This window comes from Medicago sativa, chromosome 6 (assembly GCF_051527215.1).
Source record: "Medicago sativa cultivar Bolivia chromosome 6, Bolivia_mono, whole genome shotgun sequence".
NCBI lineage: Eukaryota > Viridiplantae > Streptophyta > Magnoliopsida > Fabales > Fabaceae > Medicago > Medicago sativa.
Genome location: NC_140754.1, coordinates 81,716,555 through 81,832,786, shown reverse-complemented (window position 1 = coordinate 81,832,786; position 116,232 = coordinate 81,716,555). Strand labels below are relative to the sequence as shown.

The following is a 116,232-nucleotide window of genomic DNA, read 5'->3' as shown; positions in this document are numbered from 1 at the left end:
AACGGCGTCGGAAACCAGTCGGATCCTCAATCTTGAGTGCCAAATCCCTCAAACTAGCCAAATCCACTTCCTTGAACTTGTAGGATTTAGTCATCTTCATCCCTACAATGTTTACAATTTCAACTTGTCTAAGCCCTTCGATAACAATGCATGGAAAAAGTTTATGCATGTATGCATGTATGCATGAATGCATGATTATGTTCAAGTTCGGAGAAAACATGGTGGGTTTGAAGTTCAAAGGCGAGGAGTCATGGGCGGACACGGTGTCCGGTGAAACTAGGGTTTTAGGATAATAGTAACCGGGTTCTAAAAAGGTTCCCAAGTTGCAACCTCTCCGACGTATCTCATGGTGTCACGAGACAACCCTCGCTCCATGATTATACGTGGAAGGTCTAACTTGAGTGTAGTATCGCGTGACGACTAAAACTCGAGACAACACCCGGTTTAGCCTCCGCACTACATCCTAGAAAATGGCCATGGATGGGTTTGGTTATCTGCGGTTCATAGCGTCATAGAACAATTAGAAGCAAAGTGCCTAAACGCGACAACTCGCGCCGACAACATCACCCCCAAAATGCCTCAGCTATGTGGGATTGATCGCATAATCCAAAACACGAGGCAACCCCCGGAATGAATTGTCGATTATATCCCCCCTAAATCCTAAGTTCACTCAGCCCGGGTGCAGGATTTTTGATATTCTCACCCCACACGTTTGCAAGAAATTAAACATTTATTCACATAAGGAAGCAAGTAAAAGAAGCAAGTAAAAATACAAGCGCAAACGTGGAAATAAAAACTAGGTGTAACTCTCGAATCTCCCCAGTGAAGTCGCCAGCTGTTTTATCTTGGTTTTTCGGGTGTCAAACATTGATTACGTTTGAACCTTTTTAACCGGTGATATCTTATTTTTTTCTTGGGAAGGGAAAAAGTAAGCAAAACCCTTGAGAATCGAGGTCCGGGAGTTGTTTTCGCTACGGGAAGGTGTTAGGCACCCATAACGACTATAGTAACCTATAGGAACCGTCTTTAATTTCTACGCGCGCGCTTTATTTTTAAATGCTATTTTGAAATGTTATTTACACCTAAAATTTGCTAAATGAAGAATTGGAGGGAGAAGAATGTGTTTGAATTTTTATTTTAGTTGAATTGAAGGAATTTTGTTCCTTGCCTACGTACCCGCTTAAGGGATCAAATCCACCGTAGTTCTCTCTCAAAAAAAATGTTTTTGTTTTTGTTGATTGATTTTAAGTTTGAAAAATGGGGTTTGAAGAATAGAAAGAGGCCTCAAGGGCATGAGATTAGGAAATAGTGAGGTTGGATTAGTGAATTGCAAAAGAGGTCAAAGTTTGATTATTTTCATTGAAATTTGATTAAGAAAATGGAAAAGAAAATACAATGGGATATTGGATCCCAAGGTTTATTTGGAAAAGATTTGTGTGAAGTTGTTCACATTTGTTTGGAAAATTGGTTTTTTCTAAGCATAAGTCCTAGGCATTCATCTAAACATACAATCCTAAACATACATCTAAACATGCATATTCTAGCTATATAGCGATGTGTGTGCATGTGTCGGTGCTTGTGTCGGTGTACATCATTAGAGTCCATTGTCCTTTACATCATACCCTAAATACATTCTATGGCCTCTTTGCCAAGAAATTAAAAGCATGAAAGTAAAATATTACAAAAAGCTCCTAAATGTTTACATTCTAATTTTGGTACAAATTAAATTGCAAGAAAGAAATGGAGATGAATATGGGATGAAATGGAAATGCTTATGAAATGATGAAACATAAAATGAAAGGAGTTAGTAGCACATGACAATATCAAAGGAAATAAAGCAAGAGGAACACTAGAACATAAAGGATAGAAAATGAGTGCAAACATGGCTAAAATTTGTTCATAGAATGCAAGAACCATATGACCTATAATTCTCACATTCCAATACATTTTTAAAGGTTTAGAATCAGGTCTTGGAATGGGAATTAAGGCAACACGATTTACTTGGCATTTTAAAACAAACTTTAAGCATATTTGCATTATTAACTACCCAACTAACTTGTAAGCTAAGCAACCATCTAAATTTCACACACAAGCATCAAAATCAGTCTCAAACAGTGGCTAAACTCTATGGAATCAAAAGAATAGGCCACAATCATTCACCAAGCAATTTGGAATTAAAATCAAACAAAACTTCATTCATTTTTAGCACAAAACACCACAAAATATTAGGAAAATCAACCACATTATGTTTACCAATTTTTCATGTAAAATCAACACTAAAAGGTCACAAAATTGTCAAGAAATGTATATGCAAAAATTTTTTAGGAAGCTTATTAAAGCTTTCAAATGAGCCAGGGGTGTAAAAATTAAAGCAGAGTAGTAAAAAGCGAAAAAACCTTAAGGAACTAAAGGAAACCACCAGACCTAAAGTCCAGGCCCAAGCACCAAACGGATCTGGGTCTCAGGGAGCCACGTGAGCCACACGATGGATCCTTGGATCAAACGGTGCATACGCTCCCATTGAAGTGAGGATCAGCAGTAGCCGTTAGATCAAAGATCTAACGGCGCACAAGGAGGGCACACGATGAGCTTCAGAGACGCGCATGCACTAGATTGGGGAGGGGTATATAAACAAACCAACGCACAGAAGCTCATTTCTAACCCTAATCTCTTAACCTCTCCGCCGTTCTCCTCCCTCGTTCTCCTTACCACGCTCATGGATTCAAACCACATACCACAAATAAACCACACATCAACACAGTTTGGGCAAAACGTTTTGGATCTTGGTACTTTTTCGAAAAGAGTCCGTTCGAAATGTTTCGATATTGTGGCTTTTTGAAGGAAACCATTTGAGATGGTTCGATCTAAGCACTTCTCCATGGAATCAGTCGAAACGTTTCGATTTGACTACTTTTTGACAAAAGTTGTTTGAAATGATTCGATCTGGATACTTTTTGTTTGAAACGCTTCGATTTGGATGTTTTTCTGAAGAAAATTATTCGAAGTGTTTTAAACTTGATGTTTTCTGAAGAACACCGTTTAAAACGTTTCAATCCAGATCTTTCGAAGAAAAGTTGTTTGAATCCTTTTAAACTTGATAATTTTTTGGGGAAAATCGAATCGAAATGTTTCGAACTACACCAAATCGAACGGATTCTTGCCTGATCCTTCACAAGTTCAAAACGTTTTGGATTTTGAGGCTTTCTTGGAATTGAAACCCTAATCTGATTCGTTTCTTATGCTAATGATGAATTTACGCTCTGAATTAAAAAGTAAACGGTGTATCTTCATGATTTTTGTGTCCTAGGGTTTCAGTTTTTTCAATTCGTTCGAATCTTTCAAGTTTTTCAATCGGATTCACCATTTATTTTTAATACGAAGCTTCAATGATGACTATGAGGAGATTTTTCGTATTTTTACCTGAATGTGCTTGGAGATTCGAACAAATGGATCCTTGCGAGCTTTGGACTTTTCTGGTAAGCTTCAAAACCGAAAATAAATCGGTCTTCAATCTTCTTCTTCTTCGAACTGGTTTGAACTGGCTTCAATTTCTCTTCTTCTCTCTCTCAAATCTTCTTGTGATCGTCTTTAGACTTGAATTGCAAGAATACGAAGGAAAATAGTTCGATGATGATGATTTTCGTGGAAAATCTCTGAGAACAATCCCAATTCAAAAGGATTTTATTGAATTGAATACTTCAGTTTTTGATTCTCTCGAAATTCATGTTGGTTTTGAATGTTTGATGATGAATTTTGCGAAAATTGGTACGAATTTGTGTTTGTGTGGTGGTTTCTGAGTTTGTTGCGGTGGTTTCTGAGTTTGTTGCGGTGGTGACCGAGTTTGTTACGGTGGTGACTTGGGAGAGAGAAAAAATTCTGTTAGACTTTTTGGTGATGTGTCACTGAGTGATTGATTCTTCTTCTGAAAATTTCTGAGTTGGCAATGCTTTATAGGCCAGCTTGTGACTTCTGATCCAATGAGCATTTGACACCTGTGCTGGACTGAAAAATGGCTCGGCCTTGGGCCAGTTTGGGCCTGAGGGCCTTCTTGCAAATTTTAAGACCTTGGGGGACCTTCCTGCAATATAAGAGAACTGGACCAATATGCAATTTAGGGAACTTAGAGGACTGGACTGTAATTTGACTTAAGAGGGACTCAAAACGAAAATTGACTTAAAGGACTTAAAGAAAGAAAAAAAAAAAAAAAAAAAAAAGATAAAAACCTAAAAAGAAAATAAGATGGCATAAAAGGACCAAAGTGCAATTTCTAAAAGTTTAGGGACTAAAATGAAAATAACAATAAAAATTGGAATAAAATTGGTAAATTGGAAAAAACGTAAAGTGAGACGATTAAAATTTGACAAAACGGACTAAAACGAACCAATGGCCTAAATGAGGTACTTTAAAGTACCTCTCTGCCGAAATTTCGTGTGAAATGACTAAAATGCCCCTGGGGCTGAAAACGACTAAAACGACTCAGATGCAATTAAAAAATGGATTTTTGACAGAAATTGAATCAAAGACTCTCACAGGCAAAATTAAAAAGACTCAGGGGCATTTTTTAGGATTTAAACAGTGACTTGACACTTGAAACGACCAAAATCCCCCTAGGGGCAAAACTGACTCAAAATGACCTCAAATGCAACTTTTGGAATGGATTTTGACATAGAATGAAACAGAGGCTTATTCACACTATTTGAAAAGATTTAAACAAAATTTTGAAAGACTGGGAGAAATTTGACATAGGAAATGACTAAAATACCCTTGCATGTAACTTTTGCAAATAACATTGAAACAAAATGCAGAGAAAGACACAATTGATCAGAGATAGTTCAAATGACTTATAATGCAAGAAAAGAGGAATTGAGTTAGTATTTTTAGGTCCAAAATTAGGGTATAACATGATAGACCCGCTCATGTGTTTACTATTGAAAATATGCCAGATCAAGCTGATAGAGATGTGAATGATAAAAAGCCTTGGTATTACAACATCAAACAATTCTTGCAGAATCGTGAATATCCACCTGGTGCTTCCAACAGGGATAAAAAGACTCTGAGACGATGGGCTAGTAGATTCTTTCTGGACGAAGAAATCCTATACAAGAGGAACTATGACATGGTCTTGCTGAGATGTGTTGACAAACAAGAAGCTGAGAAGTTGATGCATGATGTACATGATGGTACTTTCGGGACCCATGCTTCGGGCCATGCCATGACAAGGAAACTGTTAAGAGCCGGCTATTACTGGATAACTATGGAGCGTGATTGCCACAAACATGCTAAAAGATGCCACAAATGTCAAATTTATGCTGACAAGATTCATGTGCCTCCACATGCCCTCAATGTTATATCTTCCCCATGGCCTTTCTCTATGTGGGGCATTGACATGATCGGAAGAATTGAGCCAAAAGCTTCCAATGGACATCGTTTCATTCTAGTGGCAATTGACTATTTTACCAAGTGGGTTGAAGCTGCTTCCTATGCAAATGTGACCAAGCAAGTGGTTGTCAAGTTTATCAAGAATAACATCATCTGTCGATATGGTGTTCCCAACAAAATCATCACTGACAATGGTTCCAATCTGAACAATAGTATGATGCAAGCTCTATGTGACGAATTCAAAATTGAACATCACAACTCTTCTCCTTACAGGCCTCAGATGAATGGTGCAGTTGAGGCCGCTAACAAGAACATCAAGAAGATTGTTCAGAAGATGGTCACTAATTACAAAGATTGGCATGAAATGCTACCTTTTGCCTTGCATGGTTACCGCACTACAGTGCGCAGTTCAGCCGGGGCAACTCCTTTCTCTCTGGTATATGGTATGGAAGCAGTTCTCCCTCTGGAAGTGGAGATTCCATCTCTTCGGGTGATCATGGAGGCAAAGTTAACTGAGGCTGAATGGTGTCAAAGTAGGTATGATCAATTGAATCTGATTGAAGAGAAACGTATGGACGCTATGGCTCATGGACAGTTGTATCAAGTGCGAATGAAGAATGCTTTTGACAAGAAAGTCCGACCTCGAAAATTCAAGGAAGGCGAACTTGTATTGAAAAGAAGGATAAGTCAGCAACCCGACCCAAGGGGCAAGTGGACACCTAACTATGAAGGTCCTTATGTTGTCAAGAAGGCTTTCTCTGGTGGTGCTTTGATTCTTACACACATGGATGGTGTTGAGCTTCCAAATCCTGTTAATGCTGATATAGTCAAGAAATACTTTGTCTAGAAAGAAAAGAACAGCGTGGTAGGTCGAAAACCCGAAAGGGCGGCCTAGGCAAAAAAGCGCTTCTCGGTGGATCGAAAACCCGAAAGGGCGATCCAGGAAAAAGTTAGGGACAAAAAAAAATGAATATGAAAAAGCTCGCTGAGATTGTACGCAACTCAGGCAAGAATGAGCGCCTCGATGAGCCGAAAACCCGAAAGGGCGGTTCATGCAAAAATGAGGTCAATAAAAGACAAGTAACTATATCTGGCAAATCACCATCACCCCTTGGGACATCTGCAACTGTCAAAGATCGTCTTCATCAGAGGCTTCTGTACTTGTGAATTCAAAATTTCTATGAAATGTAGCGGTCATCGTGTTCAATGTATCACCAACCAATAAAATTACCATTTTCCAAGCTTTGTAAATCCGTGAAGTCATGCCTTTGGCCATACAAGGGCCCCTCCTTTACAAGTTTTATTGCCCTCAGCCATGGTTTCGATACGTCTCTCAACGACGATCTCTCCAAAGAGGTTTTCCCCTGTGAATATGTCGCAGCACGAGCCACTACGTGCCCAATCTTCCAATGTCTTGTCTGCCTTTGTGAAATTTCTCTGCCAAATTGCCAACCAATCATGCATTTCAAGCATTCATACATGCATAATCATGCATTTTATGTGCTCATACATCCAATAATCTTGCTATACCATACATACATGTTGCATATCCAACTGTCAACTGTCAAATTCATTGTCAATGTCAAATGTCAATGTCAATGTCAAATGTCAATGTCAATGTCAATGTCAATGTCAAATGTCAATATCAAATGTCAATGTCAAATGTCAAATGTCAATATCCAATGTCAATGTCAATGTCAAATGCCAATGTCAATGTCAATGTTAATGTCAATGTCAAAATGTCAAATGTCAATGTTAATGTCAATGTCAATGTCAAATGTCAATGTCAAATGCCAATGTCAATGTCAATGTTAATGTCAATGTCAAAATGTCAAATGTCAATGTTAATGTCAATGTCAATGTCAATGTCAAATGTCAATATCCAATGTCAATGTCAATGTCGATGTCAATGCCAATGCCAATGTCAATGTCAATTTCAATTTCCAAGCCAATGTCAATGTCAATGTCAATTTCAACTTTCAATTCAATCCAAATCAATGTCAATTTACTTTTGGGCCAACAAAAATGGTCATGTCTATTTTCAAATCAAGTCAATGACAATTTACCCTCAATTGGTATCTTGTTAAACCAGACTTTCAATTTGTATCTTGTTACTGGTCAAGTGGCAAGTTCGATCCAAAGAACAGCTTGTACCTGCGTATATGTCTATGTTTTCGGTCAAACGGCAAGTTCGATCCAAAGAACAGTTTGTACCCTTTGCTTATGTTTTGTTTCCGGTCAAACGGCAAGTTCGATCCAAAGAACAGTTTGCACCGACCTACATGTTGTGGTACTGATCAAGTGGCAAGTTCGATCCAAAGAACAGCTTGTATCTACCTTTTGTCTATATTTCCGGTCAAGTGGCAAGTTCGATCCAAAGAACAGCTTGTACCCGTTTTCTTGTTTGTATTTCCTCGGTCAAGTGGCAAGTTCGATCCAAAGAACAGCTTGTACCTATCTTTTGTTTGTATTCTCTCGGTCAAGTGGCAAGTTCGATCCAAAGAACAGCTTGTACCCGTCTCTTGTTTGTATCTCTCGGTCAAGTGGCAAGTTCGATCCAAAGAACAGCTTGTACCTGTCTATTTGTTGCCCGTTCTTTCTACCTTGATGTCTATAAATCCCTTGGTGGTGTGACACAGCCCGTAGATTCCGGTTCGATTGTCTTGCATTCATAAATGAAATATTGCATGGCATTCATGTTTTTGAAAATCTGAAAACGTATTTTTATGTCCAAAAGCAGTGCAAATGTTAATATTTAAGTATCTTCGTCCCGTCAACTCTAAGACTTCGTCTCTTGACCCTCCGGACAAAGAAACTTAAATAGGGGCAGCTGTTACACCCTAATTTTGGACCTAAAAATACTTATTCAATTCTTCTTTTCTTGCATTATAAGTCATTTGATATGTCTCTGATCAATTGCATCTTTCTCTGCATTTTATTTCAATGTTATTTGCAAAATTCATGAAAAAGAGCATTTTAGTCATTTCCAATGTCAAAAGTTCTTTCAGTCTTTTAAAATTTTGTTTGAGTCTTTTCATTTGGTTAGAATAAGTCTCTGTTTCATTCTATGTCAAAATCTATCTCAAAAATTGCATTTGAAGTCATTTTGAGTCAGTTTTGCCCCTAGGGGCATTTTAGTCTTTTCAAGTGTCAAAACCCTGTTAAATCTCTTAAAATTGTCTTTGAGTCTTGTATAAGTTCTTGCTTTAATTTCCTGTTAAAAATCCATTTTAAAATTTCATCTGAGTCATTTTTAGTCGTTTTAAGCCCCTAGGGGCATTTTGGTCATTTCACATAATATTTCTGATTCGTTTTAATCTGCTTTGTTGTTTTTAATCGTCTCATTTTACGTTAATTTTCAATTTACTTTTTCAATTCAATTTTAGTTTTAATTTTCATTTTAGTCCGCGCACTTTTGTTATTTACGTTTTAATCCCTTTTAAGTTTGTTAGAGTCCAAGTGCCATGTGTCCAAATGTTATTGGTTCTTAAGAGTTTGTTAGAGTCCAAGTCCATGTGGCATTTCCTCGTTGGTCCAAGCATCCCCTTCATCACCTATATAAGTCAAAGTCTTGGTCAATTTTTGATAACTAATCATTTTTCACAAAATTCCACAAAAATCACAAAGTTTTCTTCCTTCTCATTTTTTCTTTCCCACTTTCTCTCTCCTCAACAAATTCTAACCACCACGTAACTGTTTTCCACCACCATAACCAATCTTCAACCACCTCCATCACCACCCTAACAAACCACCTTCCACCTCCCTAACAACCATTCAAACCACCCTAACCAACCTAAACCACCACTAAAAACTACCTCCAATCACCACCACCTGCTCCAAACCGCCATCATCATCATCAATATTCACTACCAAAGTTCACCACTATTTTCCACCAATTCCACCATTGTCACCACCCAAACGAAAATCTGTCTCTCTTCTCTGAGGAAGTTTCGCAAATCTGCCTCTTCATCCTTTCGAAGTACCATGGAAATGAACGACCAAGGTGTTCAAGTTCGAATGCTCGCTGAGAAATCTCAATTCTTCGTACGTATTTGCAAATTCCAGAACGCTATTCCAGCCTAAAGCAATTCGAGTTCGAGCATCTCATCATCAAATAGATGCTACGGCGTTCTCGTCGAAGCAGAAGAAACGGAATCAGCAACAACAATCTTTTTCTGGTCCATAACTCAAGAAAACGTGAATTTCAGCTGAGGGAAAAAGGAAAGGAACACGCACGAAATCAAGGCAGAAGGTACGTTTCCATTCTTTTTAGTTCATCTTCGTTTCCAAAAATGTTTGAATATTCATTGTTAGATCTAGTTGTATATGTTTGGTTTTCGAAAATTCTAAGAGTGGATTCGAGTAGAGGAGAGGAAATCTGTTATAAGCATGCGAAATTTTTTGAATTCGGAGAATTTTTGGAACTCCGACACGGCGGCGCCACCACCGGCCACCGTGCCGGAAAATGCGACCTCGCCGGAGAAGATGAAGATCATTCTTCATTCTCCAGCGCCCTTGCAGAGGAAGTGTTAGAGAGAGATAGGCTTAAGAGAGAGAAACAATGAGTGAAAGTGAGAAAGAAACCAAGCCCAAACCCTTTTATATTGCATCTGTGACCCATGGGTTTGATCCATACCCATAACCCATGGGTCCAACCCGCTCCAACTCTCTAACCCTACCCATTTTCGTTGGACTGGGCCTGGGCTTGGGGTTTTGCTTGCAGTTTTTGTTCTTTTTTACTTGTTCTTGCTGTTTCACACACTGCTGCTTGATAATTATACCCCCTGTGATGCCAAAAGCTTTTAGAAAAATTCTTAAAAATTGTTCAATGATTTTCTTGATATCTTTGATGAATCTTGATGTGTTCACATGTTAAACATTGATCAAAGCTATGAGGAAACAATTTGCTCTTTGTTAATTCATTTCTTTTTTCATTTTTGTTAAAAATCTTGTTAAAAACTTTCAAAAATTGTGAACTCTCTTGCAATTATTTTTGACGCTTGAAATTGGTTTCTCATGATATTTTGGTATGTTGAAAATTGATAAAAATACATAGGGAGATTTCTTGTGGCTTTGTGTTACTTTTTGATAATTTCTTGTGAAAATTTTGCATAATCTTGGCCCTTGATCTTGAGTATTTGATATGGAACCTTTGTTATATGAATTTTATGAAAATTGTGACTTTGAATCCATGAAATTGGTGCTGTTTGTGAATATTTCATTAGTGCTTTGTATTCCAAGTTTTGTTTGTGAATAAATAATGTGAAATTTGCCTAATTTTTGTCTTAAATGCTTGGTAGTGCATATTCCTTTAATCCTCTTTGTGAAAATTGAATTGAAATTCTTTGGAAACCCTTTGAAGTATGAGGATTATAGGTCATATTCAAGCCTTGCATTGGTGATGATTTTTTTTAGGCCTATTTCACATTTATTTTTGCTTGTTTTTCTTATGTTAATTTTCTTACTTTTGTTATGATAGCTTTGACTTGCTTTATATCTTGTGCTACTCACTTTTTTGTTTTATGTTTCATACATCATAAGCATTCCATATCTCATCTCTTTCTCCACTTTCATTTCTTGCATTTTAAGTTTCAATTCCATACAAAAATTAGAATGTAAAGATTTAGGAATTCTTGTAAAATTTTACTTTCATGCTTTTAATTTCTTGGCAAAGAGGCCATAGAATGTATCTAGGGTATGATGTAAAGGACAATGGACTCTAATGATGTACACCGACACAAGCACCGACACATGCACACACATCACTTTAGATATAGCTAGAATATGCATGTTTAGATGTATGTCTAGGATTGTATGTCTAGATGAATGTTTAGGCTTTATACTTAGAAAAATCAATTTTCCAAAAAAATAGAAACAATATCACTCAAACTATTTTCTCAATAAACCTTGGGGTCCAAAACCCCATTGAATTTTCCCTTTATTTTCTTAATCAAAATTTCAATGAACTTTTAATCATACTTAGACCATATTTTGCAAATAACTAATTCCACCTCACCATTTCTAAATCTCATGCCCTTGAGGCCTCTCTCTTATTCTTCAAAACTCCATTTTCAAACTTAAAATCAACCAACAAAAACAAAAACATTTTTGGAAGAGAACTACGGTGGATTTGATCCCTTAAACGGGTACGTAGGCAAGGAACAAAATTCCTTCAATTCAAATAAAATAAAAATTCAAAAACATTCTTCTCCCTCCAATTCTTCACTTAGAATATTCTTAGGTTTAATAAACACTTTCAAAATAGCATTTAAAAATAAAGCGCGCGCGTAGAAATTAAAGACGGTTCCTATAGGTTACTATAGTCGTTATGGGTGCCTAACACCTTCCCGTAGCGAAAACAACTCCCGGACCTCGATTCTCAAGGGTTTTGCTTACTTTTTCCCTTCCCAAGAAAAAAATAAGATATCACCGGTTAAAAAGGTTCAAACGTAATCAATGTTTGACACCCGAAAACCAAGATAAAACAGCGTGGTGATGATTACTCTGCTTCCACATCCGAACCAATCAAGTCCTCCAGCCAAAGCCTCTAGCTGCTCCAGTCTGTCAACATCATCCAGAATCAAAAGAATCTTCTTTCTAGATAGTCTTTCCTTAATGATTGGAATTCCCTCACTAACATGATCTAACTTAATTTCTGATCCAGTTGTTTTTAAAAGGAGCTTCTCTTGGAGATGTTTCAAGTTATTTTTAGCTGAATTCTCTCTCACATCATGAAGAAAACATAAACCTTCAAATTGATCAGCAATGAAATTATAAATTGCTTTTGCAAGTGTTGATTTTCCCAAGCCTCCAGTAACATAAAGTCCTATCATGTTAGCCTTTTCATTAGATTCCTTATCGAGAAGCAGTTTCACCTGTTGTACTCGGGACTGTAATCTAACAGGTCGTTTGGCTACATGTAAAATTACACGATTGATCTTGTCGGAGATGTCTTTGACTATTTTCCCAATAAATTCGTATTCATATCTATTTGTGTCCAATAAGATAAGTTAGTACGTACACTACAATCACAATCACATCATGTCATAAAATATAATTAATACTTGTTTACGAACATTATTAAAACATGTGTTACCCATTTAAGCTATAAGATGAGATTATTGGGAAATTGAAATTAAATAAAGAATATATAAAAAGGAAAAACAGGATTTAAGTAAAGTGGGGTACCCAGGATGAAAATGATAGCCGGACAAGTTAGAAGCTTGGCTTAGAGCCACTTTCCATCGCTGCAACCTCTCCATGTTATTCTTGTCATTTTGAAACCTTTTTTCATGCTCATCCAATGCTTCTCCATAACTACCTGTATGATGTCGCACATCAGTAGGATCCACACCATAAAAAAACGGGAAAAATGAGACGACCCTTTGTCTAATAGCAATGAATGATGTGGACAAGTTCGTCCAAACAAAATGAAGAAGATGCATAGTTGGCAGAAATTATGGGAATGAAAATCCTGGATTCTTCAATGGCCTTTGAAGGTGAGAAAAACACAAGAAGGGGGGTTGAATTGTGTTTTGGAAAATTCTTCGTTTCTCCTAAAAACTGAACACACTGGTCAGAAGCTAAGTGAAACTGCTTCTGAAGTGGCTATCAGAATCTAAATGCAGCGGAATAAAACAGAGAGAGAGAAGAAGAACGACACAAAGCAATTATACTGGTTCCTTCCACAATCCGCAAGTAGTCCAGTCCCCCTTGCACTTCCAAGGAGATTTCACTAAGAGTAATATCTGATTACAATTGCTCAAGCACACAAGCAAGAGACTTCCTTTGCTCAAGCACACAAGCAAGAGACTTCCTTTGCTCAAGAACACAATCAAGAGACTTCCCTGCTCAAGCACAACTGCAAGAGACTTCTAACTAAACAAAATTACACAGAAAGTTGTTTAAGGTTGAACACTTGATATACAATCAGAGGTGCTCACAATACAAATCAGGTACAAACTCAATGACTTAAGAATTTCTAAGATATGACTTTGAGACACAAAAATTCTAAGTGAATGCAGAACAATTTCAGCAGAGGTTTGGCACTTGTAAAAATGTTGTGAGTCTTTTGTTCAGCATTACAAAAACTCTAAGTCTTCATTCCTTTATATAGAGGTGTGAAAGAGACGTTGTGAAATTGCCAGCACATCAAAGAGTCGTTGTTGAAGCTTGATCTTTCACCAATGATCTTTTGCCTGATTTGGTTGTTGTCCTATGAAGAACCAATTTGAAATCCATTCCTTATCCAAAGGAACATCTATGCAGGCGAAGCCGTATTCTGGAGCTGTTTTCTTGTCTTGTAGCGTGGACACAAAACAGAGTAGTGGAGAACGTGGTTGTACAATTCGTACAGAAGTACAATGTCAACGCTTTCGTCCAAAATTGCAAGCACATGCCTTCAAACACCTTTGAAATGACCGTTGCAATGTTCCACTAATTTTCTGCTATGTTTTCGAATCCAATAGACAGCTTTTGCAGTGTTGATTCTTCAATCTTTGAATCTTTTGAAAATCCAGTTGATCTTCAGCTTCTGGTGAAATGACTTCTGATGAGGCAGCTTCTGATGATGCAGCTTCTGATAACGCAGCTTCTGATAATGCAGCATCTGATGATGTGGCTTCTGGACCTCTTGTCTTCAGAAGCGGTAATCTTCAGGAGCACCATTTCTTCAGGAGCGCATTACTCTCTTCAGGAGCAGCTTGACTTCAGGAGCGCTTTCCGTCTTCAGGAGCGTATTGCCTTCAGAAGCGTCTAAGCTTCATTTTCTTTTGCTCTTTATTTGCTCATTCAGAACCAATTAATAATGTAACTTTTTAACTGAGGTCCTGTACACTTGAACAAATATTAGCTAGTCCAATTTACAATTTTTAATACCTTGTTATCATCAAAACTTTCTAAGGTTCATTGTTAAACACATTTTGTTCCAACAACCTTGATGAGTGATGGTGTGATTTCATAAAAAAAGCTCATTATTCCCTCCCCAATTTTATATCGCATGTTTTCATTCTACTCTTGGTACAACCCTGTGCTTTTTTTGGTTCTATACTTTTGCCAAATGGGAAATTTCCTTCCCATTTCATATTTCTGTAAACTATACATCACTTTTCCTAAATTCTCCTTTCCAAGTAATTTCTTTAAAGTAATGTGAATGTCTTAAAGAAGAGAAAGAAAAAAAAGGTAAAAGTTTAAGGGAAGCTTCAGTATGAATGGAGAGACATATAAGGTGATTGGACCTCCAAAATCATATAGCTTTCCATGGGTTAAAAAATAGCACACAATGATAGATTATACATATGATACTATGAAAGTAGTATGGAAAGCCTAGAATCAAAGATGTCGAAGGATAAGGAAGAGGAACACACTGCTCCAAACTTACTTGTTGCGCAAGATATCAAAACTCTAAGTTGAAGAAACTATTATAACAGATTAGTTAGTTAGTTACAAGTGTAGTAGCTATATTCTCACAATATGTACAAACTCTTGTATTCTTAAAATCAAATTAATTGCAATATGAACACTCTGTTAATTTGCACTAGGACTTAGGTTGTTTCTGCTACACGAGTTCTGTCTCAGAAAACTGATTTGGCAGAGAAGTGTTTTTACACAAGAATAACTTATTAATCCCAAGAGCCATCCAATGTTGTTGCTGCTACACAAGTTGTCTTAGACACTTTCAAGTTCTGACTTTCATGTGATTTACTCTTTCCATTAGGATCGGTGAATATCACATCTTCCTTCGTGCTTCCTTTTGTCTTGAACACGTTGATTCCAATTTTTGTACTGAGATTGAAATTCTCAAAACTCTACAACTGAGCTGCAAAGCATACCATTACTAACTGCCCTTTCGAACAGCCAACGGATTTTGTGGTGCGCGCGACCTCTAGGTATCTCGCATGACAATGCAAATAGCCAGATGACCACAGATGGATTCCTGACAATGTACAGTAAAAGAACAGGTGATGCTTAGTTCTGGTTAGAGAAAAGATGTGTAAAGTACTGATAACAGGCTGCAATCATCGGGAATGGATTCTCCATGTTCAACTTTATGAGAGAAAATGTTATTTAAAAAAGGGGATAGGGAGATTGAAGGAAGATGTTAAAAACATCACTTCCTCATTTTATAATATAAGATAAAGTTTGTATCGCCCTACCTGTGGGACAAAAGCTACTCATTTACATTAACGGTCTTTTTCAAATGATCTTTCATAAAGATTATGATTAAAATCCTTTATGCTTTTGAAGTATAAGGATCTTACTTGTAACACCATTCATCTTGGATCCGGCGCAATTTATTAGATGTTGTGTGAAAGTAGCCAACCTCCACTACACCTTTTAGAAGTTATCGACAGAACGGATACATCTCGAGGCCTTGAGAGATGGATTCCCAAACTTTCATTAGACCTGATTGCTTCTGATGTCTCTGAAGCACCCTTTTGTAATATTTGAACAAAAATTCAAGTTGATAGCCATGGCTTCTCCTTTCTGCAGGACAGAAGCATTCAAAATATATGTGATAAGTAACATAATATACGTTATGTTGCAACAGAGACGATCGATATATATATAAACTAAGCATTTATATCAATATAAGTTAAGCATTTAGATCACTTTAAACCTTTTGCGTGCTTATAAGTTAGTGGAATATCAATTATATATCATGTTTCAATGGCAATCACGTTAAATTTCATTCATAAAAAGTTAAAAATCCAAGTACTTTGTTTAGGCTATTAATTATTTCACTCAAAAGGTCAATTCAAAATCCCACATTAAGATACAATAACTCATGAAGAATTCAAGATCAAATTTCAACTTTATACGCTTAAAGTGGCTAGAATTTAAAATAAGATAGTCTACTTGTTGAACTTTGTGAAGTTGCAAACTCTTTCAGAACCCTCAATTCGACATTTCGAACCATTAGGAAAGGTAGGCAAATTAAACAAAATATATAATTGGTAAGCTTTATGTGTAAAATGTTTTCATTTATAATTTCTAAAACTTCTATAAATCAAGGAAAAATTATCCCCCTTATTATTAAGCAGTGACAGAGACATGGACACTAGACTTGATAGTGACCGATACACGACTTTGATAGTTAATTGAGAAAATAACATATTTGAATGTAATCACATGTGTTGGTATTGTGTTGGCATTGGACACGGACACATGTTGGATACCAACATGCCTTCAATGAGAAGTGTTTGTGGTACAAAGCATCCTCGACTGTGAATTGAAACAATATTTTAAGATTGCACAAACATCATCCAAAAAATCTAACATCATGTCTCATCATTTGAAAAACTTCTCCAACTAGAAACAACGAATTTGCAATTGACTATATACAGAAATTAATCAACATTTGTAATAATGATAATGATATAAAGTGTAAACAGCAAACCACAAACCTCCAATGTTGTGATAATGAAGGATTTGTGAATATCATTTCCCCCACATCCTCCTCCAATTTGATGCACCTAGACTAAGGAATGTACCCGAAGTCTTTCAACTATTAGGATTGTTCAATATCACATCCTCCTTCATTTTGCTTTTCTCCTTGTGCATTCCAATTAGAAACTGTGTACTAAAATAATCAGCATCCTCCTCTGTCTCTGAAACTCCAACTTCCATCAATCTTTGCTTTTTTAGAGGAGGCACAAATTGTGATAATGAAGTATTACTATAATTGAAAAGATATTCATCTAGTTTTCTCTTTCTACTAGAAGGATTGGTGAATACCACATCCCCCTCCGTGTTGCTTTTCTCCTTCCACGACACGTGGATTCCTATTTTAATCTCTTTCTCATCACTGCTTAATATGTTAATCTCTTCCTCATCCTCCTCCGTGTCACTCCAATCATTACGACCATATATCTTGCACTTAAGCTCCACATGGTTCCATTCATTATTTTTAAATGCTTCGTACAGTTCATCAGGCTCATTTGCAAAACTCTCGTTAATACCCTGATCCAATTTCAGATCAAACAAAAATGCATGTCCCCAGATTACAACATCATCATCATCATCATCAACATAATAGAACAAACGATTGCCATTGAGAAACAAGAATTGTTCATGTACCACATATTCCGGAACAATAATAATACAAGTTATAGAAGGGATCTTTTTACGAAACCAGAAGGAAATTGTGTTTTCCCTGCTTTGGTGCTCGAACCAATCTGGAATCCCTTTTGTTCCGCTTGGCAAAATAATATTGGTACATCCAGCGTCATGTAGTTGCTGTTACATTAGGAATAAAATATAGTATTACACAATAACATTCTTCTACTTGAATAATAAATGAAATACTACATATCAAATACTACTGCAAGATAAAACAATAACAAACCTGACTCAATAACATTCTTCTGCTTGAGGAACTCAATGATTTGCAATCTATTGCAGACAGGTAATTTAGATTCGGTGGAATCCCTCTAATTTCCTCAAGAAAATTGCAGTCATCCAATACAAGCTCCCTAAGATGGTGACATTCACTAAGGCACTCGGGAAGATTTTTTAAATTGACAAATGATATGCTTAAGTGACGAAGTTCACTGAGATTTTTAAATGAAGATGGAAATTCTTCTATGGAAGTATAATATATCTTGATATCTTTTATATTTGTCATCTTGCATAATAATTCTGGAAAATTCTTGAGACTCGAACACTCAGATAATTCCAATTCCTTAAGAGAGGGCAATTGTAAGGGTGGAAAACTCTCAAGCTTGTTGCAACCCCATGCATCTAAGATTTCAAGTTTAATCAGGTACCCAATTGAATTGTGAATTGTAATTAAACTATGACAACAATGAAATGAGAGCTTTTCTAAATTTGGAAGTCCAGAGACATCGGGTATATGAGTTAAATAGTCACTATTGTCCAATGTCAAGATTTTCATGTTGTTGAACTTCTTCTGCATAAACACAAATAAGAAACAAACAAATAAAAATAAGACACTATATATAATCTTATAGTAAATTTGGAAAATTATGTTATTTCACTTGCCTTGTTCGAAAAACATGATAGAGACTCCGAAGTAAATCCACTCCAATCCAATACTCTCAAACTACTCGGAAGATACTTGGGACCTTTAGAATAATTGTCATCTTCAATGATAAGTGTTTTGAGATTTGTCATCTTCTTGAAGGCCTTTTCATTCATGTCTATTACAGGTTCCGTTGAGGGACGATATTCCAGATTTATGATTTCAATTTTACTACTTCCCTTTAAACAAAAAAAAAATAAAAAAATTAAAATTTAATCAACCACAATACAAATAACTTATAGAGCTGGAAAGTCATGGTAAGCTAAAAAACAAATTGTTCATAGAAATCAATCTTACTGTGTTTTCTTGTAAAACATGAACAATATCATCACAACACCACAACCTACTGCGCCTTCCAGGCTCTTTAATTGATTCTTGTCGGACGATTTCTTTACCCATGTCCTCTATCAAGTCATGTAAAGTCACTTCATCCAGATAACTAATCTTTATGAGAGATTTATCAACCAACACTCCAATGTGGCTTTTTATGCAATAACCATAATGACCATGAAGTAACTCTTGGGTATACTCTTTTTCATGCCCTTTAAAGAAACAAGCAATATCCAAAAAGACACTCTGTTGTTCTTCATCCAAAGCGTCATAGCTTATTCTAAGTATCTTTTGAATATCTTCATGTGGAATTCTTTCATACTTATCTAATGTAGACTCGCATTCTTCTATACTCTTTCCAAACAAGTTGGAACCCACTACTTCTAAAGCTAATGGAAGGCCAGAAGCATATTTAACTGCACGATTTAAAATGTAATCATAGCTTGCATCAGTTTTGTTACATTTAAAAGCCTTCGTTCTTACCAATTCAAGAGCTTGTTCCTTGTTTAAACCATATGCTTCGTATATTTTTTTAATTCCATGAGATGATAACAAACATTTGTCTCGAGTGGTAATGATGACTCTGCTGCCATGACCAAGCCAACCAGGCTCTCCGACCAAATTCTCCAACTGATTTAGTTTGTCAACATCATCGAGAATCAACAAAACTTTCTTCTGAGATAGCCTTCGTTTTATGACTGGAATTCCTTCATTAACATGTCCAAACTTAGTTTCAAATCCAATTGATTTGGAGAGGAGCTGCTGTTGGAGATACTCTAAGCCATGTTTAACTGAAGTTTCTCTCACATTGTGAAGGAAACACTTACATTCAAATTGATTAGCAATCAAATTATAAACCGCTTGAGCAAGTGTTGTTTTACCCATTCCTCCAGTTCCAAGGATTCCTATTATGCAGACTCCATCATTATGTCCCAAATCTAGAAGTGAATTTACTTTTGATATTCGACATTTGAGACCAACAAGGTAATCAGCAACATGTAAAGGAACATGGTTAATCTTGTTGGAGACGTCTGTAACTATTTTTTCTATAAAATCACGTTCATATTCATTTCTGTCCAATCATAAATATTTAAATATATGTATCAGAATAACAATCACATATATGTATAGATATATAATATTGCAATTAAAATTGTTTTTACCAACAATGGCCTCATTTTTTACTATATGATAGAAAAATAGAAAACATATAGGGGAGGGAGGTGGGGTAAAACAAGATATAAATTAAGAAGCGTACCCAAGATTGAAATGGTGGCCAGATAAGTTAGCAGCTTGGTTAAGAGCTATCTTCCATTTCAGCAACTGCGCCATGTTTTCCTTGTTATTTTGAAACTGCTCTTCATGCTTAGCAAGCGCTTCACCATAACTGTCATTTAGTTTTCGCACATGAGAAGGTTCTGTGCCATAGAAAACAGGAATAACCTTGCTACCCTTTTCATTGGAGCAATGAATAATGTGGGAAAGTTCGTCTAAACAAAATGAAGAAGAAGCATAGTCCTTAGAGAAAACGATAATGGAAATCCTCGAGTCTTCAATGCTCTTGAGGAGCGAAGGTGTGATTTCATCCCCTTTTTTAAGCTCCTTGTCATCAATGAAGGTGTTGATTCCTTTGTCAGAAAGAGCTTTATAGAGGTTACCGGTGAAACCGAATCGAGTGTCGGTGCCCCTGAAACTAATGAAGACGTCGTAGGTGAAATCATTAGAGACGAAAGACGAGGCGGAGGAAGAAGAAGAAGAAGGTAAATATTGCATAGCCATGAGAATAAATGGTAGAGAGAGTATTTCGGTTTGGAGTGTTGTGTTAGTATCAGAATCTGTAAAAAACCAAGAGCATAAAATGTTCCAGTAAGTGTCCATTTTTAACATTAGTAGCGAAACTTCCTTCTCATTTTACTATATCCGTGTGGACCAGTCACACAATTATTGTTCAACTTTTTCTTTGTAAAACTCATTACAGAACCATTATGTTTGTTATGGTGGAAAAAGAGAGGTTGACTAAGTCAACGTCAGAATGAGATCGTGGTTTCCTTACAATTTTCTATATCTGTGTGGACCCCACTCACTCAATAATATCACTGAACACCCCTTCCATGTGACTTCATGGTAATATGTTGACAGATATTACTACTAATTTTTTTTTTTTGTTTTTGACAAACACAGGTGAAAAAAATAAATGATATAATCTTTCAAGTATTACAACCATTACTAAGATTTAATAAGAAAAGAGACATTAAGGTTTCAATATAATTGTAAAACGGAATATAGAATGAGATAATTATTTTGGACTAAAATGACATATATTGTGTGGCTCTCTGATTTTATTTGGTTAGAGACTATCACCAAGTGGGTAACTTCCTTCCTCCTATTTCATATCTTCAGTGAAGTAAGTAACCATCACTTTTCCTACATCATTCTTCCATGTCATTTCTTAATCCCATTGTAAACTATTTTGTCAACAAGAATAGCAAACTCCTATATGCATGGTTGTAAACATTTATTTTTTACTGGAGCATGGTCGTAAACTTAAGCAACTAAAAACAGAGAATTCCAACAATATTTAAGAATGCAGTTCATTATATCTGACCAATAGCAGTTCATTAAGTCCGATTCTAGAGAACAAAGGTCACGACTCTTGCAGAAGGATTTCATAAAGGTCAATATTAACATAAAAAATGAATTGCTAAGTGAAAACGATCACTGAAATATTAAAGTATAGCCCAACGGACTTCATTTTATCATCCAAAGCATCAATATAACCATCTCTGTCTCCAAGTGAACCACTTTGATTCCAGCCGTAGAAACCTTTAACATGTCGGTCAGATATATTCAAGGGATTACACGGTTTGTGTCGGGCAAAGTTTGTTCACATAAGCTGAAATAAGTGTTACAAACAAACCATAAGTAGTTAATTTACATAAAAATTCCATTAAATGCATCATTATCCGTAATCATTCAAAACCATCACCAACAGAAACAGAGAGAGGTAATTTAAAGGGAAGCATTAAATTTCATCAAATATACCAAATGCGAGATTAAAAGGGATGAGCATGAGAATCAAAGTAGTAATCCTTGAAAGTTTTACCCTCAGAATCATTCTGTCTCCATCAGATTCCGACACCACAAAGAGTGTGTCCCGTGATTTGATGCTCGAACAAATCTGGAATCCCCTCTGTTTCTGTTAGTTTCGCATCAGAAATATTAAACTATGAATTAGGGGATAAGTTGTATAGGGATTTTAAATATCAGATATGCACATGGCACTGTAAGCAGCACAACGGCATGTCCCAAATTTTGGAAATTTTCCCTAGCCTCTCAATTCTCTATTCTTCCATGCACCCTTGCAATAGCCAAATCTTAATTTACACGGTAGGAGAGGGCAGCCAATAAAGCTTGTATTGATATTAAAAGCTATAGATTTATTAAAGATTTTTGCAACATCATTTATTGAATCAGAAGACCAACAATCATTGAACGACAAAAGTTAACAACATTGAACGACAAATTTACAAGCACGTAAAACGTTCAAATACATTATCCAAAGCTGGCCTCCAGAATTTACATGTACTTCTACAATAGTATTGATTCTACTAGCTAATCCATGCTCGTAAACAGCATCAAATTCAAACAATATCTGCAGCCCAAACATCCTCCACAAAACCTTATCAGGTCTCACCATATCAAGACCAGAGCACTGCAGTTGGATTCTGCAGAACAAAAGTCACAACTCTTGCAAAAGGATCTGATACCGCATCACTTCCTGCAGATCAGAAAGCTCATTTCCAGTAAGGACAATATAGTTTGAGAAATACGTCCAACCATAGTCATTTCAACCTGGTATGCACATATATATAAATACATCAACAAATAATACTTACAATATAGTGACAAAAAAGTAGACAGATTTCATTATAATTTTTTTTTTTTGTGTATAACAATAACTCATCCCATTTAGCAAAAAAACATATTTGTTCCTCCCTTATTGGTTAGAAATCATGGAGAGATATCACTATAGTCCTTTCTAGTTCTACCAAATATCTATGTTGTTTTGCCCATGTTTTAGGGGAGATGGAACAGTTTTTAGCACTAGAGAAGTAATCTAAAACACAAGTACTCACCAGGGGCAGGCATGGGTTACATGAATCAAGATACGTTGCGCTGCAGAAGCATCATGCACAATGTTCAATTCGCAACAAAACAGTACAACTGAGCTGTAAAGCATATCATTACCCAATGACCTTTCGGACAAGCCACAGATTCTTTGGTGTGGAATTTCTACACATCTCGTATGACAACGCAAAAAGCCAGACGACTACAGATGGTTTCCTGAGATAGTACAGTCAAAGGAGAATGAATACTGACAAGACATTCTGAAAAGAAAACGTATTACAGAAAACAGGGAACGTGCAGTCAAAATCAGAAAATAAAGGAAATAATAAAGATAAATGGTGAACCAATTTCTCAGAATTTCAAAAGAAATGAAAGAAAAAGGATAAAGAGTAGAATATAAAAGTAAATCAATATTTCAGATAAAGGATTTTCTTTCTATTATGTTATAGCAAAACTAAAACTGTGAGTTATAAAACAAAATTATCTATTTCACCAGTAACATTGCCATCAAAGGTGCACCACTTCCATTTGTTAGATCAAAAACAAAATTTAATGTGAAGAAAGTTTTATTATACCATAAAGCTCCATCACAGATGCCAGGTTCTAACCTCATCAATTAGACAAAATCTACACATTCATACTCCCTAAGATGGTATGATCATGTATATCAAGCAAAACATAGACTATATAGCCTGACTTGTATCCTAAGAAAATGGATTTTCTAGCTTTGGCTTGTTATTTGGTTCTGTGAGCTTGTAAGGTGGATGCATAGCATAAGCTACCAAAAACTTTGAAGACATTTTGGTCAGGTATAGTGCCAAAAAGAATTTGAAAAAGGTGATTGGTGTTTGAGAAGTGGAGTAGTGACTCTGTTAACGAGAAAAACTGCATGAAGAACAACATAGGACTTAGATTTTGGAAATTTTGACTGAAAAAGCAAGGCTCTTCCTCTTCCTACATTAAGAATATGTTGGTGTTTTCTTTCCACTCTCCCATTTTGTTGGCGAATTTCAACACAGGATTTTTTGTGAATGATTTCCTTTGGATGCATAAAAGGCATGAAGCATGAATTCAGGGCCATTGTCAGTTCATATAGTTTTAGGAGTGGTATGGTATTGATTTTCAATCATAACAATGAAGTTTCGAACACGAGAAGAAACCTCAGCTTTGGATTTAAGCAAAACAACCCAGACATATCTACTATGATCATCAACAATAGTAAGAAAATATCTATGACTATAAATAGAAGCAGTAGAAATTGGACTCCAAATATCAAGATGTAAAAGTTCAAAGTTGGCAGAAGAATGAGATGAACTAAGAGAAAAAGGTAACTTCTTATGTTTTGCAAAATGGCAAATATCATACACATCTTTTTTTATCAATAGTAATATCCGGATACAATTTGTTCATATGATACAATCTATGATGAAACAAGTGACCTAGCTTAAAATGCCATAAGGCCATAAAGCTGATATAGGAATAGTATATGGTTTCAAAGTATATAGGACCTTTCACCACACATTTTAAAAGTTGTAGGCTGAAGCGATATAGCTGGAGGCCCAGAGAGATAGATTCCCAAATTATCATCAAACCTGATTGCTATGGCTTCTCCTTTCTGCGGGACACAAGCAGTCAAATAGATGTGATAAGTAACATAAAATATAGTTACACTGCAACAGAGAAGATTTTACATAACATGCCAACAATATGCATTTAGCTCATTGTAAATCTCGTGTGTGCATATAAGCTAGTGGATTTTTTTATCAAGGGTCTTGCTAACAAGTGCCCTAAGGGCATTGTTTAAGGAACCAAAAAAAAAAGAAACTATGTCTTGAAAATACAAGTCAAACACTTTTTAAAGTCATAACCGTACAATTCCAATGCAAAAATTGCTACTTTTAGATGCTTAAACAATGCCCTTAGGGAACTTGTTAGCATTTTCCTTTTATCAATTATGTATTATTAAAGTTAAAAATGCATGTACTAAGTTATATCCATACGTTTATAGGTCAGACTGAAAGCATATGCCTTAATAGATTGAAAGAATAATGAATATGTAATGGAGTCATATGGGGTCATGATAAGTAGTGCTCTTAGGTCATTAGTTAAGGAAACAAAAAATGAAAAAATTGCGTTGAAAACAACATATTTTAGTTTTTAGTTTTTATGCTTTTAAAACTTTGACTACACATTCTTACTAATTTTATTTCCTTAATTAGTGCATCATTTCTTGGAAGTGCCAATCTTGTTGAGATGTCTGAGTCTCACCTTGATGTCTTTCCTTTCTCTTGGCTTGTTAAAAAAAAAATTACTCTATACATAAATTAATCAATGTTTATATAAAGGACAACTCAGCAAACCTGCAATCTTGAGATTAAGAGAACAACAAGAATGTATTTTTAAATTTACTTATGTACCTCTCGTCTTTCTTTACTCTTGTTTCCATATCTTTTGTGATAATGAAGGATTGGTGAATATCACATCCTCCTGTGTTGTTTTACTCCTTCAACATGTGGATTCTCATTTGTGTACTAAATTCTATTTCACGATAACTCCACAAACTAAACTCCTCATCATCAGTAGAATAATCATCCCCCGAATTAGTCAGCTCGTTGATTTCCATTCGTGAACCAAATTCAATTTCCCGATAACTCCCCAAACCAAGCTCCTCATTGTTAGTAGAATAATCATCCTCCGAATTATACACCTCGTGTACTCCCATTCGTGCACCAAATTCGATTTCCAGATAACTCCACGAACTAATCTCCTCATCTACATGAGATTTCTCCATTTCAGGCATAAGATTCGTTTGAATATGTGATAATGAAGTATTGTTATATTCTCCATAAGGATTGTTGAATATCACATTCTCATCCATGTTGCTTTTCTCCTTCCACACGTGGATTCCCATTTGTGCGCTGCTCAAAAATTCCTCATCCTCACCATCACTAAGAATCTCACAATCCATCATAAACTTAAGCTCCACATGGATCCAATCATTTTTTGAAAGTGCTTTCTCCATTTCAGGCACGAAATTTGACCATTTAATCTGTTCTTCCAATTTCAGATCAAACAAACATGTATGTTCCGAGTTTGCAGTGCTAAAGGGTTTATTTAGCCCAATTTCATTAGAAAGACTACAATCATAGCCATTAACAAAATAATTGACTTTACCCCAACTGTCATTCGGAAAAAGAATAATAAAAGTAATAGCAGGTGTCTTTTTACGAAACCAGAAAGAAATTGTGTGTCCTCTGATTTTGTGCTCAAACCAATCTGGAATCCCCTCTGTTCTGGTTCGGAAACAAATCTCCGGGCGTCTAACCTCGTGTAGTTGCTGTTAGTTTAAACCAGAAATTATAATATTACACTATGTCTTAAATATGAAAAAATAATAAATCAAATAATAAATCAAGAAAGAACAACAAACCTGACCCAATAACATTCTTCTACTTGAGGAATTCAATGATTTGCATTCTATTGCAGAAAGCCTTTCAAGATTTGGTGGAATCCCTCTTATTTCCTCAAGAGAGTTGCAGTATTCCAAATTAAGGGTCCTAAGATGGTGACATTCACTATTGCACTCGGGAAGAACTTTGAAATAATTGTTCCAGGACAAGTCTAGATATTTCACATTAACAAACCACTTGAGAAGTATTGGAAGACATTCATCTGAGAGGGTGTTATTATTGAGATTAAGATGTTTCACACTTGATAACACTATACAATTCATTTTATCATCATCTTCACGGAACCTGAACATTTTTTTTTTGAATTTTTTGAAGAAGTTGGGAACCTGAGCATTCTACTATTAGTTATTTCTAAGTCACAAAGTTCACTGAGATTTTGAAATGAAAATGGCAATTCTTCTATGGAAGTTCTGTACAGCAAAATCCTTTTCATATTTGTCATCTTGCATAATAATTCTGGAAAACTCTTGAGACCGCAACACTTAGAGAGTTTCAATTCCTTAAGAGAGGGCAGCCGTAAGGGTGGAAAACTTTTGAGCTTGTTGCATTTCCTTACATTTATGACTTCAAGTTTACTTAGGCCCCCAATTGAATTGTGAATTGTAATTAAATTATTACACTTTTTAATCGAGAACTTTTCTAAATTTGAAAGACCTGAGACATCAGGTATATGGGTTAAATATTGAAAATGGTTCAATATCAAGACTTTCATATAGTTGAATTTCTGCATACCAAAAAAAAATTAAAAAATTATAACCTAACAGTGAATTTATAAATATACACAATTGGAAAGTGAACTTATTTCACTTACCTGGCTAAATATACTAGATGATAGAGACTGCAAAAGATATCTTTCCCATATCAATACTTTCAAAGTACTTGGAAGATACTCCAGACTTTCGGAGAATTTACCATTTCTTATGATAAGTGTTTTGATACTTGTCATCTTCTTAAAGGCCTTTCCATTGTTTCTTGTGAGTTCCATGGAGGGACAATCCAGAAATATCATTTCAATTTTACTAGTTCCCTTTAAAAAAAAAAACACGAATCAACCACAATACATATAAAATATAGAGAAAATGTGCACGTAATTAAGTGTAAAGAAAACTAGTGTGAGTTAGTCATATGTAAGTCCAAAAATAAAAAAGTCATGGATGAAGCTAAAATAACAAATGGTTCATAGATATAAATCTTACTTTGTTGTTCTATAAAACATCAAATACATCATCGTGATACCACAACCTACTGCGTTCTCCAATCTTTTTAATTGATTCATGTCGGACCAATTCTTTACCCATGTCCTCTATCAAGTCATGTAATGTCACAACATCATATTACCCGAGACAAACATTTGTTATCATCTCATGAGAGATTTATCAACCAGTACTCCAAGGTGGATTTTTACGCAATAACCATAATGACCTTGAAGTATCTCTTTGACATATGGCAATTCACACCCTTTAAAGAAACAAGCAATATCCAAAAAGACACTCTGTTGTTCTTCGTCCAAAGTGTCAAAGCTTACTTTTAGTATTTTTTGGATATCTTCATGTGGAATTCTTTTATACTTATCTAATGTAGACTCACAATCTTTTATACTCTTTCCAAACAAGTTGGAACCCAATACTTCTAAAGCTAATGGAAGACCAGAAGCATATTTAACTGCAAGGTTTAAAATGTAATCATAGCTTGAATCAATTTTTTTACTTTTAAAAGCCTTTGTTTTTAACAATTCAAGAGCTTGTTCCTTATTTAAACCATATGCTTCATATATTTTTGTAATCCCATGAGATGATAACAAATGTTTGTCTCGGGTGGTAATGATGACTCTGCTGCCACGACCAAGCCAACCAGGCTCTCCGACCAAAACCTGCAATTGCTTTAGTTTGTCAATGTCATCAAGAATCAATAGAACTTTCTTTTGACATAGTCTTTGCTTTATGATTGGAATTCCTTCATTAACATGTCCAAATTTAGTTTCAAATCTGATTGATTTAGAGAGAAGCTGCTCTTGAAGATACTCTAAGCCATGTTGAACTGAATTTTCTCTCACATTGTGAAGAAAACACTTACATTCAAATTGATCAGAAATCAAATTATAAACTGCTTGAGCAAGAGTTGTCTTACCCAGTCCACCAGTTCCAAGGATTCCAATTATGCACACTCCATCATTAGATCCCAAGTCTAGAAGTGAATTCACTTCTGATATTCTAGATTCGAGTCCAACAAGGTAATCAGCAACATATAAAGGAACATGGTTAATCTTGTTGGAGACGTCTGTAACTATTTTTTCAATAAAATCACGTTCATATTCGTTTCTGTCCAATCATAAATATTTAAATACATGCGTCAGAATAACAATCATATATATGTCTTGTTATATAATAGGGTTCCACTTCCCTATTATATATGTCGCGTCAGAATAACAATCATATATATGTCTTGTTATATAATAGGGTTCCACTTCCCTATTATATATGTCATATGCAATATGCATGGTGCCATGAAATTAGTGGGGGCACAAGCCCACATGGAGCTATATGTGGCTCCGCCACTGGTTCCCTATTATATATGTCATGATATTATCTATAATTTTTTTGGTGGCGGCCGGGGTTCGAACCCTTGCATATTTTATGCATTGTCCTTAACAACTGAGCTAAGCTCACGGGGACATGATATTATCTATAATAATAGTATATAACAATGGTAAGAATATACTATAATATCGAATGTTCATATAAAATCACGTTCATATTCATTTATGTCCAATCATAAATATTTGTATGCATGCATCAGAATAACAATCACCTATGTCTTGATATAAATATGTTCCCAACAAAATCACGAGTTATCAAATTTAATCCGTTAAAATTTTATTGGTAATTTTAGTCCTCTATAATATTGTACTTAATACAAATAGTCTCTATTTTAAAACATTTTGCAAAAATGGTGCCTTTTAATTTGAGAGATGAAAAGCATTCAAAAATAGCCTTTAGATTAAAATGAAACGTATAGATCTAATTAACAAGAATATTCCTTCAATATTTCACTCACGCGCTTCTGACGACGCCTTTGATGCTTTTCTTTCTGGTCTCGCCAATCTACTTTATGGAAAGTGGAAACTACTAACAAGAGTTCTCTTAGACTTTGTTTGCGAATTTGAAGAGGAATAAAATGAAGGGTTTTGGAAAAAAGAAATAAACAAGTGTAAGAAATAAGTGAGAAAGGAGGACTTTGGGGGTTCATTATATTTTTCTTCATAATACAAAATTGTTGTGAATTTGATAACTACAAATCTCACATCAATGAATCTAGATTCATTGGGCAAGTATCAATGGCAACCAATAAACAGAATTAGCAACAACAATCTAGCTAGAAACCAAGTGTATAACAAAACCACGATTGAACCAAAAAAGAAACAAGGTAAAGAGAGTAGAGAAAAGAGAATAACTCACCAATAAATGTTTACCCAGTTCGGTCCAACAATAACCAATTTTGGGGGAGAGCTTGATTTTTCCAATCCATTATAAATGAGTTATTTACATACAGATATAAAAGGGTACAAGAAATTATTTTCAACAAGCTCTCCATGAACAAACATAATTTCTACCATTTTCCCAATCTTCTCCCATGAACAAGAGACTCGATGATTTCACTCACCCAAAGTGTTTCCCAATTGTTTCCTAACTCTAGAGTCTAACCCCGAAAAGAGAACCAACCCTTAGCCTTTAATTTCCTACGAATCTTCTCTTTTGATTTCCCAAGACTCACCCAAGTTTCTCATAAAGACTCTCCTTTAATGTATTTTTCAACCTCATTAATCTCTCCCCAAAAGTCACCAACCCTCTCCTCAGAGCCCCCTCTTTTGGTTCTTTAAGATTCATATATTGAAGCTTTGAACCTCACCCAAATACCCTAAACTTTTAGTATCTAAATACCCTAAAAGTTTCCTCGTTTGGTTTCCATGAGCACCAAGCTTACTCAACAAATGAACCAAAGGATGCTTATATAGTGATCAAATCCACGCAAATCATGTCATGATTTGCCTAAATAGCACGTATATTAAGCTTGTACAATGCACCCTTATCCCAAAATTGTGTCACGATTTCCAAATCGTTCAATTAACTTCCTCTAGGTTCTGCCGAAAAATCATGTCACGATTTCACACAAACACAACTCCAAATTTTGAGTCATTACCAACAAAAAACTTTCTCATTTGGAGATCTAAAAAATTGTATTGAAGTAGAGTTTGAAGGATTTATGAATTCTTCAAATTTAATCTATGTCGTTAGAGTATTCTTGAAATTAAAAATATTAACCATAAACATTAATTCATCATTATTAAAAAAAAAAAAAACTTTTTTAAAAAAAAAACTAATTTTTTCTATATTTCCATCCACCAAAATTCTCAATTCCCCTTGCCTTCAAATCCCAAACAAAAGGCTAACAAGTTTATCCTTCACCATAAAATGTGTTGAGGTTATTCACAATTATGACGGCAGCTTTAGTTCTTTAATTCAACTTTCTCTAGAATTCATCGGATACTCATACAACTCCTATACACTTTTGGTTCACAAGTTTATCAAATATTCAAGAGTTCCAGTTTTGTTTTGTTTTTTTTTTTTTTTTTTTTGTGAGGAAAAACAGCCCAAGAGAACCATAACCACCATGTTTTTGGATTTTGTTAACGTTGGTCCCTTGTTTACTATTGATAAGAATAAAACAATACAGATTAAAATTGTAAGGTCAGTTCGAAAAATCACAAACTATTAACAAGATTTTTTAACAGAAGCTACCAAACAAATTTTTAATGGATGATTATTGAATAAACTCAAATTCAATAAAGATATGATCTATAATTTTTATTTTAATCTAAGAACTATTATTGAATGCTTTCATCTTTCACATTTAAATCTCTCTCACTTGAATGTTAAAATACACCTTCATAAAATATAGTGGATGTATCGCAGAATTTCACATGTATATTGTGTGCGTGGTAAAACAAGATTTAAATCAAGATGGTTACCCTTGATTGAAATGGTGGCCAGATAAGTTTGCAGCTTGGTTAAGAGCTATCCTCCATTTCTGCAACCGCTCCATGTTAACCTTGTTATTTTGGAACCTTTCTTCAAACTCAGCAAATGCCTCACCATACCTGTTAGTGTGATGTCGTACGTGAGAAGGTTCCACATCATAGAAAACTGGCAAAACAAGGCCACCTTTTGCCTTGAAGCAGTGATTGATGTGGACAAGTTCGTCTAAGCAAAATGAAGAAGAAGCATAGTCTTTAGAGAAGACAACAATGGCAATTCTTGAGTTTTCAATGCTCTTGAGTAGCGAAGGTATGATTTCATCACCTCTCTGAAGCTCCTTGTCATCAATGAAGGTGTGGATTCCCTTTTCAATAAGAGCTTTATAGAGATTACCAGTGAAACCGAATCGAGTGTCGGTACCCCTAAAACTAATGAACACGTCGTAGATGAAATCATTAGAAAGGGAGGAGGACGAGGAGGAAGAAGGTAATTGCAAAGCCATGGGAATAAGTGGTAGGAAGAGTAGTTTGGTTTGCAGTGTTGTGTTACTATCTGATCTATAAAAAATCAAGAACATAAATGAATTTTACGATTATAAGTGTCCATTTAACAATTGTCACGAAACTTCCTAGTTGCTAGTAGGACAGGACCATGTGACTTCTTGGTAATATCATTGAGATTGCTCCTATTCATTTTTGGACAAAAACAAGAGTCCATTTAACACTTTGGGTGGTGATAGAAACGGTGGACCACCTCTTTCTTATCAATCCTCCTTCCTTTGAAGCTTCCATTTAATTTATAATATATTTATTGATTTTGTATTATTTGGTTTAAATATTATTATGGAGATAGATTGATGCTTTAAAGCATATATTTAAAAGTAAATATTACATGTCTTTTAAATTGGAAAGAATAATATAAGTAGCCCATCTAGTTGAATAGAAGTAAAACCTAAGCATTAGCTAGTTAATTAAAGTTATAATTGATTGATACTTTTGGTGTGAATATGCAAGTCACATCAAGGAATTCAAAGTATCGGGGTTAGTTAGTATATCTTTTTGCATTTGGTTGATATAACTGATGGGGGGTGAATCTAACCTAAAATTTAGAGTGTCACACACACACTTTGAAATTTATGCACATTCTTCATCATGTTCATTTTCATTATCTTCTTAGTCAAGTTATTATAGTAAATTCCCAATACAAGTTCTATCATGATTGGTCTCTTGTTTAAAATTTGGAAGCCCCTCTAGATGTGAAGAAATTTATTTGGTGTGTGTTAAGGGTTATTTTACGAACTAGAATAAAGCTTGTCACAAAAATAGTCTTAACCCTCATAATTGTGTTCAGCGTGGGGATTATGGTGAAAATGCTTGACATATATTTGTTACTTGTCTAATTGCTATATAGATTTGGAGTGGTTTGGGTGTATGGGATTTGATGATTGAGCCATATATTATAATTGTTGATGGTATTGTTGATTTATATTTTAGTGATGCAATCAAATTGCATATGGTAAAGCGTAGTATGTGGTGTCAACAATTTGATTATTTTTCAAAAAATAAAATAATGAGTCATCATATTCTTGTGTTTGACTCTCGAAAAGCGAGAGGCCAAAATCATACAATTGTAAAGTTTAGGGTCAAAAGTACTATTAATTCTAAATATGAAAGTAATTGCATTGAAAATTGTGTAATTAATCTATAAAAAGTTAAAAATGTTTCTTTTTTTAAATAATAACTTCATTTTTTTGGTATCCTTAACAAGTACCCAAAAACACCAAGTAGCATGACCCAAAAATTGTAACCCTTTAAGAAATAAAGAAAGATACTTAAAGCAAGCAAAAAAAATAAAATAAAATAAAAAATAAAGTGAGTAAGCAATTGAAACTGGGCCTACCAGCTTCCCACTATGAAAAGAATATCTTCAATCTCTTTGTTAGGATGATAAATGATACTTCATCCGTTTCATTTTAATTGTCGTTTATGAGTTGTGCACGATTCATAAGAAAATAAATAGTTGATTGATTTAATGATCAAATTAATATCATTTATTAAAGGGTGTTGTTAATGAGTGTCTCCGAGATAAGGATCCCAAATTTAAAAAATATTTTTAAAAAAAAAATCAAATGTTACAAATTCCAATGCATTGATTACACAATTTTTCATAAAAATTTAGTATTAAAAATATTTAAAGAGTACTTTGGAGACGTTCGTTAACATTTTCCTTTATTAAAACATTTTTTTAAGAAATTTATTATAGCACTATTATTAATAAAAGGAGAAATCTTATCTTATCTTATGTATGATAACTAGTGTGCTACCCGTGCGCGAACGCACGGGTAATTTTACCGTTTGTTTACACATCAGCACCTACATATCGGATTAAGTGTGTCCCAAAATCGAATGTGTGTCAATCAATGTCCGAGATTGACACGATACGATGAATACACAAAACAAAACTATATTATTTTCAAATTGTTAATAAGGTGTCACCGCATCGTTGTTCATGTCGCGTCTGATGTCCATATCGAGTTCGTGTGATTAAGACTATACCGATTACGCTCACCTCGTATCGATATATATTTATTCAACCCTTTCAATCTCAACTCACTTTTATTTTGCATTACATTTATTGTATTAATTTTTGAAGACATCTCCAACAAAAGAAAAAAAAGGGACCATTTACTCATATGTTTTATTCAACAGTAGTCATGATGTCCAAGCATGGCCATTCTTGAATTAAGTCAGAGAGATAAACTTGGAACGTAGACATAAAGTACAACATGAAGATAATTCAGAATTACAACACACATCATTAAGGCTATGGAGCGAATCTCCTAGTGTAATCTTCGATACACAACGATAACAATTGTTGCGACGATCACGTTAGAAAATAGATATTCAATCGAGTATGAAGAGAAAACTCAAGTAGTAACCACCATATTACATAACAACTATCCATAAATACTTACACAAATTGTAAAAAAAAATAAAAAATACATCTCTAATTGACAGCTATGCTCATATGCACTTAAAAATATATATTGCGACATCCTATTTTCTTTGACAAAAAAAAAAAGATGATTATAACACCATATGATGACAACGTGTGTGTGTGTGTGTGTGTATATATATATAAGAAAAAGCAAGAATGGACTAACATAAGGATTAATTTTGAATGAACAACAACGCCAAATTGTTTGTTAGATATCTTGTTTACTCATTCGAAGAGTTTCAATGCAAAGCCAAAATAAATTACGATCAAACCTTAAAGGCGAAACTACCATCCTCGTAAATCAACTACGTCATACAAAATGATGCCATCTTAATCAGAAATATTTGCATTACGCATTGTTCACCACATATGCAATCATAACTTCACTTCTTGTTTTTATTTTATTTTTTTAAATTTGTAAAAGCAATTTTTTATGAGGATCATCCTCCCTTCCTTCCTTAAACCCTAGCTACCACACCATTGTGGCCTCCCCATTGTCATGCTTCAACCGCAACTTGGTGCAAACTCAACACCATCTTGCTTTTCTCTTTGCGATATATATCTATTTAATTCGCTTTTTCAAATAAATAAGTTATCACATAACTTCCACTCCCAAAATCTTCATTCCCAACCACCTATAAACTAATTTGTATAAAAAGTTATTCAACATAAATTTAAAAAATGTGAATGAACAAAATTGTGTTCAATGGATTACAAACTAATTAAATATTAATATAAATAAGAATTAATGTGAAGATAAATTTAAGATTTAATATAAGCTATTTTTAGTTTTTGAAATGATCAATTATTTTTGCTATTATAAAAAAAAGGGAAATGCATTTTTTTTTTTGCAAAAGAGGAAGACATTGTTATTTTTTTGGTAGGTAGATGAAATGACAAAGCCTTAATAAATTCACACATACAACTTGAGGTCCTGAGTTCGTACTCCAGTCATGGCATTTCGCCTAACAATTTTGACATTTTTACATTTTGAGTTAGGACTTGTATACATTGTTTTAATATTACGTATCAAATTATTGAAAAAAAAACTATTCAATTTTTTTTTACTACGAATTCATGTAGAACAAACTTTTTGAGTAAAGACGACATATAATTTATTTTGTTTATAATTTTTAAGTCATTTTTATGTAGGTAATAAGTCAAATTTGCTTATTCAGAAAAATGATTTATAAAAGCAATAGTATATAAGTGATTCGTGGTATGTAATTATGAAACTGTATGATTGAATTCCGATCGAGCGTCGAATCGAATGAAGTTTAAGTTGAATTTCAAAACAAATTAAAGTTCAACAATAACAATTAACATTCAAATTATTTTGAAAGTTCACTTTAAAGATATATTTTAGGGTGTGTAGGTTTTTTAAGAATTAAATGACATAAGTTGCAAGTTTGAAATTATTTTATTAAAATCAATAAAAATGCAATTTTGGACATATTGCTATTCCCACCACTGTTTGAGGTCTACACTCCCCTGAACTAAGCAGAATTGGCAAAAGCCCAATTTCCCATTAAACCCGGCCTGTCTCCTCCCATCCTCATTCTCATTCTCTTGAAACCCTAACAACAATTTTTCTCCTCAGCCGCCGCTGCCAATCTCTCTCATACCACCATCGCTGAGATCGACATCGATCGGACAAAAGAACCAACCTTTTTTTCATCTCTTCAACCTTCAATTTCATTCTATCCAAACATAATCAATAAAAAATCAGATTGAAAAGTGGTTATCTCTTTTGATGGAGTTTTCATGCAATTCAACCTCGTTTCATCAATTGAGCAAAAAAGGTAATCCAAACTTTTTTTCACATTTCTTTATCTAGATCATTTTGCACGCCTTTCTTTGATTTGTGGTTGCCTTTTATATGAGTGGTTTCCTCTTACTGTGTTATATATATATATATATATATATTTGTTTTTCTTTTCTTCAAATATGTTTTGAATCATTTTGGCTCTCTTTGTTGATTTTCTCAGTTGTCAACTTGAGAACATAATCTGAATGTTTTGAATCATTTTGGCTCTCTTTGTTGATTTTCTCAGTTGTCAACTTGAGAACATAATCTGAATATTGCTAAGGGTTTTAATAATCATGGGATTTGTTCGATTTTGCAGAAGATGGTGTCCAACACCTATCATTTGAACACCATCGCTAAAGAAGCTTACAGCTCATATAAATTGGCATATACTGTACATTAACATTCAATGTTAACCGCTGGTAACTTTTTATTCACATTTTATATTTTGGTTGTTTTCAAATTCCTAAACTGAATGAATATCCATGTCTTGCAAATAGACAAATACAAATCTAAATTGAATATAAAATTTAAACTGAAATAAATCAATTGCCGTTTGGATGCAAATAAAATGGATGAATAGTTGAATAAATAAATTTTGAGGTTAGGGAAGTTAATTAGGATGAATACCTAAATTTAGTAGTTTGAAAAAGTGAAGCAAGTGAGTAATAGATTCTAATTTTATTCTATAGTCCTTTTTCAGATCTGCAGAAGATCTTCCCATATTGTTTTGTTTTTATGATACGCACTTATTCACCATTTTCTGGGTTGCTGAAACTATGATGAAGGAGCTCCAACTCTGCTTCCACACAACTAAAGAGAATCCTTCAAGAATATACAAAAGGAAGATGTCACCTTGGCAATTATCACTACCTCTGCAGTAAGTTCCATCAAAAGCTAAAATTAATAGTTATAATAACATATAGATGTGCAAATATATAAATGCATATTTAGCTTAATTTAGAGTAATTTTTTTTTGCAAAGCATAAAATTATTTAAAGTTATCATTTCATTTTATGATTGACATTTATGAATTTCATATGAATGTTGTATTTTCAATAATGGTTTTCTTCTGTCTTTTTAGGACAGATTGCATAATAAAAGAATGCAGAGATAAAAGGATCAAGAAGAGATGAAAAAAGGATCAAGAAGAGACGGAAAAATTTATACATGTAAATTTTGGAATGGAATAGAGAAAACCATAACACAAATGTGGCTGCACATCAATGCCGACAGCAAGCTTATTAAAGTCAGAGTTTCCAAGAAAACTCCAGCCTAGTTTCAACAATGGAGAAACATATCATTCATGCTCTCCTTCTCCTCTACAATTTTATGTGTAAGTATCCTTTGTTCTACAAATGCTACTGAAAGTCCTAATTTTTATGAAGCCCTAATATTTTTTATTTTGATATTCAAATTTCATCGTATAATTTACCCATGTGTTAGATTTATTTATTGCTTGATTTGATTTTTGGACTGATTTATGTTTCAATCACAAATCCCTTTTTAGAAAAACATGTTTTTTTAGTTTTAGTTTTCTCTTTTTGCAATTTAAATTTGGATTTGAAAAAATTCACATTAGGTAGTTTTCATTAATGACATATATGTAATAGTATAGAACTCTATTATTTTCTTAAACTAACTTGAATGCAAAGAGCAGAACATTTTAACAATTTTGAAGTAAAGTGTACCAAACATGTTATTTTTATTTTCTACTCCAACTCAGTTTCCAAAATCAAACTACTGCAAATTTTCTTCTTATTTTCTTTTCAAAAACATATTTTCTTAAAATAATGATTGTAAGGTTAGAGGTCTTCTTGACTTTGGAATAAGTCATTACAAATCTTGCTTGGGATGTCTGCATTTATCATAAATGATAATACTCCTATGAACCACCAATTTTTTTCATGTGTTCTTGTCTAGGATTCATATGTCACATCAAATGCTCAGTCAACAAAAGTTAATCATCTTTGCTTTTGTCATTGTATTTTGCAAAAATCAGTTAAGATATGTCTCTGATTTGTAGAATGACAAAAATCAATCATGATTGATGCAACAAAAATAGAGTTAGGATGGAAGAATATTTGTAGAACAGAGAAGAATATGACATTAGAGTGTTCTACACCAACTATGGAAGAAGAAATGTATCCAGTAAGTGCTTCACGTGCCTTCAAAATTACCGATTGTAAGTATTTTACTTGAGCATCAGTTCTAAATTGTAAATGTTTATGACCTGAAGAAATCATGTTCCAAATTGGTTAACATGTCCTTATGCATCAGTTACAATCTAGATAGGAATAGTATTGAATATTGATCATCATTTGTAAATGCCAATGTTGGCATTTCCGTTTCTATATTTTATCATTAACAAAAAAAAAAAAAAAACTCAAACTCTATATTTTATCATTAACATAATTTCAAATTGGAAAATACCAGTAAATGGCTATTGAGATCATACATAGTGAGTGACAATCTCTCATATTCCTTCACATTTGTTGTTTCTCTTTAATCACTTCTTTCTCATGTTCATATTTCTCACCATTTTACAAATTGAACTAAACATTTTGATTCTAGAGTTTATAATTTCCCAAATATTGCTTATAGTCGAACTTCCAACCATGCAAACTGGTTTGAATATGCAGATACTATTATAGTTAATTTGAACAGACCTTGACATGAATATGAATTACAACATGAACATGAATTACAATATAATTAAATTGAGTTTTGAATTAGTACGATCTTTTCTTTCAATAAACATGCATTTCCATACCATTCTCTACCTAGCTTTGAAATGTCTGCTTTTTCACGTTCTATACTTGGAGAAATAATCATAATAATCATAGTTGTTGGTTCTTCTCGACCGGATATGAATATTCCTGCAACTTCTACACACGATAAGCTATTTAGCAGAAATAAAGGTTTGTTCACTTACATTCAATTCTACCTTGGTTCCTTTCAGAAAGGTATATTGATGTGGGGGTCATCATCATCATCTTCATTGTGTTCTTTACATGTAAAGATAATCAAAGTTGCCTATTCTTCTTGTAGACTGGATCTGAATGAGATTGTTAAAGAAATTTAACTTGTAAAAGAAGTGATTTTTTGTTTCAGTTTCTTCTCAATAATACTACTGATTACTTCTGGTTTCAACTTGTGTTTTGCAGAATTTGTTGAAATTTGCAGAAATGGAAGGTGAAGGAGTGAAGAGTAAAACTAATAATTTGGGAAGATGTGTTGCAACATATGATCGTGTGTGAAATGGTGGGTATTTATAGACAAATGATTTGTGCAATGAAATAAGAAATTTTGGAAAAATAGGTAGGGTGATGTGGTTCTAGGTTTTAGTACTTCCTTTCAAAAAAAAAAAAGGTTTTGGTACTTGCTGGTGTGAGTATAAATATTGTGACGTCAATCTTGCAGGTGTAGTCTTCTTTCTTAGGTTCATATAGGATTTTTGTGTGGGACATCCCCTATGAAAATTTTGAGAACATAATTCTTCAATTTTTTTTATTGTATTGGATGCTCCTTTTTAGGACATTTATTGTATTATAATACTATTTGTATGAAAATAAATTATAAATTATAGTGCTATATTGATCCCTTTCGATTTAAAGTACCTTGAAAATGTAACTATGCAATGTTGAGTTGACAAATGATAAGATGATAGGCAAAAAGCTACTAAACCTTTCAACATTATAAAACAATAAATTTTAATAGAAAACATCTAATTAATGCAGCAGGACAAAAGGAAATAAGACAATGCAAAAGACAGAATAATCCGTACGAAATTTATCCTTTTTAAAAGGTGAACAGTGTCACCGTGTAGAAACTGTTCTGTTAGCATTTAATGCAAGCAAATAGAAGCCATCCTAGCAATTGTGAACAGTACTTTAAAATTTTACTCAATATTGGGTATATTGATAATAATTGTGAAATCTTATCCATGTGAACCAGTCACACAATTATTGACCACCTCTTCCTCCCATTCCCTTCCACTGTCGGTCATTGTTCAATTATTGTTCAACTTTTTCTTTATTGAAAATCATTGCAGAACCAAATGTTAACCCTTAAATAAATATTCAATAATTAAAAAGTTTGGAGAAAGTGTTGTTTGCGGCTAATCTAGTTTTAGTGTCACTACCAAAAAAAAATCTAGTTTTTGTGCGTTTGAATAATTTAGAAAGAAAGAAATAACATAATCTTTAATTAGCGTCCAGACGGATCCGTCTGTCTGCTTTTTCTACTGCGCTAACGTATATATTTCATAAACGATATGTTTTTGTTTAATGCTGGTTTAATTTTTCTTAATATGTCTTGGACAAAATTATCATATATTAAACAACGTATAAAATTATCATATATTAAACAACGTATTCAAGCATAGTCGTGCTTCCATGTCCCTTTTTCACTACCATTTTCCTTCTCTTCTTCTTCTCTCTACATCTCGCCTCTTTTTTGTTTTTTCTCTGGTAAGAGGCCGATCTTTTCAATCCTCAAATGTGTATTTGTTAAAACTTTTTCACTTTAAATTGCTTGACAGTGGAAAAATATGATATTTAAGAAGAATCGATGTCTCCTTAAAAAAAAAAAAAAAAAAGAAGAATCGATGTCTAATATCCACAGTAAAAAATAGTGGATGTGGTGACCTGTGAACTTGAAATCCTTTCGATCCAAAAATAATAAATACAAATTGAAATCCAAAAAGAACAGAGAACTTTCCATGGTAAAGTAGAATAGAAATCAAAATCCTTAATACAAAAATTAAAAGCAAAAAACCTTAAAAAATTCCTCAGCCACCATGGGCAATGTCACAGGGGTAAAAGAGGGTTAACGGGGATGATTAGTGACATGGATTAGTAATTCACGTGTTATTTTATAATTGGCTAGTAGTAAGAAAAGTTCATAAGGAATTGTGTGTAATTTTTCTCCTTAAATTAAATTTATTCTTATCTACTCCCTCCGGTCCTATACATAAGAAAATTTTCAAAAAAATTGTTGGTCCTATTTATAAGAAAATATCACAACTTTTAAGGTGTAATTATTGCTTAAAAGACTTTTCTACCCCTTATTTAATGTTTGTCTTTTTAATATTAGTGAGTGTATTTAATGCTACACAATTTTTTATGAGGGTATATTTGTAAAAATATTCAAAAAGTTACACTAATTAATGAGTGTATTGGTCTTGATGTTTTTTGGTTTTTCTTCTTATATTAAGGACCGGAGGGAGTATTTGTTATGTTATTTGTATTTAAAATTAAGGGTATTTTTGGAAGGAAAAGTCCAACTCAAAAGTGTTAAAAGTGGTAGTTTTCTTTATATATAGTATAGAAATTTAGAAGTTGAATTATAAGAAAATTTGTTCTTATTGGGATTAAGATTAAGTTTGTTTATTCTTTTAAAAAAAGATTAAGTTAGTGTATTTTATCGAGTGAGTTTGTTTTACTATATTTTTAAGAGGAAAAAAATAGGGGAAGATTGAAGCAAAAGACACAAAAATATATAATATTGATGACATGTCAAAATATTATGAAGGGATAAGATTGTATTTTTGGTAGACATTAAGTTTCATAATTAGAATAATTAGATAATAGAAATAGATATAGATAGATAGATATTTTGACTAGCAAAGAATTGAGTTTCCTCCTACAGCTTTTTCTAACCAAATTCAGGTCATCTTGTACTATCGTGAGATAGAAATGATTGACATTGTTAACGAAACTACATGCATGGCCATTTACAAAAAAATTGCCTCTGAATTTAAAATCTATACTATTGGAGTCCTTGTATTGCATCTATCTATAGAATTAATATAGAACTTAACCCCAAGTAACATAAGTTATGCTGTAAAAATTGTGAATAACATGAACAGGTTGTGAATAAAGAAAATTTAAAAGTGCGTTAAATATAAAAAAGAAAAAACATTCGCTGAATAAATTAGAAAAAAGAAAAACATTAACTACACAAGTAAATATGAATTGCATCAATATTCATCTAGGATGTGGAAATCGCCCTCTATAGGGTGTGACTATACTTGTTTTGAAATGGTATCAACATTCATCTAGGATTCGACGCAATTTATTTGAAGTAGTGTGAAAGTCGCCAACTTCCACTACACCCGGATTGAAGGAATATAGTCGGATGCCCTGAGAGATTGACATCCTTTTACCAGAACTGATTGCTTTTGATGAAGCATCCTTATGTTATAGCTTCAACAGAAAAGATTGCAATCACATTATATACTTCACATCAAAGTTAAATCTGAATCATAACTAATTAGATTAATAGAGGTCCATGAAACGTATATACTCACTAAAAGTAAGCTTTATGTGTAAAATGTTTTCATTTGTAATTTCTAAAATTTCTATCAGTCAAGAGGGATAAAAATCTCCCGCACTGACATAGAGGACAATGGACTAGACACTGTTTCGTATATACCGATAGTAATTTGAGAAAATAACATATTTGAATGTAATCACATGTATCGGTGTTGGATGGAAACACATGTCAGAGACAAAACACATCTCGATCATTTGAAAAACTTCTGCAAATAGAAACAATTAATCAGTTTATATATTTATGATAATGATGTACCTGGAACAAGGAATTTAGCCTTGGTGTTACTTTTCTTTTGTTTCAGTAAGCACCAAATTCTGCATTCCTGTCAATAAAGCTGCTAGATGTTGCTGATGCAAAATTTCTGTCTCTGAAACTCCAACTTCCATCAATCTTTGCTTTTTCCGAGAAGGCTCTAATTGTGATAATGAAGTATTGCTATATTTTCTATAAGGATTAGTGAATATCACATTCTCCTCTGTGTTGCATTCTTCCTTCAACACGTGGATTCCCATTTGTGCACTCCTTAATATTTGAATCTCATCCTCTCTAAAAGCATCCACCATCGTGTAACTTAAATCATCCACAATCAGCTTTACATGAATCCATTCATTTTTTAGAGGTGCTTTGTCCATTTCCAACTCGAATTTAATCTGTTCTTCCAATTTCAGATGAAACAAAAATGCATGTTCCGACTCCAAACTCGCCATCATGCCAGAACCACACTGTAAATAATCTGTTTCTCCATTATTTAATCTGTCATTTATTTCCAATTTATAACCATTGACAAACATATTGATTCTTGGAATCTGCATAGATCTCAGAAAAAGAAGAATCGAAGTTATAGAAGGGATGTTTTTACGAAACCAGAAAGAAATTGTGTCTCCCTTGATTTGGAGCTCGAACCAATCTGGAATCCCCTCTATTCCGTTTGGGAAACGAAAATTGGTGCCTCCAGCCTCATGTAGTTTCTGTTAGTTTAGCATATGATATATTAGAATATAGATTACATGAAATATTATATATCAAATAATAGTGCAAGTTAAAACAACAAACCTGACTCAATAACATTCTTCTACTTGAGGAACTCAATGATTTGCATCCCAATGCAGAAAAGTAATTTAGATTCGGTGGAATCCCTCTAATATCCTCAAGATACAAGCAGCAGTCAACATTTAGGTTCCTAAGAAGGTGACATTCACTAAGGCACTCAGGAATAGTTTTGAAATTGCTACCCGATAAGTTTAGATTTTTCACATTAGCACACCACTTGAGAACTGTTTGGAGACATTCTTCTGAGAGGTTGCAGTAGGAGAGAATCAGTTCTTTCACATTTGAAAACACTATAGAATACATTTTATCATTATGTTTTGGGAACCTCAGCTTTCGAACTAGAATTACTTGGAAGACTCGAAGTTCACTGAGATTTTGAAATGAAAATGGCAATTCTTCTATGGAAGTATAAGATAACACAATATCTTTTATATTTGTCATCTTGCATAACAATTCTGGAAAACTCTTGAGACTTTCACAAAAAGAGAGTTCCAATTTCTTAAGAGAGGGCAGCAGTAAGGGCGGAAAACACTCGAGCTTGCAGCAACCGTATCCTCTTATGATTTCAAGTTTATTCAAGTGCCCAATAGAATTGTGAATTGTAATTAAATTTTTACAATTTTGAAAGGAAAACTCTTCTAAATTTGGAAGATTTGAGACATTGGGTATATATATCCGTTAAATATTGACAATCGTCCAATTTCAAGACTTTCATATCCTCAAACTTCTGCATAAACAAAAAAGAAGAAACAAACAAATAAATAAAACTAAGACAATATGCTCATTGTAAATTTATAAAAATATACACAAATGTAAAATGAAATTATTTCACTTGCCTTGTTCAAAAAAAATGATAGAGACTTCAAAGGACATCCTTTCCATTTCCAAAATCTCAAACTACGTGGAAGATAGTCAGGACCTCTAGAAAACTGAACATTCTCAATGATAAGTGTTTTGAGATTTGTCATTTTCTTGAAGGCCTTTCCATCCCACTCTATTAAGTTTTCCATTGAGGGACAATTCAAATATATCATTTCAATGTTCCTACTTCCCTTTCAACAAAAAAATAAAAATAATAAACCACAATAAAAATAATAAATAGGTAATTAAGTGAAGGAAATCAACTAGTGTGAGATGCTCATATACAAGTCTAGAATGATCAAAGTCATGGTTAAATCTAAACTAACAAATTGTTTTACTCACCATATTTTCTTTTAAAACTTGAACTATATCATCGTGAAACCACAACCTACTGCGTTCTCCAGGATTCTTGGGTGATTCTTGTCGGACGACTTCTTTAGACATGTCCTCTATCAAGTCGTGTAATGTCACAACACCCTCATATTCCCAATGGTCTATGAGAGATTTTTCAGCCAACACTCCAATATGATGTTTTATGCAATGGCCATAACGAGCATGAAGTATTTCTTTGACCTTTATCCATTTACGCCATTTGAAGCAACAAGCAATGTCTAGAAAGACACTTTTATCCTTTTCCTCCAAAGCATCATAACTTACTCTAAGTATCCTTTGGATCTCTTTATTGGGAATCTTTTCATACTCATCCAATGTACGCTTCCAATCTTCTACGCTCCTTCCAAACAAGTTGGAGCTTATTGTTACTATAGATAATGGAAGGCCAGAAGAATAAGTAAGTGCACGAATTAAAATGTCATTATAACTGCAAGGAACGTTGCCATTTTTAAAAGCCATCAACCTTAACAATTCAAGAGCTTCTTCCCCATATAGCCCTTCTACCGCATGCGTACTTTCTATCCCATGACAGGTTAGTAAGTGTTTGTCTCGCGTGGTGATGATTACTCTGCTTCCACATCCGAACCAATCAAGTCCTCCAGCCAAAGCCTCTAGCTGCTCCAGTCTGTCAACATCATCAAGAATCAAAAGAATCTTCTTTCTAGATAGTCTTTCCTTAATGATTGGAATTCCCTCACTAACATGATCTAACTTAATTTCTGATCCAGTTGTTTTTAAAAGGAGCTTCTCTTGGAGATGTTTCAAGTTATTTTTAGCTGAATTCTCTCTCACATCATGAAGAAAACATAAACCTTCAAATTGATCAGCAATGAAATTATAAATTGCTTTTGCAAGTGTTGATTTTCCCAAGCCTCCAGTAACATAAAGTCCTATCATGTTAGCCTTTTCATTAGATTCCTTATCGAGAAGCAGTTTCACCTGTTGTACTCGGGACTGTTATCTAACAGGTCATTTGGCTACATGTAAAATTACACGATTGATCTTGTCGGAGATGTCTTTGACTATTTTCCCAATAAATTCGTATTCATATCTATTTGTGTCCAATAAGATAAGTTAGTATGTACACTACAATCACAATCACATCATGTCATAAAATATAATTAATACTTGTTTACGAACATTATTAAAACATGTGTTACCCATTTAAGCTATAAGATGAGATTATTGGGAAATTGAAATTAAATAAAGAATATATAAAAAGGAAAAACAGGATTTAAGTAAAGTGGGGTACCCAGGATGAAAATGATAGCCGGACAAGTTAGAAGCTTGGCTTAGAGCCACTTTCCATCGCTGCAACCTCTCCATGTTATTCTTGTCATTTTGAAACCTTTTTTCATGCTCATCCAATGCTTCTCCATAACTACCTGTATGATGTCGCACATCAGTAGGATCCACACCATCAAAAAACGGGAAAAATGAGACGACCCTTTGTCTAATAGCAATGAATGATGTGGACAAGTTCGTCCAAACAAAATGAAGAAGATGCATAGTTGGCAGAAATTATGGGAATGAAAATCCTGGATTCTTCAATGGCCTTTGAAGGTGAGAAAAACACAAGAAGGGGGGTTGAATTGTGTTTTGGAAAATTCTTCGTTTCTCCTAAAAACTGAACACACTGGTCAGAAGCTAAGTGAAACAGCTTCTGAAAAACTGCATTTTGCGACTTTTAAAAACGCTGATTGCGACGGTTAGAAGGGTCGCAAATGTACATTTGCGACTGTTCCCCAACAGTCACATTTGTTGGGGTCGCAACTGTCTTTTGCGACCCTTCGTGGAACAGACGCACCAACAGCCGCAAAAGGTGCTGCGACAGTTGCGAACAGTCGCAAATGACGAGATTCATATGGAATTTAAGGGACTTGCGACATTTGCTAACAGTCGCAAATGTCTAATTTAAAAATTATTTTATTATGCCTGCGACTGTTTGAACAGCCGCAAATGTCTAATTTAAAAATTATTTTATTACGCCTGCGACTGTTGGAACAGCCGCAATTGTCTAATTTAAAAATTATTTTATTATTCCTGCGACTGTTTGAACAGCCGCAAATGTCTAATTTAAAAATTATTTTATTATGCCTGCGACTGTTTGAACAGCCGCAAATGTCTAATTTAAAAATTATTTTATTATGTCTGCGACTGTATGACTGTATTTATTTACAGTGTATCTTGCTGTCAATTAAGAATAGAAGAGGAAAAGAAAAGCAAAGAACAATCAGCAAACAACCCCCAGTATTAAATAGAATGGTAATTGCAGTTAGAAAACTTGATTTAGCATGCAGGGAACATTGAATTCAACAAAAACAGTTTCAACTCAAGACATGGGCCATTTAGGCATTTTAATATAAGCTATGACAATATACTATGAATATAAAAATATAATTTTAGTATCTATGCTGGCATACTTTACATTCAGGTTTTGATCAGATCGAAGAGTAACTAGAGCAGGCAAAACATGAGTTGAAGCAGCCTTTGCATCAATATATGGAACCTAATAATTAGCAAGCTGTCTTAGTTTAGGCATTTGTATGAGTTGCATCTAGAAACTACGAAAACAGCACTCTTACAAAATAACTTTCAGCAGCTGGGCGGCAGTTATTTTCATGCTCATGTTATCAACTGAGAAATAACCTTCATGATCCCAACTGAGAAATAACCTTCATGAGATGTCTTGCAACCTACAAGAAATTTTCTGGAAGTTATCAAACAACTCTACACCACTCAATTAAAAATACATTTGATTTCCGGAAGTTATACAATAAATCTCCCAAATCCAACTGCACCAGGGCATACGAAACACAGAAACCTAGAAAGCTTACATGGGAATATTGTTTAAAGTATGAAGAGTACAGTCACATAAGAGTAGGCAATAATAACTAGATGATTATTTTACTTATTTCTATCCTTTTGGAACTTCTTTCCATTATAAATACTATAAACAGCCCTGAACTCGTAAACTACAAACAAAATCAGCACGTAATTTTATCGGAATCCAATATAAAAAAAACAAAGGTCTTACTCCAAAACAAGCAAGCAGCTATACTGCAAAGAAGAAATAACACACAATGTGATGCAATAAAGTACAACCTCCGTCCCTAATTATAAGATCCCCTTGAGTAAATTACGGAAATTAAGAAAGGTGGTTGTTGTATTAAACTTATTGATAATGTGTATCGTTTTAACAAGTTTATCCTTTAGGAGAGAGAATCAGTTAATGTTTGCATACGGATATTTATTACGGAGCATAGCAAAAGATGTAACACAATCAAGGGTATATTGGTGAAGAAATAATTAATACACTTGAACATTTTAAAGGGATCTAATAAAAAGGGACAAAGAAAGAGTGTCATATATTTAGAGACAGGTAGTATATTCAAGATATATAAACCTGTAAAAGCAGCACAATGTTGTCTCCTCCATATGTGCAGGTCGGAACATAGACTGCATATAACTCGGGGAGACCACTGCTACAAAGGTAACCATGTCCACCACATAGATTGCGGCATTCCTCAATTCCATCCTGAAAAATAAAGGGAATTTAACTTAATTTGAACTTCAAAGAATTTAAATATTTTGTGAAGTGAACACCATGTATTAGGACATTTAAATGGTGATAAAAATAAGTACAATGATAACATTAGAGACACTCGGACCATTTTATATGCTTAATCACCTTTTTATTGCATTTCACATTCTTTTTAATTTAAAGAAAACCCCAGAAGCATCTGTTTTGATAAAATAAGACTGTCCAGCAACAACTAATAATGTGTATCGACAAAGGGCTTGCACAAATCACCTGTGATTCAAGACTTCCATTATTTCCCCCAAACTGTCTTCGAACAGCACTGTATCTTGCAGCAATGCAAACAGCTCTCGACAAAGCAGTCGACGCATCGGAGACAATTGTTTGTCTCACATATACCATATACCATAGTACCGTAAACTAATTGTCTCGGAACATTCGGTAAACTATAGATACGGTCTAACTTGTAAAGCCTTGCAAAAGCCTCTGTTACAACCTTAGTTCTCTTGTCATCCATTGTGAAGCACTGAAAAGAGAGATTGAGACTTAGAACGCAGATACATATGAAAGTCAATTGTGCTTTAACAGTGAAACCAACTTAACATATAGAAACTCACTATTTTCTTTCCATTGCAAATTATAAGAAGACAAGAAAAGTTTAACAGTTCAACACACTCAACACATAGAAACTCACTAGCTTCTTTCCATTGCAAGTTATAAGTATGAATTCATTTGTTATTCAGCATCAAACAATGAACACATTCTCTAATCAATGACAACCAAGACCTGAACTATCCTTAAAAACATATTCAATAAAAAGAGATAAAAGTAATAAATACTACACGGGAAAGTTCTCAATCACTGTACCTTTGAATAGAAGTCTAAATACTCCACGGGAAAGTTCTCCCTCCTCCAACCAAACACAGCTTGCAGCAACTTTCTGCAAAAATATTTGCTATATGAGCATTTTGATTCATTATGCACAAGTCACAAGAAAAAAAAAGTAATAAATAAATCAAGACCTTGATATTGAACCGTGCAAATGACTTCTTGCAATAGAATCAATGAAATATATCCTTATCGAGTAGGCGTTCAATAAGTGAGTTTATAGACCATATAGACTTCTCATCAAACATTCTAGATACAGCCATTTGTGACTCCCACTACTCTGAGCCTTGTGGGAGTAAAGGACTACGGCTATTTCAGCTTGCTAAGGAGTAAAGGACTAATTCACCTATTTTCCATTATAACAGAAACAACTCAATGGTACACTAAAATTCAAAAGAAATGAACATAGAAGAAAGTCCCTATAGTTCACAACTTTACTTATTAATATCATTGTGGTGTGAAACATAAATAGTGAAAATGCTATTTCTACTTCCATGATGATTTTAGGAAAGATTAAGGGCAGCTGCAATGCTTAAAGTAACACAAAAGTCAAATGCACAAGTCGGAAAAAATACACTTGAGAATATAAATTTGGCAACAAAATGAGAAAGGAAACAGGGAGATTAACAAAAATCATCCAATAAAAACGGTAAAGCCCTTACCTTATAGTGGAACGGTACTAACAAGTCCAACACGATCAGCGCAATTTGCTTCTGTAAGAATTACCACCTTCCTTATTTATCCTTTTCTTCTTTGGTTCTTAACATTAATGTCCTCAAAATTTCCTTGACTAATTTCAGGTCTGTTGGATCACTGATCTCATAAAGCTTGAATCAACTTAATTAGTCCACCTATCTACAGAAGCAAAAAAACTATTCTCCCTTCTATCTAGCTCAAACACAATTAGATCTAGCTTTAAGGCAAAGTTAAGTAGTATCACTATTAGATCTAAGTAAACCTTGTATTCTAGCTGGCAAACCCCTAAATGTCTAGAGTGATAACATTAGAGCTGTTTTGATCACAGAAAACCCCATACCTCACTCGCGACAAAACACTTGGAATTTGATTTTACATTTTCTGCGAAAAGATAATTCAACAACATATTGCAGTCAAACATACACCTTCATATGACAAAGTTTACAACTCACAAACTAACGCTATTTCAGCTAGTCATTTTTTTTTTATCTGAGTCAGTCTCAAAGAGGTTGGCTTCACCAACGTGATCTTGAGCTGGAGAGTCAGGAGCTATTAATTTGAAGGGAAACGTAAAGTGATTATTAGTTAATGCAGGTACAATTCAGTTAACTTTTTGTAAGAGCTAATAATTAAAAAAATAATTGGAGAAACTGCAAAACTCTTTTATAAATGCATCGAAAAGTATACAAAGATGATTAGATGAAAGATACTATGATAATCACTACAGAGTATAAACAAAGTATACAAAATGCATATCATTGTTTTCTTTGATATAAAAACAGAACAAGCCACAGGAACTAGTCTGACAACCTACCCCAGACACAGAAATCAGATCCTTGGAAGAAATGGAAGGTCCAAATAAGCGAGCAGCAGACTGAAAATGTTAATACTGGGTTAGTGAGAGTAATAAATAAAAATGAGATACATAGATGCAACGCTCAAAAGCATGGTCATTATTATTGTTCAAGAAGAAATTAATCAGTACAAACTTGGTGAAGGTAAGTCAAATCATAAAAATATAAACAATCCCTTTATTAACTCTAAGACTGCCTTGATTTAATTCCGTAGTGGCAGTATTTGTTTCAGCTATAGTGCATAAGAGAGTTCCACTTATGCCCAAAAATTAGTTATTCATGTAAGGTGAAAGCAAAATCTACATGGAATCAATTGGATATTTCTTTTATAATATTTTCGAAAGGAAGGAGCAGGTTGCAAATAAGTGCCCCTATTACAGATCTATTCTACCAAGTGACAATGCATTTTTGGAATTACATTAACATTGACATGGGGAAGTCAATAACATTAACATTGGATTGAATGACAATAAATTGATCTCAACATATGCATGAGTAGTAAATAATAATCCCATGCTTCAGATACAAATTAATTGACTAAGTTTCTACATAAACCGGAAGTTCAAATGATTGCAAGTTTTATACAGTATTTGTAGGGAAACTAACTAGAAAGGCTTCACTTTGAGTAAAAACATAGATCTTTTGGTATCTAAATGTCAAAACCTATTCAAAGAAAGTGGTACATAAATGTCAAAACATGTTCAAAGACATAAGAAAAGATTTTCATAAGGAAAAAAGAGCACATTGACATGGTTCTAATGTTCTTTTGGAAGAGTCATAGATATCACATGTCTGTTTGCTTATCCATTTAATAAGAATAATAAAAGAAAACACCACTTCATTATAAGAAGACATATAAACCTCATCCATCTACTTCATGATCGTAAACTTCTTGTCACAAATAACGAACAAGTTTGATGTGATAAGTAATAACACACATAACCTTACTCACACCGAAAAAATCTTATAACTAGCACCATGTACTTTCTTTAGTCCATAATATTCACACTAGATATGTGCTTAAATTGGATATTCAATATTCTTTAAGAAAAATGACATCACAATAGTATTCTATAACATATAACAGAAGAAGATTATTATTAATGCAGAGACAGCAAGAGTCCCATATCAGCTGAGTGTGAAACAACTCCCATTTTAAGCATAGCAGCCCCTCTTATTAGCCCAATATGTATGTATGAACTCTCCGATTCACCATCTTTCAATTGAAAACTGACAGAACAAACAAATTGATTATCGCTACAGCACCGGCATTTCTAATCGAAGGCTATTTCGTTATCGACACGAGTCAGTGTTCAATACAAACACATGTCATTACATTCAATTCTACCATTTTCTCAAATTATTACTTATGTTACGTGTAAGTGTCTCATGTCTGCGTTGGTGCTTCATCACCTCCAAAAACATTCATCCACAGATCGCTCAATGTACATCATTTCAATTTCAACTTATGGATATTTTTTTCACATAAATTTCCATATAACCACACAAGGAACAAGCAAAAATTTCATCAAATAACACTAAAAGAATTGTCTCGTCATATCATAAAAAAATATCTCAGCTTATTAAAATATTAAAATTATTTGATTTTGTTGTATTCAAATTCAATGTCCATACAAAATCACATTGAAATAAATACAGAGAGAAGAATGAAATAAAAAACAAGAATAGAATTTCTCAATGAATTTCTCAGCATATTAACAACAATAATCACTGAAATCAACAAAAAAAAAAACTAAAAATTCTTTAAAAAATAAAAACAGAAATTATCGAGAAGATTTGGTGGAGAAATCATAGAATGAGTATCATATTCAAACTTTGAAATTAATCATCTCAATGCATAAAATCGAAAAATAGTATCAGAATCTTACCGAAAGTTCCGCCGTAGTCAAGTTCTTGCAAACCCTAAACCTTGCGCGTGATGAGATTGCAAGAGAAGATACCTTTGACCTTGAATAGTTTGAAGCCCCGAACTCGTTTAGATCTAGATCGTTTGGTTGAATCTCAATCTCACCTTGAATCGTGCAGACTTTCATGGATTGAGAGGGTTTGTGACATTAGGGATTTCGGGGTTTTGTTAATGAGAGGGAAATTTTGGGGTTTTAACTACGATATATGGGGGATTTTTTTTTTTTTTGAGATTTGGGGGATTTTTGATAATGAGAATGAAACTTTAGATTAGATCTGTGCGCGCCTTCATAACAAAGGAGAAGGAGGGAGCTATACGATATATGATATGATAAGAAAAAACAATGTCATAAGTAAAAAAATGATGCGGCTGTTGTAAACAAAGGTCGTATGAACCGTCGCAGATATTAAATTGCGACTGTTTTCTTTGAACTGCCGCAAATGTAGTGTCGCAAAATAACAAATTTCTTGTAGTGTCATGAAGAAAACATAAACCTTCAAATTGATCAGCAATGAAATTATAAATTGCTTTTGCAAGTGTTGATTTTCCCAAGCCTCCAGTAACATAAAGTCCTATCATGTTAGCCTTTTCATTAGATTCCTTATCGAGAAGCAGTTTCACCTGTTGTACTCGGGACTGTAATCTAACAGGTCATTTGGCTACATGTAAAATTACACGATTGATCTTGTCGGAGATGTCTTTGACTATTTTCCCAATAAATTCGTATTCATATCTATTTGTGTCCAATAAGATAAGTTAGTACGTACACTACAATCACAATCACATCATGTCATAAAATATAATTAATACTTGTTTACGAACATTATTAAAACATGTGTTACCCATTTAAGCTATAAGATGAGATTATTGGGAAATTGAAATTAAATAAAGAATATATAAAAAGGAAAAACAGGATTTAAGTAAAGTGGGGTACCCAGGATGAAAATGATAGCCGGACAAGTTAGAAGCTTGGCTTAGAGCCACTTTCCATCGCTGCAACCTCTCCATGTTATTCTTGTCATTTTGAAACCTTTTTTCATGCTCATCCAATGCTTCTCCATAACTACATGTATGATGTCGCACATCAGTAGGATCCACACCATCAAAAAACGGGAAAAATGAGACGACCCTTTGTCTAATAGCAATGAATGATGTGGACAAGTTCGTCCAAACAAAATGAAGAAGATGCATAGTTGGCAGAAATTATGGGAATGAAAATCCTGGATTCTTCAATGGCCTTTGAAGGTGAGAAAAACACAAGAAGGGGGGTTGAATTGTGTTTTGGAAAATTCTTCGTTTCTCCTAAAAACTGAACACACTGGTCAGAAGCTAAGTGAAACAGCTTCTGAAGTGGCTATCAGAATCTAAATGCAACGGAATAAAACAGAGAGAGAGAAGAAGAACGACACAAAGCAATTATACTGGTTCCTTCCACAATCCGGAAGTAGTCCAGTCCCCCTTGCACTTCCAAGGAGATTTCACTAAGAGTAATATCTGATTACAATTGCTCAAGCACACAAGCAAGAGACTTCCTTTGCTCAAGCACACAAGCAAGAGACTTCCTTTGCTCAAGAACACAATCAAGAGACTTCCCTGCTCAAGCACAACTGCAAGAGACTTCTAACTAAACAAAATTACACAGAAAGTTGTTTAAGGTTGAACACTTGATATACAATCAGAGGTGCTCACAATACAAATCAGATACAGACTCAATGACTTAAGAATTTCTAAGATATGACTTTGAGACACAGAAATTCTAAGTGAATGCAGAACAATTTCAGCAGAGGTTTGACACTTGTAAAAATGTTGTGAGTCTTTTGTTCAGCATTACAAAAACTCTAAGTCTTCATTCCTTTATATAGAGGTGTGAAAGAGACGTTGTGAAATTGCCAGCACATCAAAGAGTCGTTGTTGAAGCTTGATCTTTCACCAATGATCTTTTGTCTGATTTGGTTGTTGTCCTATGAAGAACCAATTTGAAATCCATTCCTTATCCAAAGGAACATCTATGCAGGCGAAGCCGTATTCTGGAGCTGTTTTCTTGTCTTGTAGCGTGGACACAAAACAGAGTAGTGGAGAACGTGGTTGTACAATTCGTACAGAAGTACAATGTCAACGCTTTCGTCCAAAATTGCAAGCACATGCCTTCAAACACCTTTGAAATGACCGTTGCAATGTTCCACTAATTTTCTGCTATGTTTTCGAATCCAATAGACAACTTTTGCAGTGTTGATTCTTCAATCTTTGAATCTTTTGAAAATCCAGTTGATCTTCAGCTTCTGGTGAAATGACTTCTGATGAGGCAGCTTCTGATGATGCAGCTTCTGATAACGCAGCTTCTGATAATGCAGCTTCTGATGATGTGGCTTCTGGACCTCTTGTCTTCAGAAGCGGTAATCTTCAGGAGCACCATTTCTTCAGGAGCGCATTACTCTCTTCAGGAGCAGCTTGACTTCAGGAGCGCTTTCCGTCTTCAGGAGCGTATTGCCTTCAGAAGCGTCTAAGCTTCATTTTCTTTTGCTCTTTATTTGCTCATTCAGAACCAATTAATGATGTAACTTTTTAACTGAGGTCCTGTACACTTGAACAAATATTAGCTAGTCCAATTTACAATTTTTAATACCTTGTTATCATCAAAACTTTCTAAGGTTCATTGTTAAACACATTTTGTTCCAACAACCTTGATGAGTGATGGTGTGATTTCATAAAAAAAGCTCATTATTCCCTCCCCAATTTTATATCGCATGTTTTCATTCTACTCTTGGTACGACCCTGTGCTTTTTTTGGTTCTATACTTTTGCCAAATGGGAAACTTCCTTCCCATTTCATATTTCTGTAAACTATACATCACTTTTCCTAAATTCTCCTTTCCAAGTAATTTCTTTAAAGTAATGTGAATGTCTTAAAGAAGAGAAAGAAAAAAAAGGTAAAAGTTTAAGGGAAGCTTCAGTATGAATGGAGAGACATATAAGGTGATTGGACCTCCAAAATCATATAGCTTTCCATGGGTTAAAAAATAGCACACATTGATAGATTATACATATGATACTATGAAAGTAGTATGGAAAGCCTAGAATCAAAGATGTCCAAGGATAAGGAAGAGGAACACACTGCTCCAAACTTACTTGTTGCGCAAGATATCAAAACTCTAAGTTGAAGAAACTATTATAACAGATTAGTTAGTTAGTTACAAGTGTAGTAGCTATATTCTCACAATATGTACAAACTCTTGTATTCTTAAAATCAAATTAATTGCAATATGAACACTCTGTTAATTTGCACTAGGACTTAGGTTGTTTCTGCTACACGAGTTCTGTCTCAGAAAACTGATTTGGCAGAGAAGTGTTTTTACACAAGAATAACTTATTAATCCCAAGAGCCATCCAATGTTGTTGCTGCTACACAAGTTGTCTTAGACACTTTCAAGTTCTGACTTTCATGTGATTTACTCTTTCCATTAGGATCGGTGAATATCACATCTTCCTTCGTGCTTCCTTTCGTCTTGAACACGTTGATTCCAATTTCTGTACTGAGATTGAAATTCTCAAAACTCTACAACTGAGCTGCAAAGCATACCATTACTAACTGCCCTTTCGAACAGCCAACGGATTTTGTGGTGCGCGCGACCTCTAGGTATCTCGCATGACAATGCAAATAGCCAGATGACCACAGATGGATTCCTGACAATGTACAGTAAAAGAACAGGTGATGCTTAGTTCTGGTTAGAGAAAAGATGTGTAAAGTACCGATAACAGGCTGCAATCATCGGGAATGGATTCTCCATGTTCAACTTTATGAGAGAAAATGTTATTTAAAAAAGGGGATAGGGAGATTGAAGGAAGATGTTAAAAACATCACTTCCTCATTTTATAATATAAGATAAAGTTTGTATCGCCCTACCTGTGGGACAAAAGCTACTCATTTACATTAACGGTCTTTTTCAAATGATCTTTCATAAAGATTATGATTAAAATCCTTTATGCTTTTGAAGTATAAGGATCTTACTTGTAACACCATTCATCTTGGATCCGGCGCAATTTATTAGATGTTGTGTGAAAGTAGCCAACCTCCACTACACCTTTTAGAAGTTATCGACAGAACGGATACATCTCGAGGCCTTGAGAGATGGATTCCCAAACTTTCATTAGACCTGATTGCTTCTGATGTCTCTGAAGCACCCTTTTGTAATATTTGAACAAAAATTCAAGTTGATAGCCATGGCTTCTCCTTTCTGCAGGACAGAAGCATTCAAAATATATGTGATAAGTAACATAATATACGTTATGTTGCAACAGAGACGATCGATATATATATAAACTAAGCATTTATATCAATATAAGTTAAGCATTTAGATCACTTTAAACCTTTTGCGTGCTTATAAGTTAGTGGAATATCAATTATATATCATGTTTCAATGGCAATCACGTTAAATTTCATTCATAAAAAGTTAAAAATCCAAGTACTTTATTTGTTCAAAAAAAAAAAAATCCAAGTACTTTGTTTAGGCTATTAATTATTTCACTCAAAAGGTCAATTCAAAATCCCACATTAAGATACAATAACTCATGAAGAATTCAACATCAAATTTCAACTTTATACGCTTAAAGTGGCTAGAATTTAAAATAAGATAGTCTACTTGTTGAACTTTGTGAAGTTGCAAACTCTTTCAGAACCCTCAATTCGACATTTCGAACCATTAGGAAAGGTAGGCAAATTAAACAAAATATATAATTGGTAAGCTTTATGTGTAAAATGTTTTCATTTATAATTTCTAAAACTTCTATAAATCAAGGAAAAATTATCCCCCTTATTATTAAGCAGTGACAGAGACATGGACACTAGACTTGATAGTGACCGATACACGACTTTGATAGTTAATTGAGAAAATAACATATTTGAATGTAATCACATGTGTTGGTATCGTGTTGGCGTTGGACACGGACACATGTTGGATACCAACATGCCTTCAATGAGAAGTGTTTGTGGTACAAAGCATCCTCGACTGTGAATTGAAACAATATTTTAAGATTGCACAAACATCATCCAAAAAATCTAACATCATGTCTCATCATTAGAAAAACTTCTCCAACTAGAAACAACGAATTTGCAATTGACTATATACAGAAATTAATCAACATTTGTAATAATGAAAATGATATAAAGTGTAGACAGCAAACCACAAACCTCCAATGTTGAGATTGAGGGTTAAATTTATGACCAAGGAATGTACCCTACATCTTTATTTCAGATTGTTTCGTTATCTTTTGTGATAATGAAGGATTTGTGAATATCATTTCCCCCACATCCTCCTCCAATTTGATGCACCTAGACTAAGGAATGTACCCGAAGTCTTTCAACTATTAGGATTGTTCAATATCACATCCTCCTTCATTTTGCTTTTCTCCTTGTGCATTCCAATTAGAAACTGTGTACTAAAATAATCAGCATCCTCCTCTGTCTCTGAAACTCCAACTTCCATCAATCTTTGCTTTTTTAGAGGAGGCACAAATTGTGATAATGAAGTATTACTATAATTGAAAAGATATTCATCTAGTTTTCTCTTTCTACTAGAAGGATTGGTGAATACCACATCCCCCTCCGTGTTGCTTTTCTCCTTCCACGACACGTGGATTCCTATTTTAATCTCTTTCTCATCACTGCTTAATATGTTAATCTCTTCCTCATCCTCCTCCGTGTCACTCCAATCATTACGACCATATATCTTGCACTTAAGCTCCACATGGTTCCATTCATTATTTTTAAATGCTTCGTACAGTTCATCAGGCTCATTTGCAAAACTCTCGTTAATACCCTGATCCAATTTCAGATCAAACAAAAATGCATGTCCCCAGATTACAACATCATCATCATCATCATCAACATAATAGAACAAACGATTGCCATTGAGAAACAAGAATTGTTCATGTACCACATATTCCGGAACAATAATAATACAAGTTATAGAAGGGATCTTTTTACGAAACCAGAAGGAAATTGTGTTTTCCCTGCTTTGGTGCTCGAACCAATCTGGAATCCCTTCTGTTCCGCTTGGCAAAATAATATTGGTACATCCAGCGTCATGTAGTTGCTGTTACATTAGGAATAAAATATAGTATTACACAATAACATTCTTCTACTTGAATAATAAATGAAATACTACATATCAAATACTACTGCAAGATAAAACAATAACAAACCTGACTCAATAACATTCTTCTGCTTGAGGAACTCAATGATTTGCAATCTATTGCAGACAGGTAATTTAGATTCGGTGGAATCCCTCTAATTTCCTCAAGAAAATTGCAGTCATCCAATACAAGCTCCCTAAGATGGTGACATTCACTAAGGCACTCGGGAAGATTTTTTAAATTGACAAATGATATGCTTAAGTGACGAAGTTCACTGAGATTTTTAATTGAAGATGGAAATTCTTCTATGGAAGTATAATATATCTTGATATCTTTTATATTTGTCATCTTGCATAATAATTCTGGAAAATTCTTGAGACTCGAACACTCAGATAATTCCAATTCCTTAAGAGAGGGCAATTGTAAGGGTGGAAAACTCTCAAGCTTGTTGCAACCCCATGCATCTAAGATTTCAAGTTTAATCAGGTACCCAATTGAATTGTGAATTGTAATTAAACTATGACAACAATGAAATGAGAGCTTTTCTAAATTTGGAAGTCCAGAGACATCGGGTATATGAGTTAAATAGTCACTATTGTCCAATGTCAAGATTTTCATGTTGTTGAACTTCTTCTGCATAAACACAAATAAGAAACAAACAAATAAAAATAAGACACTATATATAATCTTATAGTAAATTTGGAAAATTATGTTATTTCACTTGCCTTGTTCGAAAAACATGATAGAGACTCCGAAGTAAATCCACTCCAATCCAATACTCTCAAACTACTCGGAAGATACTTGGGACCTTTAGAATAATTGTCATCTTCAATGATAAGTGTTTTGAGATTTGTCATCTTCTTGAAGGCCTTTTCATTCATGTCTATTACAGGTTCCGTTGAGGGACGATATTCCAGATTTATGATTTCAATTTTACTACTTCCCTTTAAACAAAAAAAAAAAAAATTAAAATTTAATCAACCACAATACAAATAACTTATAGAGCTGGAAAGTCATGGTAAGCTAAAAAACAAATTGTTCATAGAAATCAATCTTACTGTGTTTTCTTGTAAAACATGAACAATATCATCACAACACCACAACCTACTGCGCCTTCCAGGCTCTTTAATTGATTCTTGTCGGACGATTTCTTTACCCATGTCCTCTATCAAGTCATGTAAAGTCACTTCACCCAGATAACTAATCTTTATGAGAGATTTATCAACCAATACTCCAATGTGGCTTTTTATGCAATAACCATAATGACAATGAAGTAACTCTTGGGTATACTCTTTTTCATGCCCTTTAAAGAAACAAGCAATATCCAAAAAGACACTCTGTTGTTCTTCATCCAAAGCGTCATAGCTTATTCTAAGTATCTTTTGAATATCTTCATGTGGAATTCTTTCATACTTATCTAATGTAGACTCGCATTCTTCTATACTCTTTCCAAACAAGTTGGAACCCACTACTTCTAAAGCTAATGGAAGGCCAGAAGCATATTTAACTGCACGATTTAAAATGTAATCATAGCTTGCATCAGTTTTGTTACATTTAAAAGCCTTCGTTCTTACCAATTCAAGAGCTTGTTGCTTATTTAAACCATATGCTTCGTATATTTTCTTAATTCCATGAGATGATAACAAACATTTGTCTCGAGTGGTAATGATGACTCTGCTGCCACGACCAACCCAATTAGGCTCTCCAATCAAAACCTGCAATTGCTTTATTCTGTCAACGTCATCGAGAATCAACAAAACTTTCTTCTGACATAGCCTTTGTTTTATGATTGGGATTCCTTCATTAACATGTCCAAACTTAGTTTCAAATCCAATTGATTTGGAGAGGAGCTGCTGTTGGAGATACTCTAAGCCATGTTTAACTGAATTTTCTCTCACATTGTGAAGGAAACACTTGCATTCAAATTGATTACCAATCAAATTATAAACTGCTTGAGCAAGTGTTGTTTTACCCATACCTCCAGTTCCAAGGATTCCTATAATGCAGACTCCATCATTAGATCCCAAGTCTAGAAGTGAATTCACTTCTGATATTCGAGATTGGAGACCAACAAGGTAATCAGCAACATGTAAAGGAACTTGGTTAATCTTGTTGGAGACATCTGTAACTATTTTTTCAATAAAATCACGTTCATATTCATTTCTGTCCAATCATAAATATTCAAATAAGTGCATCAGAATAACTATCACATATATGTATTGATATATAGCAATGACACTAATAAAATCATGTTCATATTGATTTCTGTCCGATTATAATATTCCAATTCAAATTGTTACAACATACTGATCCACTGATCTAATTTTATCTATACGAAAGTAAAATAAAAAACATATATCTTTTGCCTTTAACACATTTAACTTAAGAAGATGATATATATATATATATATATATATATATATATATATATATATATATTTGCGTGTGTGTATGTGATGTGTCTGTGTGTGCAGTCAAACAAGATTAAAATGAAGAAGGGTACCCAAGATTGAAATGGTGTCCAGCTAAGTTAGCAGCTTGGTTTAGAGCTATCTTCCATTTCTCCAACCGCTTCATCTCTTGGTCATTATTTCGAAACGCCTCTTCATATTTAGCAATTGCTTCACCATAACTGTTATTCAGTTTTCGCACATAAGAAGGTTCGGTGCCACAGAAAACAGGAATAACCGTGCTACCCTTTTTATTGGAGCAATGAATGATGTGGACAAGTTCGTCTAAACAAAATGAAGAAGAAGCATAGTCCTTAGAGAAGACTATAATGGCAATCCTCGAGTCTTCAATGCTCTTGAGGAGCGAAGGTGTGATTTCATCACCTATCTGAAGGTCCTTGTCATCAATGAAGGTTCGGATTCCATTGTCAGAAAGGGCTTTGTAGAGATTTCCAGTGAAACCGAATCGAGTGTCGGTACCTCTGAAACTAATGAACACATCAAAGCTGAAACCATAAGCGAAGGAAGAAGAGGAGGAAGAAGGTGATTGCATAGCCATGAGAATAAATGGTAGTGAGAGTACTTTAGAGTGTTGTGTATAAAAATGCAAGCTAGTTTCGCTCAAGAGTTATTTATTAGTGTGCATTTAACATTAGACCAAGTGCAATGGTTGTTTATTCTTTGTTGAAAGACAAATTAAACAAACAAAAGCACTCCAATGGCTGTTTAGGGGCGAAACATCCTTCTCATTTCTCATTTTCCTATAGTCGTGTGGACCAGTCACAATTATTCTTCAACTTTTTCTTTAGTGAAAATCATTGCAGAACCTCGTGGCAATCTTTCTTTGTTACTTCATGAGTAAAATAATAGTATATGAAATGAAAATAAATGAAGTTGTTCTGTAGACTCAAAAATCAGAATGGAATAACAAATTTAAAAAGAAGAATAATAATGAATAGGTAATAGAGTACACTAGTTGTGTTATTTCAACATCACTGTATTTCTAATTTAAAAATACACAAAAACCAAATGACACCATATTTAACATCAAAACATTTTGATGACCAATAATAATTTCCCCTAATACAATGTTATATTTTTCATTGAAAATTATTCTGATATAAATGTTTTAAGGCAAATGTTAACTTGTGTCCTCAAGGGCCATATGTTAAGGAACTTACTATGGAACTATACGTATTAAAAGTCGTGGAGTCAACTTCTTAAAAATTAAATTATCATGTTTTCCAATGTAAAGTTGTTCATTTTAGGTTCCTTAACATGTGCCCTTAGAGCACAAATTAACATGACCCATGTTTTAATAAGAAAGGTTGAGTTGAGGGCAACATCATGATGGAGGCAGAGAATAGGGATCATAAAGCATCGAATATCTTAGTAATTATTAATGCGTCAAAAAGTTCTGATATATCCCATTTTGAATTTGCTAGCTAGTTAATTAACAAATGCATAAAACATAATATTCTCTTAACCAAATGAGACTTTTTTTTTTTTTTGACAAATAACCAAATGAGACTTTTATTAAGTGGGAAACTTCCTTCCAATTTCCTATTTTCTGTAAAGTAACCATCACGTTTCCTACATCCTTCTTCCATGTAATTTCTTTAAAGCAGTGTGAATGTCTTAAAAAGAAAAAAAAATGGTTAAAATTTGGGGGAAGCATCATTATGAATGGTCAAAAAGTAATTAAAACAGTAATTAAAGGGATAAAAAAGTGTTGACATTTAGGCTTTGTTTGCGAGTTGGGTTTTGGAAGGGAAGGGAGGGGAAGGAAAGACTTATGGAGAGGTAAACCCTTGTTTGCGAGTTTTAAAAAAACAAGGGAAAGGTTTTGGGGGTTTTGAAGGGCTTCATTTATCCAATTTTAAAGTTCCCCCAAATTGGGGTTTTGGGGGGTTAAACATACAAATTGACAATTTTGCCCTCATAATAATTTAAAGTTCCAATTTTAAACATGACCGATTTATTACGATCTCTCCTTGAAAAACAATTTTTTCAAAACAGCTTATTTATACAAAACATCTTAATACGATCTCTTTTTCAAAAAAATCTTATTCAAAACAGCTTATTTATCCAAAACAGCTTGTTACAAACTCTTTTCAAAAAACTGCTTATTCAAAACAGCTTCTTTATACAAAACAACTTATTACGATCTCATTTTCAAAAACAGCTTATTTATGCAAAACAACTTATTACGACTTCTTTTTCAAAAACAACTTATTCAAAACAGCTTATTTATACAAAAACAACTTATTATGATCTCTTTTTCAAAAACAGCTTATTCAAAACAGCTTATTTATGCAGCTTATTACGACCTCTTTTACAAAAATAGTTTATTCAAAACAGCTTATTTATGCAAAACAACTTATTACGACCTCTTTTCAAAAAACAGCTTATTCAAAACAGCTTATTTATACAAAATACCTTATTACGATCACTTTTTCAAAAACTGCTTATTCAAAACAGCTTATTTATACAAAACGGCTTAATACGATCTCTTTTTCAAAAACAACTTATTCAAAACAGCTTATTTATCCAAAACAGCTTATTATGACCTCTTTTCAAAAATCAGCTTATTCAAAACAACTTATTTATACAAAACAACTTATTACGATCTCATTTTCAAAAAGCCAGCTTATTTATACAAAACGGCGTAATACGATTTCTTTTTTAAAAAGACATTATTCAAAACAGCTTATTTATGCAAAACAGCTTATTACGACCTCTTTTTTAAAAACAACTTATTTATGCAAAACAACTTATTACGACCTCTTTTTCAAAAACAGCTTATTCAAAACAACTTATTTATCCAAAACAGCTTATTACGGTCTCTTTTTCAAATACAACTTATTCAAAGCAACTTATTTAAAAAGAGATCGTTTTGTATAAGCTGTTTTTGAAAAAAGAGATCATAACAATATGTTTTGCATAAATAAGTTGTTTTAAATAAGTTGTTTTTGAACAAGAGATCGTAATAAGCTGTTTTACATAAATAAGTTGTTTTTGAAAAAAGAGGTCGTAATATGTTGTTTTGCATACATAAGCTGTTTTGAATAACCTGTTTTTTGAAAAGAGGTCGTATTAAGTTGTTTTGCATAAATAAGCTGTTTTAAATAAGCAGTTTTTGAAAAAGAGATCGTAATAAGTTATTTTGTATAAATAAGCTGTTTTGCATAAATAAGTTGTTTTGAATAAGTTGTTTATGAAAAAGAGATCGTAATAAGTTGTTTTGGATAAATAAGCTGTTTTTGCATAAATACGCTGTTTTGAACAAGCTGCTTTTTGAAAAGAGGTCGTATTAAGTTGTTTTGTATAAATAAGTTGTCTTTTAAAAAGAGATCGTAACAAGCTGTTTTGGATAAATAAGCTGTTTTGAATAAGTTGTTTTTGAAAAAGAGATCGTAATAAGTTGTTTTGCATAAATAAGCTATTTTGAATAAGGTGTTTTTAAAAAAGAGATCGTAATAAGTTGTTTTGTATAAATAAGCTGTTTTGAATAAGTTGTTTTTTGAAAAGAGATCGTAATAAGTTGTTTTGTATAAGCTTATTTTTTAAAAGAGATCGTAATAAGCTTATTTTTAACCTTTTCTTTTCTTCCCCGCAAAACTCGCAAACAAAGCTTAAGTGTCACATGTTCTTGCATAACTAAATTTTCAATAATATCTTTTCTCTTCGGATTTGTTTGGCATATCGTGCTGAAATTTCCTTTTCACTTGTCGTTACTTTATGAACAAAAAACTTATTGCAAGGAATTGTTTTTCATATAGATCATCAAACCGTCAAGTGTCCAGAATATATAACATCTCACTGTAAAAATATTTGATTAAAATTTACACATATACATATCCAAACTTAAATGTATCAATAGTGACTGTGCCTGCATATTTTTCAAAATAACAAACCTTTTGTTCTTTTGCTTCTGTTAGATGAAATTTTGTATACTGTCCATAGCTAAAACCATAAATGATTCAACGAGAAGCTAAACATATTACGAAGGAACAACTTTATACTAAATTATTTGAAATACACACTACTTTCTTTACCATAGAACAAATAGTTAGGCATGGACACTAACATTTTACCAAAAAAACAGACTATTATAGATTTAAACATTTGTGAATAAAGTGCACAGACAGAACAGATTTAAAAATGAATACCAATGTACCGTGATTTAGGGTAAAATATACGGATTATGAATGAAGCAAACCCATAAATCATGGAAATCACAGTTAAACATTGACTAAAAGTGCATGCATTTGAGTTTTGAGCCATTATTTCCACACAAAAATAGTCATATGTGGACATTGTGGACCAAAATATGAATGTTATAAGTGAAGTGCTTACAGTATATGAAAAGCTTCTACTAATGAAGACAAAAAATAAACTGATTGAAGTTCTAAAGAAATAGCCTGAGATCTATTATTGATTGAAGTTCCAGAAAATATTCGGAGAAAATTCAAAGGACTGTACATTCAGAAAGAAATCCACGTGACAACATGATCGACACTAAAAGTATTCTCCTCCATGCTTCTTTTCTCCTTGCATAAGTGGATACTCATTTGTGTTTGTTCCTCGCGATACTTGAAATTTGAACTCTCTAAAACAATTTAAGTTCAACATGGATCCATTCATTGTTAAAAGTTCTTCGTTCAGTTCAGACACGAGTTCTCAGTGCCATTGACAGACAAATTGACTACTTTTTCAGTTATAGAAGGGATTTATTTACAACACCACAAAGAAATTGTATGTCTCATGATTTGGTGCTCGACCCAATCAGGAATCCCCTCTGTTCTGTTTAGCCAACAAATATTGGTGCCTCCAGTCTCGTGTAAATTCCCTTATTTTAGCGTAGGAAATATTACACAAATAAGTTATAAGTCTTTTAAATATCAGATATGAACATACCACAAATTTTGGAATATATTCCCTACCGTTTCTATTCTCTATTCTTCCATGCACCCTTGCAATAGCCAAATCTTAATTTACGCAATCAGATAGGGCAGCCAATAAATCTTATACTGATATAAAAAGCAAAAGATTTATTAAAGATTGTTGCAGCATCATTTATATAATAAAAAAAATCAACAATCTTTGAACAAAAAGAGTTAGCAACATCAAAGTTCCGATATTTGCTTTTTTTTAGTACTTATTACAAAGCACGTAAAATGTTCAAATACATTATCCAAGGTTGGCCTCCAGAATTTACATGTACTTCTACAATGGTATTGATTCACCAAGTAAGTTCATGCTTGTAAATGAAGAATAATGAAAGCATCAAATTCAAACAATATCTGCAGCACAAACATCCTCCACAAAAGTCGCGACTCTTGCAAAAGGAGCTGATAAATGTCGGTTCTCAGATTCAGTTCTTTATCCCACATTACTTCCTGTAGATCAAAAAGCTCATTTCCAGTAAAACCAAAAAACCAGAAAATACAGCAGGTTCTGCCCGAACCAAAACCACAGCCGCAAATCAACCACCAAGGCAAAAACGAGGGTTCCAACACCATCCGTAGAATAAACACGTCGCGCAATGAAAAGTGTACACTTAGTAATAGTAAATTTAACTTTATCAACTAAATGTAAAGCAATATTCAAAAACTTCTTCAAACCCATTATTACAGTGTTTAGGCTATTAATTAACTACTTCACTCAAAAGATCCGTTCAATTCCGCCATAACAAGCCAAAGTTTTATTAATCTTTACAATAACTCCAAAAAATAATTCTGTAGGAAAGTGTCTAAAATTTACAATAAAACATTCTACTAATTGAACTAAAGCACTTGCAAACTCTGATTAAAAATACAGTGGTTCAAAATTCGACATTTTGAACCATATGAATAGGGATAAAAATAAAATAAAATAAAAGTTGGTAAGATTTATACATAAAAATGTTTTAATTATAATTCCATCAATCAAGTATGATAAACCATCTTGCTCATGAAGCACACACAGACACCTGACTTGACACTTACATTGGTTTGTCGACACCAATAGTAATTTAAGAAAGTAACATACTTAAATATATTCACATGCGTTGGTGTGTGACAGTGTCAAACACAAACACATGTTGGGCACCAGATACACCTTCCATGAGAAGTGTTTGTGGTACAAAACATCCTCCACATTATATTCAAACAATAATGTAAAACGTAAACAGAAAACGACAACCCTGCAATTAATTGAGAGAATCTAGCTCCGGTGGTTCTTTATACCTAATAATCCTCTAATTTTGATTCATCAGAACCAAAATAAGGATCAGTGAATACCACATTCTCCTCCTCCGTGTTGCTTTTCTCCATTAACGCGTGGATTCCCATTTGTACACCAGGATTCCCCCAATCCTCCAACTGAAACTGCACATGGATCCATTCATTTTTCAAAAGTCTTTCACAGAGTTCATTATGTTCTTCCAATTTCATATGAAACAAAGTTGTATGGCCCGGATGCCCATAGATTTCAGCGTAGAAACCATTCACACAAAAATTGACTCTTGAGTATTTCCTACTGTCTTCCGAAAGAATAATAATAAAAGTAATAGAAGGGATCTTTTTACGAAACCAGAAAGAAATTGTGTTTCCCCTGCTTTGGTGCTCAAACCAATCTGGTATCCCCTCTGTTCCATTTGGCAGCCAAATATTGGTACATCCAGCCTCATGTAGTTTCTGTTAGTTTTGAATACGATATATTACATTATCTATTATATATCAATATCAAACACTATATATTGCAAGATAAAACAGCAACAAACCTGACTCAATAACATTCTTCTACTTGAGGAACTCAATGAACCGCATCCAAAAGCAAAAACCTCTTCAAGATTTGGTGGAATCCCTCTAATTTCCTTAAGAGATGTGCATTCATACAAACGAAGATGCTTAAGATGGTGACATTCACTAAGGCACTCAGGAAGAATTTTGAAATTGTTATTTGATAAGTATAGTTCTTCAACATTAACACACCATTTAAGAACTATTTGGAGACATTCAACTGAGAGGTTGCACTCTTTGAGAGTAAGCTTTGTCACATTTGAAAACACTATGGAATGCATTGTCACGACCCAAAGTTCAATATCGTGACCGGCGCACGAACTAGAGCATCCTAGTCCGGCAAGCCTATTGACGACACTTGACAAAGTATAATTTAAACAATTTTCAAATTGAATTTCACTTAAAATGATATCCACTGAAATTTCGACAGAGTATCCTCTATATTTTGAATAATTTCCAAGATATGACATAACTAGATGTTTGTTCAACTCAAAACAAAACATTTGTCGACTACCAATAGCTGCAAATACATCGACCATTCAGTTTATACATAAAGGAGACCTACCAAAGAATGACATTGACATATCTTTAACTCTGCTACAAGCTTTCTACGCACTTGACTTTGAATCTGAAAAAAATAAGAAGAAGGGGTAAGTCATAAAGACTTAGTGAGGAGACAACAATCACCACCAACTAGAAGGGAAACACACATGGGCACGAGTAATTAAGTTTCTCAAAATCTAATGTTCATTTACAAACTAGCAACCGAATAAAATTCTATTAATCCAAAATCAAATAAGAATATTTCTGAGTCCAATGTCGCCGACATAACAAATATGTTGCTCTTAGCTTGTTTAGCCAAACTGTAATAAAATGAACCAAATTATTAAGGACATTTTTATAACACCTTTTAAACCGTGAGTTTATCCTTCTGGTACAACCTTACTACAAGCCATCACATATCTAACATTTAGACACAACATGAATATTTCTGCTTGCAATTACTTTGTATCATTGTACGTGAAAAACAATATCATGAATAAGAGTATTTCTAATCTCAATGTTGTAAAGAGGTGAAAATAGGATTACAAGCCTTTAGAAAATATATCGCCGAAAATCATAACAAAAGCCTTTAAAAATATATTGTCGAAAATCTTGAAAAAAGTCTTTAAAGAAAATATAGAAAACTCCATTTAGTAAAAATAATCAAAATGGGTGAATCGAGAACTAGCTCCATCTCGTTGATAGCCCTCTCCTCCTAATGGTGGCCTTTCCATAGGGGCGGCTCCATCTAACGGATAGCTCTTTTCTCTCGACTCAAAACAAAGTATAAAACATTTTCAATTAGGGAGTTAACCTCTCATTGATAGCCCTCTCCTCCTAATGGCGGCCTTTCCATTGGGGCGGCTCCATCTAACGGAGTAACTCCGCCTAATTGAAATCACATACTAGGTGCACCTAGGTCGTCGTCATTATAACCATAATTTTCAAAACACCATTCTTAAAACACAATGCTAAAACCATATTTCACAACATAGCGCAACTTATTTCAAAATATGTATCATCAGTACTCAATCGAAAGTCTACTACTTATAAACATAAGTAAATCCAAATTCAAATCCAATTCAGCGTACAAATTAATATCAAACCTTTCGTAAACGCATATTAATATCGAAAATCCCGAGAACATATATCTCAAAACCTTATTTCTTCATTTCTCAAAACTCATGTCATAGTATAGGCAACCAAACCTCAATTGCAAAACCTTTGCTCAATAAATCATAGACAAGTTCAAATAGAGACCATATTAATATTCATGACCTTAAACATAAATTTCAACGACAAGAAAATGTTCAAAGGGTGTGCTTCCCGTTTTGATAAATACTTTAACTTATAAAATCACCAAAATATCAATAATAACGATAATTAAAATAAGTGATAATGATTGTCATCAACTCACAGTTATGATGAATCAACTCAATTGCGCTGCAACAACTCCTTATTGTACAGAAAAGACAGCAACAGTTCCCTTCTCCTAGCCTTCTAAGTGCATCGACTCTAGCCTCTAAATCTCTTATTTTGCTTCAATCTTCAAGTATTAACATTCTTCTAGCTTCCATCAAATTTCTAGCTACCAAATCAACTCATAAGCATGGCTTACAAGCCCTCAATGTAGGCCACAAGAACTAAAACGAAATTGGGGTTTGATTTGTAGTTAGAATAAGTTTTCTAGTTCTAAGAAGAATTGAAAGATGGTGATTCGGTGATTAACTAAAGGAACATAAGTGTGATGCTAGATATTGGTGATTTGGGGTTGTACTTGTTTATCTCCCTTTTCATATACTATGGTTTGCTATCCTATCCTAATCTATTAATGACTCTTAAGTTTGAAAATTGATGGCTTGAATGAGAAAATGTAGAAGAATGAAATGAAAAAGGATGATGAATCATGGGGTAGTGGGAACAGAGAGAAAGGGGAAAGGTTAGATGGAAGAGTGGAAAGAGAGAGAAAACTCTCGATTCTTCCTTACATACATATATAAATAAATAAATAAATAAAAAATCTTTTTTTTTTGTACACATTTTCTTTTTCTTTCTTTTATTTATTTTTTTATTTAAAAAAAATGAGACGGTGCGTTTCATGCATTTTGTCATTCTGTTTTGGGAACCTCAGCATTTCACCCCGTACATATAACTCATCAAGTTCACTGAGATTTTGAAATGAAAGTGGCAATTCTTCTATGGAAGTACCATATAAGTGGATATCTTTTATATTTTTCATCTTGCATAATAATTCTGGAAAACTATTGAGACTCTCACAACAAGAAAGTTTCAATTCTTTAAGAGATGCCAACCCTAAAGATGGAAAACGTTCGAGCTTCCAGCAACCAAATGCATTTAACCTTTCAAGTTTATTAAGGTGTCCAATCGAATTGTGAATTGAAATTAATTTAGGACAATATTCAAACGAGAACTTTTCTAAATTTTGAAGACCTGAGACATCAGGTATATGGGTTAAATATTTACAACTGTCCACTGTCAAGACTTTCATATTCTGGAACTTCTGCATAAACACAAGGAAGAAACAAATACACAAATTAAAAATCAAACACTGTAATACTCATAGTGATTTCTTTTGTTGACGGAAACAAAATCATTGCGAATTTATAAACATATACAATATGAAAATCAAGTTATTTCACTTGCCTTGCTTAAAATACTAGATGATAGAGACTCTGATAAACATCCACTCCATTTCAATACTCTCAGACTGCTTGGAAGATACTTGAGACCTTTAGAAAAATGGCCATTTTTAATGATAAGTGTTTTCAGTTTTGTCATCTTCTTGAAGGCCTTTCCTTTCTGGTCTACTACAGATTCCATGGAAGGGAAATTCATATACATCATTTCAATTTTGTTAGTTCCCTTTTAACAAAAAAAAAAAAATGAAGCAAACCACAATAAAAGTAAGAGACAGAGAAATTTACATGTAATTAAGTGGAAAAAAAATACTAGTATGAGATGGTCATATTTAGTCCACAAAAAGCAAAGTCATATTAAAACTAAATAACGAATTGAACATAAATATCAATCTTACTCACAGTGTTTTCCTTTAAAACATGAACTATATCTTCTTGACGCCATAACCTACTTCGTTCTCCAGGCTCTTTAGGTGATTCTTGTCGGACTACTTCTTTACCCATGTCCTTTATCAAGTCATGTAATCTCACAGCATTAATAGATCCCGAATGGTAACAAGTATTAATCTTAACGAGAGATTTTTCAGCCAACACTCCTAGATGATGTGTTATGCAATGGCCATAATGAACACGAAGTATATCTTCAAACTCCTCCCATCCACGTCCTTTGAAGTAACAAGCAATGTCTAGAAAGACACTCTGCTGCTCTTCCTCCAAAGCAATATAGCTTATTTTAAGTATCTCATGGATCTTTTTATTGGGAATCTTTTCATATCCATCTAATGTACCCTTCAATTCTTTTATGCTCTTTCCAAACAAGTTGGAACCCGCTATTTCTAAAACTAAGGGAAGGCCCGAAGCATATGAAACTGCGCGATTTAAAACGTCTTCATAACTTGAAGGTACTTTGTTATTTTTAAAAGCCATCCACCTCAACAATTCAAGAGCTTCTGTCCCATACAACCCTTCTACTGGATATGTTCTTTCTATATCATGACTGGTCAGTAAATGTTTGTCTCGAGGTGTAATGATGACCCTGCTTCCACGGCCAAACCAATCAGGTCCTCCGGCCAGAGCATGTAGTTGCTCCATATCGTCAACATCATCGAGAATCAAAAGAATCTTCTTTCTACACAGCCTTTCCTTTATGATTGGAATCCCCTCACAAACATGATCTAACTTGATTTTCGATCCAGTTGTTTTTAGAAGAAGCTTCTCTTGGAGATGTTTCAAGTCATTTTGAGCTGAATTCTCTCTCACATCGTGAAGAAAACATAAACCTTCAAATTGATCAGCAACAAAATTATAGATTGCTCTTGCAAGTGTCGATTTACCCATGCCTCCAGTACCATAAAGTCCTACCATGTGGACCTCATCCTTAGATCCCTTATCAAGAAGCAATTTCACTTGTTGTACTCGAGACTGCAATCCAACAGGGTAATTGGCAACATGTAAGGGCTGACGACTGATCTTGTTGGAGATTTATTTGACTATCTCTCCAATCAACTTGTATTCGTATCTATTCATGTCCAATACGAAAAGTTAGTATGTAACAACATCACAATCACATCCATGTGCTCATAATACATTATACATTTCTAACTATTTCGACATATAAATAACTAATACTTGTTTAAAAACGTATATAAAAAAGGTATTTCCCATTTAACCTTTAAGATGAGATTATTGTATTGAAGTTGAAGAAATAGAATATAAAAGGGAAAAATAGGATTTAAGTAAAGTTGGGTACCGAGGAGGACTATCATGGTAGCCGGACAAGTTAGCAGCCTGGCTCAGAGCCACTTTCCATCGCTGCAACCTCTCCATGTTATCCTTATCATTTTGAAACCTTTTTTCATGCTTAGCCAATGCTTCACCATAGCTACCTGTATGATGGCACACATTAGTAGGATCCACACCAAAGAAAACAGGCAAGACGAGGCGACCCTTTGTCTTGTAGCAATGAATAATGTGAACAAGTTCGTCCAAGCAAAATTTTGAAGAGGCATAGTTGATAGAAAACACAGGAATAAAAATCCTAGATTCTTCAATGGCCTTGATGAGTGATGGTGTGATTTCATCTCCTCTTTGAAGATCATTGTCATCAATGAAGGTATGGATTCCCTTGTCAATAAGAGCCTTGTAGAGATTGCCCTCAAAACCGTACCGAGTGTCAGTTCCACTAAAACTGAGGAACACTTGGTAAGTGAATCCATAGGAAAATGAAGAGGATGAGGAAGGTGACTGCATAGCCATGAAAATTGTGAGAAATTGGATGAAAAAAGATCAGTTTGAGAATGCAGAATATGACTGCGTAAGTTTTCGTGGTTTGTGAATGATGTGAAATCTTTGATGAGTAACTTTATAACAAGGAGAAACTTCCTGGCCACTTCCTATAGCTGTGTGGACCAATCATACAATAAATATCGCTGTACTACAAGACTGTTAACATGTTTTAGTTTTCAACTGCTTTTATTCTTCTGTTGCATGTAATTTTTCACTTTGTTACTTAATTAATCAGTGTGTTAAATTACATGAAATTAAAATAAATGCAAGCTATTCCATTCAAACATCTAATTAAAGAAAGTTGGTAATGAATACATAAATAAGTTCTGATCGTATTTTCATTTTAAACTAGAGTAAATTACACTCCCCTCCCCCTCAATTACACTCCCCTCCCCTCTTATGTTAAAATATAAGCTCTTCTCCCTTGAAAAATAAAATTTATAGTCCCCCCCTTATAAGATGATTGAATTACAATCCCCTCCCTAGAGTAAAGTGTAGATTTTAACATAAAGGGGGAGGGGATTGTAATTCAAACTTCTCTTAGAGGAGGGGAGTGAAATTTTTTCTAATATGTTTTAAATAAGAGGGGAGGGGAGTGTATATTTTAACATAAGAGGGGAGGGAAGTGTAATTCAAACATATTTAAGGAGAGGGGAGTGTAATTTACTCTTTAGACTAACTAGTTAGTTAGTTAACAACAAGATTAAGTTACTTAGCATAGATATGCAATGTTCTCGTTTCCAATTATCTTCTCAAGTTTTGGCTCTACATTTTACCACCAAATCTGAGATTCCTTCTCATCTTCCATGTGGATTTGCATGTCTTTGACAACCAACCATGCCTTGAAAATTGTTAGGGATATCAGCGCAATGCGGAAGCACAGGATCGATGCAATTGGGAATTAAAGAGAAGTAAGTAAAATAACAAGAGAAATAACACACAAGATTTACGTGGAAAACTCCTCAATATGAGAAGTAAAAAACCACGGGCGATCACGAGCAAAGTTCCACTATGTAAAAGAAAAGAGTACAACAAGTCCTCTTATAGTGATGAGGACAAAGGACAATATTTTCTCTCAATATCTCCTAAAATACTCTCTAAAATGGAACAAGAATTCTCACCAAAAATACACTCAAGTGTATGTTACAAAGTGTGTTAATTGTTATGTGATAACTCTCTATGTCCCAAGCCTTTCATGTTGCTTACATATATATAGGCCTTAATCTCTTACTTAAGAGTAAAGGAATCAAAGTTGGACCATCCACCTAAAGTAGGAGCTTGGAAGAAAATCATGATTTCTCTTGGTCAAGATTGTAGGCACATGTTGGCAGCAAATTAGGATTTCTCTTGGTCAAGATTGTAGGCACATTAAATCCAAGAGTTACTTACCTCACAAGTAAGTCAAACATAATGGCTTGTAAAAGTCAAACATAATGGCTTGAAAAAATCAAACATAATGGCTTGAAAAAATGGAGAATTAGAGCCACATAATCTAACAATCTCCACCTTGGTTCGAATTTGACAAGTGCTCATCACCAAATAAAGCCCCGAAGGGCACTTAAGTGTTGTAGAGACCAACCAAGTCCAGACAATGCTGAAATTTGGTATTTGGAAGTGGCTTGGTAAGCATATCTGCTGGATTCTCAGAAGTGTGAATCTTTTCAACTATAATTTCACCAGCAACAACAATATCTCGGATAAAGTGGTGTTTTACATCAATGTGTTTGGTCTTGTCGTGATAACGATTATTCTTGGTCAAATGAATAGCACTCTGGCTGTCACAAAACACAGTAATGTTTTATCTTGGTTTTCGGGTGTCAAACATTGATTACGTTTGAACCTTTTAAACCGGTGATATCTTATTTTTTTCTTGGGAAGGGAAAAAGTAAGCAAAACCCTTGAGAATCGAGGTCCGGGAGTTGTTTTCGCTACGGGAAGGTGTTAGGCACCCATAACGACTATAGTAACCTATAGGAACCGTCTTTAATTTCTACGCGCGCGCTTTATTTTTAAATGCTATTTTGAAATGTTATTTACACCTAAGAGTTACTAAATGAAGAATTGGAGGGAGAAGAATGTTTGAATTTTTATTTTATTTGAATTGAAGGAATTTTGTTCCTTGCCTACGTACCCGATTAAGGGATCAAATCCACCGTAGTTCTCTCTCAAAAATGTTTTTGTTTTTGTTGGTTGATTTTAGGTTTGAAAATGGAGTTTGAAGAATAGAAAGAGGCCTCAAGGGCATGAGATTGGAAAATAGTGAGGTTGAATTAGTGAATTGCAAAATATAGTCAAAGTATGATTATTTTCATTGGATTTTTGATTAAGAAAATAAAAGGAAAATTCAATGGGATGTTGGATCCCAAGGTTTATTTGGAAAAGATTTGAGTGAAGTTGTTCACATTTGTTTGGAAAATTGGTTTTTTCTAAGTATAAGTCCTAGGCATTCATCTAAACATACAATCCTAAACATACATCTAAACATGCATATTCTAGCTATAGTGGTGTGTGTGCATGTGTCGGTGCTTGTGTCGGTGTACATCATTAGAGTCCATTGTCCTTTACATCATACCCTAAATACATTCTATGGCCTCTTTGCCAAGAAATTAAAAGTGCATAAAGGAAGAATATTACAAAACCCCTAAGTGTTTACATTCTAACTTTGGTACAAATTAAATTGCATGAAAGAAGTAGAGATGAACATGGGATGCTATGGAGATGCTTATGAAATGATGAAGCATGAAGTGAAAGGAGTTAGTAGCACATGACAATATCAAAGGAAATAAGGCAAGAGAACTATTAGAACATAAAGGGTAGAAAACAAAGGCAAAATGAGTGCAAATATGGCTAAAATTTGTTTATGAAATGCAAGAACCAAGTGACCTATAATCCTCACATTCCAATACATTTTTAAAGGTCTAGAACTAGGTCTTGGAATGGGAATTAAGGCAACATGATTTACTTGGCATCTTAAAACAAATTTTAAGCATATTTACATTATTTAACTACACAATTAACTTGTAAGCTAAGTAACCTACCAAAATTCACAATTATGCAACAAAATCAAACACAAACAGTAGCTAAACCCTATGAAATCAAGAGGTATAGGTCACCAATATTCATCAAGCAATTTGGATTAAAACCAAGCAAATTTTCATTCACTTTTAGCACAAAATATCACGAAAATAGTAGAAAAAATTAACTCCTCATTTTTTTAACCAATTTTAACTTGTGGAAATTACTACACAATGCTACAAAAATACCAAGAAGCCCTCATGAATTTTTTTTGGAATTTTTTAAAGGTTTTTTTAAGCTAAAAATTACAAGAAAATTGCTAGTTTTAATCAAGAGTGGTGAAAAAAGTCACACATATTTTTTATCAAGTTTTATTGTGAAACAAGGTTATGCAGCATCAAGAAAATTATCAAAAAAAAATGTGGAAATTTATTTGGAATTTCTTGAAGAAATTTTTATCATGCAGGAGGTGTAAAAACATGCGACGTAGTGTAAATAGCAAGAAAAAGGAGGATAAAACGAAATTCAGCAGAGAGAGGCCCAGGCCCAAGGTCTTGGATGGATCCTGGATCATCCATTGGCTTCACAGCCTTTAGATTGATCCAGGTCCATGCTTGACCAAGATCTGACGGCTAGCAATGCACAACGCACAATAACACACATCAGGCACACCTTAACACTCAGTCTAGACCGTACACGTCACCCTGAAGCAGATCGAACGGTGAGGATGAAAGAAAAGATGGTTTAGGGGGTGAACCAGACTGGTTCAGGTGAACCGGTCCGGTTCGCTCCCTTATAAAAACAAAGAGCCGGTTTTCTTTTCATTTTAACAGATTCTTTCTCTTTCTTCTCCTCATCCTCTTCTCGTTCTCTCTTCCTCTCACCCTAACCCTAACGGCGCCGTTCATTTTCTTTGATGATCTAGGCAACATGATACTCTAAATTAACCCTAAATCCTCACATAATCTATGAATATGAACCCTAAATTTGAAACAAACGGTGAAACGTGATGGATCTGTGCACTGATTGTTTCGGTTTCGAAGTTTTTTAGTTTTTTGAAAGAACAGAGTTCGAAACTCTTCGATCTAACTAGTTTCACCGTTCGTTTTGACCATGGATTTTTCAATGATGCAAAAATGAGTAGGATCTGTGTGTTTGCCTAGCTTCGAACGAAAATCTGAGCAAGAAGATGATGAAACCTTCTTCGAACTCTCCTTGAGATTTCTGGTAAGTGCTTCAACGTTGTTTATCCTCTTCCTCTTCGATTCACCTCGAATTCGATCCCTCTTCTACTCTTCTTCGGTCTTCTTCTCTGTGATCACCCTAGGGTTTGGATTGCAGGGAGAAGACACCGATTCAGTGATGAAAATCTTCGTCGAAGATATTCTGAGAATCGAAATAGGCCAAAATTGAAACTGTTTTGTTGCTTTTTTTTGTGGAATCTACGTGCTAGATCATGAATTTCTTTGCTTGAATTGGTGTTGAATTGTGTTTCTGACGATTATTTTGGGACGAAATTGGTGTTGAATTGTGTTTGTTACGGTGGTTGTAAGGGCTGAAAGAGTTTGTTAGGGTTTGTTATGGTGGCGCGTTGCGCGCGTGAAAATGAGTTGGTGATTCTGTTTTTGATGAGTTGGCGATGATTGTGTGGTGTGGCAATGATTGGGAGCCTTTTATAGGCTGCCAAGTGTATTGTTGGACCAATTGGAACTGGACACCTGGATTTGGACTTGTTTGGCGTGGCCTTGGACTTATTTTTGGACTGGATTCTGGACTTGTTGTTTGAGGGACTAATCTGCAATTTGCTAGAATTGGAGGACTGGACTGTAAAAACAAAAAAAAAAAAAAAAAAAAGATAAAAAGAACGACCTGGACAAAAAAGGACTACCTTTGCAAAATTTGGAACCTAAGGGACTAAAGTGTAAAAGACTTAAACGAAAATTGACCTAAAAAAAAAAAGAAAAGTCTTAAAATAAAATGACATAAAGGGCAAACATGCAAAATTAGAAACTTTAGGACTTAGAAAAAAAAACTAAAAATAAAATTGGAATAAAAAATGGTAATTTGACTAAACGTAAAGTGAAACGTCTAAAACTTGACAAAACGGACTAAAACGAACCAATGGCCTAAATGAGGTACTTTAAAGTACCTCTCTGCCGAAATTTCGTGTGAAATGACCAAAATGCCCCTGGGGCTAAAACGACTAAAAATGGCTCAGATGCAAATTTTAAAATGGATTTTTAACAAGAAATTGAAGCAAAGACTTATACGAGCAAAATTAAAAGACTCAGAGACAATTTTTAGGATTTAAACAGAGCTTTGACACTTGAAATGACTAAAATGCCCCTAGGGGCAAAACTGACTCAAAATGACTTCAAATGCAATTTTTGAAATGGATTTTGACATAGAATTAAACAAAGACTTATTCAAACTATTTGAAAGGACTCAAACAAAATTTTGAAAGACTGAGAGAAATTTGACATAGGAAATGACTAAAATACCCTTGCATGTGAATTTTTGCAAACAATATTGAAATAAAATGCAGAGAAAGATGCAATTGATCAGAGACAGTTCAAATGACTTATAATGCAAGAAAAGAGGAATTGAGCTAGTATTTTTAGGTCCAAAATTAGGGTATAACAGCTGCCCCTATTTAAGTTTCTTTGTCCGGAGAGTCAAGAGACGAAGTCTTAGAGTTGACGGGACGAAGATACTTAAATATTAACATTTGCACTGCTTTTGGACATAAAAATATGCTTTCAGAGTTTCAAAGATATGAATGTTATGCAATACTTTGATTATGAATGCAAGACAGACAAACTGGAGTCTGTGGAACCTGTCATGTCACTGGGGATTTAGGTGGACATTGATAGGGTAGACAAACCAGGGAGTAGAAAATAAGGTGCAAGTTGTTCTTTGGGTCGAACTAGCCACTTGACCGGAAACATAGACACATAGGTAGATACGAGCTGTTCTTTGGATCGAACTTGACACGTGTTTGAAAATACGAACAGATAGACAGACACAAACTGTTCTTTTGGATTGAACTGGCTGTTTGGCTGAAGACATAGACAAAAGGGTTGATACAAGCTGTTTCTTTGGATCGAACTTGCTTGTTGGATTATCACCACATCATGTGGGAAAGTGCAGACTGTTCTCTTAGATCGAACTTGTCGTTTGACCGATAATAAAGCATAAGCTGGGTACAAACTGTTCTTCAGATTGAACTTGCCGTCTGACTGATAACAAGGCATGAGCTGGGTACAAACTGTTCTTCAAATCGAACTTGCCGTTTGTCTGGAAGCATAGGTATACAAGTAGGTACAAGTGGTTCTTTTTGGCTCGAACCTAGCACTTGACCAGTTAACAAGATACAAATTGAGAGTCTGGTTTAACAAGATACCAATTGAGGGTAAATTGTCATTGACCTGATTTGCAAATAGACATGACCATTTTTGTTGGCCCAAGAGTAGATTGAGAGTAAATTGACATTGATTTGAACTGAAAATTGACATCGAGAGTTGAAATTGACATTGACATTGACATTAACGTTGGCTTGGAAATTGAAATTGGCATTGACATTGACATTGACATTGGCAATTGAAATTGACATTGGAATTGGAATTGACATTGGAGATTTGACGTTGAAATTGGAATGAAATTGGAATTTGACATTGACATTGACATTGGCAATTGAAATTGTCATTGGAATTGGAATTGACATTGGAATTGGAATTGACATTGGATATTGGAATTGACATTGGATATTGACATTGGAATTGGAAATGAGATTGCTTCGAATTTGACAGTTGAAATTGAAATTGAGATTGGAAATTGTTTCGAATTGACATTGAATTGAAATTGAGATTGCTTCGAATTTGCCATTTGACATGATTGGAATTGAGATTGGAAAGTTGAGATTGCATCGAATTTGACAGTTGAATTTGACTTTGGCAGTTGGAATTGAAATTGAAATTGAAATTGAGTTTGACAGTTGACAGTTGGATATGCAACATGTATGTATGGTATAGCAAGATTATTGGATGTGTGAGCACATAAAATGCATGATTATGCATGTATGAATGCTTGAAAATGCATGATTGGTTTGCAACTTGACAGAGAAGTTTCATAAAGGCAGATGAGACATTGGAAGGTTGGGCACGTAGTGGCTCGTGCTGCAACATATTCACAGGGGAAAACCTCTTTGGAGAGACCGTCGTTGAAGGACGTATCAAAACCATGGCTGAGGGCAGTAAAACTTGTAAAGGAGGGACCCTTGGAAAGTCCTTGGATACAGGTCGTCGTTGCTAGGCGTGTCAGTGCTGGGTGAACATTGGATGTTCGCATCTGTGGTCAATGCTTCTTCAATATTTCATTCTTTTCATTTTTCACTTTCAAACCCCACTTTTGCCTGAACCGCCCTTTCGGGTTTTCGATTCACCGGGGAGTAAAGATTCTTTTCGTTGCCCCATTTTTGCCTGAATTGCCTTCATAGGTTGTCAATCAGCGGGGTGCTCATTTTTGCCTAAGCCGCCCTTTCGGGTTTTCAACTTAGCGAGCTTTTTATTTTCATTTTTCAATTTTTTCATTTTCATTCTGTTTTTTCATTCTTGCCATTGACCACAGATCATCCTGGGGAGTAACCTGCTTGTAACATGTATTGAAATAGACATTGACATTCATTTATTCATGCATGTTTCATTGAAATGTACCATGTTGCTCAGGTTTGCTTTCAAAAATAGACAGGAAAAAGTTTTTCAATTTTCAAAGATGTTCGTTTCAGACATTGACATTATCAAATAGAAAGAAATTGTTTTGTATAAAGCATTGAAAGTAGAAAGAAAAATAGAGTTTCAAACAGTGGAAAGGCTCAAATTGATGTATAAGAGTGAGAGTTAGCCAAAGGCATGACTTCACGGATTTACAAAGCTTGGAAAATGGTAATTTTATTGGTTGGTGATACATTGAACACGATGACCGCTACACTTCATAGAAATCTTGAATTCACAAGTACGGAAGCCTCTGATGAAGACGACCGTTGACAGTTGCAGATGCCCAAAGGGGTGATGGTGACTTGCCAGATATAGTTACTTGTCTTTTATTGACCTCATTTTTGCATGAACCGCCCTTTCGGGTTTTCGGCTCATCGAGGCGCTCATTCTTGCCTGAGTTGCGTACAATCTCAGCGAGCTCTTTCATATTCATTTTTTTTGTCCCTAACTTTTGCCTGGATCGCCCTTTCGGGTTTTCGATCCACCGGGAAGCGCATTTTTGCCTAGGCCGCCCTTTCGGGTTTTCGACCTACCACGCTGTTCTTTTCTTTTTAGACAAAGTATTTCTTGACTATATCGGCATTAACAGGATTTGGGAGTTCAACACCATCCATGTGTGTAAGAATCAAAGCACCACCAGAGAAAGCCTTCTTGACAACATAAGGACCTTCGTAGTTAGGTGTCCACTTGCCCCTTGGGTCGGGTTGCTGACTTATCCTTCTTTTCAATACAAGTTCGCCTTCCTTGAATTCTCGAGGTCGGACTTTCTTGTCAAAAGCATTCTTCATCCGCACATGATACAACTGTCCATGAGTCATAGCATCCATACGTTTCTCTTCAATCAGATTCAATTGATCGTACCGACTTTGACACCATTCAGCCTCAGTTAGTTTTGCTTCCATGATCACTCGAAGAGATGGAATCTCCACTTCCAGAGGGAGAACTGCTTCCATACCATACACCAAAGAGAAAGGGGTTGCCCCGGTTGAGCTGCGCACTGTAGTACGATAACCATGCAAGGCAAAAGGTAGCATTTCATGCCAGTCTTTGTAAGTAGTGACCATCTTCTGAACAATCTTCTTGATGTTCTTGTTAGCGGCCTCAACTGCACCATTCATCTGAGGTCTATAAGGAGAAGAGTTGTGATGTCCAATTTTGAATTCTTCACATAGAGCTTGCACCATGCTATTGTTCAGATTGGAACCATTGTCAGTGATGATCTTGTTGGGAACACCATATCGACAGATGATGTTATTCTTGATAAACTTGACAACCACTTGCTTGGTCACATTTGCATAGGAAGCAGCTTCAACCCATTTGGTGAAATAGTCAATTGCCACTAGAATGAAATGATGTCCATTGGAAGCCTTCGGTTCAATCCTTCCGATCATGTCAATGCCCCACATAGAGAAAGGCCATGGGGAAGATATAACATTGAGAGCGTGTGGAGGCACATGAATCTTGTCAGCATAAATTTGACATTTGTGGCATCTTTTGGCATGTTTGTGGCAATCACGTTCCATAGTTATCCAGTAATAGCCGGCTCTTAACAGTTTCCTTGACATGGTGTGGCCCGAAGCATGGGTCCCAAACGTACCGTCATGTACATCATGCATCAATTTCTCAGCTTCTTGCTTGTCAACACATCTCAACAAGACCAGGTCATAGTTCCTCTTGTATGGGATTTCTCCGTCCAGAAGGAATCTGCTAGCCCATCGTCTCAAGGTCTTTTTATCCCTGTTGGAAGCACCAGGTGGATATTCACGATTCTGCAAGAATTGCTTGATGTTGTGATACCAAGGCTTTTTGTCATTCACATCTTTGTCAGCTTGATCTGGCATATTTTCAATAGTAAACACATGAGCGGGTCTATCAAGACGTTGTACTTTGATTACAGGCACATCATTCCAATGGTTCACACGAAACATGGAAGACAGAGTAGCAAGAGCGTCAGCCATCTGATTTTCATCCCGAGGGATGTGGTGTAGCTCAACCTTGGTAAAGTATGTCAATAGACGTCTTGCATAGTCACGGTATGGGATCAGCTTCTCATGATGAGTCTCCCATTCACCCTTTATCTGATTAATAACAAGTGCAGAATCTCCATAGATGTCAAGGTGCTTAATTCTCAGATCGAGGGCTTCTTCAATGCCCAAGATGCATGCTTCATATTCAGCTATGTTGTTTGTGCATTCAAAAGTTATTCGAGCGGTGAAAGGAATGTGGTGCCCCTGTGGAGTTACAATGATGGCTCCAATTCCTTTACCATAAGCATTAACAGCACCATCAAACACCAATCCCCAATTACTATTGGGATCTGGCCCTTCATTGATCAGTGGCTCTTCACAGTCTTTTGCCTTCAGATACATAACTTCTTCATCAGGGAAATCAAACTTAATTGGCTGGTAATCATCAAGTGGCTGACAAGCAAGATGCTCAGCAAGGACACTTCCTTTAATTGCTTTCTGAGCTTTGTACACAATATCATATTCAGACAATAACATTTGCCAACGTGCAATCCTTCCAGTAACAGCAGGCTTTTCAAAGATGTACTTGATTGGATCCATTCGGGATATCAACCAAGTTGTATGATTCACCATATAATGACGCAGGCGTTTGGCAGCCCAAGCTAAAGCACAACAAGTCTTTTCAAGCATTGTATACCGAGTCTCGCAGTCGGTGAACTTCTTGCTCAGATAGTAGATAACATGCTCTTTCTTACCAGTCTCATCTTGTTGACCGAGAACACAACCCACTGAATCATCTAACACTGACAGATACATAATCAAAGGCCTTCCTTCCACTGGTGGGACAAGGATAGGTGGCTCCAACAGGTATTCTTTAATGCTATCAAAAGCTTCCTGACATTCATCATTCCATACAACAGGCTGATTTTTTCTGAGCAATTTGAAAATTGGTCCACAGGTAGTAGTCATGTGAGATATGAATCTTGAAATATAATTCAGACGTCCGAGGAAACCTCTGACTTGTTTCTCAGTTTGAGGGGCTGGCATTTCTCTGATGGCTCGGACTTTGTCAGGGTCAACTTCAATGCCTTTTTGGCTGACAATGAAGCCTAGCAACTTTCCAGATCGTACACCGAATGTGCACTTGTTAGGATTCAACCGCAGCTTGTACTTTCTCAGTCTTTCAAACATCTTTTTCAGATACACAACATGCTGCTCTTCATCACTCGACTTCACAATCATATCATCAACATATACTTCAATCTCTTTGTGAATCATATCATGAAACAGAGTGGTCATACCTCTTTGATAGGTAGCACCGGCATTTATCAAGCCAAACGGCATCACTTTATAACAGAACGTTCCCCACGGAGTGATGAAGGACGTTTTTTCCCTATCTCCAGGTGACATCCGGATCCGGTTGTAGCCAGAGAAACCATCCATGAAGGAGAATACTTTGGATTGAGCAGTACTGTCAACAAGCACATCAATATGAGGTAGTGGGAAGTTATCCTTTGGACTGGCTTTATTCAGATCTCTGTAATCAACACACATTCGAACTTTCCCATCTTTCTTCGGTACCGGTACGATGCTGGCAATCCACTCAGGGTATTCAGCTGTCATGAGGAAACCCGCATCAATTTGCTTCTGTACTTCTGCCTTGATCTTAAGAGCCATGTCTGGACGAGACCTTCTCAATTTCTGTTTGACAGGAGGACATTCAGGTCTTGTCGGTATCCGATGTTCCACAATCTTGGGATCTAGACCCGGCATATCTTCATAGGACCATGCAAAGACATCTGGATAATCATGGAGGAGCTGAATAATCTTCTTTTTCACTTCTGGCTCAAGTGCTGCACCAATCTTGATCTCTCGCTTATTCTCTTCAGTACCCAGGTTGATAAGCTCAATCTCTTCCTGGTGAGGCTGAATGGCTCTTCTTTCTTGCTCAAGCAGTCGAGTGATCTCATACGGTATCTCTTCATAATCATCATCCTCATCTTCAGCTTCATATACAGGGAATTCAAAATTTGGAGGAACCATAGGGTCACTGTGTTCAACGGGTTTATTGTGGTTCAATCTGCATAATATGATTGGGATGATTTTAGAAAAATGTTTTTCTATGCAGATTTTTAAAATTAATAAGAAAAATACAGATGTTTTGGTTTTTTCTGGCATTACCATTATTTCCAAGAAAAAGGCACTAAAAAAAGTAAAAAAACAAAGAGTCGTGAGAAAGACGACAACTTTTATTGATAACGGCAATGCCGAAACAAACACGCCCTTACAATGATATCACTTTCGCCTTGGGCAGAGCGAAAGGATTGTTATTTTGAAAACAAAAAACATGAGCAACAAAACACATTACATGGAAGCATGCATGACTAAAGGAACATCAATGGCTTCCCAGTTTCTCACAGTGCCTACTGGTATAACAAATGCAGGCACGTGACCACCCTCAGCAGCATCTTCAGTAATAGCATTGATGTACCCAGCACTGTAGAAAGTTCCCTTTGAAACAGCAGATGTCGGGGAGAATCCAAGGCCTTCTTTACGCTTGTTTTCCAGAATCTGAATCATTTTGCCCCAGCCAGCAGCTTGCCCTGCTTGAACAGCCTTCTGGGCGTCTTTCAGTGAAGCCATAGCAGTACCAGCCCTTCGGGGTTCTGCACCCTCAACGGTCAATCCTTGAAATGACGTCCCTTCAGCGGACCCTGCTTCAACACAAGAGAACGATGATACTTGGCTAACTAGATATGCTTCCTCACCATGCACAGTGACAATCTTACCGTTCCTCATGAACTTGAGCTTCTGATGCAAAGTGGACGTGACTGCTCCAGCGTCATGGATCCATGGTCTTCCGAGGAGACAGCTGTAAGATGCATGGATATCCATGACTTGGAAGGTAATCTGAAATGTTTCGGGACCAACGGTAATTGGCAAGTCCACTTCCCCGAGAACATCCTTGCGGGATCCATCAAAAGCTTTAACCAGATAGCTGCTACCCCTCAGAGAAATTCCATGATGGCTCAATTGCCTTAGTGTGGATTCAGGCATTACATTCAGAGACGATCCAGTGTCCACCAATACGTTGGATATCATATCAGACCCACAGTGCACCGAGATATGCAGAGCCAAGTTGTGGTGTTTCCCTGCTTCGGGGAGCTCATCGTCACCAAACCCCAAGTTGTTGCAGGCGGTAATATTACTTACTATCCCATCAAATTGATCCACAGAGACTTCGTGGTCAACATAAGCTTGCTCCAGTATCTTCATTAACACCTTCCTGTGAGCTTCTGAGCTCATAAGTAGAGACAAGATGGATATCTTTGATGGGGTTTGTAGCAGCTGGTCAACAATCTTGTAGTCACTTTTCTTGATAAGCCTCAGGATTTCGTCCAGATTGGACTCTTCAATAGATTGGCCTGCTGGGCCGGTGTTCTTGTCAACAGGAGGAGCGACTGGTGGAGTTACCGTGGCGATGGGTGTGACTACCTGCCTTTGAAACAAGGGTGGACGGACTTTTCCACTTCTCAGAGTTGTAATTTCACCGGCAACATTGTCAACTGTAGCTGGGGATACCAGAGGTACTTCCACCCCATTTTCAACCATGGTTGCATTGTATTTGTAGGGAATTGCTTTGGTAGAGGTATAAGATACCGGACCAGGTAGCCTGATCACCAAAGGCTCAACATTCTTTGCACTTTCAACAGGAGAATCATGGAACACTGGCACAATCACACATACATCACTGACGATCAAGTGTTTGTCATCCATCAGACTCTGAATATCATTTTGCACCACACAACAGCCCATGGGATTCCGCAGACATTCTGAACAAGAATCATGATCATGTTTGAACAGAGCAGCCTGGCAAAGTTTGACATGTAATGGCACCAAGGGAGTAACGACATTGCGGACATCCAACCTGGGATCCTCTTGATGGACAGGAACCCTTTCAAAGGCCTCAATCATGTTAACAGCAGCATGGTTTGGAAGCGGATTGTCAAGGACATGAGGAACACTGTTCTCAAAAGTCAACCGTCCCTTTTCTATCAAATCTTTCACAATATATTTCAGAGCAAAGCAACCTTCGATATCATGGCCTTGAGCACCCTGATGGAATTCACATGTTAGGTCCTGACGGAACCTGGGAGGCAATGGATTAGGCGGAGGCTTGCCTGGCCTGGTGACACAGTGTCCCTTAGCCAGTAGAGTTGGGAGCAGCTCACCATACCGCATTGGTATTGGTGGAAAAGAAGGCTTGGGTCGGGGACCCTGTTGTTGCTGCCGTTGCTGTTGAGCAGGAGGCTGTTGTTGTACTTGCTGAGGAATGGCATTGACGGGCATTGGTGGTTGACCCGGTGGCAGAGGATATTGTTGGTAGAATGGTGGGAAGAAAGGATGTTGAGAGTATTGCATGTATTGATAAGGCAGAGGTAATGGTGTAGTAGCTGCAGACGGGTTACCAGACACCATCCCTACGTCAGATTCTTTCCTCTTGTGGTGGCCATTACTGTACTTCTTTGGTGCACTGGTTGATGATTCACCTTTTTCAAGGACAATAATACCATCTCGGACAGCCTCCTCTAAACGAGTTCCCATTGTAACCATATCAGAGAAGTTGTTTGGGGCAGAGACTATCATTCTCTCTTTATATTCCTTCTTCAGAGTCTTCAGGAATGTCTGTGTTAACTCTTCCTCATCAAGTCGAGGAGAAACACGGGCAGCTGCCCCTCTCCATCTCTGAGCGTATTCACGGAAGGTCTCATCTGATTTCTGAGATAGGGCTTTGAGAGAGTCCCTGTTTGGCCTCAGACGGATGTTGAACTCATATTGACCTTCGAAAGCAGCAGCGAGTTCCTCAAAGGTATGGATGTTATCTTTGCTCAAGCTAGTGTACCAATCTGCTGCATCATCTGTCAAGCTACTCTGAAAGCAGTGGATCATCAGTGCATCATTGTCGGCATAGTTAGCCATCTTTCGGACATACCGGATGACATGGTTGTGTGGGCAAGAAGTCCCATTATACTTGTCGAATTCTGGCTCTTTGAATTTCTTAGGAACCTCAAATCGGGATACCAAGCACAGATCACGAGCTTTAGCAGGAGCACCATTGTTTCCTCGGCTAGCCTTGACCTCACGGAGTTCTCCAGCCAACTCCCTTAACTGTCTCTTCATAGCTTCTATTGCGGGATCTTGTCCGCGCGGAGTGTCAACATCAATCACCTGTTGCACAGTGTGTACAATAGGGTCGGTAACAACGGTAGTCACCTGAGGCATAGTAGTAGACACAGGAATCTGTCCCTGACCAGCAAAACCAGAGATACCAGCAGCAGTATTAGGAGAATAGAAAGGTGGGAGTCCATAAGGACGGCCGTTGGGCATAACAAACCGAGCATCAGTAGTCACAGTAGACAGTGGAATAGAGGGAATCACCTCGGTAGTAATTGGAACAGAAGTGGCTGGCTGTTCTTGTGAAGCCATCATAGCGGACATGGCGTCATGAGCCTTAGCCAAATCTTCTTTCATAGCAGCCAATTCGGCACGGAGCTGAGCATTTTCTTCTTCAAAATTAGCCATCATCCTTCTCTTGTGAAATCTTGTCTGATGAATTCTATCTGGTTGGTAGACTTTGCGAACACGAGCCACTTTTCAGACTGCGGCGGACAAAACCAGGAGGCAATGAGCACGAGAGAAGTTTTTGTAGCCAATGAATGCATATGATGCATGAAATGTGTTAATGCATATGCAAAAAAGACTCTTTTTTGTGTTATCGAAAGGTTTTAGACAAATTATAAACTCGTAAACATTACTAAACAACAATTAACATAAATGGGAAACAAACAACCAACATACAGTTTTACAAGACAATTTCAACATAAACAACTGGAAATAACAACAGGAAATGGAAATCCTCAAGCATAGGAAGCGGAAGCGTCGTCCTCAGAGTCGGACTCATAGCTGCAGTATCGTGCGTAGAAGTCACGGGCACCCCTAGCTCTCTTGGAGTCCCTCATAAGCAATCTATCTTTCTCCTCAATCTCTCTTTTAGCCTTAGCTAGCTCTTTCTTTAGTGTCAAGACCTCATGAGTCTTCTGCTCATCTTTTCCATCCAAAGTCATGATCAAGTTCTCAGCCTCATAGTATCTAGCTCTCCACTGATGCTTCTCCCGACTCTCCATAGCTAGATGCTCCTGATACATCTCCTGGGTAGGTGGGAGTAGAGGCAAAGGCATGGTAGGAACAGATGCGGACATATATCTCATAGAGGGGTAAGGCATACCAATCTCCTCAGCTTGGCTTATCACCCACTGTGTATAGGCCTCATGAGCAATACCGGACCTTACACCCATATGCTTCACCTCTTTCTTCCGAAGCTTGGTCCAAGCTTGCATGAAATCTTCTCTAATTCCGGTGGGAGCATTGGAGTAGTGAAAGAAGTAAGGGGCCGTAGCAAGATTGATGGGCTTATCTTTCATCGGGAAACCAAATTGTCGCAAAGCAAGCTCCGGGTTATAGTTGATTCCACCCCGGGTACCAAGAAGAGGTACATTAAGAAACTTTCCACCACCAAAGATGATTTCCTTGACCCTAGAAGCCGGAGTGAGCCAAACCACTTCATTAGGAGTGAGAGCCATAATCCTCTGTGAAATAGACCAATTCCTCGGATTGTCGTGGAAAGACTGCGGAAGGTGCGAAATAAACCACCTATAGAGGAGAGGCACACAACAAAGAATGTATCCACGACCTTTGCTGGAACGATCGTGAATAGCATGGTATGTGTCAGCTAGCAAAGTAGGAACCGGATTCTTGGAGTGGAAGATCATAATAGCATTTATGTCCACGAAGTCATCAAGATTCGGAAAGAGAATAAGCCCATAGATGAGGAGTGCAAGAATAGCCTCAAGAGTGTCCTGACAAGTAGTATTGAGATTGGCTTTCCAAAGAAGATACTCTGAAGCGAACCCTCGGATATGTGCTTTAGTGAAAAGATTCTTGGAGACATCGGTGGTCTTGAGATAGAGATCTTTAGCGATAACCAATGGAGGAGGAGGATTTTCAGGTCCTGAGAAAGGTATCCCCTTAGCAATAGATAAACCCATCAAGGAAGAATAAGCCTCTAGAGTAGGCACCAACTGAAAGTCTGGGAAAGTGAAGCACCGATACCCCGGATCATAGAATTGCACTAGAGTGTGCACAAGCTTCTCGTCCACATTAGTATGGAGAATAGGAAGTAAAGCCCCGTAACGGCGTCGGAAACCAGTCGGATCCTCAATCTTGAGTGCCAGATCTCTCAAACTAGCCAAATCCACTTCCTTGAACTTGTAGGACTTAGTCATCTTCATCCCTACAATGTTTACAAATTCAACTTGTCTAAGCCCTTCGATAACAATGCATGACAAAAGTTTTATGCATGTATGCATGTATGCATGAATGCATGATTATGTTCAAGTTCGGAGAAAACATGGTGGGTTTGAAGTTCAAAGTCGAGGAGTCATGGGTGGACACGGTGTCCGGTGAATCTAGGGCTTTAGGATAATAGTAACCGGGTTCTAAAAAGGTTCCCAAGTTGCAACCTCTCCGACGTATCTCATGGTGTCACGAGACAACACTCGCTCCATGATTATACGTGGAAGGTCTAACTTGAGTGTAGTATCGCGTGACGACTAAAACTCGAGACAACACTCGGTTTAATCTCCGCACTACATCCTAGAAAAATGGCCATGGATGGGTTTGGTTATCTACGGTCCATAGCGTCATAGAACAATTAGGAGTAAAGTGCCTAAACGCGACAACACGCGCCGACAACATCACCCCCAAAATGCCTCAGCTATGTGGGATTGATCGCATAATCCAAAACACGAGGCAACCCCCGGAATGAATTGTCGATTATATCCCCCCTAAATCCTAAGTTCACTCAGCCCGGGTGCAGGACTTTTGATATTCTCACCCCACACGTTTGCAAGAATTTAAACATTTATTCACATAGGAAAGCAAGTAAAAGAAGCAAGTAAAAATACAAGCGCAAGCGTGGAAATAAAGACTAGGCGTAACTCTCGAATCTCCCCAGTGAAGTCGCCAGCTGTTTTATCTTGGTTTTCGGGTGTCAAACATTGATTACGTTTGAACCTTTTAAACCGGTGATATCTTATTTTTTTCTTGGGAAGGGAAAAAGTAAGCAAAACCCTTGAGAATCGAGGTCCGGGAGTTGTTTTCGCTACGGGAAGGTGTTAGGCACCCATAACGACTATAGTAACCTATAGGAACCGTCTTTAATTTCTACGCGCGCGCTTTATTTTTAAATGCTATTTTGAAATGTTATTTACACCTAAGAGTTACTAAATGAAGAATTGGAGGGAGAAGAATGTTTGAATTTTTATTTTATTTGAATTGAAGGAATTTTGTTCCTTGCCTACGTACCCGATTAAGGGATCAAATCCACCGTAGTTCTCTCTCAAAAATGTTTTTGTTTTTGTTGGTTGATTTTAGGTTTGAAAATGGAGTTTGAAGAATAGAAAGAGGCCTCAAGGGCATGAGATTGGAAAATAGTGAGGTTGAATTAGTGAATTGCAAAATATAGTCAAAGTATGATTATTTTCATTGGATTTTTGATTAAGAAAATAAAAGGAAAATTCAATGGGATGTTGGATCCCAAGGTTTATTTGGAAAAGATTTGAGTGAAGTTGTTCACATTTGTTTGGAAAATTGGTTTTTTCTAAGTATAAGTCCTAGGCATTCATCTAAACATACAATCCTAAACATACATCTAAACATGCATATTCTAGCTATAGTGGTGTGTGTGCATGTGTCGGTGCTTGTGTCGGTGTACATCATTAGAGTCCATTGTCCTTTACATCATACCCTAAATACATTCTATGGCCTCTTTGCCAAGAAATTAAAAGTGCATAAAGGAAGAATATTACAAAACCCCTAAGTGTTTACATTCTAACTTTGGTACAAATTAAATTGCATGAAAGAAGTAGAGATGAACATGGGATGCTATGGAGATGCTTATGAAATGATGAAGCATGAAGTGAAAGGAGTTAGTAGCACATGACAATATCAAAGGAAATAAGGCAAGAGAACTATTAGAACATAAAGGGTAGAAAACAAAGGCAAAATGAGTGCAAATATGGCTAAAATTTGTTTATGAAATGCAAGAACCAAGTGACCTATAATCCTCACATTCCAATACATTTTTAAAGGTCTAGAACTAGGTCTTGGAATGGGAATTAAGGCAACATGATTTACTTGGCATCTTAAAACAAATTTTAAGCATATTTACATTATTTAACTACACAATTAACTTGTAAGCTAAGTAACCTACCAAAATTCACAATTATGCAACAAAATCAAACACAAACAGTAGCTAAACCCTATGAAATCAAGAGGTATAGGTCACCAATATTCATCAAGCAATTTGGATTAAAACCAAGCAAATTTTCATTCACTTTTAGCACAAAATATCACAAAAATAGTAGAAAAAATTAACTCCTCATTTTTTTAACCAATTTTAACTTGTGGAAATTACTACACAATGCTACAAAAATACCAAGAAGCCTTCATGAATTTTTTTTGGAATTTTTTAAAGGTTTTTTTAAGCTAAAAATTACAAGAAAATTGCTAGTTTTAATCAAGAGTGGTGAAAAAAGTCACACATATTTTTTATCAAGTTTTATTGTGAAACAAGGTTATGCAGCATCAAGAAAATTATCAAAAAAAAATGTGGAAATTTATTTGGAATTTCTTGAAGAAATTTTTATCATGCAGGAGGTGTAAAAACATGCGACGTAGTGTAAATAGCAAGAAAAAGGAGGATAAAACGAAATTCAGCAGAGAGAGGCCCAGGCCCAAGGTCTTGGATGGATCCTGGATCATCCATTGGCTTCACAGCCTTTAGATTGATCCAGGTCCATGCTTGACCAAGATCTGACGGCTAGCAATGCACAACGCACAATAACACACATCAGGCACACCTTAACACTCAATCTAGACCGTACACGTCACCCTGAAGCAGATCGAACGGTGAGGATGAAAGAAAAGATGGTTTAGGGGGTGAACCAGACTGGTTCAGGTGAACCGGTCCGGTTCGCTCCCTTATAAAAACAAAGAGCCGGTTTTCTTTTCATTTTAACAGATTCTTTCTCTTTCTTCTCCTCATCCTCTTCTCGTTCTCTCTTCCTCTCACCCTAACCCTAACGGCGCCGTTCATTTTCTTTGATGATCTAGGCAACATGATACTCTAAATTAACCCTAAATCCTCACATAATCTATGAATATGAACCCTAAATTCGAAACAAACGGTGAAACGTGATGGATCTGTGCACTGATTGTTTCGGTTTCGAAGTTTTTTAGTTTTTTGAAAGAACAGAGTTCGAAACTCTTCGATCTAACTAGTTTCACCGTTCGTTTTGACCATGGATTCTTCAATGATGCAAAAATGAGTAGGATCTGTGTGTTTACCTGGCTTCGAACGAAAATCTGAGCAAGAAGATGATGAAACCTTCTTCGAACTCTCCTTGAGATTTCTGGTAAGTGCTTCAACGTTGTTTATCCTCTTCCTCTTCGATTCACCTCGAATTCGATCCCTCTTCTACTCTTCTTCGGTCTTCTTCTCTGTGATCACCCTAGGGTTTGGATTGCAGGGAGAAGACACCGATTCAGTGATGAAAATCTTCGTCGAAGATATTCTGAGAATCGAAATAGGCCAAAATTGAAACTGTTTTGTTGCTTTTTTTTGTGGAATCTACGTGCTAGATCATGAATTTCTTTGCTTGAATTGGTGTTGAATTGTGTTTCTGACGGTGATTTTGGGACGAAATTGGTGTTGAATTGTGTTTGTTACGGTGGTTGTAAGGGCTGAAAGAGTTTGTTAGGGTTTGTTATGGTGGCGCGTTGCGCGCGTGAAAATGAGTTGGTGATTCTGTTTTTGATGAGTTGGCGATGATTGTGTGGTGTGGCAATGATTGGGAGCCTTTTATAGGCTGCCAAGTGTATTGTTGGACCAATTGGAACTGGACACCTGGATTTGGACTTGTTTGGCGTGGCCTTGGACTTATTTTTGGACTGGATTCTGGACTTGTTGTTTGAGGGACTAATCTGCAATTTGCTAGAATTGGAGGACTGGACTGTAAAAACAAAAAAAAACAAAAAAAAAAAAAGATAAAAAGAACGACCTGGACAAAAAAGGACTACCTTTGCAAAATTTGGAACCTAAGGGACTAAAGTGTAAAAGACTTAAACGAAAATTGACCTAAAAAAAAAAAAGAAAAGTCTTAAAATAAAATGACATAAAGGGCAAACATGCAAAATTAGAAACTTTAGGACTTAGAAAAAAAAACTAAAAATAAAATTGGAATAAAAAATGGTAATTTGACTAAACGTAAAGTGAAACGTCTAAAACTTGACAAAACGGACTAAAACGAACCAATGGCCTAAATGAGGTACTTTAAAGTACCTCTCTGCCGAAATTTCGTGTGAAATGACCAAAATGCCCCTGGGGCTAAAACGACTAAAAATGGCTCAGATGCAAATTTTAAAATGGATTTTTAACAAGAAATTGAAGCAAAGACTTATACGAGCAAAATTAAAAGACTCAGAGACAATTTTTAGGATTTAAACAGAGCTTTGACACTTGAAATGACTAAAATGCCCCTAGGGGCAAAACTGACTCAAAATCACTTCAAATGCAATTTTTGAAATGGATTTTGACATAGAATTAAACAAAGACTTATTCAAACTATTTGAAAGGACTCAAACAAAATTTTGAAAGACTGAGAGAAATTTGACATAGGAAATGACTAAAATACCCTTGCATGTGAATTTTTGCAAACAATATTGAAATAAAATGCAGAGAAAGATGCAATTGATCAGAGACAGTTCAAATGACTTATAATGCAAGAAAAGAGGAATTGAGCTAGTATTTTTAGGTCCAAAATTAGGGTATAACAAGTAAGAACACCCTGTGTAAGACCAAGTTCATTGACCAAACCTCGAAGCCAAATAGCCTCTTTAACACCCTCTGTTGCTGAAATATATTCTGCTTCAGTTGTAGATAATGCAGCAATAGATTGAAGTGTAGCTTTCCAGCTGATAGCACTATTACAGAGAGTAAAGATGTAACCAGAAAGAGATCTTCTTCGATCAAGATCACCACCATAGTCTGAGTCAACATAACCTATAACATCATTGGTTGTAGCCATTTTTCTGTCAAATACCAAGCCAATATCAGAAGTACCTTTTAGATACCGAAAAATCCATTTTACAGCACTCCAGTGACTTTTGCCGGGATTATGCATATACCGGCTTACCACGCTAACAGAATATGCTAGATCTGGTCTAGTACATACCATGGCATACATAAGACTGCCAACTGCGTTAGCATAAGGAACATGTGACATATGCTCCATCTTTTCCTTTGTGTCTGGGCAAAGTTCTGAAGATAACTTGAAATGTGCAGCAAGTGGAGTAGAAACAGGTTTGCAATTATTCATATTAAACCTATCAAGCACTCTCTCAATATAATTTTGTTGAGATAAGAACAATTTACCAGCTTGACGGTCCCTGCGAATCTCCATACCAAGAATTTTCTTTGCTGCACCTAACTCTTTCATATCAAACTCATTATTGAGTTGAGTTTTCAATTTCTGGATCAAGGACTTGTCACGTGATGCAATTAGCATATCATCAACATAAAGTAACAAGTATATGAAAGATCCATTTTGAAAATTTTGAAAATAAATGCAGTCATCATATTGACTTCTGCAATAACTTTGCCCAATCATGAAAGAGTCAAACCTTTTGTACCACTGCCTTGGAGCTTGCTTAAGGCCATATAAGGATTTCTTCAAACGACAAACAAGATGCTCCTTTCCAGGAACAATAAATCCCTCAGGTTGATCCATGTAAATTTCTTCTTCCAGCTCTCCATGTAGAAAAGCTGTCTTAACATCAAGTTGCTCCAACTCCAAATCAAACAAAGCAACAAATGCAAGTAAAACACGAATGGAAGTATGACGAACAACAGGTGAGAATATCTCATTAAAGTCAATACCTTCCTTTTGATTAAAGCCTTTAACGACTAGGCGTGCTTTACATCTTGGATCTTCAACCCCGGGAATGCCGTCTTTCTTCTTATAGATCCATTTACACTTTAATGGTCGTTTGCCTTTAGGAAGCTTTGTCAAAACCCAAGTACCGTTTTTATGAAGGCTCTCAATTTCTTCATTCATAGCCACTAGCCACTGAGAAGATTCAACACAAGAAACAGCTTCAGTATAGCTGGCAGGTTCAACACCATCATTTACCTCTTGTGCAACAGATAGTGCATAAGCAACTAAATTGTCACTATCAGTGTATCTGGCTGGCTTTCTAATTTGTCTTCTAACTCTGTCTCGGGCAATAGAGTAATAATCTCCTTGTTGCTGAATAGGAGAAGTGGTACTATCTTCATGGTCATCATCAACAACATGATCATCAATGTTAGATTCATTTGTAGATGAAGATGGGACATCAACATTAGGAGTTGCAGACTTTAATACAAACTCCACCTTCTCGCTAGTACTCTGCAGATTACCTGTACTAGGAAAAGAAGACACAAAAGACTGTTTTCCAGGAGATAATAATGCATCCTCATTAAAAGTCACATCTCTACTAAGAATTAATTTTTGAGATTTTGGATCAGAGCACCACAAACGATACCCCTTAGACTCAGATGCATAACCAAGAAATATGCACTCAACAGCTCTTGGAGCTAATTTGCCATCATTGACATGTGCATATGCAGGACATCCAAAAATTCTTAAATTAGAATAATCAACAGGATTACCTGACCAAATCTCTTCTGGAACTTTGAAGTCAAGTGCCGAATGTGGAGAACGGTTGACCAAGTAACATGCAGTAGATGTTGCCTCGGCCCAAAGGTCACGTCGATGCCATAACCCAGCATTTGAGAGCATACACCGAGCTCTCTCAAGTAGAGTCATGTTCATACGTTCTGCAACACCGTTTTGCTGGGGATTCCTTGGAATGGTTTTGTGTCTAGCAATACCATGATTTGTGCAGAACTCATTAAAGTCACCACTGCAGAACTCTAATCCATTATCTGTTCTGAGCTTCTTCACATTTTTCCCTGTTTGAGTTTCAACAAGAATTTTCCACTTCTTGAATGTGGGAAAAGTCTCATTTTTATGCCGCAGAAAATAAACCCAAACCTTACGAGAAAAATCATCAATGATAGTCATCATATAGCGGCGTCCTCCATAGGAAGGAACTTTGGAAGGCCCCCAAAGGTCAGAATGAATATAATCAATAATACCTTTGGTACGATGAGTTGCAGTAGAGAAACTAACCTTTTTCTGTTTCCCAAAAACACAATGTTTACAAAACTCCAACATACCGATGCCTTGTTTACCAAGGCGACCTTGCTTGCTAAGAAGATGCATGCCTTTTTCACTCATATGGCCCAGACGCATGTGCCATAATTTGGTGACATCATTTTCAGGCATAGAATATGATACAACTGCTGAACCTGTCACAACAGTCCCTTGCAGGATATATAAGCTACCAATTCGGTTAGCTTTCAATAAAACAAGAGAACCTTTTGATACCTTTAGAACTCCACTTTCAGCTGAGTACTTGCACCCGAGAGACTCAAGAGTGCCAAGAGAAATTAAATTCCGCTTCAAATCAGGTATATAGCGGACGTTAGCCAAAGTCCTGACAACACCATCATTAGTCTTGATCTGAACTGTACCTATTCCTGCAACCTTGCATTGGGCATCATTACCCATCAAGACAACACCACAATCAACAGGTTCAAAAGTGGTAAATAAATCCTTATAAGGACACATATGAAAAGTACATCCAGTATCAAGAATCCATTCTGTTTTACTCCTCTTATTAGAGGTGACAACAGATAAAGTAATGTCATCGCCAGAATCGGCTTCAATATTGGCAGCTTCAGGAGATTGTGGAGATTTTCCTTTTTCTTGTTTTTCTTGCTTTTTCTTCAAGATAAAACAATCAGAAATCTCGTGGCCAGATTTCTTGCAATAGCGACAGGATTTGTTGGATTTGCGTCCTCTAGATTTGGATCTGGATTTTTTGTGACTGGTACTCCCTTTTTCTTGAGTTCTACCTCTAACACTTAAGCCCTCACCCTTGTCCACAGAATGAACTTCAAGATCAAATTTTTCTTTGGACAATAAATTAGATTTAACATCTTCAAAGGATAAGGTATCATTATTTCCATACAACATGATTTCTTTGAAGTGTTTGTAGGTAGAAGGTAAAGAGACAACCAACAAAACAACTTTATCTTCATCATCAATTTTAACATCAATATTTTCCAGATCCAAAATGATAGAGTTAAATTCATCAAGATGAGATTGAATAGGAGTACCTTCAACCATTCTAATGGTATAAATACGTTCTTTGAGACGAAGCTTGTTTGCAAGGTTCTTGGTCATGTAGAGAGTTTCTAACTTCAGCCATAATCCCGCAGCAGTTGTTTCATTGACTACTTCACGGAGAACCTCTTTAGACAAGCAAAGTTGGATTGATGAAAGCGTCTTTTCATCCAACTCGTCCCACTGATCGTCGGTCATGGAAGCCGGTTTCTTTGACTTTCCATCTAAAGCTTTCTTTAATCCGTTTTGAGTAAGAACGGCCCTCATCTGGACTCGCCAAATAGAAAAGCTAATCTTGCCATCAAACTTCTCAATGTCAAATTTGGGAGACAGTTTGAAATTCCCTTTAGTGCTCTGATACCACTTGTTAGGGATATCAGCGCAATGCGGAAGCACAGGATCGATGCAATTGGGAATTAAAGAGAAGTAAGTAAAATAACAAGAGAAATAACACACAAGATTTACGTGGAAAACTCCTCAATATGAGAAGTAAAAAACCACGGGCGATCACGAGCAAAGTTCCACTATGTAAAAGAAAAGAGTACAACAAGTCCTCTTATAGTGATGAGGACAAAGGACAATATTTTCTCTCAATATCTCCTAAAATACTCTCTAAAATGGAACAAGAATTCTCACCAAAAATACACTCAAGTGTATGTTACAAAGTGTGTTAATTGTTATGTGATAACTCTCTATGTCCCAAGCCTTTCATGTTGCTTACATATATATAGGCCTTAATCTCTTACTTAAGAGTAAAGGAATCAAAGTTGGACCATCCACCTAAAGTAGGAGCTTGGAAGAAAATCATGATTTCTCTTGGTCAAGATTGTAGGCACATGTTGGAAGCAAATTAGGATTTCTCTTGGTCAAGATTGTAGGCACATTAAATCCAAGAGTTACTTACCTCACAAGTAAGTCAAACATAATGGCTTGTAAAAGTCAAACATAATGGCTTGAAAAAATCAAACATAATGGCTTGAAAAAATGGAGAATTAGAGCCACATAATCTAACAAAAATATTACCACAAGAACCAAATGGTTAATTAACAATGCACACACAATCATTATATGTTTAATTAGCTATCCAACTGTGCTAACATAACAATTAATATTTATAACAGTGTTTTAGACTCCAAAATAATTATTACTTCCAGTATTATTATGCTTTATCATTTAAAGAAATATTAGAAAATTTATAACATTATTTTTAGCATTAGAAATTTTTGTCTAAATAACTTAATAACTTTTATATATACTATGGTACAATTTCATGAATGTGCATTTTATGATCAACAAACTTGAAAGGGAGTAACTGTTATATATATGACACTTCCTTATCCTTTTTCTATAGCCGTGTGGACCAGTCACAATAATTGTACTACCTCTTTTCTCAATTCCTTTCACAATTACTTTTTGCTAAAATGATCAATCTTTCTTCGTTTTCGTTACATCATGAGAGTAAAATAACAGTATATGAAATGAAAATAAATGTAGTTGTTCTATGGACTTCAAAATCAGACAAGAATAGGAAATTTAAGAAGCATAATAATAGTAATATAATAATACAAATGTTAGTATCCTACTTTCTTCATCATTTGTGTTATTTAAACATTAAAATCTCATGTGATGTTAGTTTATGGTAAGAGTTTGATTTATACAAGTTTAAAGGACAAAGTTTAAATTTTATATTGGACGGTGGTAAAATGATCATTATTGTCATGATTATTAATGTTAATTCTCAGTTAATTTTTAGTAAAAAATAAACATTAAAATACAGAGACATTGTATATATTTATCTTCATATTTTTTTTGTCAAGTAGTCTAGTGGCTAGAGCTCACAATTAAATGTGTCGAATTGGGGTGTCGTGTAGAAGTGGGGTGCCTGAAGTTCGAACCCCGGCCCCTGCATATAACATGCAATATCCCTACCAACTGAGCTAAGCTCACGGGATCTTCACCCTTTATTAACTTTTTACTTTGTATATTTACGACATATTTTCAAAATACGCAAAAACTAAATGATACTCCCTCCGGCCCAATTTAACTGAGTCAGTTGACCATTTCACATAGATAAAGAAAAGTATATAAATGAAAGAGAAATAAAAATGGTTTTGAGTGTCTTTGTCAAGTATTGGTGCATTATTCTTTATCATAAATGTAATGTAGAATATATTAAAGATATAATTAAGTAAATGATCCCTATAAATATTCAGAATTTTGTTTTTAGTCCCTACAAAATAAAATCACGCTTTTTAGTCCCTATAAAATTTTCCATCAACATTTTTAGTCCCTATAAAATTTTTCATCAGCATTTTTAATCCCTATAAAATTTTTCCATCAGCATTTTTAGTCCCTAAAATGCTTAAGGAAAATGTCACAGGGACTAAAAAGTGTGATTTTATTTTGTAGCGACTAAAAACAAAACTGTGAATATTTATAGGGACTAAAAACTTAATTAACCAAATTGGGGGTGGTGCAAGTAGTATTAATTAGAGTTATAATTGAAAAAAATAATTAATGTTGTATTGAAAAGTGAAATGAGTCAAAATTCTTAGGACAATATTTTTTTACAAATGGCTCAGTTATTATGGGACGGAGGGAGTACCATATTTGGTATCAATTTTTTTTATGCACAACCATTATTTCTCTTTTTGTACTAACAATGTCACATTTTTCTATATATCTTATAATAAACTTGCTAGCTAGTTTATTAACTAATGCACAAAAATGCATAATATTCTCTCTCTCATTTTTATGTCCCTCGTTTTCCTTCTATTGTAGCAGGACACTGTGTTTTTATTTGGCTCTACATTTTTAGCATTTGAGAAACGTCCTTCCTATTTCCGATCTTCAATAAAATAAGAGTAAACTACATTCCCCTCTCTTGAAAGATGTTTGAATTACACTCTTCTTTTCTCTTAGGTTAAAATATACACTCGTCTCCCCTCTTATGCAAAATTTATTAGAAAATATTTCACTCTCCACCCCTGAAAGAAGCTTGATTGCATCCCCCACCCCTCTTATGTTAAACTCTAGAGTAAATTACACTTCATTCCCCTCAAAGATGCTTGAATTACACTCCCCTCCCCTCTTATGTTAAAATATACACTTCTCTCCTCTCTCATTGAAAATATATTAGAAAATATTTCACTCTCCCTTAAGAGAAGCTTGAATTACACTCCTCTCCCCTCTTACGTTAAAATCTACACTTTAATCTCTCAATGATTTTTTTTCTAATAATCTAGCAAAAAAATAATAACCTAACATACTTTGAAAACAAATAGCATTGGGGGTCTTTTTTTTTTTTGGTCAAGTAGCCTAGTGGCTAGAACTCACACATTTTAATGTGGTTGGTCAAGTAGCCTAGTGGCTAGAACTCACACATTTTAATGTGCAGAAGTCGAGTGTCCGGGATTCGAACCCCGCTCCTGCATATAATATGCAATATCCCTATTAACTGAGCTAAGCTCACGGGGATATTCAATTCTGGGGGTCTATTTTAATATAATCAAAATTTGAATACATATTTTTCATTATTTCTTATTGACAATTTCATTAACATATAGTTTTAAAACCTAATAAAAAATATGAAACAACCCAAAATAAAATTTAAATATGTGAAAAATTAATAAAGAAGTATGGTTATTTAAAATATAAGGAAATATGAAACAACTCAAAAATAAAAAATTAATAGCAAAATATTTAAATTTAATTATCATTGACATTATTATAAAGAAATGAGTATCTTTTTTGGTGATTAAAAATTAGTATATATCATAAAAATATTTATTTAAGTTAAAATAGATTAAGTGTAATGCATATTTAATTATTAAGGGAGGGGGTTGTATGTAATATCCCGCCTGTCAGTATCAGAATATTACCAGTCGATCGTGTCCGACGATTACTGTTACGGAAAGAAAGTTTGACGGAAATATTTATTATGTGATGTCAGCAAGTATCAGAGTCGGATTTAACTCGCTTAAGATGAAGGGCATTATGGTAATTGCACGAAAAAGGATATTTATATGATTTTGGGCAAAAATATCTCATTTTCCCTTATCCTTTCTCACTCTAGGTTTTTGGGAAAGATTTTCCTCTCCCTTCTCTCTTCTCTCACGCCCTCTCTCTCCTCTCCTCTTCGTCAATCCTTTCCAAAACTTCTTCCTTCCATGGCAAACTCTTAGATTATGTTTCCTCATGATCCTTTAAGCTAAGGGAAGCCTATACTTCGTTTGATTTCTCTACTTCTCCTTTCAAGAAGAGATTCAAGTTAGGTTTGGTTCTTTGTAAGTTGAAAGATGATTCAAGTTATGGTTTCTTCATGGTTAAGGATCAAGGTCTCTTAGTTTGCAAGAAAGAATAACAAGATTGAATGTTATGATCAAAGAAAGCAAGTGATCAAAGAAAACAGTTGGAAGATTTGCTAGATAAGAAGTTCATAAGACCGAGTGTTTCACCTTGGGGAGCACCGGTATTGTTGGTTAAAAAGAAGGACGGTAGCATGAGGTTATGTATTGACTATCGACAGTTAAACAAAGTAACTATAAAGAATAGATATCCACTCCCTAGAATTGATGATTTGATGGACCAGTTAGTGGGTGCACGTGTGTTCAGCAAGATTGACTTGAGGTCGGGTTATCACCAGATTAAGGTAAAGGATGAGGATATGCAGAAGACGGCTTTTAGGACACGATATGGACATTATGAATATAAGGTGATGCCTTTTGGTGTGAGTAATGCGCCTGGCGTGTTTATGGAGTATATGAATCGCATTTTTCATGCATTTTTGGATCGCTTCGTGGTTGTGTTCATCGATGATATCTTGATTTACTCTAAGACAGAAGAAGAACATGCTGAACATTTGAAGATTGTCTTGCAAGTGCTGAAAGAGAAGAAGTTGTATGCTAAGTTGTCTAAGTGTAAATTCTGGTTGAAAGAGGTAAGTTTTCTGGGCCATGTTATTTCTGGTAGTGGTATTGCAGTCGATCCATCTAAAGTTGAAGCGGTATCACAATGGGAGACTCCTAAGTCGGTTACAGAAATTAGAAGCTTCTTGGGATTGGCTGGTTATTACAGAATATTTATAGAAGGATTTTCTAAGTTGGCACTTCCGTTAACACAGTTGACGTGTAAAGGTAAAACCTTGTGTGGGATGTTCATTGCGAGAACAGTTTTAATGAATTGAAGAAGCGGTTGACGACGGCTCCAGTTTTGATTTTGCCGAAGCCTGATGAACCTTTTGTGGTGTATTGTGATGCGTCCAAGTTGGGATTAGACGGTGTGCTTATGCAAGAGGGTAAAGTGGTTGCTTATGCATCAAGACAATTGAGATTACATGAACGGAATTATCCAACTCATGATCTGGAATTAGCTGCAGTTGTATTTGTGCTTAAGATTTGGAGACATTACTTGTATGGTTCGAGACTTGAAGTATTTAGTGATCACAAGAGTTTGAAGTATTTGTTTGATCAGAAAGAATTGAATATGCGACAGCGGAGGTGGCTCGAATTGTTGAAGGATTATGACTTTAGTTTGAATTACCATCCGGGTAAAGCTAATGTTGTTGCAGATGCCTTAAGTAGGAAGAGTTTACATATGTCTGCTACGATGGTGAAGGAATTGGAATTGCTTGAACAGTTTAGAGATATGAGCTTAGTTTGTGAAATGTCGTCTCGGAGCGTTAAGTTAGGAATGCTGAAAATTGATAATGATTTCTTAAAAGATATTAGAGATGCGCAGAAAGTTGATGTTAAGTTTGTGGACTTGTTAGTTGCTGGTAATCAAACTGAAGATAATGACTTCAAGGTAAATGATCAAGGTGTGTTGAGATTTCGAGGTAGAATTTGCATTCCAGACAATGATGAGATAAAGAAGATGATTCTTGAAGAGAGTCAAAGGAGTAGCTTAAGTATTCATCCGGGAGCTACAAAGATGTATCATGACTTGAAGAAGTTGTTTTGGTGGTCTGGATTGAAACGTGATGTAGCACAATTTGTGTACTCTTGTTTGATTTGTCAGAAGTCGAAGGTAGAACATCAGAAACCTGCTGGATTGATGACACTGTTAGATGTACCAAAGTGGAAATGGGATAGTATATCCATGGATTTTGTGACAAGTTTGCCGAATACTCCTAAAGGGAATGACGCCATTTGGGTGATTGTTGGTAGATTGACGAAGTCGGCACACTTCATTCCGATCAATGTTAGTTTTCCGGTAGCTCAGTTGGCAGAAATTTATGTTCGAGGCATTGTGAAGTTGCATGGTGTTCCTTCAAGCATTGTGTCAGATAGAGATCCAAGATTTACTTCTAGATTTTAGAAGAGTTTGCAAGAGGCTTTAGGCTCTAAGTTGAGGTTGAGTTCGACTTATCATCCCCAAACCGATGGTCAGTCGGAAAGAACGATTCAGTCACTCGAAGATTTGTTGAGAGTTGTTGGAGTGGAACGACTGGTGGAAGCTTGATGTGGGAGCTAGAGAGTAAGATGATGGAGTCTTATCCAGAGTTGTTTGCTTGAAGTAAATTTTCGAGGAAGAAAATTCTTTAAGTTGGGGAGAGTTGTAATGCCCGTCATAATTTATTTAATTATTTAGAAATATATTTATATATATTTATATGATTTATGAATTTAAGTGATTTATGAGGTTTACGTGATTTTATGAGAGATATGTGATTTATCTGAAAATTATGTGATATATGCGATGTTATGATTTTTAGAGATGTTATGAGGTGCTGAGACTTATTTTATTTATTAAATAAAATAAGATATGAAAATAAAATAAAAATATTAGAATTTGGGTTGTGATGTGAAAAAAGTATTTTTTTTGAGATGTAAAGAGAAATTAGGGTGAGGTTATAAATAAAAGGAGTTAGGTTGAGAAAAGTTTTTAGACAGAACGTACGTTTTTGGAGAAAAGGGAGAGGAAGTCAGAAAGAGAGAAGAACGAGAGGAGGCTGTTGATTTTCTGCAATTACCAGGTAAGGGTGGGACTAACTCTCAATATTATTAAGGGTATGATTCTGAGAATTGAATTTGACATGATTAGGTTGAGTTTTGGTGAGAATTGGGATTAGGGTTATATGACCGATTTGATGATTGAACCATGAAAAGATGTTAGATTGATGCAAAATTCGTGTACAGACCTTAGATATTGCCGAGGATGATAATTAGATGCTATTTGGATGAAAGAATCATGAAGATAGGTGAAAAGTTGTAATTTTTAGGTTTCTGGCCGTACTGACATTCATCGCTCGCAACTGCGAACAGGAACACTCGCAATTGCGAGCTAGGAACCATCACTCGCCATTGCAAGCAGCACAACTCGCAACTGCGAGTAACCTGTAAGCTCGCCATTGCGAGCAAAAAGACTCGCAATTGCGAGCAAGGCCTTAGGAGTCCAGAATGCACGCTTTGCTCGCCGTTGCGAGCAAAGTTACTCGCCACTGCGAGTTAGGCTGTTTGTTGCCCAAAAATTGTTCCGATGCGATCCTTTCGCAAGTGTAGTTATGAGTTGACCTTAGAAGTAAGAAAGAGAGTTGTTTAGGATACCTTCAGAAGTTCCAGAAGTCTGTTCAGGTGATTCAGATTAGTAGTGATGATGCATGAGTGATTTATGATTCTTTATGATAATTATGTTGATGTAATTCATTCCTTAGATGATGTTAATGTATTCAAGTATGATTATATGATGTATCTTGCTATTGTTTTCTGTTGTTGACTGTTAATGTCTTGAAGTTGCATGAGTCGGTCTATGTTGTCAGAAATTAAGAAGCTGTCCATGATTATGAGTTGTATAAGTTGTTCCAGTTGTTGTCTAAGTTGTTGGAAGGTTGAGTCCATTGCATACTCATTAAAGTTGGGGGCTTTAGGCCCGGCAGCCTTTGTGCTCATTAAAGTTGGGGGTTTTAGGCCCGGCAGCCTTTGTGCTCACACGTTGAAGAGCCTATTATGCTCATTTATGTTGTTGACTGGTACCACATGCATATGTACGATGTTAAGTTGAAGTTGTTGTCGTTGCATTTGTCGTTGATGTTGAAGTTGTTGTTGTTGCATTTGTCGTTGATGTTAAGTTGTTAAGTTGATAAGAGTTGTATTGTCAAGTTGAGTCGTGTTGTCGGGTCAAGCGCTAAGTTGAATTATGATTAATGATGATGTTTAGGTGCTGATGTTTTGATGATGATGTTTGTTTATGACTAGATGATGATGTTTGTTTATGATTAGATGATGATGTTTGATGATGATGTTTGTTTATGTTTAGATGATGATGTTTTGATGATGATGTTTTAATGATGATGTTTGTTTATGATTAATGAGGATGTTTAGGTGATGATGTTTTGATGTCTTAAGTTGTTAAATATATGGTAATACTTGATGATGATTTAAAGATGATTTTTGCTTATGAATTAAAGATGATATCTGTTACGAACTAATGATGATATTTGATGATGATAATTGATTATGATTTTGATATAATGCCAAATGATAAATGTTTGATATGTTAATAATGTTTTATGTTGTTAAATGCATTTTGATGAATTATATGCTTAATTTATTGACTGTGAAATCTCACCCCTTCTGTTGTAATGTTGCCCTTACGTTGGTAACGCACAGGTAACCAGGACTAGCTGATGTTCGTGAGTAGACTCCTCACATTGTGTCTAGGTGCTCTGATACGTAACGGGATGGGGATTGTTTTTACTTCTATTCCTTATGTGTCATTTTATGAACATTTTATGAAATAGTTTCGAACCAAACTTATGAGATTTTGATGAGGCCCGCGTGCCAAGACTTTTAGTATGTTGAACTATTTTCCGCTGCATGATTTTAGATTTTTGATGTTGAATTTTGAAAGATAATTATTATTATCTATTTTGTGGTTTTAAAGAAGTATGTGACATTCCGTTTGTGATATAAATACTCTGATTTATGATGAAATTTTCAAGTGGGGAAAACGGGGTGTTACAATTGGTATCAGAGCAGGTCGGTCCGTCCGGCCAAGTAGATGAGTCGATGTGTCGTTTTACAGTTTTGTACTGTATTTGAGTTGTCTTGTTTGTTGTTTGTTGGTTAACCCTTTGTATGGACTGGTTGGAGTACAACCATGTCCATATTAATTGTTTTAGCAAGTCGGTGCGTTTCTCTTCTGCTGAAGAGGAAAGTGGAGCGGAATTTTTGTCTACCAAACAGCTGAAGCAATTAGAACGCGATGGGATCCTGATGTTTTCCTTGATGGCATCCTTATCTTTGGAGAATCAAGCAGTGATTGATAAGTTGCAAGTGGTGTGTGATTTTCCTGAAGTTTTTCCTGATGAAATTCCTGATGTACCACCGGAGAGAGAAGTCGAATTTTCTATTGATCTTGTTCCGGGAGCGAAGCTTGTGTCTATGACACCTTACCGTATGTCAGCTTCTGAGTTGGCTGAGTTGAAGAAACAGTTGGAAGATTTGCAAGATAAGAAGTTCATAAGACCGAGTGTTTCACCTTGGGGAGCGCCGGTATTGTTGGTTAAAAAGAAGGACGGTAGCATGAGGTTATGTATTGACTATCGACAGTTAAACAAAGTAACTATAAAGAATAGATATCCACTCCCTAGAATTGATGATTTGATGGACCAGTTAGTGGGTGCATGTGTGTTCAGTAAGATTGACTTGAGGTCGGGTTATCACCAGATTAAGGTAAAGGATGAGGATATGCAGAAGACGGCTTTTAGGACACGATATGGACATTATGAATATAAGGTGAAGCCTTTTGGTGTGAGTAATGCGCCTGGCGTGTTTATGGAGTATATGAATCGCATTTTTCATGCATTTTTGGATCGCTTCGTGGTTGTGTTCATCGATGATATCTTGATTTACTCTAAGACAGAAGAAGAACATGCTGAACATTTGAAGATTGTCTTGCAAGTGCTGAAAGAGAAGAAGTTGTATGCTAAGTTGTCTAAATGTGAATTCTGGTTGAAAGAGGTAAGTTTTCTGGGCCATCTTATTTCTGGTAGTGGTATTGCAGTCGATCCATCTAAAGTTGAAGCGGTATCACAATGGGAGACTCTTAAGTCGATTACAGAAATTAAAAGCTTCTTGGGATTGGCTGGTTATTACAGAAGATTTATAGAAGGATTTTCTAAGTTGGCACTTCCGTTAACACAGTTGACGTGTAAAGGTAAAACCATGTGTGGGATGTTCATTGCGAGAACAGTTTTAATGAATTGAAGAAGCGGTTGACGACGACTCCAGTTTTGATTTTGCCGAAACCTGATGAACCTTTTGTGGTGTATTGTGATGCGTCCAAGTTGGGATTAGGTGGTGTGCTTATGCAAGAGGGTAAAGTGGTTGCTTATGCATCAAGACAATTGAGATTACATGAACGGAATTATCCAACTCATGATCTGGAATTAGCTGCAGTTGTATTTGTGCTTAAGATTTGGAGACATTACTTGTATGGTTCGAGATTTGAAGTATTTAGTGATCACAAGAGTTTGAAGTATTTGTTTGATCAGAAAGAATTGAATATGCGACAGCGGAGGTGGCTCGAATTGTTGAAGGATTATGACTTTAGTTTGAATTACCATCCGGGTAAAGCTAATGTTGTTGCAGATGCCTTAAGTAGGAAGAGTTTACATATGTCTGCTATGATGGTGAAGGAATTGGAATTGCTTGAACAATTTAGAGATATGAGCTTAGTTTGTGAAATGTCGTCTCGGAGCGTTAAGTTAGGAATGCTAAAAATTGATAATGATTTCTTAAAAGATATTAGAGATGCGCAGAAAGCTGATGTTAAGTTTGTGGACTTGTTAGTTGCTGGTAATCAAACTGAAGATAATGACTTCAAGGTAGATGATCAAGGTGTGTTGAGATTTCGAGGTAGAATTTGCATTCCAGACAATGATGAGATAAAGAAGATGATTCTTGAAGAGAGTCATATGAGTAGCTTAAGTATTCATCCGGGAGCTACAAAGATGTATCATGACTTGAAGAAGTTGTTTTGGTGGTCTGGATTGAAACATGATGTAGCACAATTTGTGTACTCTTGTTTGATTTGTCAGAAGTCGAAGGTAGAACATCAGAAACCTGCTGGATTGATGACACCGTTAGATGTACCAAAGTGGAAATGGGATAGTATATCCATGGATTTTGTGACAAGTTTGCCGAATACTCCTAAAGGGAATGACGCCATTTGGGTGATTGTTGATAGATTGACGAAGTCGGCACACTTCATTCCGATCAATGTTAGTTTTCCGGTAGCTCAGTTGGCGGAAATTTATGTTCGAGGCATTGTGAAGTTGCATGGTGTTCCTTCAAGCATTGTGTCAGATAGAGATCCAAGATTTACTTCTAGATTTTAGAAGAGTTTGCAAGAGGCTTTAGGCTCTAAGTTGAGGTTGAGTTCCACTTATCATCCCCAAACAGATGGTCAGTCGGAAAGAACGATTCAGTCACTCGAAGATTTGTTGAGAGTTGTTGGAGTGGAACGACTGGTGGAAGCTTGACGTGGGAGCTAGAGAGTAAGATGATGGAGTCTTATCCAGAGTTGTTTGCTTGAAGTAAATTTTCGAGGACGAAAATTCTTTAAGTTGGGGAGAGTTGTAACGCCCGTCGTAAATTATTTAATTATTTAGAAATATATTTATATATATTTATATGATTTATGAATTTAAGTGATTTATGAGGTTTACGTGATTTTATGAGAGATATGTGATATATGCGATGTTATGATTTTTAGAGATGTTATGAGGTGTTGAGACTTATTTTATTTATTAAATAAAATAAGATATGAAAATAAAATAAAAATATTAGAATTTGGGTTGTGATGTGAAAAGAGTATTTTTTTGAGGTGTAAAGAGAAATTAGGGTGAGGTTATAAATAGAAGGAGTTAGGTTGAGAAAAGTTTTTAGACAGAACGTACGTTTTTGGAGAAAAGGGAGAGGAAGTCAGAAAGAGAGAAGAACGAGAGGAGGCTGTCGATTTTCTGCAATTACCGGGCAAGGGTGGGACTAACTCTCAATATTATTAAGGGTATGATTCTGAGAATTGAATTTGACATGATTAGGTTGAGTTTTGGTGAGAATTGGGATTAGGGTTATATGACCGATTTGATGATTGAACCATGAAAAGATGTTAGATTGATGCAAAATTCGTGTACAGACCTTAGATATTGCCTAGGATGATAATTAGATGCTATTTGGATGAAAGAATCATGAAGATAGGTGAAAAGTTATAATTTTTAGGTTTCTGGCCGTACTGACATTCATCGCTCGCAACTGCGAACAGGAACACTCGCAATTGCGAGCTAGGAACCATCACTCGCCATTGCGAGCAGCACAACTCGCAACTGCGAGTAACCTGTAAGCTCGCCATTGCGAGCAAAAAGACTCGCAATTGCGAGCAAGGCCTTAGGAGTCCAGAATGCACGCTTTGCTCGCCGTTGCGAGCAAAGTTACTCGCCACTGCGAGTTAGGCTGTTTGTTGCCCAAAAATTGTTCCGATGCGATCCTTTCGCAAGTGTAGTTATGAGTTGACCTTAGAAGTAAGAAAGAGAGTTGTTTAGGATACCTTCAGAAGTTCCAGAAGTCTGTTCAGGTGACTCAGATTAGTAGTGATGATGCATGAGTGATTTATGATGCTTTATGATAATTATGTTTATGTAATTCATTCCTTAGATGATGTTAATGTATTCAAGTATGATTATATGCTGTATCTTGCTACTGTTTTCTGTTGTTGACTGTTAATGTCTTGAAGTTGCATGAGTCGGTCTATATTGTCAGAAATTAAGAAGCTGTCCATGATTATGAGTTGTATAAGTTGTTCCAGTTGTTGTCTAAGTTGTTGGAAGGTTGAGTCCATTGCATACTCATTAAAGTTGGGGGCTTTAGGCCCGGCAGCCTTTGTGCTCATTAAAGTTGGGGGCTTTAGGCCCGGCAGCCTTTGTGCTCATTAAAGTTGGGGGCTTTAGGCCCGGCAACCTTTGTGCTCATTAAAGTTGGGGGCTTTAGGCCCGACAGCCTTTGTGCTCACACGTTGAAGAGCCTATTATGCTCATTTATGTTGTTGACTGGTACCACATGCATATGTACGATGTTAAGTTGAAGTTGTTGTCGTTGCATTTGTCGTTGATGTTGAAGTTGTTGTCGTTGCATTTGTCGTTGCATTTGTCGTTGATGTTAAGTTGTTAAGTTGATAAGAGTTGTATTGTCAAGTTGAGTCGTTTTGTCGGGTCAAGTGCTAAGTTGAATTATGATTAATGATGATGTTTAGGTGATGATGTTTTGATGATGATGTTTGTTTATGACTAGATGATGATGTTTGTTTATGATTAGATGATGATGTTTGTTGATGATGTTTGTTTATGTTTAGATGATGATGTTTTGATGATGATGTTTGTTTATGATTAATGAGGATGTTTAGATGATGTTGTTTTGATAATGATGTTTGTTTATGATTGATGATGATATTAAAATGATGATAAATGATTATTAATGTTGATGTTATGATGTCTTAAGTTGTTAAATATATGGTGATACTTGATGATGATTTAAAGATGATTTTTGCTTATGAATTAAAGATGATATCTGTTACGAACTAATGATGATATTTGATGATGATAATTGATTATGATTTTGATATAATGCCAAATGATAAATGTTTGATATGTTAATAATGTTTTATGTTGTTAAATGCATTTTGATGAATTATATGCTTAATTTATTGACTGTGAAATCTCACCCCTTCTGTTGTAATGTTGCCCTTACGTTGGTAACGCGCAGGTAACCAGGACTAGCTGATGTTCGTGAGTAGACTCCTCACATTGTGTCTAGGTGCTCTGATACGTAACGGGATGGGGATTGTTTTTACTTCTATTCCTTACGTGTCATTTTATGAACATTTTATGAAATAGTTTCGAACCAAACTTATGAGATTTTAATGAGGCCTGCGTGCCAAGACTTTTAGTATGTTGAACTATTTTCCGCTGCTTGATTTTAGATTTTTGATGTTGAATTTTGAAAGATAATTATTATTATCTATTTTGTGGTTTTAAAGAAGTATGTGACATTCCGTTTGTGATATAAATACTCTGATTTATGATGAAATTTTCAAGTGGGGAAAACAGGGTGTTACACCAGGGCTCTTCGTAAAATGAATTCAGATAATTGTTGTTTGTTCGACGCTAACCTAATGAATCTAACTATGCATATTGATTAGACATTTATATGTTATGTCATAGAGCCTTGACGTAGATCGTCAAGAACTAGTAGAGCATTGACGTAGATCGTCAAGAACTGATAAGATAGCAAGAATGATAAGTTGTTAGATACAACGGATTTATGCAATAGAGCATGTAGAGAAAGTTATGCCGATGACGATCTTAGGTTTCCCCTAATCATCCGGTTTAGAATCGTGTCATGTTTATGTTATGCTTAGGCCTCGATACGTAGAGCGTATTCTTGGTAATGCGGTTTTAGTTTCCCCTTGACCGCCATGACACGTATAAGAAGTGAAGCCTATAACAAGGTAAGAAGAATCTTACGACGGCCCTAGTATGCACGACCGTCTAAGTATGCAAGTCCCTGCACACGTATAATCAACCGGTAAGTTGTATTGTGGACATGTGGTGACCGTAGGTTTCCCTCGAGGTTACCTATAGCCTAGGATTAGGTAGAACTCACTGAGACATCATGTCTCATCCCAATCCTTATTTGTTTTAGATAAACAGGTTGGATGGCAAGCTAGCAGCCGAATGGATGTTTCAACAAGTGTTCGTTCGTACCCACTGCATGATGATATGGATATGAAAGGACGCGTTTGCTATGTTTTTAGAAAAGTTGCGTAGTATTATCATTGTACGAACACATATTTTTGTATAAAATATTCATTCGAAATTTTGATGTTGTAAATTTTAATGTATCCAGTACTAAACTAATGCACACGCTAAACTTTCTAGATACGTTTAGTGTGGGTATTACATTTGGTATCAGAGCAGGTCGATTCAGATCGTGCCTTGGGTCATTAAGTTACGGCTAAGGTAGTGGGGTCATTGGGTTCCGGGTTAATGTTTTAGTTGTCGTTGTTAGTTGAGCTTGATCAACTCAATTTAGCATTCGACGATTAGAACGGATGCCTGAGAGCTGAATATGACCCAGGAGGAAAGAAGTATGTGATGAAGATGCACTGAAAAGTGTGAACTCAAAAGTAAGAACTCGGAATGAGTTATAGTAAGAGTTTGATCGTGCCAGTAGGTGGCCGGTGAACTAAGCAAGTAGAAGTATGAATCACCCGGGAGTGTAAGGCAATGTTAAGAACGAATGTTCCAACAACGTTTGGTAGATAGTTACCGATACTTCGTATACCCGTAAGTGAAGAATGTGAAATATCTAAGTATGACCTGAAGCTTCAGTAAGAGTCGTTGTCAGAACGATTTTATTGTATAGAACGGAATTGTATTCTAGAACGTAAGTGCATGGCTACAAGATAGGGAGAAGTCGGCATATGATGACGGAATTAGTAGGCTCTCAGGAATATCATTATGTGATGGAAGTTATGGACTTGTATCTTCAGAGTGGACAAGGTTCTAGTGTTTGGGAAGTTGCGTTAAACGGCAACGTAATGAGGTAAGCTACTCATAGTGGAAGAAGTTAAGGATTTAAGTGGAAGTTTTATGTTATTAGGACTACGGCGTTAGTTTCTGACGTGCCGAGAATTATATCGAAATAGGTTGATGTTGTCATGCATATATTACAGAATATTTTATGATGTTGGGAATGAATGATGTGCATTGGATTACTTGAGAAATAAGGATTTTCATGCAAAGAATGTTTTTCGGAAAATTAAACTGAAGAAACACGCCAACAACGAACCTGGGGCGAAATTTTCAGTTTCTCTAAAAACTGTTAGCTCGTCTCTATGGTCTGCAAAGACTATTGGGGAGTTGCCTTCACAATCTTTTCTGCGACAAACACCTTTTATGACATCATGTGACGAATGCATATCACATCCTAAGGTTTCCAAAGGAAAAAGGCATGGACAACTATTAACGAAATCGATTCGGTTTAAGATAACTTTGGGAGTTAATGTGTCAAGAGTTGAGAATGAGCTTTGATCAAGAGCTTAGAGGTTCCGGTATCTAGAATGGACGTCACGGATGTGAAGACATGAAGAAAGGAATTAGAGTTATATGAAATCACAAGGTTCTTGGATTTTGTGGAGTTATGATTATCCCTCGGACCTATGTTTTGCTTGATTGACTTGCTAAGGCATATTATGACGTTAAATCATAAAGTTTACCTGAGTTTAGAAAGATATATGCGTATGGGTGATTGAAGTTGACATTTTTGAAATTCAAAAGAAATTTTGTAGGTACCGGTCTATTACGACTCGCATAGAGTGGGCTAAACTCACTAGAACCAAGATTTGATGGCACGAATGTGTTATCAACTCGTTCTGTGATTTTAGAGTAACGACTGGGGCCTAGGTTCAGTATATGCTTATATATAGTGGAAAATTGATACTGCTAGATGGAACCGGGTTTGCTCTTTTGTTTGTGTGAAATCCTTCTTGTTGAGTGGATGGTTGTGTGAAGATTGTCTATTTGAACTGGCATATCCACTTATGTTAGAAGCTACTGGTCTTGAACTGCTATGATTGAATGTGGTTGTAATGTCAACCAAAGGTGTTGAAGATTCAGGATTGTCTGCACTGCTTGATGAAGTTCTCTTCCTATTATAATTTTTAGATTGGAGAATAGCCTTTCTCCTTTCTCGTGCTTTTGCCGCTGATTCCATTTGATGACAACTTGGGTTAAATGATAAACCTGTGAATTAATTGACAGTAAGAAGTTATATTTTTTCTTAAAAAAGAAGAAGAAAGAAACTATATATATATATATGTGTGTGTGTGTGTGTGTGTGTGTGTGTGTGAAGATGATAATAGTAATATGTACATATATGGCAGGTTATGAAAGTCGACCTATATAACATACAGAGTAATGGATAAAATCAATAAATGCTACAATTGCTATGAAATAAATTAAAATATGTACAACAATTTTAATAACATAGGAAAAGTGGTACCTTTAAAATGTTGAAGTTGTTTTTCCTTCAATATTAAAAAATGCTATAGGAACTGAAATTTATAAGCACGGGAAGATGAGTGGCATTCAATCAGGGCTTAAATAGTTAAACTCAATGGGTAGATGTTTGTCTTTTTCTTTCCCACGAAGCAATCACTTAAAGAGAGTAATTATATCTTTTTTTCTTTTGTTTCAATCTCTCCCTATTTTTTTTTTCTCTTTAAAACAAATTAAAACAAATTCATTCAAATAAAACAAACTAACTTAATCTTTTTTTTAATTGTTATTTTTAAAAACTAACAATTTAATTTTGGATAACAAACTAATAATTTAAAATAACAAACTAACAATTTAATTTTGGAAAGTCCTAAAAAAATAAACAAATCTAAGTTAATTCGTTACAATTTAATTTTGGAAATATC

General features: G+C 35.4%; 3 protein-coding genes, 2 long non-coding RNA genes and 3 pseudogenes across 28 annotated transcripts; 1 reads left to right on the top strand and 7 right to left on the bottom strand.

Annotated features, from left to right (window-relative positions):
* Window positions 1–12,312: 12,312 nt before the first annotated feature.
* Window positions 12,313–12,722, bottom strand: LOC146917355 (uncharacterized). Its single transcript, XR_015015580.1, has 2 exons — window positions 12,568–12,722; window positions 12,313–12,366 (listed from the first exon to the last, which is right to left on the bottom strand). It is a non-coding gene; the product is annotated as an uncharacterized LOC146917355 (long non-coding RNA).
* Window positions 12,723–14,773: 2,051 nt separating this feature from the next.
* LOC146917354 (TMV resistance protein N-like) lies at window positions 14,774–20,612 on the bottom strand. Its single transcript, XM_085719162.1, has 7 exons — window positions 20,010–20,612; window positions 18,719–19,823; window positions 18,382–18,600; window positions 17,726–18,289; window positions 16,785–17,616; window positions 15,639–15,864; window positions 14,774–15,313 (listed from the first exon to the last, which is right to left on the bottom strand). Exons 1-5 carry the CDS (start codon window positions 20,528–20,530, stop codon window positions 16,882–16,884), a joined length of 3,144 nt encoding a protein of 1,047 aa, XP_085575288.1. The 5' UTR covers window positions 20,531–20,612; the 3' UTR covers window positions 14,774–15,313; window positions 15,639–15,864; window positions 16,785–16,881.
* A 1,575-nt stretch (window positions 20,613–22,187) lies between these two features.
* On the bottom strand, window positions 22,188–31,951 carry LOC146917353 (TMV resistance protein N-like; annotated as a pseudogene). The gene is made up of 7 exons (XR_015015565.1): window positions 31,376–31,951; window positions 27,546–28,667; window positions 27,161–27,376; window positions 26,310–27,073; window positions 25,297–26,216; window positions 22,888–24,494; window positions 22,188–22,603 (listed from the first exon to the last, which is right to left on the bottom strand). The product of XR_015015565.1 is annotated as a TMV resistance protein N-like (transcript).
* A 3,985-nt stretch (window positions 31,952–35,936) lies between these two features.
* On the top strand, window positions 35,937–39,780 carry LOC146917352 (uncharacterized). Of its 6 annotated transcripts, none has more exons than XR_015015575.1 (6): window positions 35,937–36,181; window positions 36,506–36,608; window positions 36,879–37,066; window positions 37,271–37,522; window positions 38,213–38,337; window positions 39,354–39,780. It is a non-coding gene; the product is annotated as an uncharacterized LOC146917352 (long non-coding RNA). The 6 variants fall into 6 exon arrangements; XR_015015574.1 differs by having other exon boundaries at window positions 38,213–38,371; XR_015015577.1 differs by having other exon boundaries at window positions 38,110–38,337.
* A 2,259-nt stretch (window positions 39,781–42,039) lies between these two features.
* Window positions 42,040–46,693, bottom strand: LOC146917351 (disease resistance protein Roq1-like; annotated as a pseudogene). Its single transcript, XR_015016665.1, has 7 exons — window positions 46,637–46,693; window positions 46,082–46,513; window positions 44,779–45,880; window positions 44,412–44,627; window positions 43,579–44,302; window positions 42,781–43,493; window positions 42,040–42,395 (listed from the first exon to the last, which is right to left on the bottom strand). The product of XR_015016665.1 is annotated as a disease resistance protein Roq1-like (transcript).
* A 461-nt stretch (window positions 46,694–47,154) lies between these two features.
* On the bottom strand, window positions 47,155–53,085 carry LOC146917350 (peroxisomal acyl-coenzyme A oxidase 1-like). 15 transcript variants are annotated; one of them, XR_015015567.1, is made up of 9 exons: window positions 52,698–53,085; window positions 50,769–50,828; window positions 49,921–50,335; window positions 49,393–49,604; window positions 49,238–49,310; window positions 48,644–48,896; window positions 48,236–48,367; window positions 47,415–47,525; window positions 47,155–47,338 (listed from the first exon to the last, which is right to left on the bottom strand). XR_015015567.1 is itself a non-coding variant. In XM_085719175.1 (8 exons), exons 6-8 carry the CDS (start codon window positions 48,770–48,772, stop codon window positions 47,481–47,483), a joined length of 306 nt encoding a protein of 101 aa, XP_085575301.1. In that variant the 5' UTR covers window positions 48,773–48,896; window positions 49,238–49,310; window positions 49,393–49,604; window positions 49,921–50,335; window positions 50,769–52,038; window positions 52,698–53,085; the 3' UTR covers window positions 47,155–47,480. The 15 variants fall into 15 exon arrangements, 9 of the variants coding, with proteins under 9 accessions (XP_085575301.1, XP_085575305.1, XP_085575299.1 ...); XR_015015569.1 differs by having other exon boundaries at window positions 49,921–50,085; XR_015015568.1 differs by having other exon boundaries at window positions 49,921–52,038.
* Window positions 53,086–55,875: 2,790 nt separating this feature from the next.
* Window positions 55,876–62,011, bottom strand: LOC146917349 (TMV resistance protein N-like). Of its 2 annotated transcripts, none has more exons than XR_015015566.1 (6): window positions 61,367–62,011; window positions 59,922–61,026; window positions 59,589–59,807; window positions 58,933–59,496; window positions 56,741–58,823; window positions 55,876–56,415 (listed from the first exon to the last, which is right to left on the bottom strand). XR_015015566.1 is itself a non-coding variant. In XM_085719172.1 (6 exons), the coding sequence occupies exons 1-6, from the start codon at window positions 61,870–61,872 to the stop codon at window positions 58,089–58,091; spliced, it is 3,012 nt and encodes a 1,003-aa protein (XP_085575298.1). In that variant the 5' UTR covers window positions 61,873–61,905; the 3' UTR covers window positions 57,957–58,088. The 2 variants fall into 2 exon arrangements, 1 of the variants encoding a protein (XP_085575298.1); XM_085719172.1 differs by lacking the exon at window positions 55,876–56,415 and having other exon boundaries at window positions 57,957–58,547; window positions 58,665–58,823; window positions 61,367–61,905.
* A 5,160-nt stretch (window positions 62,012–67,171) lies between these two features.
* Window positions 67,172–73,636, bottom strand: LOC146917348 (TMV resistance protein N-like; annotated as a pseudogene). The gene is made up of 6 exons (XR_015015564.1): window positions 73,049–73,636; window positions 71,701–72,817; window positions 71,306–71,524; window positions 70,730–71,162; window positions 68,080–68,366; window positions 67,172–67,993 (listed from the first exon to the last, which is right to left on the bottom strand). The product of XR_015015564.1 is annotated as a TMV resistance protein N-like (transcript).
* Between the last annotated feature and the right edge of the window lie 42,596 nt (window positions 73,637–116,232).

What these genes read in the sequence shown, in the direction of transcription:
- LOC146917354 (XM_085719162.1), bottom strand. Translation starts at nt 20,530, where the DNA reads ATGGCTATGCAATATTTACCTTCTTCTTCTTCTTCCTCCGCCTCGTCT. An exon ending in GGCCACCATTTCAATCTTGG is followed by an intron (nt 19,824 to 20,009) that starts GTACGCTTCTTA and finishes ATGATTGGACAG; the next exon opens with AAATGAATATGAACGTGATT. An exon ending in GAAGAATGTTATTGAGTCAG is followed by an intron (nt 17,617 to 17,725) that starts GTTTGTTATTGT and finishes CTAATGTAACAG; the next exon opens with CAACTACATGACGCTGGATG.
- LOC146917349 (XM_085719172.1), bottom strand. Translation starts at nt 61,872, where the DNA reads ATGGCTATGCAATCACCTTCTTCCTCCTCTTCTTCCTTCGCTTATGGT. An exon ending in ATGTTTTACAAGAAAACACA is followed by an intron (nt 59,808 to 59,921) that starts GTAAGATTGATT and finishes TTTTGTTTAAAG; the next exon opens with GGAAGTAGTAAAATTGAAAT. An exon ending in TATCATGTTTTTCGAACAAG is followed by an intron (nt 59,497 to 59,588) that starts GCAAGTGAAATA and finishes GTGTTTATGCAG; the next exon opens with AAGAAGTTCAACAACATGAA.
- LOC146917350 (XM_085719174.1), bottom strand. Translation starts at nt 48,772, where the DNA reads ATGGTATATGTGAGACAAACAATTGTCTCCGATGCGTCGACTGCTTTG. An exon ending in ATGGAAGTCTTGAATCACAG is followed by an intron (nt 48,368 to 48,643) that starts GTGATTTGTGCA and finishes TTTATTTTTCAG; the next exon opens with GATGGAATTGAGGAATGCCG. An exon ending in ACATTGTGCTGCTTTTACAG is followed by an intron (nt 47,526 to 48,235) that starts GTTTATATATCT and finishes AATTTCTTGTAG; the next exon opens with GTTGCAAGACATCTCATGAA.